This window comes from Equus asinus, chromosome 6 (genome assembly GCF_041296235.1).
Source record: "Equus asinus isolate D_3611 breed Donkey chromosome 6, EquAss-T2T_v2, whole genome shotgun sequence".
NCBI classification, from domain to species: domain Eukaryota; kingdom Metazoa; phylum Chordata; class Mammalia; order Perissodactyla; family Equidae; genus Equus; species Equus asinus.
Genome location: NC_091795.1, coordinates 38330160 through 38464768, shown reverse-complemented (window position 1 = coordinate 38464768; position 134609 = coordinate 38330160). Strand labels below are relative to the sequence as shown.

The 134609-nt window shown below is 38.8% G+C and overlaps 2 protein-coding genes and 1 non-coding gene across 21 annotated transcripts; 1 reads left to right on the top strand and 2 right to left on the bottom strand.

Annotated features, from left to right (window-relative positions):
• Window positions 1-14500: 14500 nt before the first annotated feature.
• LOC123286765 (small nucleolar RNA U3) lies at window positions 14501-14722 on the bottom strand. The gene has a single exon (XR_006529569.1). It is a non-coding gene; the product is annotated as a small nucleolar RNA U3 (small nucleolar RNA).
• A 7215-nt stretch (window positions 14723-21937) lies between these two features.
• On the top strand, window positions 21938-82776 carry MRPL19 (mitochondrial ribosomal protein L19). Of its 8 annotated transcripts, XM_070511898.1 has the most exons (14): window positions 21938-22113; window positions 22306-22423; window positions 24961-25079; window positions 25293-25427; window positions 27915-28096; window positions 28226-39833; window positions 49744-49889; window positions 52590-52685; window positions 59606-59679; window positions 60370-60484; window positions 66718-66799; window positions 71768-71874; window positions 72155-72251; window positions 82717-82776. In XM_070511898.1, exons 1-6 carry the CDS (start codon window positions 22011-22013, stop codon window positions 28445-28447), a joined length of 879 nt encoding a protein of 292 aa, XP_070367999.1. In that variant the 5' UTR covers window positions 21938-22010; the 3' UTR covers window positions 28448-39833; window positions 49744-49889; window positions 52590-52685; window positions 59606-59679; window positions 60370-60484; window positions 66718-66799; window positions 71768-71874; window positions 72155-72251; window positions 82717-82776. The 8 variants fall into 8 exon arrangements, with proteins under 8 accessions (XP_070367999.1, XP_070367998.1, XP_070368000.1 ...); XM_070511897.1 differs by lacking the exon at window positions 52590-52685; XM_070511899.1 differs by lacking the exons at window positions 49744-49889; window positions 52590-52685 and having other exon boundaries at window positions 71779-71874.
• GCFC2 (GC-rich sequence DNA-binding factor 2) lies at window positions 45121-91221 on the bottom strand. 12 transcript variants are annotated; one of them, XR_011503911.1, is made up of 17 exons: window positions 90807-91217; window positions 87470-87595; window positions 82649-82873; window positions 81623-81720; window positions 77563-77678; window positions 71484-71670; window positions 69833-69956; window positions 68504-68585; window positions 67875-67987; window positions 66890-67089; window positions 65021-65190; window positions 60731-60852; window positions 54443-54519; window positions 52747-52813; window positions 50822-50968; window positions 47997-48121; window positions 45121-47154 (listed from the first exon to the last, which is right to left on the bottom strand). XR_011503911.1 is itself a non-coding variant. In XM_070511891.1 (17 exons), exons 1-17 carry the CDS (start codon window positions 91078-91080, stop codon window positions 47037-47039), a joined length of 2352 nt encoding a protein of 783 aa, XP_070367992.1. In that variant the 5' UTR covers window positions 91081-91221; the 3' UTR covers window positions 45121-47036. The 12 variants fall into 12 exon arrangements, 4 of the variants coding, with proteins under 4 accessions (XP_070367992.1, XP_070367993.1, XP_070367994.1 ...); XR_011503913.1 differs by having other exon boundaries at window positions 65040-65177; XM_070511891.1 differs by having other exon boundaries at window positions 65040-65190; window positions 90807-91221.
• Window positions 91222-134609: the final 43388 nt, after the last annotated feature.

Genomic DNA, 134609 nt, shown 5'->3' with positions numbered 1-134609 from the left:
CTCAATCTTTAATTTTGTTTATGTGTCTTTTGTTTTTCATAAGTTATCATATTGATATAATCAGGTTTACCAATCTCTTTCCTGGTTTTTCTTTTTTGTTTTAAGAGAATTTCACGTTTCTTTTATTTTTTTTCTTTTTATTTTATAACTGGAACTTTGTACCTTTTGACCCCCTTCACCCATTTCTCCCACTCCTCACTTGGCTAGAGCGAGGCAGAGGGAGAAGGCAAAGGTGGTGCCCACCAGTCTCCTCCTGGGAGAATATTCCAGCAGGCTCTTAGATGTGTGTGTTAAATTAGATGTCTGCCCCTCAGGCTAATGCTTTAATATAAGCAAAGGGGCCTCTTTCCCTTACAGTCTGGGCACAACTGGCTGCTTCTGCCCTGGGTCCTGGGGCCGGTCAGTCCGAGCGCACCAGCCCTTTCAGAGCACTTTCTCAGATCCCTACCACCTTGTGGGTCTCCTAGATGCAAGCCCCATTGGTTTTCAAAGCTAGGTGATTTGGGAGCTTGTCTCTCTGGTGCAGGTCTTAAAAGTTGGGGTGCCCGATGTGGGGTTGGAACCCTTTGCTCTTCAAGGAGAAGATTGGGGTTCTGAGTTCCCTCCCTATTGCGGGTCAGTGCACTGGGGATGGGGTTTATGTCGAGATGTGTCCCAGCCTCTCCCGCCCTCTTCGATGTGGTTTTCTTCTCTTTTGCCCAATGTGTAGTCATCTCTTAGCCACCTTTAGGTCTTTTTTAGAGGAAATTGTTCCATATGTAGCTGTGGACTTGGTGTGTCCGTGGGAGGAAGTGAATTCAGGACCTTCCTACGTCACCATCTTGAACAGGAACCATCAAAAGGTACATACCTTTTATATTTTCTTCTGTGACTTTGCAACTTTTATATTAGTTTCTTTAACCATCAGGAACATACTTTATAATTAGTTAAGGATCTATCTCAAACTTTTTCCATATGTATGGACAAAATTTGTTGAATAACTTACCTTTCTGAACTGCTTCAAATAGCCACCTTTTTCATATACTAAATTCCAACATACACAAGGCTTTCAAGGTCAGAAGAGATATCTTGGCCAGAGATGCAAATTTGGGAGAAGTCGACATTTACATGACATTTGGAGCTTGCAAGTGAAATCAGTCTCCTGGGGGTAATGGGTGGAGTGAGAAGAGGAAAATAAAGCAGATTGAAGACACAATTGAAGAAGGACAGGGCAGGGGGCAGAGATACAATGTCTGCTGAATCTAAGCCCCTTGGAGTAGCTGCATTCCTACCCTTGGAGGGTATGGAAGCCCCATCAAGGGCACAGGGTCCTGCCTTCGGATTTGGCTCAGGTCACCCCTGATGGTTCCTGTGGCTCTCCTTTGCCCCTTGATATTCCTTGGTCTCTGACCAGCATTTAACTCCTTGCTAGCATCACTTGCGGGAGGAGAGAGTGGTCCTTACAACTAAGGGGCACTACTGACATCCGATGTATGCAGACTGTGGATGCTAAAGATCATAGGATGCTGGAAGCATTTTGCACAAATGCACAACTGTCCTTCCCAAAATGCCAATAGCATCTCTTTTGAGAAACTCTGGAAGAGATATCAGCAAGGAAGCTATTATAGATCTACTGGAGAAATGATGAAGAGCTGAGCCAGAGCAGTGACAAAAGATCCAGAGGAGGAGATGGGTATAAGGGATATTCATGAAGTAAAATCAACAAGACTTGGTCTTGGTTGGTTGATCCACGGTAAGCAAGAAGGAGGAGTCAATGAAGATTCCCAAGGTTGTCATATTGGCAGCTGAGTGGCTGAGTATTTCATCCACAATATAGAAATACAGGAGCAGGGCTGGGTAGGTTGGAAATGGTTAATTCAATTTGGACCAATTTGAGGTCCCTGTGGGAGATTCTGCGGGGAAGCCCAGCAAGCCAGGAGTCTCGGAACATGTAAGAAACGGATATGAAGAAAAATCCCACACAAGAGACTAAGAGGGAACAGTCAGATTTGGGAACCACTCTCGGCCTACATGTCCTCATGGATTAGTAGCATATGTGGGAAACATCCCAGTAAAACACACAGACCACTGGTCATTCTAGGCCGGCCATGCTTCTCCAGTGAAGCCTGCCTGTGGCCTTGAGGATCCACCAGACAGACAGCCTGGGGCTGACCCTGACTCACACAGCAGGTTCTCTGATGAGAGCTGAACTAAAACTTGGCAAGCGTAAATTCAGTAAGACTGGAACTTTCTCAGCTTCTGTCTCTCCTGCCGGAAACAGGAAGGGAAGGAAAGAGTAAAACTAACTAATCATCAAATTCTAGCCCATGTGCATGCGGGTTTAGGGGAAGGCATTGAAACCACAAACACCTCTCACTTATCTCTATCTAGGAGATAATTTGATGTAGATTACAATTTTGTCAATGTCATATAAAGCCCTCAGCAAACGCAGCTTCAAGCTCCCCCACCCTGCAGATTGCTGCTTCCAACTCCTGCAGTAAAAACCTGGGGCTGCCACTAATCCCATCACTGTTGCTTCATGGGCTGCACATTCTTGTGAGGGATGTGTCAGCACTGCTGAGTCCAAAGAGGATGGATTCGCAAAACATCACTCTCAGCGGAAAGGAGCTGACCCGTGGCCGGCTGTCAGACAGTGATTTACAGATTGGAAATGTGCCCACCTCTGAGTTCCTAAGAAACACTACTCAATATTGTTTGGGAAGCTAATGTCTTTGTTCATTTCTTTTGTCTCTGCTCACTTGTTCTTCTGATTGAGGATCTCCTTTCTGGAACACTCTCTAGCTTTCCTCTATGTTTCCATTGTTCCTTAGCCTCCCACATTAAGCAAAGGAGTTTAGAGTGAGTCCTAAGACCTGCCTTCTCTTTCCCATTGTAAGATTCTGTCTCCAACTTGAAATCAGGGTAGAGATCCAGGATTTAAGATAAGTCTTTGCTGGACTGTTTAAAGGGGCTTTACAAAGAGGGTGGCACTTATGCTGAATGGTTAAGATCAGACCCCTTCCGGCACTCACAGCTTACATTTATTTCAAAACATCTTTGCTCAGTTTTTCAAAATGCAGCTCTCTCACCACCTGCCTCAAATTCTCCTGGGGCACCTGAAAACTGGAAATCTCTGTGCTTCACCCCAGACCTCAGGTCTCTGAGGGTGGGGCTTAGAGATCTCCAGGTTAAACAAACGCCCAAACTGATTTTTAAGTACACAAGACTTGAGAACCGCCATCCAAGACGGAGAATTTTGGTAGTAAATACACGTCCAGTCTTATTTAACTCAGCCTCAAAATATCTGAGTAGTGAAATGAAGGCTATTTTTTTCCTTTCCTTTTCTTGTTTTTTTTTTTTTTAAGCAGCAAATACATTTCTTCAAATGGAATGGCAGGCAGACACTCAAGACACACAGTAGAGAGTAGTAGTCTGGTTCGGGGGGGAAGTGGGAAGGATTGGTGTTCTGCCCGCTGACTCTCCTTCAGCAAAATTCTCTCTTCCCTGCCCTGAAAAGCACAGATTTGGGGATTTGACAGACCAGGTTTGAATCAAACACTCCTTTAGCTGAGTGAAAGTACCCATGATCAAGTTGTTAAACTCAGTGGTCTTTCTGTAAACCAGGGGCAATAACACCTAACACACAGAGTTCTTGCGGGTGTGGCCTTGACCTGAGGGCACACCCTTGGTTGGCAGGGGCTGAGGCCCATCTGACCCGGGCCCTCAGCCTCTTCTCTCCTCAGTGGAGAGAAGGGTGAGGGGTAGGTTTAATTGATTACTGTTTAGCTAGATTTCTGTCACTTCACACATTTATTCACTAAAAATTCTGTCCCTGCTATCACCAGCCCTTCACATCTTTTTCAGTAAACTGATCTAATGAATATTTGTGCCGTAGGCTACAATCTAGTGTTTTGAAACTGGCTATTAAGTGGTATTTTGCTAATTTGGAACTAGGAGACTAAAATGTTCTTCGAAAAATACAAATTGGTAGAGTCCAAGAAGGTTTTTCTTTAAAAACAAACAAACAAATTTGTTTCGAAGTGTTTGCTAGGAGAGTATTTTGCAGAGTGTGGCGAAGGTGACATGACTATTTTGTGAGGATTATTTCTAAAGTGTGTTACTGGAGAGATATTTGTGGACCCTCAGCTCTTTGGGTACCAAGACGATGAGCTGTAATGCTGAGAGCACGCAGCTGGGCTGAGCTCTGTTGTCACCTGAGCAGCCATTCTCTTTTTCCCTTGGGGAAGTGAGAGAGAGAGAACACAACTTAAGTCATGGTATTCTCAGATCTCCTGTTTGTTTATTTACTTAGTTATTCAATCTGGACATTTTCTTCCCTTTAAAAAGATTATTAAGAGATCTGTTGATGTTTTCTTGTATACTTTCTGTTTAACTCATTTTCTGTCACATTTTCTAAATCACAAATGCGTTTTGCTAATATCAGGCAATACAGTAGTTTCTTCCCAAGGATTCTACATAGATCAAGCAATTGCTTTTCCTGCAGGTTTAATTTTGAGTGGTAACATAGCATCTTATTTAGCTATTCAAAAAACAAATAATATACCATCCTTGACTTCCATAATACTGAACATTTGGTTTGTTTCCATACGATATTCCAGTGTCCACACCAAAATCACTTGTCCAAGATTTCCTCAAGCTCGACTTCCTGAGGGCAGGAATTGTGAACTCTCATTGCCTAGCAGAGTTCTCAGCCTAGTAGCAACTCAGTATATATTTAATAAGTGGAATGAAGGATAAATAATGAGTATGTGATGGAGTAATGTAAAGAACCCTGAAACATGATACAGCCTGAGGAGTAGGGAGTGTTCTGAGCTCAGAACTGAATGTGGGTGTTCTGTTGTGGAGATGGGTCCGTGTTCTAAGCCTTTTTGTGACTTGCTCAGCATGCTGAGGAAGAAGCAAAGGCTTGGAAGTCTTCAACAGCCTCTGTGAAGAAACTCTCAGTACGTTGAGAGACAGAGGGCATTAGCGCTATCTCAGGGACACCTGAAGCATTGTCCTTGAGCAACTGGGAAATGGAAGCCCCTCAGTGGCCCCAATTAAGAGAGTAATCCTAATCCCAAATCATGAGGCCAAGAGTATGTATGAGTTTTAGCTGTCCCTAACAGAAGTATCGGTGTCACAGTTTCAAAAATATTATCCCCTGAACTTTAAGTGTGAGTCCAGTTACTACCTATAAACTTTGCTCAACTTTGGATCCATTTTGTGGAACTAAATTAACACTGAAGTTGCTGGGAAATGTAAGTAGGAGGTAGATTTTCCTTGTTTTTTGATTTGTTTTGCTTTTTCACATCTCCTATAGTCAGTACTGTTGAGAGAGACAATCCTCCATGGGTCTTTTGAGCTCCTACATGTCTTATTGTATGCCCAACATGCAAAGCGCTGACGCCTCTTTATCCAGACCACTTCTCAGAGTTGAGATTGTAATGAGCAACCTCGAGGGTTGAGGTCATGTCTCACCAGGACAAAGAACAGGCCTGTTTACTCTTTGCTATAAAAGCAGAGGATTCGCTAAGCTCAGTGTTCCTCAGCTGTGTGGTAAACCCACTGCATGTCTATGATCCATCTGTGCCCATGGTGTCACCTGTGTGGGATTTGGGGATAAAGGCAACCTTTACGAACATGCTGATGCTCATGCTGCTTCCTGTGTCATGAATAATAAAGTCCTTTTTCTCTGACCCAGGAGTCTCGTGTCTTCTACCCGTGTCCGTGAAACAGCAACAGGTGCACTTGCTTGTAAGCAGGGTAAAATCAAATCTCAGTTCCTCCAAGTATGTGTTACTTTTGTGATAGCAAACCAGTCAACATTGTTACGAAGTTAGAAATGATCCTTCTGCGGCAAATTATTACTTTCCTTCCATGATTCTTTAGGTAACACTGATTAAAATGCATTGATGTGTTTCTATAAACAAATGTCTGAAAAGATAGAAAATGAGACCTCTAATCCTTGGTCTTGATCCTTTTCTTCCTATTGGGAGAAGCGTAATCTTTTCAGGGTCCTAAAACCCACAAACCTAGACTTCCCTGAGGGTAGGAGGAGAGGAGTCAAACTACATCTTTAGAAACACAAAGGGGCTTGCCTAGGAGTGGGGGCCGGAAAAGGAAGTGCTAATATGAATTAGCTGCCTGTCAACAAGTTACTCTGTAACACCTATGCTCAATGTTTTTTCCTCAGCTACCACACCCTCCCTAAAAAGTATGTATGTGTCATATATACATACGTAAAAACCAGCAATGTGGCTTCTCACTTCACAGCACTCACTAAGGCTATCATTTAACTCTTTGGCACTATATCAAAGGCCAGTTGTCAGTTTTATGAGATGGATGGACCCAGCCAGCCTCCCTCCATCCTCTTATCTTGTTCTCAGGTAGAATGCAAATGGCTAAGACAGTCCTGATCCCTCATTTCATTCATCTCAGTTTGGTGGAGGAAGCAAAAGAAAAAGAAGGAAACCACTGGAAAAAATATCTATCATTTCTCTAACTGCTATGAAAACAGGAGACAGCAGTGATTGGGGACCTCACTGGAAGGGTGGTCAGAGAGTTTGCTTTGCTATTTCCTGAGATGGAGAAAGAGGAGGAGGAACAATCTAGGGAAGATTATAAAGATCCATTTTTTAGTAATAAGGATATCTCTAATACATTTTTAAAGTATTTGCTGCTGGTTTTAAACATATATTTATATTGCTCAATGCAGTAACTCTCAGCTTCCCAGAAAACATGTTGTCCAATATAATGAAGACTCCAGAACTGCCTGTGGTGTGGACCACAGCGTTCTGCGTCTGTCTTCCACCTGGAGTCTCATATTTGTGTGTTGAGGGCAAGGGGAGGATGTCACTCTCTAATCTAATCCTAATCTCTTCTGACTTCCTCAGTTATATACATTATATCTTCAGGGCTCAGTTCAATTCTCTTTTCTTCTGGGAAACTTTCCTGGCTGCCCTACTCCCATGTGCTATGGCAGCCAAGGGTGCACGCCTTCATCCTAGCAATTATTGTTCTCTATTGTAATGATTTCTTCAGCGTAAATTACTTCTCTATGTCTACCTCTATGGCTAGCCCATAGTAGGTGCACAATATTTATTTGTGACTATGTAAAACACTCAAGAAATGTACTGTGTGACCTTTGACTAGTCATTATTTTCCTGAAAGCCTCACTTTTCTCGTCATTCCAGGATAACACAGCCTATAACATTATGATTAAGCTTAACTGAGTGTTTCACGCAGTTTTGTGATAAGAATAGGATTATTAAGCAAAGAGCTGTGTGGCATATCATAACCTGGTATATATGCTCCAAAGTTTCTTCTCCAGCTTATCTTCTGGGATGTTTGCAGAGGGTACCATTCAACTGTAAAAAGATGAGCATTCTGAAGGGAATTTCAAGAAAAGCTAGAATGGACCTAGAACTTCCAGCCTTGCTGTGTGGTGCTGTATCCACCAGAGGGCAGCCTAACCATCAGTGCTGCGGAACTCGGCCTTTCAGAGCCCCAGGGATGCAGTATTTCCCAGATAGCTCAGAAACCTTTCCCTACCAGCCATTTGGATGAAAATATTTATAGTTTTTATCCATTATCTCCTGGCCATTATATTAGATTGTTATCACTGTTTCCTGTGAGTTAATCTCACCATTTCTGTCATTGTACGTGTTAGCACAAGAGAGACCAATGTGGCATTTGAGTCATTTTGTAGAGAAAATTGTCTAAAGGAGTAAGAACTGGCCATCATCTGTGCATTCATGTTTCAAAAATAAAGTGGATTTATTTTCCAGTGTAAAACCAAAATAAACTTATTGTAGAAGATTCAGATGGAAGAAGTGAAAAGGCAGGGAGACCTCCTCAGTCTCACCATCTAGGACATGCTCAGTTACTCAGGAGAGCTGCGTGCAGACAGCAGCAACAACGTGAGGATCAGCAAAATCGAAGGCTGATGTTTAGGGTGTATTACTAAGACTTGGCAAGTGAGGGAAGGTTGAAGCTCCTCTTATGTTCTGGGCCACATTATGCGGATTTGGGATTGTGAAACCCACTGCAGGCTCTCCAGTCAGCTCCCTCCTCACATACCTGCAGGGCTCTCTGTGAAGGATCAGTTTCAGTCTCCCTGAACCCAATGGAATTCTCCCCCAGAGGCTACAAAGACTGTTTCCTAAGGCTTCTCCCATCGTGCTTCCAAATGGGAATAGATGTTGATAATCCAGGGCTGATACGAGCACAGACACCACTACCTCCCATGTTTCTAGGCTGCTCAGGGGCCTTGCTTGTCAGCCCAAGGCTTTCGGTCATTAAGTCTTCTTCATTCAATTCTTTAAACCAACATGTGTTTAACTGAGCAGCATCTTCTTGCTGAGTGGCTGGATACACCGAGAGTGAAAAACTTACAGCCTCTTAGAAGGAAGAGAATTACAAAATTATCATCAAATGTGACAAAAGATGCAAAGGGAAAGCCCAGGATGCTATGCAAGATTAGAGGAGTAGAGGTAATTTCAATTTAGGGTGCTTATGAGTAATAAACAAGTAGCAAGCAATAGGATATATTGGAGAATATGAGGAAGCCATTTGGCGTAAAACTAATTCGGCCTGACCTTGTTTTTCCAAAAGGGACTGCCATGGCTGTTGAGCATGCATTGTGTATCTGCTTTAAGCATTTTCTATGTCCCAAAGACAAGAACAAATGCCCTTAAGATAAAATGTAATTTCCCCCACATTGGCATTTCTTAAGGATAAGCATCTCTCCCTGGGCAAAGAATTGATTACTGTGCTCACGCTATGACCACCCAGCTCCAGACAGCAGACCTGCTACCTGCTGTGTGAATGGCTGTGCTGGCTAGGCAATCTCTTGACTGTTGTAAAAGGGACATTCCAATCATATGTGATGGATGCTCTTTGTTCCAAGATGGTATATAACCACTCTGTACACCCCACTTCTTTGGTGCTCTTCCTTCTTTGGAGAAGGAAGGCCCCAGGCTAATCTTCAGATCTGGCTCATAATAAACTCCCCCCAGTTTTGATTTATAGATCGGTTATAGATTATTTGCGTCAACAGGAGGCTCATTATAGAAGATGATATTTACTCTGAGACCCAGAGGGTAGCAATAGAAACGAAGGAAGCGTATTACAGGGAGAAGAAACTATAAACCACAACACCCGCCTCAAGCCGGTGTGGTGGAGTGTGGGGAGCCGGGTGAAAAGAGGAGAGATGAGCTACAGGAGGTGCAGAGAACATGGGTCACAGAGGGCCTTGCAGATGGAGGATTTTCTCCAGGTGCAGAAGGAAACCAGCGGATTGGCAGAAGAGTGGCACAGATGACTTTTCCTTTTATGATCACCATTCATTCAGCAGCTTATTTTGTCCCCTCTGCTGCACTTACCAAAAGCTAGGACATTCCAGGCTTTGTGCTGGGCCTGGAAAGTGCAGAGATGAGTACAGTGATGAGCTTACCCTCAGGGAGTGCACAGTCTGGTGGGGAAGGTGAAAACCAGGAGCTAATCACAGTCAATCATAGTGAATGCCTTCATATAATAGGCACTAAGTCCTCGGAGAGCACGCAGTGCGGGATAATTTGGCTTGAGTGATGGGAAATGCTTCTGGAAGAAGGTCCAATGGAGTTGGATTTTGAAAAATCATGTATGGTGACGGAGCAGTTAGGGAGCAAGAAATCAACAGACAGAAATATAGCTTGCTGTTTCCGTATTCTTATCTATAGCTAAATTCTGGCCTCCCCAAGGGCTTGTATTATAAGCACTCAGCACAGTGCCTGGCACACAGTAGGAACACAGGAAAAGTCTACTAAATATACCAGTATGAACCTCTGTTATTTTGCTGGGCTACTGGTGGTCTGATAATTTTTTGTCCATATGCCGCCAGCCTTGTCATTGCATACTTAAGTTCTTGAATCTGCCTTTGTCATTTTTTTCTCTTCCATTATTATTATCGTGTTGTCAGTCCCCACTTATAAGGGCTATCAGACAAAGTGTTTTTCTTAACTAAAAAGTCACCCCATCTGGGAGCCCGTCTCGGCTGCCCCAGCCCTGAGACAAATGATGTTCTCATTCCCAACACCCTGGATACACAGCAATCTTCCTGCTGTTCTGAGATTTCCAAGATCTTGGAAAGAGCAAGTCCTAGAGTAAATAGTCCAGTAGGACATATTTTATACTTTTAAAAAATTGATAAGACAATTCTAGGTATTTCTATAGGCAGATAATCTATCTACATGAGTGTTTGAAAATAAGAACTCTCTTCTCCCAGGTGTTCAGGCGACCTTCTCCCTCACTTCCTTCAGTGTGTGTTCACATTATCCACTTGATTCTCTTACCCTTCAGAGCATCCTCTGTTGCTGACATCACATGATCCCTATTGTCTGTGTCCCCCACAGGAATGTAGGCTCACTGAGGGCAGGGGCCTTATTTTGCTCACTACTGTATTCTCAGTGCCTATAACAGCTCTTCAAACACAAGAAGTGCTCAATAAATATTTTGAAAGTCAAAAAATAATGAATATGAGTCATCAACTTTAGCTTGACAAATATAAATGGTAAGCAATAGAATATATTGGAGTATAGGAGGAAGCCATTTGGTGTAAACCCAGTTCGGCCTGACTTTGTTTTTTCCAAAAGGACCTGAAAAGGCTGTTGAGCATGCATTGTAGATCTGCTTTAAACATTTACTGTGGCAACGACAAAGGCCCTTAAGATAAAGGTGCAACTTCCCCCCACACTGGCATTTCCTTAAGGATAAGCATCTCTTCCTAGTCTAGGAACTGACTGCTGTGCTCACCTTGGACCACCCAGCTCACCTGTGACCACACAGCTCGAGACAACAGACTTGCTTCCTGCTGTGCCCGCCAAGACAGCAGACCCACTACCTGCTGTGTCCATCAATTGCTGTGCTGACAGGGCAATCTTGTGACTATTGTAAGAGGGACATTTCAATCATATGTGAGACACCCTCTTTGAGGGTATATAACCACCCTGTACAACCCCACTTCTTTGGAGTGCTCCATTCCTTTGTGGAAGGACTTTCCCGGGCTATATGGTCCTCACATTTCAGCTCAGAATAAACTCACCCCAATTTTGATTTATAGATTGGTTATGGATTATTTGCATCGACAAGCTTTACTTTGTGATTGAAAAATCAATATGTATTTTTTTAAAAAATGCAAAGATGGAGGAAGATTGCTGTAACGTGTTGGGACATTTATTGGGACATCCAATATCTTATTGGAAAACTTACAAATAAAAAAAGAAAAGGAAGACACTCAGTTGTAACCAGTCAGCTCACATTCTCTTCTTCTTATTTATTCCAAGGAAAGAGAAAAAAAATCATCCCTGACAAGTAGCAGCTGCCGAAAATGAAGCTTTGGTGCTCAGAGGAAAGTGAAGTCTCCAGCCATGCAAACCAGTGCCCCACAGCTTCAAGGACACTTCTTTTCTGCAGGGAAATTGGAAAGACTGAAATGGGCTCATCCATCAGTGTTACCCCTGCCCTTTGCTGTCTTTGCACTATTTTACAACTCTGTATGGACAAGTGATAGTAATACAAGTAATTCCTATCCATAGAAAAAAATAGGGCTTATTAGAATGCAATAAGCACCATGTGGCATCTATTCGTGAATTCATTTCAGCTCTCTTTATCTAAACATAAATACGGGAAACTTTACCTTTTTAAAAGAATCATTTATCACTAGTAACATACCAGAAAAATGCCACCAAAAGTATTGCCATAGGATACAACGCACATTTGCATTTTCCTGATGAAAACAATTTTTTTCATTTCTCTGACTTATGGGGCTGGGGGAACTCTACAAAACATCCCTTCAAATAGCAAAGATCACCAAAGTATTCTGAATGCTGTTGAGAACTAGTTTCTGGCCCTTAAAGGTTGAGTGTTCTCAGGAATATGGCACTGCCTGACAGCCAGTCAAAAGGTCCCTTTGAGTTGTTAATGCTGTTCTGCAGAAATTTCCCGAGATAGTCTGGATGCTGTAGATACCCATGTGGCAAGACTTAGGAGAAGAATGTGAGTTTGCCGGTAAGAAATTTGACGAGAACCACAGCAGCCAGAACATTTCTTTTCAAGAGGAAAAGGACAGTCTATTCTACAAATGGCGCTGGGCAAACTGGATATCTACATTCAAAAGAATGAAATGGACCCTTACTTTACACTATAGAAAAATTAACTCAAAATGGATCAAAGTCTTAAACCTAAGAGCTAAAACTATAAGACTCTTAGAAGAAAACTTAGGAGAAACACTTTATGACATTGGATTTGGCGTTGGTTTCTTGCATGTGACACCCAAAGCACAGGCAACAAAAGACAAAATAGATAAATTGGACTTCATCAAAATTAAAAACTTTGATGCATCAAAGAAAGCTATCAGGAGACTAAAAAGGCAACCTATATAATGGGGGGAAATATTTGCAAAACGTTATCTGGTAAGGGGTTAATATCCAGAATATAAAAAGAACTCCTACAACTCAACAGCAAAACAAACAATCCAATTTAAAAATGGACAAAGTACTTAAATAGTGTGGGGGAGGAGGACATTTCCTCTTCCCAAACGGGGGTTCGTCTGGCCGGAGAACGAATTAAATTCACATGAGACAGAAGAGCAAGAGAAAATTAAACAAAGCTTTATGAGGAACCATGGCCCGGGGCCTTTCTTCCCGAAGGAAGAAAGGGCACCGAAGAAGTGGGGTGCACATAGTGGTTATATATCCCCAAACAGGGTGTTTCACATGTGATTGAAATGTCCCTCCCACAATAGTCACAAGATTGCCCTGTCGGCACAGTGCTTGATGGACACAGCAGGTAGTGGTCTGCTATCTCGGTGGTGGGCGTAGCAGGAGCTGGGCGGTCACAGGTGAGCACAGCAATCAGTTCCTAGCCTAAGGAAAGATGCTTAATGCTTAAAGAAATGCCAACTTTGGGAGGGGGAGGGAAGTTAGTTACAGGAGGTTACCAGACTAGCACAATAAAATGCAGATTTAAGTTCTCGCCTTCCCCATTGATTAAGAGTTTCTAGAGAGAAGGTCATCTCCTTTCTTCTTCCTGGTACAGAGAGGGAGGCACCTTTTACAGATAGAGATTTACCTTACAAATGTAAACGTGTCCTAACAAAGGGCAAGTTCCATTCCTCAGAGCCTCCTTCCCTGTCCTAGTTTATAAAAAGCAATCAGCCTCAAATAATCCTGATGCCAAAGAGACATATCTTGGGGTGGCCAATTCCAGGTCCCCACAATAGACATTTCTCCAAAGAGATATACAAATGGCCAATAAGCACATAGAAAGATCTTCATCATCACTAACCATTAGGGAAATGCAAATCAAAGCCTCAACAAACTACCATGTCACTTCCGTTGGGATGGCTATTTTCAAAAAAAAAGGAAATGACAAGTGTTGATGAGGGTGGGGAGAAGTTGGATGGGAATGTAAAATGGTGTGGCAGCTGTGGAAAAGCTCAGAAGTTCCTCAAAAAATTAAACACAGAATTACCATATGATCCAGCAATTCTACTCCAGGGTCTATTCCCCAGAGAATGGAAAGCAGGGACTCAAACAGATACTTTTATACTGGGGTTCATAGCAACATTATTCACAATAGTCAGAGGGTGGAAACAACCCAAATATCCATCAAGAAATGAAGGGATAAATAAAATGTGGCATATACATACAACAGAATATTACTCAGTCTTAAAAAAAGGAATACAATTCTGATAATACTTCAACATGGATGAAACTTGAAAACATTAGGCTAAGTGCAAGAAGCCAGATACAAAAGGCCACTTACTGTATGATTCCACTTATATTAGGTACCTAGAATAGGCAAATTCATAGAGAAAAGAAGTAGAAAATAGGTTACCAGGGGCTGGGGAGAGGGGACAATGGGAGTTATTGTTTAATAGATACTGTGTTTCTGTTGGGATGATGGAAAGCATTCTGGAGATGGATGGTAGTAATCAGTGCACAACACTGTGCAATTGAATTGCCACTGAATTGCACACTTAAAAATGATGAATGTGGTAAATTTTATATTATGTATATTTTACCAGAATAAAAAAACAAACAAACGTAGAAAAGAAAGGGGAAGGACAAAAGTGAAAAAAAATTAAAACAGAAGAGTCCAGGAAAAACTCAGATAGTTAAGGGGGTAAATAAATATCAAAGACAGCATTTCAAATCAATAGGAAAAGATGTTCAGCTAATTGCAGCCCATGTATAAAAACTAACCCCTGTTTACCAAAGGGCACCACAGTTAAGAGAATTCATCATATCTAGTTAAATAGACATGAAGCATGGGGCGAATAGATCCATTGTCACTGGTGATAAATTATATGCTTAAAAGACTGATTTATCTACTGCAAAGATGCCTTTAAGACATTATTTCAAAAACAGGAGGTAAATAAATCACAAAAGCTAAAGTACAAATTTTAAATCTGTTAAAATTTAAAAAACACAAAACCTGAGACATTGTTTTTCTTTAACAACCAGCTCTAAAGACGAGAACCACTCAGCCTGTGCTCTCTACCTCTCACTTTGCCGAAGGAAAAGGAGAACAGTCATCAAGGGAAGCGGCAGTTGTCATCAGGGAGCACCACGAGCCAGCCTCACGCTCAAAAGAGAACATTTTTTCCTGAAAAGCATCATCGTGGTTTCTAGTACCCTACACATTCAGAAATACTTTTCTAGTAATACACTATAGAAATGATCCCTAAAATTGTAGGTTCCTCAGATTAGTGTAAAAACAACATGCACATTTTGTTAAAGATGAGCTGTTGTTCAACATCCAAACTTTTGGGCAAAATTTTGAAACTTACCTTCAAGAATCACTTTCAAACTATTGGCTTTTTAATCGACAGGAAATTTTCACATATTGAGGTATATGTAGTGGCTGTTCTGGTTTGAAACTCATTTGGTTTGAACTAAAGAAGCATGACTTATGGCCTATCACACATACATTGCACATCTGCTTTAACCATTAGAGAATGCATTAAACATTACGTCAAAGTAAAGGAATGCACTCCTTGAAGATGCGAATGCGTACGTCCCCTCTGACAAGCAGTTTTGCTAATATTCCAGAGGATGAGTTCCCTCTCCCAGACATCAGGGTCATGTTGACCTGCTGATTGGAAATTGAATTCCTCTTTGAAACTGTGGCGAATTTGTATCCTGGGCACATTTAATGTATATTTTTTGTTCTAAAAAGGTATAAAACTGTACTGAAAACCATGCTTCCGTGCAATGCTTTCTTCTTTTGCGCAGACTGCCTTCCAATGTTTAGTCCTCAGCCTGGCTCAAGTAAAGGTCACCTTCTCTCTCTTATCTATAGAATGGTTACTGATTATTTGCATTGACATAGTAAAAAGTTTCTGATTTTGGTAGGAAGTATTTAATTAAGGAAGGTTTGCTGCAAACATCCCTAACTAGCATAGTGCCATTCAATAGCCAAACACAAGCCAGTGTCTTTCAACTTATAATGCTAATATGTCTCGTTTCTAGAAAGACAAATGTAAAAGCATGTTCCGGTCTGACGCCTTAGCACCAGCCATGGAAGGAGGGCCTTAGGAGTGTCTGATCCAGGCAGGATTAGGAGTCAGAAGTCACACTCATAGTCCCCAGAGAGCCCCACACTGACAGGCTCAGGGCAGCCCCAAGCTCTGGTAAAACCAAAGAAGGAAACCAAGAAAGGATCCTCCTCTCCTCCCAGGCCCAGCCTCACGGCATCCCCTCTGGAGCTGGGGGATACAGACCTGGAAGGAGCTGGACACACGGGTGCTGCCCTCCTGGGGCATCAAACGCCTTGCTGTGTGCTGGAGCCAAGCCCTTCACCTTCCTGTCCCTCCAGTTGGAGAGGATACAGCTTTTATGTGACCTGAAGCTTTTAAAATGAGGGGCCTGTCTTTAAGAAAAAGAAAACGAGATTTTATAAATATAAAATTCAGTACAAAAGTCATCGTTTATTTGGAGGGACAAAAATAAATCACACGTTTCAAATTTTTAAAAGCTGACAAATGCCATAGGCAACATAAGACTGACCAACTTAGTGCTGCCTCAAGAATCTCACGTGTGATGCACAAGGACACAAGGCCCCTCCATGCTGTGGGCGCACAGGTCTCGGGTCAGTTTACAACCAGAACTAAAGGGAGTCCGGAGGCAGAGAACTACTGAGTTAGCTGCTCAAGCATCGGACGGGATCCTATTGCCCAAAACCCTGATTCGACTGGCTTCCAAATGTCTGTATTCAATTTTTATTGATTGACTTTACTCACAGTTGAAAATTCAGAAGGTATGGACGCTGTATACTGAAGCTCTGAGGGTTGGGGGAGGGGGTGGGCCGTTCACAACTAGTAATGAGGTGAGGAGACCAAGGACAGCCCAGAAAGCAAAGTGCAGAGGTGTGGCACCCTTGTTTTGGTTGTTTCCTCTCTTCACCACTCGCAGAGCAGCAAAGTTTCTCTGCCTCTTATCTGCTTGCCTGGGAAACAAGACAACAGACCTGCTGAGCAGCCTTCATCAGCTCCAGAGGCTCCCTCTCCTCAGAACATGGTTTCTTCTGTCGAGCCCGCCTCCCTCCCCATGTTCGACTAGCTTTAGTTTTCATTCTGTTATTTCAGAAGCTTCCTAACTGGTCTTCCGGCACCTGCCATGGCCCTGCCATGGTGCATTCTCCACACTGAAGCCAGAGCGATCCTGATAATGACAGATCACAGCCCCTCTGCTCAGACCCTCTAGAGCTGTCCTTTTCACTCAGTGGGAAAGTTGTCACAAACGTTTATAAGGTCCTGTAGAATCTGGTTTCCCCTTCTCTCTCTGACCTCACGTCCTGGACTCAATCTTCTCGGGCACCCTGGCCTCTGCTGTTCCTCTAAGCATCGTGCAGAGCAGGGGCCGTCGCAACTCAAGGACTTTGTGTTGCGGTTCTCTAAGCCTGGAAAACTCTTCCCCTGGATAACCCAATATCCACATGGCTCATTCCCTCAACTCCTTCAGGTCTTTGTCCAGAGGTCACCTTGGTGAAGTCTAAACTACCTCACTTAAAATTAAACACACTGCTGGGGCTGCCACCCTGCCCATTCTTTCCTGCTTTGTTCCCCTTCACAGCACTTACCAGCGTCTAGCACCTAATACAGTTTTTTTTTTTTAACTTATTTTTGATTTATTGTCTTTGTTCCCATTAAATTGTAAGTTCTGTGAGGTAGGAAGCCCTCCCTGTTTGGTTTATTGAAATGTGACAAGTGCCTACAATAGTTGCATAGTAGGGCTTAATAAATATTTGTTGAATGGATGGATGGTCAACTGGTGACTCCCCACAAAGACCACTATTAAAAACCTGTTGACCAAGCAAAACTGATTATTACTTACTGCAGCAAGGAAAACACCACGTGGTAGGGTCAAGGGGGAAGTTAGGGAAAGATATTTACAGAGTTTTGGAGTCTGAGCTCACATGATTTACAGTAGGTCTTTCAAGACAGGGCACTGGTTGGAACTGAGCAAAATTCCTGACATAATAGTTTCGGATTGGTGGGCATAACAAAGTGAGGCTCTTGAGGCATGTTTTTACCATCAAATTGTTATCCTGATAAGTGAGTTATCAGTAGGTTTGGGGTGGGGCTGGAGACCGCACACACACACAACCTATGTTAGCTATCTATTGCTGTGTAATAAATTACTCCAAAATTTAGCAGCTTAAAACAACAAATATTTATTATTTCACAGTTCTGTGGGTCAGGAACCCAGGGGTGGCTGAAAATTTGTATTTCTTTTTTTTCAAATTTATTTATTTATTGTGAGGAAGATTAGCCCTGAGCTAACGCCTGCCACCAATCCTCCTCTTTTTGCTGAGGAAGACTGGCCCTGACCTAACATCCAAGCCCATCTTCCTCTGCTTTATATGTGGGACGTCTGCCACAGTGTGGCTTGACAAAGTAGTGCATAGGTCTGCACCTAGGATCTGAACTGGTGAACCCCAGGCCGTCAAAGCAGAATGTGCAAACTTAACCACTGCGCCACTGGCCCGGCCCCAAGAGATTGCATTTGTAACACGTTCCCAGGTGGCACTGATGTTGCTGATCCAGGGGCCACACTTGGAGAATTTTTTCTCTTTTTGGTTAGTAACATCTCTCTTTTGGAGTATTCCAATAGTTTCTTGCCTCCTATCCATTTTCTAAACACAAGCAGAGTGATCTTTCTAATTTTACTTAGAAATAGTTATTGAGTGTCAAGCACTGTACTAGGCATGGAGGATGCAATAATGAGCAAAATAGGCAAGAATCCTGATGTCACAATAACCTGAGGCAGGGCATTTGCTTGGAACACCTTCTTCCTCCCTTGGCTGAACATCAGGTAATGTTGTTCATGCTCTCCTTTCCATGAGTGTAAGAAGTACCATAATTAAAGTTCTATTCCTGTAATCAGCTCTCAAAATGGTTGAGTCAACCCTGTGCTCTTTGATTTTGTTCTATGAAGTTGTTTGGTGGAATAATTAAAACTCCAGCTTGTTCTTCACTCTAAGATAAGGTCAGAGTGGCCTGATGGATGTTGGATAAGCAGGAATATGGGCGAAAATGAGATAAGATTCTTCAGGCTCATGCTTTCAGTTTTGTAAAACTCTACAAAACCATTACTTCATCTTTAGAGGGTGAGGCAGAAGGATGGCGTGGAAATTTCACTAAGTTCTCTCCTCCTCCTGTGAAGGTCTGTCTTTTATTTCTGTGCCACTACCTATAGCACCAGTCCCATCAAGAGTGAGGGACTGTCTCTCCTCCCCTACTCTCTTAAAAGTGTGAAGTCTGCTTTTAGGGTAGGCAGAAAAAGCCTAGAATTTTGCTAATCTGAAACTTTGGTTGTATAATTCTTTAAGATAGGATAAATCTTTGTTCTCATTAAGAAAGCTAGAGTTAAAACACAAGACTCTGTCTCTCCTCACAGTGCCTTGACTCCTGCCCTCGAAATGTGGCCTCCTTTCTCAGGCTGACATAACAGCTCATATAACTTCAGGATGGCAAAGTAGAGTACATGGGACAGGCTTCAGAGGTTGGTTGCCTTTTTGAGAATTTGATCTTTAATCCCAGGGTTAATGAAAAACTTTGGAAGGCTTTAAACTGGAGAAAGACATGGACTAGGTATGCATTTCTGAACCATCTTTTTTGGTTACTATGTGGAGAAAGACTGGAGGGAGCTGGAGGGAAGAAGCCCCATGAGAAGGCAGTTGCCGTGGCTCATCCCGAGGGGAAAGGATGGTGACCTGGATTAGGGACATGGACGGAAAGATGAGAAAGTTCTTGAGATATTTATGGTGCTAAGTGACAAGTGTAGTTTTAGGAACTTTGCCTAGGGAGCGAGAGGGAGGAATCAAGGATGGCACTGAGATTTTTGGCTTTAAGCAACAGATTGGATGCTAAAGCCATTCCTTGAGATAGCCAGTACTGGGCAGGAGGTTTGGAGGTGAACGTGATGATTCAGTATGGACATGTTGAGTTTGAGGTGCTTTGAGACATAATTCAACTGGAATGACCAATAAGTAATTAAATAATCACATCACTCTGACTGTGAAATCCTTCCAGTGGCTCACCATTGTGAAGGGTACTGTTAACTTACGAAAAGAGAAACCACTTTAACAGGCAAACCGTTTACTTGGGATCAAAAAAATGGCAATTTGGGGAGCACAGTTTGAGGTAGAAATCCAAATAGTGTTCTGATTACAGGAGAGGGGCTCAGGGTTTTTATGGAAAAAAAGGAGGAAGATAAGGTAGGTTGTATTGAAGAAAAGTTCATTTGTGCTAGATGAGGTAATGGTAGGTTTACACTTCATAGATTGCATAGATTGGCTTGAGATTCAGTCATCAGGCAAAAGGCTAGACTTGCACTTCATGATTGGTTAGCAATTTGGTCTTCAGCAAAGTCCAGTTTCATCAATCCTTACAAACAGGATAATCTTGTCCTTATTGACTTCTTGGAATATTAGTGATTCGGTCCAGTTTAGAAGATAAAGAAAACAAGAGATGCAAGGCAATCCCTCTGAAATGGCTGCTCCAGCTCTATTTTAATATGGCTCCACTCATGTCATCTTTCACAGTACAAATTCCAGATTTCTTAACAAGATTTACTATTTATCTTTTTTGGTTTTATCTCTGCCACCTATCCCCACCTACAGTTGCTCAGCCCAAACTTAATTTTAGTTCCTCAAAAGGAGAATACTCTTTTTATTTTATTTTTTAAAGATTGGCACCTGAGCTAACAACTGTTGCCAATCTCTTTTTTTCTCCCTGAATCCCCCCAGTACATAATTGTATATTTTAGTTGTGGGTCCTTCTAGTTGTGGTATGTGGGATGCTGCCTCAATGTGGCCCGACAAGCGGTGCCATGTCCGTGCCCAGGATCCGAACTGGTGAAACCCTGGGCCGCCAAAGCAGAGCACATGAACTTAACCACTCAGCCACAGGGCTGGCCCCAGCTCTTTTTATTTTTGGTTGAGGAAGATTCGCTCTGAGCTAAGATCTGTTGCCAATCTTTCTCTATTTTGTATATGAGCCACCACCACAGCATGGCCACTAACAGACAAGTGGTGTAGGTCTACTCCCAGGAACCAAACCTGGGCTGCTGAAGAGGAGCACACCAAACTTAACCACTAGGCCTCTGGGGATGACCCCAGGATAATACTCTTGATATCAAACCTCTTAATCACAAGTTCATGTGCCCAATGCACAGCAAGCCAAACACTGAGACATCTGTGCTTGGAGATGGAGAAAGGCCCCACTCAAGTTGGCCAAGATGAGAAGGTGAGAGGATGTTTCCCTCAAACCTACCTTCACCAGAGCAAAAAGCTGCAGGGTTTTGTAGAGCTAAGGGGCTTGGCAGGAGATGCTTCAGAGAAACAAAGGGGTCACTCCTGATAAGGCCCTGAGCAATCTGCAATGGCTGCTGTGGGCCCAGCCATCTGATGATCCCAACCTCCCCAAAGGCATTATCTTTCTTCTGCAAAACATACAAATCCTCAAGACCTGAATCATCCCTCAAGTTAAACTGGAAAACAGCAAATTGACAAAGTTCATAACAAGGTCAAAAGGCAATCATGTTCTCACTGAATATCTACAGGTACCTGACTTCAATTTCACTCTCTTTAATCTCAGGGACTGTGTGCCACCTGTTCTGTCAGGAACTATTTTCTTTTCCTTCTTTTGCATTCAACAAAGAGTGAGGGCCAGGCAGATTCTAGGTGCTGGGATAAAATGGTGAGCAAAAGACGACCTTGTCCATGACCCGGTGGAGTTTACAGTATACTGGCCAAGTTAGACACCGATCCAATAATTACACAGGTAATTAAAAATGGAATTAAATTAAAATTGCAAATGATATCAGAGCTCCAAATGGAAGTTACTAGTAAGGATGAGAGCCTATAGTGGGGTTTCGACTGGGTGAAGTCCTGCCTGAAAACATGAGTGGAGTGTAAGGCTAATTTTAAGGCATAGGTAGGTGAGCCATCTCTTTACAAGACAAAGGAAAGAACATGTAAAAAATTTAAAATGGTATCAGTGCAGGTGGGGTCTGGTTATTGGGTGATCCCATGACTTTTAGATAAGAATCAGAGATAAGGCCATCCCCCCTTCCTCCTGGTGCAGAGGGGGAGGCATGGAGATTTCCTTCACAAACGCAAATGTCTCTCCAAGGGCAAGCAAACTCTGCTCCTCGGAGCCTGCTTCTCATCGGCCGTTTTAAAATTAACCAGCCTAAAATCCTCATCACTGCCTGAGAAAATGAAGACAGAGTTGATCCAAACAGGGAGGAAAGCATTCTAGGCTGAGAGAACGCATGCGTGGAAGGGCATAACTTGGCACATTATGGGAACAAGAGAAATATGCATTTTCCCTAAGATATACAGGCTAGAGGACGGGAAAGGGGGGTGAGGGGGTGGAACTTGGCTAGTTTGTCCTGTAGCAGCCGCCATTCGACTGCAGGTGGCCACGACCTTGTCGCACTGGCTTCTGGGAGTTGTAGTCTCTACCTAAGCGAGCCGGCATGGCGGCGTCCATTGCAGGGGGCTGCGGAGCCGCAGCGGGCCTGGCGCGGAGCTTCCGAGCCGCCACGGCGCTGCTCCCTGCGCCGGCCTCTTTCGCCTGCCGTAAGTAGAGCGGGGCTTGCGAGCCTGGACGCAGAATGGGCTCAGGGCCGGGCTGGGAGGAGGCGAGCCTGGAAGTGCGGGGCGACCTCAGCGAAGGCCTCTCGTGGGACGGGAGTTGGGGGAGACGGCCGGGCTCCGCGGGAGCGCAGGGCAGGCCCGAGCAGCCTTGACCTCTGTCGACCGCCCCTGCAGGGGCCCGCTGGGGGTCGGCCAGGCAGCAGAGCACGGGACCTGCGGAGCCTGGCGCATTCCAGCCGCCCCCGAAACCAGTTATCGTGGACACGCGCCGGCCGCCGCACCAGAGGAGCAGGTGAGCCCGGACCTGGGCGCGATTGCGGCTTTTGGGGTCTGCGCGTTCGCTCTGGGGGTCCCGGCACTAAGGCGGGGGCTGGAGCTGCCCCTGTGTGAGCTTGTGTGCAGGACTCGTGAGCCGCGGACCTGAAAGCGCGCTCCACTCTGGCTTGCCTGCCTCGTTCCTCCCGACCCGGGGTTGCCCTTTGTCTGCCGTCTTATAAAATCGGAACTTCAAGTAGGGCTTCCCCAGATTTGAAGTTTTTTTCTCCGAGGTTTGCTCTGTATCAACAGTCGTTCTCTGAAGTACATCGGATTTTACCTGTTTACCTTCAGGAGCCGATCTTTCCTCGCCTGGGTGGAAAGGCATTGGCCAGAACGCCCCGTGTTTTAGTTTCTTGGCAAGTGCGGCACAGTGGTAAAAATTTCCGCAAATTTGCGTATGAAATTTGCTCTTCAAAACTATGCTTAAAACCCTGATTCACTTAAATGAATGGTGGTAACTTTGGAGGGACATGTAAATTTAGTGGCGTAGGGATTTGCGGAAAGTATTTCGGTAGAATTGTAGAACAACCTTATTAAAACAGTTTTAGGAGGAAAAACTTGATGTAATTTTATGCTTTCTGTGAGAACTCTAGGTTGGTGGTTGGATTATCTGTGTGTGCCTGTGTGTGTTTAACATTTCAAATATTCTGTAATTCTAAGTTGAAATAAGCTTGAATTTGTGGAACAGAGATTCAGAAAAGATTTTTGTGTACAACTTTTAAGGTGGAAAAGGAGTATCTTAGTGGCAACAGTTAATACAATTCAGTTCAATAGGAATGTGATTGTATAACTACTTTGGAAAACAATTTGACAAAATTTAGTAAGTTTGAGGTTGTGTATACTTTTCCACCCAGAAGGTATACAACTTAAAGAAAATGATATGTGCAAGGTGACATATACAAGAATGAACACAAACAGTATTGTTTATAACAAAAATTTAGAAGCAGCCTAGATATCCGTCAGTAGCTAAATAGGTAAATACATTCATATAACGGACTATTATACAGCAGTGAAAAATGAATGAACTTGAGCTAACATGGATGATCTTCACAAATATGATGTGTGAAAAGAAAACCTGCAAAAGAATAGATACAGAATTATAACATTTTTGTGTTGCCCAGACATACATGCATACGTACAGTATAAAAAAGTGTGCAGGGAAAATTTTTCACTTTCACAGAGCAATCAAAGCTAGATTTCCTGATAGCAGTACAAGCTGACATTACGTGCCTCCTTACATGGCAGAATAAGATTACATCATCACCTCTATGATATTTCTACCAAGAATGTTTAATCTTGGTCTAGGCATGTGGAAACAGTAAACAAATCCAGAATCCAGGGATAGTCTATAAGACAGTAGGCTTTGACTCTTCAAAAAATAGAAAGATGGGGAATAGCACTAGTTTAAGAGACAGACAAGCAGGTACAGTGTGTGAAGCGTAATTGTAGCTTGGCTTGGGCGAGAAACAGCTATAAAAGACCTTTTCCAGGACAGTTAGGTACATTTAAGTATGAACTATATATTAGATTATATTATTGAATTAATGCTGAAATTCCTAGGTGTCATAAAGGTATTATGATAAACATAGGAGAAAGTACTTATTCGTAGCAGATGCCTTCTATAGTGTTAAGGGGTGAAATGCCTTGCTGTTTGACATTTTCAAATGGTTCAGGAAAAACCTAGATATAAAGCTAATATGGCAAAATGTTGGCAATTGGTGAGACTAAGTGAAATATGTATAGGTGTTCATTGATTTAACATTTTAACTTTTTGGTAGGTTTGAAAAATTTTAAAGTAGGAAATGAAAAGGAAGAAATTCATAGGAATAATAATCACCAAATTTAGTTAATTACCTGTAGTAATTGACTGTGGGGGTAGGGAGGGGCACACAGGCACTGCAACAATTTATTTCTTGACATGGATGGTAGGGACATGAATTTTCGTTATAATGTCATTTATACTTTTCTATACGTTAAATGTAATGAGTTTAAAAAAGAAGAGAATAGTGAGATTATTTTTAAAGTCAGTTTGCAACCGATGATTTATATGTTTATATCTTTTCTAACATAATTTACTTAACATGTGCAACTCAGCGTGAGACCTGTGGTTATGGTCTCAGGCTTTGGAGTCTGACAGACATGCCCACGTTTAAATCTTGACTTGATACATTTATAGCTAATATAATAATAGGTCAGTTATTTACCCTCTCCAAGCTTCATTTTCTTCCTGTGTGGAAAGGAGATGATGATACCAAATCCACCTGGTGGTTTGTAAGGATTAAGTCACGCTGGAGATGTTTAATAAAGCTTTTAACACAATGCTAGGTGAGTACTCAGGAGTTGTTAGCTATTTTCGTGAACAGTGACAACAATTTTAGAAATAAGATCGATTTTTCTTATTTAGAGAAGGAAGATTAAAAGACATCAACATTATAATTTTTCAGGTTTTTTTCCCCTAAAGCAATAGTTTCTCTTTTAAGTTTGCTTTTAATTCTTTCTTTCCCTCTGCAGGTTCCTGAGTCCTGAATTCATTCCTCCAAGGGGAAGAACAAATCCTCTGAAATTTCAAATAGAAAGAAAAGATATGTTAGAAAGGAGAAAAATACTCCACATTCCAGAGTTCTATGTCGGTCAGTAAGAGCTGGATGCTTTTATTTTTAGGAATTGGAGGGTTACTTGTCTTGACATAGACAAGATTGTTTTTCACATATCTGGGTTTTGTCCAAAAGAGATATTTATTTATAATGTTATTAAAATATTTAGAAAGTGATGAAGTTACCTGGCAGTGCTGTTTATTTTTTCCCGCATCACATGGAGAAGTTCACTTCTCTTTTGCTTTGTAGGAAGCATACTGCGTGTTACCACGGCCGACCCGTATGCCAGCGGGAAAACCAGCCAGTTCCTGGGGATCTGCATCCAGAGATCAGGAACAGGGCTTGGAGCTACTTTTATCCTTAGGAATACTATCGAAGGACAAGGTAGGTTGCATTATTTTGATTTTCTGGGTGATGTTATCTCAGGATTCTATTTTGTTTTCTGGGTCCTGGGATGAGATATCTGGAGCTTGAAAGTGACAGGGGCCTCTGAGGGGTGACATGAAGCCTGTGGCCTAAGAATGGCATGAGAACTGAGGTTGCTGATTAAATACAGTTGGCGCTCTGCTTTCTCTTGGAAACTTCTTTTATTACAGGGACGACACTGTAAGAAGTAGCCTTTCCAAACTCTGGCAGCATCACAGGAGGAGACAAGTGGGGTTATAATAAAGCAGGGTGGGGACGTTCATTTTAGAGTAGATAACCCAGGAGAACATCGAGATAAATATCGTGACGTCCTTAGAAGTTACTTTTTCCTAAAATGAATGCTCCCATTTTGTTTCATATTATGACAGTCATCACAATTATTACTATTGTATAAGAATCAGGAATTTAAAAACAGGCAAACTTTTTTTTGCTATGCCTAATAAGGCAGAGGCACAAGTGGTAGAATTCTGGAAAGCTTATGAATCAAAATGGCAGGAACAGTAGAGTTTTCATACGTAAAAGTTGTATGCTTCATGATCCCCCATTGTGAGTTACGATGTTCAGAGAAATTGAACGCGTGTGAGCAGTTGCTGTCTCCTCGTCCTGTGATGACCTGTGGGCCGTGCAGGTCGGCGCTCAGCTGCACTTGACTGATCACAGAGACTTGTGCCTCCAATCAGGTCATGTACTTGGAGGAGCCTTGTAATAGAAAGACATGAGCATAGGTGTGAGTCAGGTGGACCTGGGTTTGATTTTCTTCCTTAAAATTGATATAATAGTAGTCTTTACTTCTTAGGTTGTGGTCAGTTGATTGTGATATTGTGTATGAGGTACTGGACACAAAATGCTCAAAAAATGTTAGCCTCCTCTTGCCCTCCTCTAAAGTATATTTTGACTATTGTAACCTGCTTCGACCTTCCCCATCCATACTCCCTTCTTTGGTGGTTCTTTCTAGTCCACTGGCTTTAGGTACCATCCATATGATGATAACGTTCCAAATTTATATCCTGAACTTGACCCTTTCCAAGTTCTAGAATTGTATATACAACTACCTATTCAACATCTCCACTTGGATGTCTTAGAAGCATAAGAAAAGTTCAAAACAGAACTTTTTATTCCCCCTCACAATGTGTTCCTCTCAGTTTTTGTATTTCCAAAAACGATACCACTGGCCACCCATTTACTTAAACCAAAAATTTAGGAGTTATTTTTAATTAGTCTCTTCACATATCCACTCAATCAACAAGTTTTCTTGGCTTAATGTCCCAAAAATTTATCCCAATTTTGTCTGTCCATCTCCATTGTTCCCACTCTCATCCATGCCACCACCGACTCCTGCCTGCCACTGTGTGGTGGCAGTTTACTTTCTCTAGTTTATTTTCCTGGCCCACCAAGTTACTATGCTCCAGCCAAGTGGGCCTTTTTCTGGTTCTTCCAACATGGCAAGTTTGTTAAGACCCCAGGGCCTTTGCATTTGCTTTTCTTTCTGCTTGGAGCATTCTTGGCCCTTTATAGTATCAGTTTAAATATCATCTTTTCAGAGAGACTTTCCTGGATATAGTATTTAAAGTTGCCCCCTTCCGAGTCACAATGTCATCACTCTGTATTGTCTTCACTATATGAAATTACCTTGTTGGTTTGTTTATTTATTGTTTGTCATCCACTAGAATGTAGGCTTTATGACAGGAGAAGTATCTTACCTATTTTGGTTTTGCGATAGGCAGAGTTCCTAAATCAGTGCCTGGAACAGAATAGGTGTACAGTAAATATTGGATTAAATCCTGGTGTTAAACGCTAGATGCTAACAGTGATCCTATATATCTGTATTTCTCTTGGGATTATTCCAGGAAACCTCAGAATACACTCCTGCCCTTAAGTGTTTGAGGATACAGATGATATGTATTAAACTATTCCTTGTAGCATTTTGGAAACACTCAGGACTTTACCTAGCTTGTTTTATATGCAGGACCCCAGCACATTAGAAAACCTAGGCCATCCCTAAGAGGAGCTTCTAAACCAGAGTTAGAACTTTAAAAATTTACTTGTTCTTTTTGCATCATTGACCCTGTTGCTCTTAATGTAGAAGATGAGTTTTTATGTAAGTAATTGGGAAATGATCAAGAACGTGACAGCGTGAAGAATTTACTCACTTTCTCCGAGTTAATGCTATCAGAATTGAAGAGATATTTGACTCAATATATTTATAGAGACGTTTTTCTTCAGCCTTTATCATTCTAATTCAGATTTTCTCACTTGTTAATCTGCATGAATTTTAGTTTATTCCTTTAAATAATTTTCATCTTAAAAATTACAAATTTATGTCACATTTCCTACGTGCAAAACCCTGTGCTAGTTACATTATGAAATACCTTTTACTGTCGTATGAGGCGTATTCAGGCATCTGGATTTAGATTGTAAGCATATGTTTTCTTCTTTTTTTAAAAGGTGTTGAGATTTGCTTTGAACTTTATAATCCTCGAATCCAGGCGATCCAAGTGGTCAAATTAGAGAAACGGCTGGATGATAGTTTGCTGTACTTACGAGATGCCCTTCCTGAATACAGCACTTTTGATATGAATATGAAGCCGGTAGCACACGAACCTAACGAAGAAGTTCATGTTAATCAGGTATAAGTTGTACGTTTGGAACTGAAAATTAAGTATAAAATAAGGAAGAATCATCTTAATGAAAACTTGTAGAGGGATTTTGCTTATGACTGTCAGCCTGATTTATTCCTTTTCTTGTATCTTCCTTAGCTGAAAGTGAAAATGAAGCCTAAGCCCTGGTCCAAACGCTGGGAACGCCCAAAATTTAATATTAAAGGAATCAGATTTGATCTTTGTTTAACTGAAGAGCAAATGAAAGCAGCTCAGAAGTGGAGTCAGCCGTGGCTTGAGTTTGATATGATGAGGGAATATGATACTTCAAAAATTGAAGCTGCAATATGGAATGAAATTGAAGCATCGAAAAAGTCCTGATTCTGAGGATGAATTTGGTCATTGCAGAGAATATACTGACTCTCAGAGGACTTTTTTAGAGGCCAGTTTAATTTCATATGTAAGGACGTAGTCATTAAATCAATTAAGCATTCATTATTTTATGAGTACTGTTTTTAAAAAAATAAAATTATCACACTAGTTTATTATTTAAAAAATGTATAATGCCCAGTGGTCTCATGTTCATTCTTTTAGTAGAGGCAAAGCTACAGTAGTGGGGTCAAACTGTTACCGGAATGCTCTTCACTGAGCCTGGAATCTGAACAAGGAAGTGGGTAGGGTGATTTTTTAAATTTGTGAAATAAATCATTAATAGGGAAAAGTGTATGATTTCAAGAGTAATAAAATGAAGATTCATGTACCCACCATCAGGTTAAGAAGTAAAACATTTAGTAGTATCTAAGAAGGTTAAGAAATAGAACATTTACTGGGATCTCAGAAGACTCCTGTGTCTGCACTTGCCCCTCCCCACCCCCAGATGTGGACACTGTCCTGACTTTGTGTTCATCATTCCCTTGCATTTCTTTTAGTTTATTACGTACATATACATTCTTAAACAATATATTTCGTTTTGAAAAACCTGTTGGCAGGTATAAAAGGACAACATTGTCATTATTACATGAATGCTGCAGGGAAAACGTCAAAGTCTTCGGGTCATAGTCTGGCTTCAGTTTCCCTGAGAGTTTACAAAAATCACCTTTGAGGAGGTTCATGACTAAGGTCATGAGTGAGTCCTGCTAAATAGAAGGCTCACTGCAGGGCATCTGGCAGGGCTGTAGTGTGGACTGAGTAATTGACATCTGGCAAAAATGTTAGTGGAGTGTAGACTGCTATATTTGCTGATTGACAGCTCATGATGAATCAAACTTCAGCTCATAGGAGTAGGTTAAAACAGTACCCATAGGATGATGTGAGCGTCCTTGGTCATCCGTGTAGCTGAGAATAGAATGGAAAGCTGACATGTATTCACACGAGGTAAAAACCACCCTATGGATGATTTGGGCCAGGCTCACCTGGGCGTGCTGTTCCTCAGCTTAAAAAGAGTACAGTTCTAGCATGGGTCTTGATGAGGGCACCCCTCAACCTGTCTGTCTCCTCTATCACGCTGCTCAGACCTACCCTCTGGTGCCTAGCTATTTGGGAATTTGCATTCAGTCCTCTCCTGTGTTGATCTTTCTGGATTCTCGTTTTTCATTTTATTGGCTGCTAACTCATTTTGGTGGAGCACATCCTTTGGTAGCCTCTAGAGGAAGTCTGTATGGAGGTAAATTTTTGAGACTTTGCTTGTCTTTTATATTTGATTGAACTTGTATAGGATTCTAGGTGGGAGATAGTTTTCCTTCAGAATTTTGTTGATACTGCTCCATTGTCTTATTTCCGGTTGTGTTGAGAAATCCAAAACCATTTTGATATCTGCTCCTTGTGTGTGACTTGAAAGCTTGTAGACTACCTTGGTACTCAGGGTAATGAGATTGTATAGGATGTGCCTCCTGTGGGTCTGTTTTTATCCATTATGTTGGGCATTTGATGAACCTTTTTAATATGGTAACTCATATCTTTCAGTTTTGGGAAATTTAGTGTTCATTGATTTCCTCGCCTCTGCTTTTCTTTCTGGAACTGTTATTTTGATGTTGGATCTCCAGGCGTGGATCTCTGTTTCCTACCCTCCACTCCCCCATCTCTTTGGTTTTTAATTCTTTAATTCAACATTTGAACTCTTTTTTGCTGTCATAATTTTAAATCTCAGAGGCCTCTTTTTGATTCCTGAAAGTTCCTTTTCTTTTAAGTACTCTTCGTATTTTTTGTTCTTGTCTTTGGATTTGTTCTGTTACCATCGAGGATGTTTGTGATACTGTTTGTGTTTTTTCTTTTGAAATTGTTTTTCTGCAGCATCTGTTTCTTCCAAATTTCTTTTTTCTGTGTGTATTTATTTCTTGTTCTGTGTTTTAGGCTTTTCTGGGACATTGAGCAATTCTTGCCTGTCTACTTGTGGTTGAATAGTGGACTAAAATGCTAGTTAGAAGCCTTGGACTTGTGGGAAGAGGCTGTCTTTAGGGTTATCCGGGTGGATGTCTTTTGGGAGTCCCCTCCTCCATGTGAATGTCTTAGTTTGGTCAGATTCTCCAGAGTAGAGGTTTCCAATCTTCCTGGAGGGTAAGGGTCTGTCTGCCAATGTTCTGGGAGCCATATAGGGGAAGAAGGATGGGATTTCTGGCGTTCTGCTTGTATATGGCCATCTCGTCACCCCCTCACCCCCAAAACACATGCTTTTAGATTAGTACCCAGTGTGTGCAGTCCAGAAAACCCTGTTTTGACTTCTCTCAAGCATAAACCTCTGGACTTCTGCTGGTGTGGAGGAGGGCCTGACGAGTCCTGGTGGGGGATGGGGGAAGGGATATTAAGCATATAACCTCCAAATAGTTTTTATCAGGGTCTCCTTATTTTAGCCACTGTCCTTCACCCCCAGTTGTGAGGTACTGGATCTGTTGACTGGACAGTTCTGAGGGATGAATTGGGTTGCTTCTCACCTTTCTCCACTGCTGGCTTGATTTGCCTGTCTTTTTCTTTTCCTCCCCAAAGCTCCAGTGCATGGTTGTTTATCCTAGTTGTCAGTCAGTCTAGTTCTATGTGAGCTGCAGCCCTAGCATGGCAACTGACAGATGGGTGGTGTGGTTCTGCTGCCAGGAAATGAACCCAGGCCGCTGAAGTGAGCGCTGAACTTTAACCACTAGGCCATCAGGGCTGGCTCTCATTTGCTTTTCTTGAGTCTGCTACCCATCCATGTGCTTCTTTAGCTTTTAAAACTTTGTTCTGGTTGTTTCTTGTCCTGTTCTCTCCTGTGGTTTTATGTCTCATCTATATGCTTTTCAACATTTCGTGCTACTTTTTCCTTCCATGTGTTTGTCTTTTTCCCTGTGGCATATTTTAATGGTCAATTGAATAATTCACCTGACAACCTATTTAGCTACTTTTCCGGTAATAGATTTCTTCTCCTAAAGAAATATTCAGATATTAACTCTTGGGGTTCTCAACATTCAGTGCTTCCTTGATCTTTTTCACTAATGATACACAGCCATGTAACTACTTTCAAAATGTAATGGATATACCATCATTCACTTATTTAGGTTACTTGCTGAGGTAGTCTCTCAAAATAAAATTTTAACGAGCCTGTATCCTATGTTTTTCTTGTCTTTTACTTCTCAGAATATAACCATTAAAGCCTGTTTATTTTTTTTAGCTTGATAAACACACTTCAACCTTCTTGGTAGAAAGGCAGATCAATGATACCTTTCAAGTTCTAAAGCTGTGCAAATATATGATCAGCTCATAAGTACATGTGCTCATAACAACACAGTGATCATGTTTGTCGACTGTTAAGATTATCTTTAAAATTCTTGTGAATTTCCCCCCAGAAACAAAGCAAATCTTAATACATTAAATGTGTGTAGTATAACAATTTTTATTGTGGGAAGATATAGATAACATAAAATTTGCCATTTTAACCATTTTTTTTTAAGATTTTATTTTTCCTTTTCCTCCCCAAAGTCCCCCCGGCTTTGTATATTTTTAGTTGCGGGTCCTTCTAGTTGTGGCATGTGGGACGCTGCCTCAGCATGGCTGGATGAGCGGTGCCGTGTCTGCACCCAGGATCTGAACTTGTGAAACGCTGGGCCACCAAAGCAGAGCACGTGAACCCAACCACTCGGCCACGGGGCCGGCCCCATCATTTTTAAATGTACAATTTCAGTGGCGTTAATTACATTCACAATGTTGTGCAGCCATTAACACTTTCTCCAAAACTTTTTCATCACCCCAAACGAAAACTCTGTAACCACTAAGTAATAATTGTTCCTCTCTTCCTCTCAGTTCCTGGTAAGCTCTAATCTACTCTTTCTGTATGAATTTGCCTATTTTAGATATTTCTTATAAGTGGAATCATACAATATTTGTACTTTTGTGTCTGGCTTATTTCACTTACTGTATTTTCAAGATTCATCCATGTAGCATGTATTTCCTTTTTATGGCTAAATATTTTACTGTATACGTATACCACATTTTATTTATCCATTCATCTGGTGATGAACACTTGGGTTATTTCCACCTTTTGGTTATTGTGAATGATGCTGCAATGAACATTGACATATAAGTATCGATTGAGTAGCTGTTTTTATATACTTTTAAAATATACTCCAGGTATATACCCTGGAGTGGAACTGCTGGATCATATATTTTAAAATTTTTCTTGTGATTTCCTTGATCCATTGGTTATTAAAGAGTGTGTTTGTTAATTCCCACATATTTGTGAATTCCACTTTTAGTTTGTTACTGATTTCTAGCTTCATTTTGTGGTCAGGGAAGATAGTATGATTTCAACCTTTGAAATTTATTGAAAATTGTTTTGTGGCCTAACATATGGTCTATCCTGGAGAATGTTCCATGTACGTTTGAGAGAAATGTGTACTGTGTTGTTGGGTAGAGTGTTTTATGTATGTCTGTTAGGTCTCACTGGTTTACAGTGTTGTACAGGTCTCCTGTTTTCCTTGTTGATCTTCTGTCTAAATGTTTTATCCATTTTTGACAGTGGAGTATTGAAGTTTCCAACTATCCTTGTAAAACTATCTAGTTCTCCCTTTAACTCTGTCAGTGTTTGCTTCATATATTTTGGGGCTCTGTTATTTGGTGCATAAATTATATTTATTATATCTTCTTGATGAATTGACTTATTAATCTATAATAGCCTTCTTTGTTTCTTGTAACAATTTTTGGTTTAACAGTCTGTTTTGTCTGATATTAGTGTAGCCATCCCTGCTTTCTTTTGGTTACTATTTACATGAATATTTTTTTCCATCCTTTCACTTTCAACATATTTGTGCCTTTGGAGTTAGAGTGAGTCTCTTGTTGGTGGCATATAGCTGGATCCTGTGTTTTTGTTTGTTTTTTATCCATCTTGCCAATCTCTGTCTTTTGTTTAGAGAGTTTAATCCATTTACTTTTAAAGTAATTGGTATAGGGAAGGACTTTTGCCATTTTGTTATTTGTTTTATGTCTTATACCATTTTTTCTCTCATTTTCTCCGTTACTGCATTCTTCTGTGTTAAGTTGATTTTTTGTAGTGAAACGTTCTCATTCCCTTCTTGTTTCCTTTTCTGTGTATTTGTTAAATGTTTTCTTTGTGGTTACTGTGAAGATTAAATTTAACATCTTAAATTTATAACAGTTTAGTTTGAATTGATACCAATTTGACTTCAATAGCATTACAAAAACTTTACTCCTATGAGGGTCTGTTCTCCCTTTATGTTATTGATGTCACAAATTACATCTTTTGTATATTGTGTGCCTAGTAACACAGATTTATAATTATTTTGTATACATATGTATTTTAAATCATGTAGGAGATACAAAGTGGAGTTACAAAACAGTATTACAGTAATACGAGCTTTTTTATTTCTCCATGTGTTTACCTTTACTGGAGATCGTTATTTTTTAATACAGATTCAAGTTACCTATGTCTAGTGTCATTTCTGCCTGAAGTACTCCCTTTAGCGTTTCTTATAGGACAGGACTAATTGCAATGAACTCCCTCAGCTTTTATTTATCTGGCAATGTCTTTATTTCTCCCTCATTTTTGAAGGACAGTTTTGCAATATAGAATTCTTGGTTGACAATATTTTTCTTTTAGCATGTTAAATATGTCATCTCACAGCCTTCTGGTCTCCATGGTTTCTGATGAGAATTGGCTGTTAATTTTATTGAGGATCCTTTGATCATGAGGAATTGCTTCTCTCTTGCTGCTTTCAGGATTCTGTCTGCCTTTGTCTTTCAACACTTTGATTATAATACATCTTGGTGTGGGCTTCCTTGAATTTATGCTGCTTGAAGTTCATTGAGATTCTTAGATTTGCAGATTCATGCATTTCATCAAATTTTGAATATATTTGGCTGTTACTTCTTCAAATATTCATTCTGCTCCTTTATCTCTCTCTCCTTCTGGGATTCATAATGCATATGTTGGTCTGTTTGGTGGTGTCCCATCACTTTCTGAGGCTGCGTTCACTTTTCTTTATTCTTTTTTCTTTCTGCTCCTCATACTTGATTATTGTAATTGTCCTGTTTTCAAGTTTGCTGATTCTTTTTTCTGTCTGCTCAAATTGGCTGTTGAATTTCTCTAGTGGATTTTTAATTTCAAGTATTGTACCCTTCAGCCTCAGAATTTGTTTGGTTCCTTTTTTACGATTTCTATGTGTTGATTGATATTCTTGTTTTGTTCATCTGTTCCTTTTCTAATTTCCTTTAGTTCTTTGTCGCGTTTTTCTTTAGCTCTTTGAGTATATTTGAGACAGTTGTTTCAACGCCTTTGTCTATTAATTCTGATGTCTGTGCTTCTTCAGAGATGGTTTCTATTTATTTTGTTCCTTTGAATGGCCATACATTCCTGTGTCTTTGAATGTCTTGTGCTTTTTTTTGGTTAAAAACTGGATATTTAAATATTATAATGTGATTTTGGAAGTCAGATTTCTCCTTCTTCCTCAAGGTTTGCTTTATTTTGATTATTGGACCATAGTAGTCCATTTGTTTACTGACATTTCCAAACTGTTTTTACAAAGAATGTATTCCTAGGTGTGTGGTCACTGAAGTCTGTTCCTTAACTTGTGTGTTCACAGATTTCCTTGAAAGCCGGAAGGTAAAACAAACACACCCCTCCGAGTCTTTACAGATTGTTTCTTTCTTAGGGTACTCCCTCAATACTTACCCGGGCTTGCACTAAACCTAGCAATTAGCCTGAGTTGAAAACTTAGGGGCTTCTCAGGTCTTTTCTGAACATGCTTCTTACTCTGGACATACGTGTGGCTTTCTAAATTTCTCTATATATGCTGTCAAATATCCTAATTTCCCAAGGTAACTACCCCCACCCAGCTTTTTCTCCCAGGTCTTAGGTGGTCCTACTGTGAATCTCAACCATAATCTTTTGATGCAGGCATTTGTGTGTTAGTTTGCCTTACGCTGTTTTCAAGCAATGCCTGCTGCTTTTCTGGCCTGAGTTTTAGGTCAGACAAAAGAGATGAGTGTTTTGCTTCAGTCCTTTGGGTAGCCCACAGATAGTCTAGAATAGACATAAACAATGATTTGTGAATAAGGTCTTCTCTGCTTCCTCTAGAAACAGGGTCCAAGATCCAACACTGAGAATGTGGCTGCCATTTTAAAGACTGCTGCTACATCAAGAAGGAGTTGGGAAAGGGCAAGGAAACATGCTACAAAGCTTTCCTCACATTTTTTCCCCCCTCCACCCAGTTTTATTGAGATATAATTAACATACAGCACTGTGTATGTTTAAGGTGTACAGCACAATGATTTGAGTTTCATATATTGTGAAATGGTTACCACAATACGTTTAGTTAATATCAATCATCTCATATATATACAAAAAAGAAAAAAGTGGTTTTTTCTTCTTGGTGATGAGAACTCTTAGAATCTACTCTCTTAACACCTTTAAAGTGGACCATACAGCCATGTTAACTATAGTCATCCTGTACGTTATATCCCCAGTACTTATTTGTCTTGTAACCGGAAGGTTGTATCTTTGACCACCTTCACTGAATTTCCCCAGCTCCTACCCACTGCCTCTGATAACCACAAATATGATCTCTTTTTCTACGAGTTTTCGTTTGTTCATTTGTTTTGGTTCCACATACAAGTGACATCATATAGTATTTGTCTTTTTCTGATTTATTTCACTTAGCATAATGCCCTCAAGATCCATCCATGTTGCAGGATTTCCTTCTTTTTTTATGTCTGAATAATATGTATATTATTTACATATATACATATATATATTTATATATCTCAACTTCTTTATCCATTCATTTTCGATGGACAGTTAGGTAGTTTCTGTGTCTTAGCTATTGTAAATAATGCTGCTATGAACATGGGGGTGCTGATAATTCTTTGACATAGTGTTTTCATCTCTAACCAGAAGAATTTTCATTCTACCTACCAAGAAGTAGAATTGCTGAATCACATGGTATTCTATTTTTAATTTTTTGTGGAACTTCCATACTGTTTTCCATAGTGGCTGTACCAATTTACAATCCCACCAATGGTGCACAAGGGTTCTCTTTCCTCCATGTCCTTGCCAGCATTTATCTCGTCATTTGGATGATAGCTATTCTGACAGCTGTGAGGTGATATCTCATTGTGGTTTTGATTTGCATTTCCCTAATGCTTAGTGACGTTGAGCACTTTTTCAGGTACCCGTTGGCCATTAGTCTATTTTCTTTGAAAAAATATCTATTTGGGTCCTTTGCTCATTTTTTAATTGGATTACTTGTTGTGTTGCTATTGAGTATATGAGTTCTCTCTATATTTTGGATACTAACCCCTTATCAAATATAGCATTTGCAAATATTTTTTCTCATTCTGCAAGTAAGTTGTCTTTTCATTTTGTTGATTGTTTTTGTTTTGCTGTGCAGAAGCTTATTAGTTTGATGTGGTCCCACTTGTTTATTTTTTATTTTGTTGCTTGTGCTTTAGGTGTTATAGCCAAAATACCACTGCCAAGACTGATGTCAAGGAGTGGTTTTTCTATGTTTTCTTCTAGGAGTTTTACCATTTCCAATCTTACATTTAAGTCGTTAATCCATTTTGAGTTAATTTTTGTAAGTGGTGAAAGGGGTTTAGTTTTATTCTTTTACATGTGACTATTAATTTTTTCCAGAGACTGTCTTTTCTCCATTAAGTATTCTTGGTTGCCCTGTCAAATGGTAGTTGACCATATGTGTGTGGGTTTATTTTTGAGTTCTCAATTCTGTTCCATTGGTCTATGTCTGTTTTTATGTCAGTATCATACTGTATTGACTACTATAGTTTTATACATTGCTTAAAATCAGGAAGTGTGATGCCTCCTGCTTTGTTCTCCTTTCTCAGTATTTCTTCAGCAATTTGGTATATTTGGGTTCCATATAAACTTTAGGATCGTTTTTTCTCCTGTAAAAAATGCCATTGGAATCTTGATAGAGATTGCATTGAATCTACAGATGGCTTTGGGCATTTTTAACTATTAATTCTTCGAATCCATGAATACACAATATCTTTATATTTATGGTCGTCTTCGACTTCTTTCACCGGCACCTCGTTTTCAGTGTACAGATCTTTCACCTCCTTGGTTAAATTTATTCTTAAGTATTTGTATTGTTTTTGATGCTATTGTAGATGGGCTTGTTTTCTTTCTTTATTTTTCAGATAATTCATTGTTAATATGTAGGAACTCGACTGATTTTTGTACATAAATTTTGTATCCTCCAATTTTGCTGAATTTGTTGATTAGATCTGAGAGTTTTTTGGTGGAGTCTTGAGGGTTTTCTATATATAAAATCATGTCATCTGCCAATACAGCTAATTTGATGACTTCTTTTCCATTTCTGATGCCTTTTATTTCTTTTTCTTGCCTAATTGCTCTGGCAAGGATTTCCAATACTACGTTGAATAGAAGCAGTGAGAGTAGGCACCCTTATCTTGTTCCTGATCTTAGAGGAAAAGCTTTCAACCTTTTACCATTGAATATGATGTTAGCTGTGGGGTTGTCATTATGACCTTTATTATGTTGAGATATGTTTCTTCTATATGTAATTTGTTTTTATCATGAACAGATGTTAATTTTGTCAAATGCTTGTTTGCATCTATTGAGATGATCGTATGATCTTTTTCTTTAATTCTGTTAATGTGGTATATCACATTTATTGATTTGTGTGTGTGTTGAACCATCCTTGAGTCCCAGAAATAAATCCCACTTGATTATGGTGAATGATCTTTTTATTGTGCTGCAGAATTTGGTTTGCTAGTGTTCTATTGAATATTTTTGCATCTCTATTCATCAGGGATACTGGCCTGTAATTTTCTTTTCTTGTAGTGTCCTTTTCTGACTTTGATATCACGGTAATGCTGGCCACATAAAATAAGTTTGGGAGTGTTTTCTCCTCTTTGATTTTTTGGAAGAGTTTGGGAAGTATTGGCATTACTTTTTCTTTAAATGTTTGGTAAAATTTACTAGTGAAGATATCTGGTCCTGGGATTTTATTCTTTGGGAGATTTTTGATTGCTGATTTAATCTCCTTACTAGTAATTGGTCTGTTCAGATTTTCTATTTCTTCCTGATTCAGTCTTGGTAGGTTGTATGTTTCTAAGAATTTTCCCATTTGATCTAGGTTGTCCAGTTTATTGGCATATATTTGTTCATAGTAGTTTTTTATGATCCTTTGTATTTATATGGTATTTAGTTTTTTGTTTTTTGTTTTTGATGAGGATGATTAGCTCTGTGCTAACATCTGTTGCCAGTCTTCCTCTTTTTGCTTGAGGAAGATTGTCCCTGAGCTAACATCTGTGCCAGTCTTCCTCTGTTTTGCATGTGGGATGCTGCCACAGCATGGCTTGATGAGCAGTGTGTAGGTCTGTACCCAGGATCCAAACCTGGGAACCCCAGGCCGCTGAAGTGGAGCATGTGAACTTAACCACAATGCCACTGGGCTGGCCCCAGTATATGGTATCAGTTTTAATGTCTCCTCTTCATTTGCAATTGTGTTGATTTGGGTCCACTGAATTTCCTGGCCAGATGGGGCCACCAGTTTTGCTCTGCAGGTAGGGCAAGCTGTGGGCTGTACTCCCTGTTCAAGAGCCAAAGTAGGCATGCTGCTGGATAGGGTAGGTAGCTTCCCACGTGCTCTGGATAGGTTCTCTGGTTGGAAGGGCTGAAGCGTGTATTCAACTATGGGTGAGGCTAAGAATTAATTAGTTTCCCTGCTGGGTGGCTTGACAAAACCAGATCCAAGGCCCTTTGCAGTTTTGACTCAAGCTGAGCTGTGCCCCAAGTTCCCTGGCCACACAGGGCGCCTGGCTTTCCCTGAGGACAATCAGCTGTGCTTGCCAGAGTCTCTGCTGGCGTGTTGCTGGGCTATGCAGTTTTCCAGTTGTTCTGGCCGGGCCTTCTGGTCAGATGGGGCCGGGAACTATACTCAGAAGTGGGCAGGCCTATGAATTAGCTCTCCTGCCCAGGTGGATTAGGTGATCCAGTGCCAAGCAGCCTCCCATGTGTTCCTAGTTAGGCTTTCTGCTTAGGAGGGACCAGAAGCTACTTACACTCAGCAGTGAGTGGGTTTATGAATTAGCTCCTCTGCCTGGGCAGAGCAGGGTGACCAGCTCCAAGCCTGGAAAAGCTCTTTGTGGTCTTGACTCAAGCAGACCCACACCCAAAGTGCTCTGGCTGAATGGTGTCACTGGCTTTGCTCTACAGACAGTTGGCATTGCCTGCTGTACTCTCTGCCTGAGCGTTGCTGGGCTACGCAGCTTCCAGGTGTTCTGATTAGGCTCTCCGTGTGAGGTAAGACTGGAGGTGGACTTCCAAAAATCAGCCAACAATGCTGGGGGAGCTAGATGTCCAGCCTGGGGTCTCTTCCCACGGGAGGAATGATAGGCACAGGCAGGAGATCTCTTGGCGTGGTGCTGGCCTGGCTGCGGGGACAGGCAACGTGGCCAGCATGTAGCCGCTCCTCTTACCCTTCTAATGCAGTCCGTCCTGGTGTCTGTGGTGCAGGGGGGTGCTTTAGCCTCACCCCTGTGTTCTAGGATTTTCTCAGTGGTATCTTGTCCACGAATACTTATTAGTTGTTCTCGTGATGGGGAGCGAAGTCTGTAAAGACCTATGTCACCATTTTGGTGACTTCTTTCCATTTTAAAGTTGCCTTTTTCTTGATTCAGTTTTTGCTTCATTGTTATAAACTTTTGACTTTTCTAGAGTTCTAAAAAAGTTGGTTGTGACTGTTCCTGCTTGGTTTTCAATTTTTCTGTGGAAGAACAAGATCGTGGATCTGCCTACTCCATCATTCTACTCGTGTGTGTGTTGTGTTTAGATCCTCCTTTAGCACTGAGGTTGGACAATTATTAGCTTAAAATAAAGAACTCCGAGTCTTTTGTATAACTCAGAATTCAAAAAGTTATTTTTCCTATTAGAAATAGAAAAATGATATATATATATAAATATTCAGTTTCTGGGATAGGCCAGTCTGTGCCCAATAGAAGGGCTCCTATATTCCAGACACTTGCAAGGCATCTCATGTCCCTTAACGTTCACAAAATCCTTGTGAGACAGGTGCTTTTACTGTTTTACAAATGAGATCGCTCCGGGGAGGTAGGCAGCTTATCTAAAGTGGCACAGGAGATAGGTGGGGAGGCTAATGTTAAAACTCAGAAGTGTCTGAGTCAGAACTCTTTTAAAATCAGTTTAAAAAAAAGTCTCCAGACTGTATCAGAATATGATAGGAAGGTGGGGGATGGTGTTAGGGTTTTAAAAAGCTCCTGATGTGATTCTGATGTACAGCTAGTTGTGAGAACAATTGCACTTAACATCCTGCCTCCCATAGGAACAGCAGAACAGAGATGAAATTCAAGGCAGGTCATTTTGCTCTAAATTAGTCAGTTAACCAAAATGCCCAGCTACTGTTTTCAGTGAAGGCAGTAGAATGTGACCACCTTGTCTTAGTTTGCTGGAGACTTCCCCAATTTCAGCACTGAACATCCTGCATCTTGGGAAACCCCTTAGTCCTGGCAAACTAGGATGGCTAGTCACCCTAACAGCCAGATATTTATTATACATTTAGTTATCTGTAATAGCCTTTTATGATTTAAAAGTCCTGGATGTGTTCCTGAAAATTAGAGCACAATAGTGAAGTGTTTATCCTATGTCTTCCTTTATGACTAGCCTTAAGAAGTCCAAATGCATCTAGGAACATTCTGCATTTTTCAATGAACGAGCTATCAGTGGTTCTAACTTTCTCACTTCACAGAGCCCTTAGTTTTGCAGAAATTTTTAAAGGACACCGCCTAGGCCAAAAGAAACACTTAGTGCCATGTATTAACCATTTAGGTCCAAACATTTTAAAATAATACGAATTAAAAAAAATTTTTGTTGCATGCATCCTTAAATCATAATCACAAATTAGGATGTGTCTATCAGTTGGCCACTAAGCAATTTACTAAACCTTGGAATCAGACTGGACACCACCACTCTTCCTGTTCCACATGGCATCTCAGGGGAATTGCTTTATATCACAGCAACCTCTGAAAACCCAGCTTCACAAATACCTGTCTTCTAGAGTAACGTAACACGATCGAATGCTGAAGCTGAAAAACCTTGAGCTGTAAGTTCCAGTGGTTTCTGATGGGTGTCAAGTACTGCTGTCCCCCTTGACAATGTAAAATGTCCCACAATGCCTCTGTGAGTTCACAGGGGTGACCTAGGGCATCTCGGCACAGTTTGGGAACTGTGGATCTATAGGCATTTAATTCTGTCATGCAACTATTTACATGAAAATATTCAAATGAATAGTCAACCTGAATGCTCTTTTGACATTTAATAAAAAGCCTATGAAATCTGTATTAACAAACATTAATTCACATTTCTCTGGACTAACTCTATGAGCCTTGAATGTTTAAGAGAATACTGTCAACATAATTTAGTGTTAATGATTGTCTTACAGAATCTTGCTGGGACACTTCTGGTTAGCAGCTTATACTGAATCCCTAACATGAAATAAACCAGTGCAGTCATTCTAAGGCTCTGTTCATGATGGAAATTTGCTAGGTTTAGGTTTGTTTGGGCAGAAAAGGGGTTAAGAACCACTGGTCTAATGGACTGGGAATTTAAAAACAAAAATATCTCTGGCTATCCCTATCAGTTGTCCTCAGTTAACAGCCACTGATGACCTCTGAAACAGTATCATGAAGGGCCATTTAGTGTGGTCTTCAGTGGTGCTCAGACTATTGGTAACACTGTCAGAGATAGTTCACTATTCTAGACACTTGTCTGACCTATAAGGTATTTTAAAAATTTGATGCATAATGTACAATAAAATACACAGATCTTAGGTTTTCTGTTCGAGTTTTTAATACCTGAATACACCCACGTACCCACCATGCAAATCAAGCTATAGAGCGTTTCCATCAGTACTGAAAGCTTCCTTGTGTCTCCTTTCATTCTCCCATCATTTTAGATTAGTTATGTCTGTTCTTATATTTAATATACATCGAATCATAAAGTATGTATTATTTTCTAACTAATAATGTTTTTGAGATTTACTTATTGCATTCATTAATTCATTTCTAATTCAGTTTATCCATTCTGTTTCAGTTTTGGGCTATTATTAATAAAGCTGCTATCAACATTCCTGTACAAGCTTTTTTGTAAACATAGTATTTTCTTGGGGAAATGCCTAGGAGTGGAATTACTGAGTTGTATGGTATGTGAATGTTTAATGAGAAACTGATGAATGGTTTCCCAAAGAGGTGGTTCCATTTTACACTTGGTCAGTATTTATGAGTGTTCCACTGGCTTCACATTCTAGCCAGCATTTGTTGATGTTAGTCTTTTTTGGTCATCCTAGTGGATGTGAAATGGTATTTGGCTTTAATTTGTTCTTCCCAAAGGACCTAAGATGAATACTGTTGCATAAATTTTAAATTTTGTTAAGTCTTTTTTCTTTCCTGGTTACTGCTTTCTTTGTCCTACTCAAGAAATGTTTACCTACTCCAAGGTCAAAGATATTCTGTTTTTTTCTACAAGCTTTTGTTTCTGAGTTTTAACATTTAGATCTATGACCTATCTCTATTTTTTTTGGTGTATTTGTATAGAAAATAAGGATCAAGGCTCATTTTCTTTCACACAGATAGTCAGTTGTTCCACCAATATTGTTATAAAAACTTTCCTTTTCCCACTGAATTAACCTGGCACCTCAGTCAAAAATTGTATATGTGTAGGTCTGTTTCTGGACTCTTCATTCTGTTCCATTGATATATTAATCTATTCTTATCCTAATACCACAGTCTTGATTACTGTAGCTTTATAGTTAGTCTTGAAATCACATAGATTGAGTTTTCCAATTTGTTCTTCCTTTTCAAGATTGATTTGGCTATTTTAAGGCCTTTGCACTTCCACATTAATTTTAATATATTTTAATCAGTCTATTTTTTTAAAAGCCTGAGGGAACTGTGATAGGGATTGCATAAATATAAACCAATTTAGGGAGAACAGACACCTTAACCCAAAATTGAGTTTTCTAATTCATGAACATGCTATGTCTCTCCTTTTATGTAGGTTTTCATTCTCAGCAAAGTTTTGTAGTGTTCAGTGCAGAAGTCTTGCAGATCTTCCTAGGTATTTGATGTTTTTTGCTGCTACCGACATGTTTTTAAAATTTAGGTTTCCAATTAATCAGATCGCTAGCATGCCCCCGGGGTTTTGATTTTTGTAAGATCTTGCTAAATTCATTTATTAGTTCTGGTTGACTTCCTTTTTTGTTTTGTAGAGTACGAAAGGTTTTCTATGTAAACAATCAGGTCATTTGTGAACAATGATGTCTTAATCTTGCGTTTCAATCTTTATGCCTTTTTCTTGACTTTATGGCTAGGACCTACGGAACAGTGTTGAACAGAAATGGTGAAAGCAGACATCCTTGCTTTACTATTTCACCATTAAGTATAAGTGTAGGTGTTTTTTTGCAGATGATCACTATCAGATTGAGAAATTTACATTCCTGCTTTTTGTCTTGTGAGAGGGGGTGTTGAATTTTGTCCAATGCCTTTTCTGTAGTCATTGAGAGGATCATAGAGTTTGCCTCTTTTATTCTGTTTGTGAGGTGAATTATACTGATTGACTTTCTAATGTTAAACCAACCTTGCCTTCCCGGAATAAACCCTATTTGGTCATGATGTATTACTATTATCCTTTTTATACATTGCTGGGTTCAATTTGCTAATATTTTGAGGACTTTTATTTCTATGTTTATGAGGCATATTGGTCAGTTATTTTCTTTTCCTGTGGTATTTTTTCAGGTTTTGTATCACTTATGGTATTTATTAGGAGTCATCTACATAAATGTTATTTTGTCACAGGTCTAAGAAATGCAAAAATCAATTGTTTTGAGGTGTTTTTTCATGGCCATTTGGGTTCCTAACAGCCATCATTAAAAATGTTTAAACAAGTCATCTGATTCTGTAATAATTTCACATTGTTTATGTGAACAAAAAGCTGAAAAAAATCCAGGGAAAGAATTGAGATGTGAGATGAGTTGTTAAAGTTTTTTCCTTGCTAGTTGCGTTCCTCCCCTTCATTCCAACCATTTGACAGTGACAGGACAAAAAAAGAATTGTGCACTGATGATTAGGGTTAAGCTTCACAAATGTTTTTTGAATACGCTCAATTACAGTACAGTCATGTGTTGCATAAATAAGGTCTTGGTCAGTGACAAACTGCATATATGACAGTGGTCTCCTAAGATTAGTACCATTTAGGCTCGGTGTGTAGTAGCCTACACCATCTAGGTTTGTGTATGGACAATCTATGATATTCACACAACTACAAAATTGCATACTGATGCATTTCTCAGAATGTGTCCCCCTCATTAAGCAACACATGACTGTGTATGTTGGATAAAACTCTTGACATTCAATTGAGCAAGCATAATGAAATTGAGTTGAAAACTAGTGGAGTTTAAATCAACTTGTCATTTTGGAAGTAGTTCTAATATTTTCCATTCTACGAAAAGCAAGAGAAATCTCTCTGCCCAAGTTAAAAATGGAAGACATCCAACACATCTTTAATTAAAAATGCAAAATTCAGAAGGAAATCTCCAAATGTGTACTTTAATGGTAAAAAAATATAATTTCATATGCAATAAAGTATTGGCCATTTATTTAAAAAACAAAGCTGTGTGTGTGTATATATACAATTTTGTAAATAGAGAAAGGTCTGAAAGGATAACATTAAAATGAAAACAGTTACCTCTGGGAACAATAATTGGGTAGGAATGCTAAATGCTTTTTAGCAAAGGCTTGAGTTTTCTAGATAAGATCCTATTCCTGTATAATTTGTGTACCTAAAAAAACCTCTTTATACCAGTGAATCATCAGTCTTCAATGAAGCAGAAATAACAAAGCAATTTGTTAAAATATATGAAGCTTCAAAACTAGAGGGGATAATGTCAGAGGCCACTTGCTCAAATCCTACAATATAACCGGCTTTTTCCTGATTGATTATCTTTTGGGCAACAATTTGCAAAATATATATTTGGGGTTGCCCTCAAATTATTTAACAGATTTAAGAAAAATTACTAGTAAACACTCACTTTGAAAATTTTTCTCAATTTCTTTCTGATTCAATTACCTTGCCTTAGACTTTCTTTCTTTTTTTGCTGTGTAAGATGTGCCAATTTTCCTCTATTTTTCAGTATGTGGGCTGCCAGCACAGCATGGCCACTAACAGAGTGGTGTAGGTCCCTGGCTGGGAACTGAAGCCAGGCCACCAAAGTGGAACACACTGAACTTAACCACTAGGCCACTGGGGAGACTTTCTTAATCATACAATCATTTTATCAGAAAATGAATCACATGTTCTGAATATTTAAAATATCTGTTTCCTGTCTAAGCTTACCACCAATGACAAAAATCAACAAAAAAGAGTACTACCTAAGAAGTAATGACTCAGTACACCAAAACATCATACACAAAATTAAAAGAAAAATGGCAAATGAGGGAAACTGTAACGTAGGACAGGCAAACAACAATATCTTTAAAATATAAAGCTCTTACAAATTCACAAGAAAAAGATGAATGGATATTTCAAAAAGAATTACAAATGGCCAAAAAACAAGTATTCATTTCCCTTTATTATTTTTTTTTTGAGGAAGATTAGCCCTGAGCTAACGTTTGCCACCAATCCTCCTCTTTTTGCTGAGGAAGACTGGCCCTGAGCTAACATCCGTGCCCATCTTCCTCTACTTTGTATATGGGATGCCCACCACAGCATGGCCTGCCAAGCAGTCCCATGTCCACACCCGGGATCTGAACCAGCGAACCCCGGGCCACCGAAGCGGAACGTGCGCACTTAACCGTTGCACCACAGGGCCAGCCCCAAGTATTCATTTTCTAATAGCCAAAAAAAGTAAGATTTTTTTTACCTATTAAATTTGCAATGAGTTTAAAAAAAAAAATACCTACTGCTGATGGGGATTCATGGGTACAATACACTGGTAGAGATTTCTGAAGGACAATCTCACAATCATTAGTTACCAAAAGCCTTAAAATGCCTCAATCAGTTCATACTTAACAAATAAATCATCCCAATTAAGATTTCCATTTTAACTTATTTGTAAATAGAGATAGTGAAAATGAAGAGAACTAAGAGATGGTTTCATGGATCAGGACAGAAGACTCACCCAAGCCAGAAGAGCTACAGGCAAGGGTTCTCCGACTCCTCTGAAGTCAGAAAAGAAGTCCAAAGAATCAAAGGGAACATGTGAAACTCTTAGCACTCCCGTGAGCTTCATTCCTGCAAACACTGCAGTCAGCGGGGCAGCCTTTCATGAGAGCAGAAAGGGGAGGAAATGGAGGGCCGGAGTCCTGCCTTCTCTTGGCAAATCCTCCTCTCCATCACTGGGAATTAAGAAGAGGCACCAGCTTTTTGTTTTCCAAGCAAAGGGGCCTAGTGTGACTATATTAAAATTTCATTTTAGTACTTTCCTGTAAAGTTCACTCAAACTTCTTTAATGACTGATTTCAGATGGTCGAGGTGATACTCTTCTATGAAGGATTCTGCTTGATTCAGAGCTTTTATTTTCACCAGAATAAGAATTATTTCTTTGATTTCATCCCTGAAAAAGAAAACAAAAAGCATCTTCCTCCTTAAAAATGTAATGTATGAGAATACAGTGAATCATCAGATGTTAATCTGAAAAGAAAAACTTTATCTTAAGTGAATATCATTTTAAAATAGCATAAAATATTCAGACACTACCTTTTCCACATAAATTATAACGTTTAAATACAGACTATTTATTAGTGGATATATTCTAGCAAATTTTAATGTGAATGACTATAAAAAGCAGAAAAGCACAGAGCAAATCTACCATCAGAAATTTCAGTTGCGGTGTGCTGCTACCAGCTTTGTGGGCTATTACGGTGGGAGCCTCACTGGGAGTATTTACCCCAAATGCTACAAATCTGGGCTTTTAAAATTTTTTTTAAAGAGAAGTGGGTTTACCAGTACACCACTGGTACTTAAGCCCCTACGTATCTAGTGCTGTGAATGAGACATTCAAACAGAGATCCAGCTACTGCTGGGTAAACACCAGGTCACAGACTCTACCTAACAAGTAGACCTCAAAATGGCCAGGAAAATTACAAACACATCAAAAACATGCTTACTAAGAGACTTCTGATTTACAGTTTTAATTCTAAATTCCCCTGTAATACAGTTTTCTGGAAGTGCTTATTTTAGAAGAGATTTACATTTAAAAATATGGACTAATATGCATGAGGTGTGAGTATAAAATAGTGAATGATTCCAAAGGTCGCACATGGAAATATCTACTAACTCTACAGTAATACAGGGTTTCAACAGATTTTTAAAAGAACAAGTATTTCTAAAAATTGCTGAGCATATAATAGAATCCTTGAACTATGCTTATGGAGATACAAATAAAACATGCATTACCTGAATTCACTTCTAGACAATTTATGTGCAGATTGCAATAAACACTGGATGAAGTTTTCTAGCTGGGGAATAGATGTTCTCATAGCAGAATTTTCGAACCACTTTTCTGGTAAACATGCTGCTACCTGTTTGTTAAACAGAACACATGGTTGGTTTTTAATAATGACAGCTATCATGTAAGGAGTTTTGCGAACACAATCTCATTTAATCCTCACAGTGATCATGCAGGTTGCATATTAGTCTCCCATTTTATAGTTTACAGTTAAATAAAATTTGGGAATTGTCCCTTTCTTTGTCAAGGTTTATATATTTTTTAAAAAGTCAAGGGTTACATACTTTAAAAAAAATCATATTTTAATGGCAAAAACCTAAAATAGACTACTCTCTATGAATACTCTCCAGTGGTACTTGTAAGACTTTCTATACTCTGTATTCCTGAGCCAGTAAATCTATAAATGACGTGATTTACAACTAAACACCAGAAATGCTTAGATACAAAACACTTTTAGTCAACACAACTATAAAATATGTACATTTAGCATTATTTCACACTAAGAAACTGGGTGACCTATTGTATGATCGACATAAACAAACTGAAGTTAAGGAATCAAGTAGGTGATTCAATGATATACAGAATAAAAAAATTAATTATGGTTTTGATCTTCTTCTAACTTAAATACACTGCTTTAAATATCCACGGCAGCAAAAACAGCCAATGCATGTGCATTCAACTTTTCTTTTGGAAAAAGAAAGCATTATGCTAAAGGTAATTTTGTAAAAACAGGAAAATGTTAACATAATAACAAAAGCAAAGAGAAACTTCCTTACAGTATAAAAAGGAGAGAAGAGGATGAAGGAAACATTTGAGATCATACTATTCAAAGAAATTGTTGGACTAACAGGTTATGATACAGTTGGTAAGATCAAGATCAGTACTTACAGAAAGCAGAAAAGTTGGGGGAAAAATGGACCTCACATATGTTCTAAAAATGTTAGATGAAAGTTCTGGAATGCACTAAGCCTGATCAGTCAGCACTGAAAACATACTTGAGGAAAAAGATTTATCCTATTCCTTAATCACCCTTTTCTATCACCCAGAAAAAATGCAGACACATTGACTGCCTACAGCAGAAAGTCCTACAAGTTTTGCTATGAAAATTGTATCTCTTTTTTTAAAGTCTTAAAGCCAGCCCTTAACTGGCTTGGAATTTAACATCATTTGTACTTGCTTTCTTCTTGTTTTGTGTCACAAGTCTCAATAAAATTCTCACAGAACCATCTAGCTCCTCCATAAATGATCCCAGGACTTAAAGCAGCCTTATCTTGGCTGGTTTTCCAGTCATCAGCTGTGGAGAGAACGTCAGGTGTCCTCCACTTCTGCACAGTAAACCCTTACGGTCAAAGGGGACTAAACTGAACCTGAAACACGTAACAGGGATCATGACTGAAGACTTTGGTAGATAATGGAGTTTAAAACTACATAATACAAAAACCATAGTCAGAAAAATCATGGTTGGCTAGAACTGCTAACATTTTATATACTGTTTTTTTTTTTTAATTTATATTATAAAGTAAATATTTTCTCATATTCTTAAAAATTGTTCAACAACATAACTTTTATCTTTTGGATAAGTGGTCATGTTTTGGGACATTTATGTTGTTTCCAACTATCTTCTATTATAAATAACACTACAATAATATCCTTCATACTTATAATCTGTATGTGCATCTCTGATTTTTAACTTAGGGTAAATTCCTACAAGTAAAATTAAGTGAAAGGGTCTGAACGTTTAAGGTTTTGTATCCGTCATGCCAGAAGAGTGCCCAGCGTTGTGTGCCTCCTTCCACTAGGGCAGAGACTGTTTCGCAGGAGCCCCACCCCACACGTTCTAGGTGAGTGGTGACGCTGGAAGGGTGTGGGACTGTTTCTCTGTAATTATGACAATAATGGGAATTATAACGAAAATAATAACAGCAAAAAAATTTGCCAACACAACAGGCAAAATAATGTCCTTACTGCATCATTTGGATTTCTCTGATGATTAGCACTGTTAATCTTTTCCACATGTTTGGAGGTTATTTTTCCATATTCTTTTCTAGTGAATTACCTGTTGCATGTCTTTTGGCCATTTTTAATCAGAATATTTGAATTATTTATTGATTTGTAAAGAGCTTTTTTAAATGTGGATATTAGTCTTTGTTATAACTTTCTCAGGTTTTCAACTCCCTTTCTAATATTTTTAGAAACTCCCTTTCTCCCTTTTTATTATAGAAAATTTCAAACATACACAACATGAGAAAGAATAACTAGAGTGAGCCCAATGGACCCATCTTCCAGTTTTAATAACGATCAAATGATCATGATACCTTTTGTTTAATTTCTTTCATCCACTGAAGTTTTATATTTTTGTCAAATCTGTTACTTTTTCATCATTTCTTCTCCAGCTTTTAAGTTCAGAAAAGACTCCCTTACCATCAGATTCAGTCATCTATCTTAATATTTTATAGTTTCATTTTTCACTTCTTTACTTCACCTGAAATTTATACTGGTATTTAATGAGAAGTGAGGATCTAAACATTCTTTTTGTAAAGAGTTAACTAGCTGGCCCAGGATCATTATTAATTTTCCCTCTCCTTACTGGTGATATTTCAAATCAGCATACTAATTTTTTTAAATATTGAGGAGTTGCTTCTGGGTTTCTAGTCTATTAAACTGATTTGTTTGTTATTACATATCACAATTTTAATATTTTGCTACAAAATAGATTTTAATAACAGAATTTTAAAGAATGATGGCAATTAGAATCAGTCCCTACACAACTTACTTGGTTGCACTTTTTAACAACATCTGGCCCAGGTGTGGCATTAAGAAGAGCTATAATAAGGTAACGATTTAGCAGCTTCCCTAGTCCCAGCTCTTGCAAGGTGTCATCTGGGAGGAGTCCATTCCAAAGAAGAATATTACGGAAGAGCTAAAATAAAATAAAATATCAAGTGACTATGTACCTTCTCTCCAAAGGACAACAGTAATAGTCTCTAACAAACAAAAAATGTTGGTCAAACTCTTTTAAACTCTCACTACAATCACCACTGTTGGAAGTGTCAATTTTAGAATCAATAGAAAACATTTCTGAATAAATACTTGATTCTTTCCTACCTTCATATATTTGCTCATCCTATTTTCACATTTTTAGGATGGCCACCCCAAATCCATCTCAAATAACCTCACTAGAGTCTTTCCAGATCAGTAATCTTCCCCCTCAATCTATACCCTCCTAGAGCCTGGGGCCACTAAGTACAAGGCCCCAGGATTCATAAAGCACTGCCATCAAAGCCAGTACCACTGTTACCAGTGTGTGACCTTGAGAAACAAATCAAACCTGAGAACCTCATTTCTCTAATATAGAAGATTAATAATAACCTGTGAGTTTGAAGATAACTTGGGTAAAAATATTCACTAGAAATTCTAATAAAATTAACACTGGTTGCCTTTCCCTCCTGTAAATCCAGATCTTCTGTCAATTTTATGGTGCTTCCACTTTCTTTCCAGTCCTATCTTACTCTCAGTGCTAAACTACATGCAGTTGTACTAAGATGCAATGCTCTTTCACACTCTCTCATTGTGGATGTTGTTCCCTCTTCCTGGAAAGCCTTTTCCCTGATTCAACCACATGACAAATATTGATTCGTCCTATTGGAACTATTCTTGCTGAGGTCACCTATGATGTTCTAATTGTCAAATCTAATAAACGCTGTCAATCTTTCTCCTAATTCCTTTTGATGGCATTTAACACTTTGTCTTCATTCTTGAAAAGCCTTTGCTTACTTTCCTTGACGTCACTCTCTTGTGACCATTCTAATTTTCACAATTCATTCTAAGGCTTCTGTGAAGACTCCACTTTCTCTGCCCTCTTCTTCTGTTCTCAGCCTTCTCTCATGCTTCACCTAATCTCAGAGGTGGTCATTTGTGACCACGCTCCAAACACTGCCTACATGTGCTCACTCCCAAATCTCCAGCTCAGATCTGTGCCCGGCAATTCAGACTCATGTATCCAACTGCCTCCTAGACCTCTATTCCTATATTTGTCCCAGAGGTACCTTCAATTCAGCATCTCCAAAACAGATGCTATCTTCCTCCCAAACCTTTTCTTGTTCCTGTATTCCCTCCAATGCCCTCAGAGAATGTCATCATAAGCTAGCAGGCTACCAAAGTCAGAAAGTTGGTGAGCACCCTACATTCTTCACATGTAAATGAATTAGTCAACAAGTCCTTTCAATAGTTCACACTAAACATCTTTTGAACCCATCGTCTCCTTACCATCCTATTGCCACTGATCTAGCAATGACTTCATCTTTCATCTCTTAGAGGAGGGCTTAGCTGACTATGGCTTGCGGGTTAAGTCCAGCTTGCTGCCTATTTTTGTAGAGCTGGTGAACTAAGAACGGTTTGTATATTTTTAAATGATTGAAAAAAAATATTTTGTGACATGCAAAAATATGACATTCAAATTCAGTGTTCATTAGTAAAATTTGATTGAAACATAGCCATGCTTATCTGCTGACATATTGTCTATGACTGTTTCTGCACCACAGTGGCAGAGCTGAATAATTCAACAGAGACTATACGGCCTACAAAGCCTAAAATATTTACTATCTGGTCCGTTACAGAAGTTTGCTGATCTCCACTCTGTAAGTTAACTGGATTTGAAAGAAAACAATTTTATTGTTATTTTTGTATTTTTCTGCTTACCTTTACACCTGACCAGAACCGTCTTTCTTGGAACTTTGAATGTGGCGATGTTTTGTTTTCTACAGCGCTAATGTGAAACAAAAGAAAGAGAAAGGAGAAAATGCAAATGACAATGTTTCAGAACCAGAGTTTAAAAAACTTTTTTTTTTTTAAAGATTGGCACCTGAGCTAACAACTGTTGCTAATCTTCTTCTTCTTTTTTTTTTTTTCCTGCTTTTTTTCTCCGCAAAGCCCCCCAGTACATAGTTGTATATTTTAGTTGTGGGTCCTTCTAGTTGTGGCATGTGGGATGCCACCTCAACATGGTCTAATGAGTGGTGCCATGTCTGCGCCCAGGATCCGAACCCTAGGCCGCTGAAACGGAGCGCACGGACTTAACCACTTGGCCACAGGGCCAGCCCCAAAAAACTTTTTTTTTTTTAAACCAACTGAACTAAGCCTTAATGGAGTATAAATAGAGGTGCTCTGATGACATCTATCAAAATTATAAATGCATGCACACTTTGACCCAGCAACCCCATTTCTGAGAATGCCTTCTGGAGACATGCTTGAACATGTAGAGAATGATGTCTATAACATTATTCACAACGCTGTTGGGACACTTACATGTCCATCAGTTACAGTACATCTATATGATGGCACACTATGCAGCTTAAAGAATGAGGAAACTACTATGTGGTGACAGGAGAAGATCTCAAAGATGTACTGAGTCAAAAAAGTAAGGTACGAGACAATGGTTACAACAGTTTACAGTATACTTCCTATATACTTTGAAAGGAGAAAGTAAGATTACAGCATATATAAATATTTAATTCTAATTGTGTGAAGAAATTCTGGAAAGGTAAAAAAAAATTACTAACAGTAATTATTATTACACAGACAATATTGTATGTGAATAGAAGAAGGGCAAAAAGTGGGTGGATGGAGGTCAGGAGTGGGAGGGAATAAGACTTTTCAGTTTAAATATAAATTCTTAAAAATATACACTCATACTTTTGAACCCTGTGAATATATTACTTATATAAAACATTACAAAAGAAACATTAACAGGGCAGAAATTTTACATGTAGACATCTCTTTGTGATTCAAATTAAGCAGCAAGCTTAGAAGTTCTTTCTGTCTCTTCACAAAGCTCCCCCATCCTGTGAGTACTCACTGGATAGCTTCAGCTCATGATCCATTACTATAACTGATGCCTTCTTAGCAAATGTAGGAACATGCATCAAATACTACTTGTTTCATAATTTAAAATAAATACAGAATTCACAGATGCAGTTTCTGGCCCCTCAGGGATGTTCCGGGCCTCATGCTGTGCTTTCTCTGTACCCTGCATTGTTCTGAGCACTGTCTTCATCTTTACAAAGTCCTGTGATGTAGGCCTTAATTTAATGCCCCATTTTACATACAAGGACATTGACGCACAGAAAGGCCCAAGGCCAAATATGTAGTAATGGTGAATCTGGGCTCTAGAATCTGTGCTTTCAATCACTCTATGCCACTCGTCATGTCCTTAGGAATAGCATCAAACATGGCATGCAGAAGGTGACTGAGAAATATTTGTTGAAATCTCAATTTGCATCCTAATAGGTACATGTATATTTTGAAAACACTTAATATAGTTTCTTTTGCATTACATTCTTAAATCCGCATTACATGATTAGCTATTTCATACAATCTAGAAATTAACAGCTCCCACCTCTTTGGGTATAGAGGAATAAAAACGTCATCTTCTATTGCGTTCTTCATTCTTGAAGCAATGGATTTAAGTAAATCCTATTATTTAAAAATTTAAAAGCATCAGTGATAGTCACAGGTAGAAATATATTTACCAAAAGAGGTAATTTTAACAGTATAGTGCAAATTTGTACACAGAGAATCAGGAGTTAAAATAGTTATCAATTAGGTACAAGAGAACTTTATTCATCCATGTTGTTGCATACGGCTGCAGTTGGTGCATTTTCATAGCTGTACAGAATTCTGTTGCATGAATGTTACTGATGAGATGTTTAGATGGTTTCCAGTTTGGGGGCTGTTACAAATAATGTTGCTATGCAAGTTCTTGGACATGTCTTTTAGTTAGCTTGGGCATAGATTTCTAATGGGTAAACACATAGGAATGGAATTGCTGGAATATAGTTCCTGTCTGTATGTTCAACTTTGTACAGAATTCCAAGTTGTTTTCTGAAGTAGTGGTAACCCATTTATATTCCCACCAGCAGTGCATGAGATATCCTGTTTCCCCACAGCCTTACTAAAATGTATTTTTTTTTAAAAGATTTTATTTTTTCCTTTTTCTCCCCAAAGCCCCCCGGTACATAGTTGTATATTTTCAGTTGTGGGTCCTTCTAGTTGTGGCATGTGGGATGCCACCTCAACATGGCTTGATGAGCCGTGCCATGTCTGTGCCCAGGATCCGAACGGGCGAAACCCTGGGCTGCTGAAGCAGAGCGCGCTAACTTAACCACTCAGCCACGGGGCCGGCCCCATATTTTTTGTCTTTTAATGTTTGCAATTCTAGTGGGTATGTTATCATATTTTATTATGTTTTAATTTTTATTTTCCTGTTAAGTAATGTGATACACATCCTCATATTCTTATCTGCCATTTGGACGTGTCCTTTTGCAAAGCATCTAATTAAGCTGCTTGTCCATGTACGTTTTTTTTTCTTTTTAAATTAGGTCCTATCTCTTATTGATTTCTAGAAGGCTTTTATCAGCTCTAGCTATGGGTCCTCTGTTGGTTTGTCAATGCCCTTTGAAGCAGTAAATTTACTTTGGCAAATGCATTTTATTGTTTGTATATCAAAAATTGGAAACAATCAAAATATTCGATCAGAGGGACTTTTAAGGACATCATCTTATATCCACCCATTGCGTGAAATATTACTTAGCTTGAAGGTTATGAAGACTGTACCAATTTAAATATTTAATGAGATAATATTAAGTGGAAGAAGTAAGATACAAATGTACATGTCCATTAGGATTATAACTTTGAAATAATAAGCTGGTTAAAAATATTGTACAATTGTATCAGTCCTTGTACTAGGATGAAAAGGGGAGTTAGATTTTTTTTCATGTATTACCAAAATTTCTATAAGATATTGTTCTCATTCTTAAAAAGAAATCTATTACACACTAGAATGAAAGTTATTTTTTAAGTCAGTGACAATGTGTGTAGCACAAATTAAGCTGCCATGCATCCTGTACTGACCAAATTACTCATAAAGTGGAATTCAACCAAATATATTTTTTCATAGAAAGTATATCTAACTGAAGTCGTTTCTCCTTCCACTTAAATATCTGTAACATACTCTTCAAGTGGCCACATATCAATATATAATTAACATTAAAAACAATCAAAAACTCGATTTTTTACTCCACTTCTTAAAGATTTTGAATTCTTTAAAAATAAAGATCATTTTTCTAGGCAGTATGTCCACAAAGTAGTGTCTGAGCTTATGTAAATTACTGAGTTAGTGTTTGTGCTAGAAAAGATAGTTAATGCTTTGATTTTTTCTCCTTTCATTTAAATGATTTTGAATGCCAGCTTTGACAAATACTTCCATGTTGTTTAATTTTTTTTTTTTTTTTGCTGAGGAAGATTTGCCCTGAGCTAACATGTTGCCAGCATTCCTCTATTTTATGTATGGGTTGCCACCACAGCATAGCCACCAATGAGTGCTGTAGGTCCACGCCCAGGAAATGAACCTGGGCTGCCAAAGCAGAGCATGTCGAACTTAACCTCTAGGCCACAGGGCCGGCCCCTAAATTTTTGTTTCTTAAAAATAGTTCTCTAAAAAGTGCTATAAAGGATGTTGCTGAGTCAAATGACAGGGTGAAATATGGATGGTAGATTAAGTATTGTTAAATTTACTGAAACTGACAACTGTACTATGGTTATTTAACATACTATCCTTATTCTTAGCAAATATGCAACTTTACTCTCAAAATGTTCAGGAGAAAAAATCATGTGTATATATATAAAAATCATGTGTATATAAATAATAAAGCAAATGGGGCAAAATATTAATGATAGGTGAATTTGTGTAAAAGGCCTATGAGTATGCTATTTTTAATCATGAGACTTTTCTGTAAGTTTGACATTATTTCCAAATAAACTGTTTAAAACAAGAAAACCTAAATTCACATGTTTTTAAACTGAGCTCATTAACTTTTCCAGATATTAAAATACATCTGGTGGAAAAAAGTTCTCCCAACAATCAAGTTTTATCACATACACATGCCTCTGTATAAATATTTTAAAACAGTTTTGCAAAGGCACTGCTCTAGTTGGCAGTTTTTATGCTGCGCTGTCCATCCATGGAGACAATCCCAGATGGCTCGGGGATGCTGAGGCCCTCAGGGAAGAATGAGGGCAGGTGCTCAGTGCAGCGAGAGCAGCATGCTTTTGTGTGTATTTGTCTATAAAGGCATGTAACATTTCATTTAAATAAGGTTCTTTTGATTAAAAAAAAGGTCTGGAAACCACCAATCTATCTAAACACTCAAGTGATCCCATTTTCCTACTTCCACTACATGGTCAACCAACCTACGCCTGAAAACATTTAGTGACAGGGAATCTCTACCTCCTGAGGCCGCCCATCACTGTGGGCAGCTTTTGACTATTAGATTTCAGCTAACAGCGAGGAACAAACTTCTCTCTCCTACACCTTCCACTCCTTGGTCCTAGGTTACTTCTTAGCATCATACAGAACAGATCTAATCTCCCTTCCGTATGACAATTCTTCAGATTTTAAGATTGATCTCTCTCTTTTCTACATCTTCTCTTTCCCATACCATCTTCAACACTCTCCATTTAATATACTTACACACAGAATTAAATGCAACATACCCAGGGAAGTCTTATCTGTGGGTAGAGCACATATAACATTTTTACTCAGAATAGCACACACCTAGTAGGATGAACTCCAATTAGTCTGTGCTCAAGTAACACTGGTGACTTACACTGGGTTTACTGTCGATTTTTATCCCTCTTTGTTTTACCTATGCTACTTCAGAGCTGTGTCTCTCCCATCTTTTATTTATGCAGTTGAATTTCTGAATGCAAGGGTAGGACATATGTATATTCCTTTTACATTTTGTATTTTGAGAGTCAGTCCATTTTCTCAGTACCTCAAAATCCTTTTGGATTCTAATTCTACTATCCATAGGTCTATGACAGAATTCCTAGCTTTTTGCTATTGACAAATTTTATTAGCATGTATTCTACATCTTTATCCAGCAGGGCATAGCTGAGAAGATATCTAACACTAAAAGACTCCCCATGGCTAGCCACATCCCTGTTGGTCAGTATTCTTCAGGTACACTCCACCAGCTTCTTGATATTTAACTGTACCACTGCTAAGCTTATCATTTGATCCATAGGAACAATCATAATATACTTAAACACATTATCTACTGTTCCTGTATGCTATCTTACTTATCAGTGAAAGTAACTGAGATAATATGGGACAATTTGCTTTGATAAACAATCATTTGTATTTAGGAACCCTACCAATGACAGATTACAGTAATCACTTCTTTCTTTTTTTAAATGTTCATAATCCACCTCTGTAATAATCTGTTTTAGAACCAGAATCAAAACTATTCTTAGCAAGCGTTAGCTTACAGAATCATTAGCTTCTCACTTGGAAACCAGGACCCATGCTGTCTGACTCCTTCTTCTGGAACCTTTCTCATTCTCTTCAATTGCTTACGCATCACTGAAATAAGCACAGTGACGTCACTGGGAAACTGTCTGAGTAACCTGGAACATTACGTAGTTGGTGATTCCCAACTAGGAGTGATTCTGCCCATCCGAGGAGCCTTCTACAACGTCTGGAGATAGTTTTGGTTGTCAAGACTGGGGAGTGCTGCTGCCATCTAGTGGGCAGAGGCCAGGGAAGCTGCTAAGCATCCTACAATGCACAGGCCAGCACCCACAACACAGAATTATCTGTTCCAAACGCCAGGAGTGCCAAAGTTGATAACTCGCGGTGTAGTCCCGGCTTCTACTAATAAAGCAAAGAACCCATTTTCAACATTTACAGTGGGAGGGCTTCCACAATAAAAATTACCAGCCTAACAACTTCATGAGTGAATCTCTAATACTGCTGAAAGACTTCAGTGCTTACAGAGTACCAGGCCTGTCACTCAGCACTCAATGATCTTTTATAAATGTCTCGGCCCTCTGGGCCCCAGTTGCTTCATCTGTAAAATGCAATTAAGTCAACACATTTTACAAGGCTGTGAGGATCAAAGGAGATAATGTGAAAGTGTTTAATAAATGGTAAAGCACTACTTACATTTAGGTTATTATTACATAATCCTATATAGAGAGCAAATACAGGATTATATATGTGAAGCATCCCTGTAGCTCTTAGCTACTAATCTTGGTTCTATGCTCTGTAACAACACAGAATAAATCTACTCCTTCAAGTATAAACACTATCTCTACGCACATCTTCTTTCACATCTAGAGTGAAATATCTCTAATTCCTGCCGTGGTTTTCCTAACTTATCTGTGTCACTATCCTGTTAAAAGCAGGTGAACAATGCCTTTTCTCCATCAGTTCCTACATGTTCAAATCCTATACTTTCCTTAAGGTCCCAGGTCAAATGCCACCTCGGACATATTCTTTCACTGCAGAAAGTAACTTCTCCTCCTGTCTCTCTCGAAATTTCCCTGCACTTGATCCAGGCTGCTCATGAGAAGGCACCGTGGTCAATGCGATCAACTCGGGCTTTAAAGTGAGATTAACCAAGGATTAATCCTAGTTAACTCAAGATATTACTGTGAACAAGTTTTTGAGAGTCAGCTTCTTCATCTGTGAAATGAAGCTATCACCCATTTTTTATAGGGCTGCTGGGACTAAGTGGGATGACACAGGGACAAGATCTACAGAGTGCCTAACACACAGTAGGAATTAAACAAGTAAGTGTTCCTTGTCTTGCCCACTTCTCCTATTTTACATAATAATTTCATTTACAAATTAAAGGCAGAATTAAAGGCTGAAGGCAGAATCATGCCGGTAACCCTCTTCTCCCTCTTACTTCTCGCAGCTTCCCTCCCTCATGACAGCGATTCCGAGTGCTAACATTCTGAACATTGGTGTTCAGAGCATGAGAATGACGGGCCTCCTTGCTTCACAAGCACCTCAGTGATTCTACCCTGGGTGCTCGCTAGTCTGTCAATCTCTTTTAATTTCCTTAAACCTCCACACACCATTGGTTTACTTATTTAGCTGCATAAGTATAGAACATTCTCATCAGCAACAGATGATAAAAAACAGAGTACCACAATAAAAGTACAACTCAGCCTACTTTCAGAGTCTCCTAAGAATCCTCTTTACATCTTATGTTGAGTAAAACTCAATTCTACATCCCGCTAAGGTGAGAATCTATCCTACTGAAGCTTGAATCCTTAAACAGAGTACTGCTCTTAACTTTGGCAGACTATAAATAACTAGTTAATATAAAGAATGTTAGTCTAACTTTAAAATCACTGTTAACGCGAGGCCACAATACCACTAGATTTTTGCCAAAAGAACAAAGGTAATGCAGTTTTTTTCTTTTAGAAGGGATGAATTTGCACTAATGCATTTACACCCGTTCATCTCTTCAGGGCCGATTCTCAAACCGGAAAGATGGCTGGGCCTTGAGAACACAAATCAGACCACTGAACAGAGACATGAGCTACTACGAATGAACGTAATAATCGGGGTCGTCTTATATTTTGTGTATCCTTTAATTAATAATGATTACCATTCCTGTTAGAATATTCAGAATTACTAAGGTGTATTCTCTCATCTTATTATTACAAGGAGGAAAAATGGTCAGTTGTTGTTTCAGTAAATCAGAATATATTTTCCCCAAATAGTTTTCTGATAATTACTTCTTATGAATCTTTTGTAAACAAAGATTTATAATAAACTTAGACTGATTTATAAATAAGTCAAGAAATTCGTAATTCTAGAAATCATTACCTGTTTGCCTTTACTAACTTCATTTTCACAAGTGGAATGTTCTTCAAGTATCATTCTGCAGTGCGTTATTAAACTTGTTGTCTGTGAGGTCGACAAGGGATCCCAAATGAATTCGACGAAGGCTGAAACAAAAATTTCAGTGCGACACAATTTATTTACTAGATTGCTGTGCTCGTCATTTATAAACAACTGAGGTCTTCAGCACAGACCACTTCTCTCCTTAGGTGGTTCAAAATCCATGCCAATCACTACCATTACGTATTTGCAAACATCCTCAATTTCCTTGTCCTTTTTGGGCTTGTTGAACCTGTCTGGTTAAACCACAACCCTAGTTAAATCCGCCTGTCACCAGGTCTGTGCCTGAAACCATGCAGCTAAAACGTGGCTGGAAAAAAATACACTTTAAATTCCTCGCCACGTAGCTCCAGGGAGCCTTCACTACTGCCCAGCAATCATGGTCTGTTTCCCTGGCCCCTCCCTCTCACTCTCCCCCACATGATTACTTCCTGGTTTCCCCTTCCTCCTCGCTCCCTCAGTTACTGGACTTTACTCTTCTAGATGACTACTTCTCACCTGTTCTTTTCTCCTCCCTTGCGCTCACTCTCAGTTGATTCCTTCCTAATTTGATGAGGAAATAGAATAATCAGAGAAGCAGCTCCACAAGCTTCTGCACACCGACCTGCCTCCACGCCCACATACTCTAACCTGTCTCCCTCTCCTATGGATGAAGCACCCACGCTCCGTGCTAGGGCCAACTCTTCAATTGTGCAAAAGATCCCAGCCCCTCTGGCTTACTTGACGATCCTCTCGTGGAACTCTGCCTTCTCACTTCGGTATCATCACCTCTACTGGATCTTTCCCATCAGCCTACAGATAATTATTTCTCTTGTATTAAAAATAATCCCTCTCTTGACCCTACCTTCTCCCCCAGTAGTGCCCTATTTCTTTCCTTCATTTTACAATAATATTCTTCAAAAAACTGTCTTATCTCCAATTTCTCCTCCCATTTACTTTTGAGTTCACTTCAATTAGGTCTTATCTCCAACCATTTTACCTAAACTACTCTATCAAGTCACAGATGACCTTCACGTTGCACAATCTAATGCTTGATTCTAGTCCCCATCTGATTTATCAGCAACGACTACAACAGCTGATCATTCCCCCTAGAAATGCTTTCTTTCCTTGGCCTCTAGAACACCACTCCTGGTTCTGACCTACCTCTGGGGTCTCCTCTGCTGGCTGCTTGTCATGTCTTTGACTTCTAAATGCTCGAGTACCCCGGGACTCCAGTCACTTGCCTTCTCTTTCCTCTCTCTATACTTACACCCTTAGTATTTAGTCAGTTTTGTGGCTTTAAATGCCATCTATAGGATGATAAATTCCAAATTTATATCTCCTACCTGGACCTCTCTTTTTAGACTCATATAGTCAGCAGCCTGGCTGACATCTCCACTTGGATAACAGGCATCTCAAACCCAACGTGTGTCAAACAGAGCTGCTGATAAACGTGCCCACCCTAAACTTGCCCCCTCAGTCTTTTCAACTTCAGGAAATGGCAACTCTGTCCTTCCAGTTGCTCAGGCCAAAAACCACAGAGTCGTTCTTGATTCCTCTTTCTCCACAACCAATCCATTAGCAAATTCTGTTAGTGCTACCTGTGAAATACACACAGAATCCAGCCACTGCTCAGCACCTCCACTTCTAACACCCTAGCTCAAGCCACTATCATCTGTTGCTTGGATTATTGCAAAGCTTCCTAACTGGTCTGCCTACAGTTCATTCTCAACACGGACTTACAGAGTGATTCTGTTAAAATGTTAAGCAGATCATGTCACCTTTCTGCTCAAAACTCTCCAATTGTTTCTTTCTCTTTCACTTAAAGTGAAAGATCAAGTCCTTACAGATGATTACAAGGCCCCATATGATGCAGCCCCTGTCATCTTGCTAACCTTTTTTTACTTTCCCTCTTGCTCATTCCACTATAGCTACATTGACCTATGTGCTTTTTTTCGAGCAAATCAGGCTGGCTTCTGCCTCAGGTCCTTTGCACTTGCTGTTTCTGCTGCCTTGCATGCTGTTCCCCCAGATATTCATATGGCCCACTTCTTTACTTCCTTTGGAATCTGCTCAATTGTGACCTTCTCAGGAAGGCCTTCCCTTGCCAATCTATTTTAAATTGCACTCTTCTTTGATAATTTGTATCCCTTTTCTTTACTTTATTTTTTCCCTTTACCCTCATAACTAATATGCTCTAGATTTCATTTATCTTGTTTATCATCTATCTTCTTGACAGAATGTAAGCTCCATGAGGGCAGAGATTATAAAGATTATAAACTCATTCACTGCTCTATACACTGAAGCAACAACAGTGCCTGACACAGAGTAGACCCTTGCAGAATATAAGTTAAATAATGGAAAAAATTGAGTAGGTTTAAAAAAAAACCTCAAGCCAAAAACAAAACAGCGATTTCTCAAGCATTTAGACGGTTAGGCTTCTAATAACCTCAGAAATATTCAGTCAACCAATACTGACAGCCTACTATGTGCCTGGCATTAAATAGACACAGCAATAAGTAAGGTGAGGTGCCTGCCTTTGAACAACTGTGTCTAATGGCAAATACAAACGCTTATATAAGCAATTACAATTCAGTGTGTAGGTGCCACCATGAGTGAGCTCAGTGTTACACGAGCCTAGAGAGGTATGCCTAAACCAGTTTCTAGAAGTGATGTCTACACCGAGTCCCGAAAGATGAAGAGGAGTTAGTTAGCCAGATGGAGGAGGTGGGGCTGGGAGGTTTGTCAAACGGATGGAGCGCAGAAGCTGTAAATGCCAGGGAGGGTACAGCTGAAGGGCAGGAGAGACGGGAGGAGGGGAAGGCGTAGAGCTTGGCTAGAGAAGGGGCTGGAGCATTACTAAACACAGCCCTGATTCTGGAAGGCCGAGAAAGCCATGTGAAAGCTTAGACTTCATCCTGAAGGCAGTTAAGAATAATTAAAATTGTTTTACATAAGGTATGACACCTTCAGAGCCACATTTAGACAGATAACTATGGCTATAGTATAGAAAACGTATTAGAAAAAGGAAAAAAAATAACAGAGCTGTCAACTGCTTATATGAGGAGGTAAAAAAGAGGGAAGAATAAGTGATTTGAAGGTTCTCGTTTGAATACATGGTAGATGGAGGTGCCAATTTTCTCGACAAGGAAGGTAAGAGGAACAGGTCTGCAGCAAAGACGACAAGTACAGTTCTGAATGTGGAGTTTGAGTTGCCTGTTAGACATCCAAGTGGATGTCCTCAGAAGGCACTCTGATAGAGAGATCTGGGGCTCTAAGAAGAGACCTGGACTTCTCCCAGTTGGTCTGGATTTAAAATTATGTAGAGTAGCACTGCCCAAAAGAATGTTCTGTGATGATGGAAAAAACATCTTACATCTGCACTATCTAGTATGATAGCCATGAGCTACCTATGGCTACTAAGCATTTAAAATGTGGCTTGTGTGACTGAGGAACTGAATTTTAATTTTACTCAGACAAAATTTATATTTTAGTAGCCACATATAGTTAGTGGTTACCACACAGAACAACACACATATAGATGGCATGGATATAGATACAAGAGAAGTATTTTGAGTTTTCAGAAGCTTAAATGAGGCACGCATCTTCTATGATATCATTAACAGAGCCAGTTAAAAGCAGTAACTTTCTAATACGCCCCATGATTGCACTGCAAGTTACACTGAGAAAATCTTTCAAGTTTAGCCAAGTTGGCCGAGAAGCGATATAAAGCTGGTTGCTTCACCTTTTCAGAGTTCTGCAGAGTTTGCTGTCAGAACCCATTCTCAGTGACATGCTGAAACAGATCCCCATCTAGTACAATTCTGGGTAAAACAAGGGTCTTCAGACTGAAGCACAAGCCTCAATGCAAAGTGCTCTGCCTGCCAGTGGCAGACATGAGGGAAATGTAGAAATGTTTCATGAAGAAAGAAGAAATAAAAAGAAACATAAGGGGAGAAGTTAAGGGAAGGAAAGAAAGACATGTCGTAGAGATGGAAGTGTCCCATTAATAAATGACTTAGGTGTAATAAAAGCGACTCTCAAGGCCAAAGAGCGTCAGCAGTTTGGCTGCCAATCATTTGCATGGATGAGCATTTTTTTAACCAGCTTAAATTATGATAACTATTGATTTCTATTGCATGTTACATTTATTGTGTTCAAAACTTCTGAAAAGAAAATGTGACTGTAACAGAAATTAATGATCTTACACCGTGACAAAGAACAATTGAATTTTACCCAGACCACAGAGCAGCACCTGTGAGTCGAGGAATCACTGTTTTGTTGATGACAGCAGACAGTATTTTTTTATCAGAACTCTCTTCCTTCTTTGAATCTTCCATACTGCTACCCACAAATTCTTCTATAGACGTGAACCACGGCATCTGTTTTAAACCTATGGAATCAAACTTATAAATAAAATTATCAAAGTTATAAATAAATCCTTAAACATTAGTTTGCTTTAAAATAGTTAACTTGTTCAGTAATCACCAGAGCTTTTCTAAGGCTCAAAGGAGAATAATTCTGTAATTTAACCCCATGTATACAGCGCTGGACTATCAAGGCTAGGCAGGAAGATATGACTAAGACATGATGTCTAAGCAACATGACAAGAAACTGCACTTCACGCATTCATTCGTATGACAAATACTCTAAAATGCCTACTGTGTATTCAGAGGCAATCACATGGCAAGTACTGTTAGGGGCAAAATATGCATTTCTCTAAGAATAGCACTTAAAATAGACATGGAATTTGTTTATAAAAATTCATTTGCCTCATGCAAAATTCACTTCTGGCTCTCTCAATTCTCATGGGCAGAAATGTGTTATTTTGCATGTGGTCTAGTTTACCAGGCAAAGAGCCAATGGGCAATTATTATTAGTTGAATGAATGAATGAACAGATCTCTGCTGGTGTAACAGAGCACTCAATTCTGCTTGAGAGGTTAATAACTAGGCTGCTGTCCAACAAGTACCTACCACTTTCTTAGGGATAAGCTTGGTTCCGGTACCGTGAAGACTGGCCTGAACCCAACACAGAGCCAACAGGCATGCCTGACTAGGGCAGAGAAAGATAAAGGAACATGGTTCCATCCTTCCCTTTGTTAAATCTTTACCTTCAGCTCTCCTCTCTTCCTAGAACTTCATTTCTCATTTCTGTTAGCTTACTAGGAATATCCACATGGATGTCCCACTCTCATTTCATTATCTACAAAGTGAAACTTCCCTCAAAACCTTTTCTCTCTCTGGAAAATCTCCACTTCTATTAATGGAACTACCATTGTTCTAAGAACCCAGAATCCAAATCTTGCGGTCATCTCTGGATGTGATGTGTGAGAGTTATTCTCACCATTTTACTGATTCTTACTTCCTAACACCTCTTGTAATCAACACTTTCTTTCTCTTCCCTTTGGCACTATCACCCTGCAAGAGGAATTCATCACCTAGGACTCAGGCTACAGCAACAGCCTTCCAATATATATCTTCACCTCTTATCTCCCTTCCCTCCAAGTTAGCCTACTGCTGGGGCTTCCTAAAGCAGTACTTTCACCATGCCACACCTCCCATTATTTACCAAACCAAGTTCCTATCTCTTAATTTAGTATCTGAACATCTGTGCAGTCTCTAGCTCTTGAACTAGTATTTCTCTCTAAGCACCTTTACGAAATACCTTTCCCTTTCTTTCTCCTCCTGTTTAAATCCTATAAACTTTTCAAATCCTCAAATTCTTCCTCCTCAATGCAGCTTTCCTAACCAACGCTTCCCAATATGTCATCTCCAACTTCAGAACTCTTGGTACCTATGTCGAATTTCTCCAAACAGACTGTAAAATTCTTAAGGTCTAATACTACCTTTAATTTTTTGAGTGATCTTAAACTTACCATAGAAGAAGCTAAAAAAAATGTGTTTCCTTTACTGATGTTTAATGCTACTCAGCCTTAAAAATAAAGTGAGAACCAAGAAAAGAAAAATGTAGATGATTACTCCAAAGCATTATCTATCAACTCCAAGTCTCAAGGTGAGGTATTTTATAGCTAACCTGATAACAAGGGAATTTAACCAACTAATGTAATCAAGATTACTTTTTGCACATCTTAAGCTTAAATACCTTAAGAGGATTCCAATCAATCAACTGAACTCGTATTAGGGGATTTAAAAGCTTTGGTATGCATAAACTAATGAAGGCTTCATAGTAAGAATCAGGAAACTTTTCTCGCCATTGTTGAAATTTCAATAAAACATTCTGGATATTACAAAAATCATCATGCACATCTTCAAAAATCTTCTTATGATCCTGTAAAATGTCACCTGTGAACAAAACAAGTCTCTGTATATTATGCCGTTTAAGTTTGTGACCTTTACGTTTGCTTCCTATAAACACAATCATGTATGACTATGTAATCAATTGAAGTGAACTTTCCTCTGACATTAACATATAAATCATCTTTTATTAAAAACTCACTTTAGTAGTAATAGTAACATTGACACTAATAAAATCTACTACCTGCTGTATCCCAAAACATTGTAAATACACTGTCTCACTAGATCATCATAACCATCTTCCCTAAGAGGTAGGTGTTATTCGCTTACCTATTTACAGACAAAACAAGCAAACAAACATCATCATCATCAGATTAAGGGAGGTCAGGGAACCCGCCCACCATCACGCAGCATAAAGGCCCTCTTTGAACCCATCTATTTGACTGTAAAGCTCATACTCTTTCAACTGTACATATTTACCTTCTCATAATGCTAAAAACGGCTTCACTAAATTCAATTGTTTTAAATTAAAAATGAGAATACAGAAAGTAAGTAGCAGAGAAATCAAACCAAAAATATTCACGGTTCCTATATAACAGGAGATGAGAAAGCTGAGGGAAAAAACTATAAAGATGCAGGAATACTCACACTCCTTCTCCATTTTATCCCATTTTTTCAGAAGTAGGAAAAGTCTTAAAGGGGAAAGAAATATGTTCCTTTTTCCTGACTATAACTATTTTATATAGCTTATGTATTTAAGGACAGTCCTAGCACAGCATTTCGCACCACTTCAATACTTCAAACTAAGACACGTTAGAGACTCGGTAATTTACCGTGGCGTTTTTGGAAGTCAGTCATGTCTGCTGAAGACAGTTCATCATCACTAGATGCCCCTTCCTGATGGTCACAATTCCCAGAAAGCGCCCTTGCTTGCCTTCTTTGTGCCCTATACTTTGCAATAAACCAAAAATAAATTAAAAACAGATAGCTCCTGCTGAACATGCTTTGAAACAAAAAGAAGTCATCATTTACTTAAAATGCCCAGATATACACCATCATATTAGAACACAATTTTATGTTAAGATTTTTGACATTTTAGCTTCACTAGTCTAAATTGGGGGTTCTCCCTCTTTTTTCTTCTAAGATATTACCATTTAGGACATTCCCACAGGGTACCCAGATTTTGAAGACGTGGATAACAATATAATCAGGACTGGCTTCTAGTTATGAGCAATTTCCAGCCTGATGAATGTCATTTTACCCATTCCTTTTGAATGATCCAAATACACTAGTGTGTCCTTAAGCCCTGGGGTCAAGGACTGCTTAACGAAATTTTGGCTTTTCATCATTCTCACAAATTAATAAGTTAGGTTACAGTGAATTATACCGTACAATTAACAACATTTAAATAGTGAAAAATACTCATTCAATGACCCTTTGAGTCTTCACGTTATACAGCTACCTTCGAGATTCAATCTCTGCTAAAATCCATTGAGTTTTTTCATCTGCAGGCAAGCTTCCATTTGTTGATGCCTCAGCTTTGCCTGTTAATGAAGAAAATTGATTTCATACTGCAAATTCTCAAAAGAAATAAAGTCATACACTTGGAAAACAAGTTTTATCTTGGGTGCGCACACACATATGTAAATAAAAACATACATATACGATATGCTTAAATTACATATTTTATCATGCAATGAAATTGCAATGTTAAGTCCCTATCACAGTATTTATTTATTTTTAATTTTTTTTGAGGAAGATTATCCCTGAGCTAACATCTGCTGCCAATCTTCCTCTTTTTGCTGAGGAAGACTGGCCCTGAGCTAACATCCGTGCCCATCTTCCTCTATTTTATATGTGGGACGCCTACCACAGCATGGCTTGCCAAGCGGTGCCATGTCCCCACCTGGGATCCAAACCGGTGAAGCCCAGGCCATCGAAGTGGAATGTGTGCACTTAACCGCTGTGCCACCAGGCTGGCCCTCCAATCACAGTATTAACAGGCACTGAGTTTGCTATCCTAAGAAATTGTACCTTGGCTGATAGTTTTTTTTTTTTGTTGAGAATTTTGAGAACAAAATTCTACTATAAAATTTCTTTCCCTCACGTTCTTTCTCAGTTTTCACCAATTTTTTCTGTCCCTGTAGCCAAATGCTGAAATATTTGCATTGCCAATGTTATTTATATTACTTCCTATTTTAGTATGTACCGTAATTTATGACCAACTAAATGTCATGTGTTTGAAAGTCACTTTGCTCTTGGTTTTATTGGCTACTTGGTTATGATCTCATCTGCTTCACTATCACCTGACTGCACTTTAATCAAAGGAAGACATCTCTGAAAATACGGAACCAGTGTGAGAACCAAAAGCTGGCATCCAAATCTTCCATAACGAGATCGTACAGATGATTCTATACTGAAACACACCAGAATTTCTTTAACCTCCATAACCAGTCTGTGGAAGGGTCACAGAAGCTTTATAAAGTTAGATCCCTGATACAACCTACAGATTTCAACCCATCTCAAAATAATCATTAAATGGCCATACAAATATTTTGTCTCAAATACTAAATGATTATAAGTTACAATTTTTATTTTTCAGTCTTAGATTTAAGATATTTTAAAGTCCAAGGTCTAAATGTTTTGGGGTTTTTGGAATGGGGTGGGTGAAAGGTTAGTGAGAAAATACACAAAAAGCACGTTTTTGTACAGGATTAAAAATATTTCTATTCTCCAGCTGATAATTTAGCTTAATAAATAATAAATCATATTGAACATGAAAAACACTAACGTGATAGCTCTTGTAAATATGTTGATTCATGTTTTAATTCATCTTGCCTGCGTTTCATAAAGGTCATGGCTTGTTTTAAAAGGAGTGCATGCATGGATGATTCTATTTCTTGGATGCTGATAATCTGAAATACATATATAAGTAACATTTGGGGGGTCATCAATAATGAATTATAAAAAGTAGTACTTATATATAAGCATAGGTATATGCTCAATTCTCATATAAAGAAACATTTTCAACCCTATCACATCTCAATTAAAAAAACATTGTGAGAAACAGACCTAGCTGTCAATACTTTTAATATTAATAAAACCAGAAAATCAATTTACTGTACCAGAACAGCTACAAATATCATAAACAATGAAACCAAATGGGCTGGAGTCAGGAACATCGATAAGAATGAATAGAGAGGAAGAAAGATTCTTTTTTGAGATAGAAGAGCAGGAGGAAACGATGGGTGCAGCTATTTTTCACAGGCTGAGGGGGCAGACTGTAGGAGGGCACTTGAGGAAACCGGTAAAATTTGAAAAAGTGGAGAATGGAAGAGCCCCAACCAGACACCAAGAAAGTTACGAAGCAGGAATGAGTGAGGAGTTGAAAGTGGCATTCTCACATTTCCTGGGCAACAATTTCCCCCCAACTCCAATGACGTTTCATAGCTATTGCTGTGGGTACATCCATGTGTAGTCTGACAAGACTCGAACAGTGTAATTCAAACAGTGTAATTCTTCGAGGATAATGAAGAAAGAAAATTACACTGTAATAAATACTTTAGAAAGTAACTATTAAGTTACAAGTGATATTAAAAGGCAGTCTAAACAATACGGGAGAAAGCATTCAATTGTTTGGTAACATTTCAATGTAAATGAAAAGTAAGTGGAAAGTAGAGTATATTTTTAAAATAGTTTACTTTAAAATATCAAGACCCTAATGTAAAGACTTACTCTGTGTAAAATAAAAACACACTATAAAGGGAAAGAATGATTCATAAATCTGATTAACACGAAAACTTCAAAACATCTGGATGTCAAAAGAGCATTATAAACAAAATCAAAAGAGAAAACAAACTGGAAAATTTATCTACATCAGGTAGAATAAAGCATTAAAAATTTTCAGCAGTAAAGAACTGTTCAACACATAATAAAAAAAAAAAAGAAAAAAATCTCCACTATGAACCAAAAAGATAACAAGGCAAAGGAGACAAATAATTCACAAGAAAAACTATGTATGGTTAATAAAACAAAGAGTCTGACATCAAAATAAACATATAAAAACAAAAACCATTTTCTTAATGTAGTAAACTAAAAATAAAATGGATACAATCTTTCTGGAGGATAATTTAGCAATGTTTCATAAGCCTTAAAAATAGTTAGACCCTTTGACTTAATAATTCACTTTCTAGGAATTTTTCCTAAACAGATGGAATTTTAACACAAAAATTTATAAACAAAATTTTATAATGTTATTTATAATGGCAAAATAATTGCAAAAAAACCTAACTGTCCAACATTAAGAGAATGCTTAATATCACAGTATGTAAAAAATGTGTAGGAAAAACACTACAGTATTTAGTTGTGAGACTTATTTTTTTAACTGCACAAGAGGATTTCTCTATAAAAAGGAAATGATATAAATATTTACAGCCATGTACCTTTTCATTAAGACAGTCAATTAGATTTTCCACATAAGTTTTCATACTTTTATAGAATTTAAAATTTAGAGCCTGATTTGATGAATTCTCTAGGTTCTGGATGGCACTCTTTGAGCTCTTGACATCTTGTATATATTTTTCATATTCCCTCAGGTGTGAGCGGTGAGTATCCTGGAGTAATGTTAATCTAAATAAATAAAATAAAAGTTAAAAAAAAACTGCTTTATTTTTCAAACTTTCATGTCTACTATAGTAAGTAGCCGTCTAATGACAAATTTTCAAAGCTACCTTACAGAGACCACCAAGGAAACTGACAATCATATGAACCCGGGTTTATGAGACTTGCTGAGCAGAGGAGAGCACCACAGAGGAAGAGGTCTCAAACGGAAAGGTAGGAAGGGACACTCGGAGAGTTTCAGGTGCTTGAGCTAATCACAGTGTAGGTTTAGAGGCAGTTAGTAAGTGTGCATTGAGCACAACTTGTAAACTAAACAACCAAGGGTCTTATATTTGAAACACAGGAGTCCATGTGGAGTTTACTGTTAGAGCAGTTTGTGGTCTTGGAATATAGGTATCTGAAGGAGCTGGTATTAAAACCATTTGAGCATGCTATGATTTGGTGTAATTGATCTGTTTTGTGACTCACAATGGTTTGTTTTATTTGTCATTAGAATCTGATAGTCCTTGAGGCACATTTCCTCTGTTGCTGCTGTAGCCCCTATATCCAGCTCCACTGATGTTGAGACAGCCCACTTTCTTTCAGCTCTTGTGAGTATCATATGTATCAACTGATGTAACATGAAAAAAACTGTCAAATATAATTCAATGTCTGCTTATCTTTTAAAATTCAGTTATCCCTCATATACACATGGCCAACAGAAGAGTAACAAACATTTTCTATAAAAATATCTGAAATGTGTTTTCCAATAGTATTTGACACTGTGAGCACACCAGAATTAGAGAATTAGCTACAAATGCAATAATAAGTTCGGATGGACTTGAATCAAACATTTATTTTTATTCAACTCCTCCTGCTAATTTGCTCCATAATGGAAGCTCTTTAGCAAGCCCGGGCTTAGGCCAAATGACCAATGGCCAAGTTTCCCTGGAACATTTGTCTTCCAAATTCTTTCCTTGCTTTATGTAAAGAACAGAGACAGTTAAGAAATAAACCAAGATACTACTGTACAGCAAACAATATTAATAAAATGCTTTAAGTAGAATATAATCAGTTATAGCAGTAAACTCCTAAGTACAGATTATGAGAAAAAAGCAAGGTACAGAACAGGGTACACAGTGTGCTTCATTTTTGTATAAAAAAATGGAGCAATACATAAGATGTGTGTGCTTGTATAGAGATATATATAGATTACTTCTGGGAAGAAACATAGGAAACTGTAGCAATGGTACCCTCTGGGGAAAGTGACTTCCCTTTGTCTCTTTATATCCCTTTGTACTTTTTGTTTTTCACATCATGAGAATATAGTTTCTTTTTAAAATAAAGAGAACCCAGTTAATAAAAATAAAATACACTAAAGTTAAAAATAACATCTATCTAGATAAAGCAAAACGCTAATTTTTTTTTAAAGATTGGCACATGAGCTAACATCTGTTGCCAATCTTTTTATTTATTTATTTCTTCTTCTTCTCCCCAGAGCCCCCCAGTACGTAGTTGCATATTCTAGTTGCAGGTCCTGGTTGTGCTATGTGGGACGCCGTCTCAGCATGGCCTGATTAGTGGTGCCTGAGGCAAGGATATGAACTGTGAAACCCTGGGATGCCAAAGCGGAGCTGTGAACTTAACCACTTGGCCAGGAGGGCAGCCCATAAAATGCTAATTTTTATCAGTGGTTTGCCACCTTTTTTCTACTCTATTACCCATGTAAGACAACTCTCTCAAACACAATCTCCAAAAACAAAGTTCTGAGTTATATGCAATAGCTACAATTCTAGCTCTTTTCTTCCAACTAACGAAGGAATTTCAGAAGGACAGTAAATGATAGCGAAGGTTTTACAAAAATAATCTTGAATCGAGGCAGTCTTATTTAACATCACTCCTGAAAACAACGATATAGTACAGAGATTGACAAACTTTTTCTGTAAAGATAGTGAATAAGGCTTTGGAGGCTAGATAGTTGCTGTTGCAACTGCTCAACTCTGTGTTGTAGCATGAAAGCAGCCTTAGACAACACACAAGCATGGCTGTGTTCTAATAAAACCTTATTTATAAAACAGGCAGTGGGCTGGTAATCTGTCAACCCACTAGGAGACAGAAATAACCTAACATCTAAAAACTGATACATCTAAAGATTTTCATATATCTATTTCACTATAAAATACTACACAATGTCTTTTCTGTGTTAAACCATTTAAATTTAACAACTATGACCAACATATTTTAGCTGCAGTGTGATTAAGGAACGAAGCTACTTTAAAGCTGATTGATACAAAAGATCCAAAGGAAGAAAATTTTGAACCTATTCTCAGGTATTAGAAAAAAATTCTCAGGTATTTAAAAAAAAAAAAAGCAACGAAAGCGTTCTTTAAAAATACTTGCTTTAGCAGAAGTAAGCTCTCTCCTTTTCTCAAATGTTGTAAGAACTAATTAGACTTTTACTGTCACACTTCTTCTTTCATACATCTAAAGATGCACACTAGATCCTGAGTAGTAAAACAGGAAATATAAATACTTAAAGCAAAAGAATGTGTCATGGGGTTTGCCTTATTTGTAGCAAAAAATACCACTTATATGGAGATTAACACTATTTAAGAGATGAGTATTAATAGCAATGGAATAGCAGTAGAATAAAGGTCATCTGTGCTTCAGAAAGACAATCTGTATTAAGAGTCATAAAAATATGCATAACTTTTGCCAAAGTCAACTTTCCCTGGAAATTTATTTTAAGAAATAATCTAATAGATTAAATGACCCACAGGAACAAAATGTTCATTATCTCTAAGAGGGAAAATTTAGGAATCAAAATGTCCAACAAAAAAATACTTGAGTAAATTATGATACATCAACTATATGGATCACCTACTGGGTGCTGCATGACTTCTCAAACTTTGGAATCAGATTGGATGCTGCCATTCTCATCTCTTGTTCCACAGTGCTTTTCAATTATCACTTGCTTTTTATCATATCATCTACCAAAAACCCAGCTTCACTAATAAGACTTCATCAAAAGGAACGTAGCACAATCTGACATTGAAACTGTGAATTAATTAGAACTAGTAGTCCAACAAATGTAGAGTACTACCGTTTCTCCCTAAAAAAATAAAAATATCTCAAAGCACCCCTCTGAGTTCAGTTCCTCAGTTTGGGAACCACGAGGTGTATATAATTTTGAATTCTGATTTCTTTGCTTGACATGTTATATATACGTTTTTTTTTTTATCCATTCAGCCACAGTATGTCTTTTTTTAAAATTATTTTTTTTAAAGATTGAGCTAACAACTGTTGCCAAACTTCTTTTTTTTTCTGCTTTTTCTCCCCAAACCCCCTGGGTATGCAGTTGTATATATTTTTTTTAGGTGTGGGTCCTTCTAGTTGTGGCATGTGGGATGCCGCCTCAACGTGGCTGGATTAGTGGTGCCATGTCTTCGCCCAGGATCCGAACCGGTGAAACCCTGGGCCACTGAAGTGGAGCGCACAAATATAACCACTCGGCCATGGGGCCAGCCCCCACTGTATGTCTTTTGATTGTAGAGTTTCATAAATATAAAATGCTTTTATATTTAAAGTAATTACTGATATGGAAGGACTTACTATTGCCATTTTGTAAATTGTTTTCTGTCTTATAGCTATTTTGTCCCTCTTCCTTTCTTGCCTTAGTGTTTCATTGATTTTTTGTAGTGGCATGCTCTGAGTGTCTTCCCGTTTTCTTTTGGGCATCTTCTATAGGCATTTTCTTTGTGTTTACCATGGAGTAAACTTCAATCATATATAAAAACTCTATTCCTTTACACCGCCCCCCCCCCACTTCTTGCAACTCATGTCCCAAGTCACATTTTTAAAATTTTGTATCTATTAACATAGTTTTATAGTTATTTTTTGTGCTTTTATCTTTTAGATTCTATACCTGAATTAAAAGTGATTTTCACACTTAGAGTATTACAGGATTCTGTATTTGTCTATGTATTTACCTTTATCAGAGAGCTTTATATTTTCATATGCTTTGTGCTACTGTCTACCGTCCTTTCATTTCAACTTGAAAGACATCTTTCAGCAAATTTTGTAAAGCAGGTCTAACAGTGAACTCCCTCAGCTTATGCTCATCTGCGGTCTTTATCTACTTTCCATTTGAAGGACAGTTTCACTGGATATAGTATTCTTGGTTGGCAGTTTCTTTCTTTCAGCACTTTGAACAAATCATCCTGCTCCTTTCTGGCCTGTAATGTCCCTGTTGAGAAATTTGCTGATGATCTTATGGGGCTCCCTTGTACGAGATGAGGTGCTTTTGTCTTGCTGCTTTCACACCTCTCTTTGTCCTTTGAAAGTCTGATTATAATATGCCCTATTGTCAGCCTCTCTGGGTTCATCCCTGTTGGAGTCTTTTGAGCTTCTTGAATTTGGATGTCCATTTCTTCCTCAGCTTGGTAAGTTTTTGGCCACTACATTTTCAAATAAGTTCTCTGTCCCATTCTGTCTCTCTTTTTCTTGGACTCCCGTTGTGTATATGTTGTTCTTCTTGACAGTGTCCCATAAATCTCATAGGCTTTCCTCACTTCATACTTTTTTCTTTTTGTTCCTCTGACTTGATTTCAAATGACCAGTCTTTGAGGTCACTGCTTCTTTCTTCTGCTTGATCAAGTACGCTGTTGATCTCCTCTAGTGAATTTTTCAGTGCAGTTATTGTATTCTTCAGCTCTAGAATCTCTGGTTCTTTTTCATAGTATCTATCTCTTCATTGATCTTCTCCCTTTATGTAGTATTTCCCTGATTTCATCGTCTGTGTTCTTCTGTAGCACACTGAGCTTGTTTAAGAGAATTATTCTAAATTCTTTGATAGGTAATGCATAGGTCTCTATTTCTTTAGGGTTGGTTCTGGAGATTTACTTTGTTTCTTTGACTGACCATGTTTCCTGTTTCTTCATGTGTCTTGTTATTTTTTTTGTTGTGTTTTGTGCACCTGAAAATGCACTTAAGGTAAATAGCTTCATACAGGGGAAGAACTTCACCAATCAGCCCAGCTAGAAATTCTCCAGGGTGGGGAGCAGAGAGAAGGGTGTCTTCTCAATTTTTTTTACAGAGATGTATCTTCTCTGGGCTTCTCCATGAAATTTCCCAATTTCCTTCCCAAGAAAGGTTTGTGGGTTTCTTTCTCAGGAGTTTGTAGTCTCTTGCTCCCTCTGGTGTCTGTGTGCAGTACTGCAGGCTTTCCAGCTCTGCAACAAGCTGCTGACCTCTCTGCCATGCCCAGGCGTCCAAGATATGACAGTTCCCCATCAGTGCTGAGATAGACAAGACAGAAACCAGTCCCTCAGGCAGTTCCCGCAAAAGCCAGAATGTTAGATGTTCTTCTTTTTCCCTCCCAGTGGAGCAGCCGTGAGTTGGGCTTTTTCTTTCCATCACAAGCACTGCTGGTTGTGGAAGGGGCTGATGCAGTTGAAATAAAATGGCTTTTCTTACCCATTACAGTGTGGCTATTTTTGGCTTTGAGCTTGTCTGGGACCGTGAATTCCCAACAGGTTTGGCTTTTGAGACCATATTTTTTGTTACGTTGGTATCTCTGGGGGAACCAGATCTGGGGCTTCCTATTCTGGCATCTAGCTGCCACTACTCCCAACATATTATTTTTAAAACTTAAAGGCTATTTAACAATGCAGATAAATGCTTACGAAAATATTAAGTCACAAAAGCAATTACTGATCTTAACCATGTAAAACATATCTATTATAAAGACTAAAAAGACATACAAAAATGGAAATCAGTTGTGTTAGTGTGGTAACAAAGATGAGGCTATTTTTCCCTTAAAAACTGCTTAATATTTATATTTAATAATTAAAAAGAATATAGTGCCAATTTTTTTCACTATTAAAAGTCTAGGACAAATGCAAATTTTAAAATATTACTTACCTAGTATTTAATTGCTTCTTTATAATTTCTAAATTCACTGGTGGAAATGAAATGGAAGTATCAAATTTCTTCACTGGTTTAGAGTCACTGCTGTGGGAAAGATCTAGGTCTCGTCCCTAAAAATAATATGAAAATCTGTGTTGTTTTAAGCATTCACTTATCTTACAAACATTAACAGCACGAAAGCAGACTGGATACTCTTAAGGTCTTACCAGCTCAAAATTCCATGCCTTTGACATTTTTCATAGTTAAAATAAAATGTCTCTAAAATTTCCAGTTTTAAAATTTACAACTTTAAATTCACACGCAAGAGGCAAATTACAAAATCTTATTTTTTACAAAAGCTTGGTTTTCAGTGTTTTTCAAGCTAGTTTTACTTATAATCTAATGTACTCTCAGAAAACTAAATACCTGTTTTCCATGATGGAAGTACACACCTAACTCCAGTCTAGTCAAAGAAAAGTAAATGGAAGTCTGCTGGCAGGTTTCTAGGTAGAACTCCTGGTTCTGTTTAAGCTACTGTTACCGGGGATTTCTCCTACTTTCAGAGGAATGCATTCCTAACTAATACATCCTGTAACACAGTATAGTTCACATAACATCCTCTGGCTAATCGCAGCTCATCACACCACGCTTAGAATGTTGAAAAGGTTCTCAAGAACCTGTGTTAGACAAGGACATGTGGAGAAGTGGACCAGACAATTAGCCAACTCATCGGCTTAACTGTCATTTTTATATTTTCCATGAGGCATCATATTTCTCCTATCAATTCTTACCAAGACTCCCATCCAGCTCCAATCATACCTGCAAATCTCCAAACTAAGAAGACTACTTCAGAGCTTAAGTCTTTACTCTTGATATCTTTTGTCTCAAATCCCTTACATCAAAAAACATCTACCAAAGGCCCACTCAAATATGACCATTTCTGCAGAGGCTTTCCCAAACCTCCCCATTCACTTCCCCTCCTATAAAACAGACCACTTACTTGCTGCTTTGTTCTACCTCAGGACCCTGTACAGAGTTTTGTCACAGAACTTGTAAGATTTCACTCCAATTTTGTGTAACCGTCTCTCCCCTGCAAAGATTATACATTCTAGTGCCTATCACTGTTAAATAGCTGTAGAGGCTGAACGGTGAACTCAAAGAGATACGTCCATGTCCTAATCTCTCAAACTTGTAAATGCAATTCCACATCCTCATAAAAGACAGGGGGTTTGGGGATGCAGGAAAATGAGGTGATGTGAAGACGGGGCAGAGAGCAATGTAGCTCAAGCTGAGGAATGTCAACAGCCACCAGCAGCTGCAGTAGCCAAGGAATACACTATCCTCTAGAGCTGCTGGAAGAAGTGTAGCCCCACCAACACTTTACTTTCACTTGTGGCCTCTAGAAGTGTGAGAAAATAAATTTCTGTTGTTTGAAGCCACCAAGTTAGTGGTAATTTGTACAGCAGTCACAGAAAACTAATACAGTAGCATGTGGTACATCTTCAGTAAAGGAATCAGTAAATGCACCCACGTTAGTAATAAAAAATGCAAATCACAAAGGACTGAGATTCCATTTTCGCCAACTAAACTTGCACCTAAAGCTGGCAAGACTGTGGTGAAACATTACCATAATTTTGGTGGAAATACAGATTGATCTAAATTTTCTTTAGAAAGCAACAGAGAAAAATGTAGTAACTGCCGTAAAATGTTTATCTCCTTTATTAGTAATACCACTCTTGGCCATTATTCTAAGAGAATAGTTAAAAAACACACATCTGAACTAAAGAAAGCAAAGAAGGGAAGGAAAAAAAAGATATGCAAATATTTACCAATTCTTACTAGTAGAAAAAAATTCAGATTGCAAATAACCTCAAATGTCACCAAAAGGAAAAACGGCTAAGAGAATTATGATTCATTGACTCCAATAAATATTACAGTCTTTAAAATTAGTTACCATTATAACTATGTAGAAATGGGAAAATATCTACAACATGCCAAGCAAAGAAATCAGAACTCAAAATTATATGGATATTGTGGTTCCCAAACTGTGTGCCAAGGCATCCCAATGAACTCAGAGGGGTGCTGTGAGATATTTTTAATTTTTTAGGGAAACACAGTAATACTCTACACATTTGTTGGCCTACTAGTTCTAATTAGTTCATAGTTGCAACGTTAGATTATGCTGCATTCCTTTTGATGAAGTCTTATTAGCGAAGCCGGGTTTTTGCAGATGATATGATAAAAAGTAAGTAATGACTGAAAAGCACTGTGGAACAGGAGATGAGGATGGCAGCATCCAATCTGATTCCCAAGTCATCCAGCACCCAAGAGGTGCACATCACATTAGCAGATAATTGTGGTTATTTAAAAATGAAATGAAAAGATTTTTTTCTTCAATTTATTGTTTTTTTTTTCCATAAATGGCTACCAAATTACTAGGACATAAATCTTACTAAATTCTTTGGACCTAACTACTTAACAAATGGAATTGTTTGGTACTTCCTTTGGCCAAGGGGCACCATGATAAAATTACTGAGATGCTAAAGACTCCATGAAGAAGAAAGTTTGGGAACTTCTGATGTACACTATGACTGCAATTACACAAAGACTTCAAATAAAAATGAATTATGCAAACTTGAGCAATTAGACTAAGGACTGTGGCATGTTTTTTTCTCGAAGTATCTTTTTTTTTTAATGCTATTGCTACACTGATTTTACTAAAAAAGGAGGAAAAAAATCTAAGCCTGTTACAGTAAAAAATAGTCCCCCAAATCATTTCTCTGGTCAGAAATTTCTAAATTACAAACCCTTACTTCTACTTAGCTTTTTAGTTTTAAAACATGAAGATCTTACAATATTTTCTTACTTAAAAGTGTAAATAATCTTTCAGAACATTCTTATTATAAAGATTAAAAAAGAATGTCTTATATTTGTATACTATAATTTACAAGCACTTTGATTTAGATCATTACAATCTTTTTTTCCGGTGAGGAAGACTGTCCTTGAGCTAACATCTGTGCCAATCTTCCTCTATTTTCTATGTGGAACACCACCACAGCCTGGCTTGATGAGTGGTGTGTAGGTCTGCGCCTGGGATCTGAACCCATAAACTGAGCTGCCAAACTGGAGCACACAAACTTAACCACTATGCCACCAGGCCGGCCCCAGATTATTACAATTTTGAGCCTTACAGCCACCTACTCAGCTAGGTAACATTATCATTCTCATTGATGAGAAAACTGAGATTTAGAGCAACTAAATGGTTTTCTTGAAGCTGTGCAAATATTTATGGAACACTCACGACATTAGGCACTGTGGGATATAACACTGAACAAAATAGTTAATAATTCTTAACCTCACTGAGCATATATTTTCACGGTGAAGCCAGAACCCAAATCTAGGACTCTGACCCCAAGTACAATATTTTGTTTTGTTTTTTAGTTTTTTTAAAACCTATTTATTTTTTTAAACTTCACATTTAGGCACCTACCATATAATATATACTGTTACTGTATATTAAAGATAAAAAAGATAATGGTCTCCTCAAGTGGCTTATAATATGTAGAAGGTGTTTATAATCTAGTGGGAAAAGAATATAATATACACAGCTAAGTGAGTTGAATGGTGGCCTCCCAAAAGACGTCTCTATGTCCTAACCCATGGAACCTGTGAATATGACCTTACTTGGTAAGAGGGTCTTTGTAGTTGTAATTAAGCAAAGTGTCTCAAGATGAGATCATCCTGGATTACCCAAGTGGGCTCTACATCCAGTGACAAATGTCCTTATGAGAGGCACATAGAGGAGAGGCAAGGAGAACAAGGCCGTGTGAAGGAGGGAGACAGGAGTTCTGCAGTCACAAAGCAAGGAACACCTGGAGTGACCAGAACTTGGAAAAGGCAGGAAAGGATCTAGGGACTTCAAAGGGAGCACAGCCCTGCCAACACCTTGATTTCAGACTTCTAGCCTCCAAAACTGTTGGAGAAAAAAATGTCTGTTGTTTTAAGGCATCAAGTTTCTGGCAATTTGTTATAGCAGCCACAGGAAACTAATATACATGGTATAAAGAATGATTACCTCTGTGATTTTAACTGCTTTCCTCATTTGCTGCTGTTCCCAAATATCTTGACTTTCATCTTCCTGACCTTCTTCACTTGTTTCTTCATCTCCGGTTGCTAATAAAAAAAGTCCATGTATAAATATTCAGTATTTTTTCATTCTAATAGTAGGAACTAACATTTTTAGGGGGCTTATAATGTGCTGGCTTGGCAGCCCTTTACATGTGTCAACTTATTCTTCACAATAATTCTGGGAAGCAGGTACTATTATCACTCTCACCCTATAAACGAGGAAACTCAGCTATGAGGAGGGTAAAGAACTGGTCTGAGGAATGTGTTGAAGCTGGGCCTTGAATCTAGCAATCTGACTCCAGAACCTGCACTCATCACCAAGCTGTCACACTCAAAGCACCACAGCCTCACACAGGGAAAAAACTTGGAAAACATGAACCACGTGGTTTTCCTTATCAGAGATTCTCAATTCTACCCGAAATCTAAATATTTAAAAATAATTTCTGGGTTATAAGGAACCAAGGTCTCATTCTGAGAAAACAATAGTTGAAGTGAGAAAAACTTTGGTAAAACATATTTTTGTTTATAAACCAGAAATGTGAAAACAGTCCTTTGAGATTTAAGGATTATTGGTGGAGGAAATTTTTTTATTAGAGCAGGTAAGGTTTTAATACGTGACACGTACAAGTCCTATAGATTCTTCCACGTTAAAAAACAAAAACTTTATAAAGGTGACAACGAAAGCTTTCACTATCAAAAACAAGACGCTGTACCATTTTTTTTTAACCTGTCAAAAAAGATGAAGTGGTGGCCCAGTAACAGTAAACACCACACATACCCTTCGATAATAACATTTTGATACAGATATGTCTTTTAGAGGCCATATCATTGACCAAATTGGTATTAAATAAAAACCAACTTCAACATGCTTTAGAATATGAGACACTACAATATGTTTTTATGGGGATTTTAACATAGTATCACATTCTAACGAAAAATGCCTTAATACATCGTAAATGAATGAGATACGTACTTGTTTCTTCAGCCATTCTTTGTCTAAGCGTTTGAGGCTTTGGGGTAAAGGGTATTCTCTTTTCACAGTCATCAGGCTCACTCTCGGGATCTTCGTCACTGTTCTTCTTCACACGAGAGGTGGCTGAGGTATGTTTTACATCCAAAGAAATATAGTCATCTTGGGCCCTGGCCAATTCACGCTTCCTTCGGGCTGCCTGAATAAAAGCTGCATCAGGGATATCTACTGAAAGAAACAAAGAGGAGGACACTGAAGACCAAACTTGCAGAGAAAGAAATACTCCATTTGAATAAAGGAAAAAGGCAACGTTTTTCTAATTTTTTCACTATTTTGATATGAATGTAACTAAATGGCTGAAAATCTATATCAATAATGGAAGAAAATTCTTTTGATATTAAATACAAACTAGAAAAATGAACCAAATCTAGTATTAGAAAATACATGGAAACCACTCCAATTTATCCTTTAATTCTCTTATCAGGTGTTGTGGCTGACTTTTTGCTCAGGGCTAGCTAATCCTCATTTCCAGAAGCTCTGAGACTGTCAGGGGAGGGATGTGGAGAGGGCTGAGCATGGAGTCGCGCAGTCAGTGAGAACCATACAGGTTAGAATGATGGGTGACAGACCAGTCTAACTGACAAAGTAAGAGGACATTATACCGTGACCCGCCCCTCCCCTTTGGGCATCCAGGAATATAGGAGGTGAGACACAGACTAATAACACCAGCACACAGCGAAGCCAGCCTCCAGCGTCCTGTGGTGATTTCCATGTGAATAAATGTGAGAAGTTAAAAAGTGCAAAGGAAATAATCAGGTTCATTTACCAGGTGAAAAACACTTAAATGACATCTTTTCATAGAACCTTGTTTTATTTTTTATTTTACACAGTACAAAGCTCATTAATATGGACTCTTTCAATTCAAAAACAAGTTATTCATGCATGATCTAAGCTGAAATTTATCTTTACACTCCGGAAACAAATGATTTCTTAAGCAAAATACTAAGGTAAACAAAATGGCAAGGGAAATTCTCACCATTTTCAAGCACTTCGAAATATCAATTAGCCACTGAGACTCAAGTAAAATTTTCTAAACTCTCCCACAAACTGATCCAAATTCTTTGAGAAATGAATAGAAAAGATATAATATGCCTGGACATGAGGAAATGTTCCAACTTTTGAAACAGAAAAAAAGGTTTCAGAAAGTATAGACCAATATTCTTGACACCAGTCCTAAGGAAAACCGGAAGTGCTTGAATTCATTATGAAGCAGTAAATGGTGATTACCAGAAACCAAGATATGCTCATTAAGAGTAAGGAACATCAAAGCAAGTGATTGGCTTTTTACAGACTAGTATTTATTTATAGATCAGTATCAGGAAAATGATGCAATCAAGTGTCTCTTCACTCTCCCAAAGCATTTAACAGTTGCACGTTTTGGTTGTGGATAATGTTAAAATACGTGGGGAAAATCACATAGTGCACTGGATTCTTAACTGGTTGAGTAACTACTCTGAAAAAAAATGTCGATTATGCAGCAACGCAGGGATCTGCCAGAGGGCTCTGTGTTTTGTCTTGTCTGGTTTAATGCTTTCACTGTGATGTGAACACGGACAAGAAGACGGGTCCTTAAAGCTAGGAGGTATGGCTAAAATAACCTAAGCAGAATTCAGATTCGAAACCATCACTACAGGTTATATTAGCATTTCTCGACCCTGGATACACATTAGCATCACCTGGGAAGCTTGATCATGCACTGGTACTCAGGCTCCCATCTCAGAGATTCAGATTCAGTTGATATGAGGTGGAGCTGAGCAACAGTATGTTTTTATAGCTCTCTAGGGGATTTTAATGTACAACTAGGGTTAAGATGATACACTGGGGTTCAAATACTTAGGCGTATGAATACAGAAACAAAAATACTTGAATTGGAAGTGATTCACCTGCAAATGACTTTTTTTGTTAATGCCATCGAGCCGAGTCGATTCCAACTCCTAGCGAACCTGGGTACAGCAGAGCAGAACCCTGCCTGCTCTTTGCACCACCCTCTCACCTTCTGGTGCTGTATCAGACAATGCTATTCATAGGGTTTTCAGGCCAATTTTTTCAGAAGTGGGTGGTCAGATACTTATTCCTAGTCTGTCTCAGTCTGGAAGCTCCAGTGAAACCTGTCCATGGGTGACCCTGCTGGTATTAAATACTGCTGGCATAGCTTTCAGCATCACAGCAACACACAGCTGCCACAGTAAGACAACCCACAGACGAGAGGTGTGGTTCCCTGACTGGGAAACGAACCCAGGCCGTGGAAGTGAGAGCACTGAATCTTAACCACCAGACCACCAGGGCTGGCATGCAAATGTCTTGGGGATGTTAATCACAGTCAGTGGACTCGCCAGTGAGATACCAGTGCTATATAAAGCTAATCCTCTCTCAAGCTACAATAAAGAAGTAAAGGTTCAAGGAAGAGAAGAGTACCCTATCCTGTCTGTCTATATCTAACATCTAGCTCAAGGGTTCCCAGATAACAGATGCTGGGCTGACATGGGATTAATTAACAAAGTTAGCATACTGCTTTATAATAATAAAAACATCATGTCTTTACAGATTTATAGCTCATAAATAATTTTCACATACATCACGCTATCTAAGGAGTAGAGGTAAATGGTAACATGCTGTACCTGCAACAGTGAACATCTCAAGGAAGCTATTCCTTTACTGGATCATTCTAATAGTTCTACCATCTGAACAAAAAATAAATGCACTCCTTCCTCCACATACCAGTCCTTAAACTTAGCACATTCCTTCTTCATCTCTTCTGCTCCAGAAAAAAGAAAAAAAAAAAAAAGGACTCCTCACAGGACAAGTTTTCAACTTTCAATCAGTGTTTCTCAAAGGAGCTCTGAGGAGGGGGACTCCTTCATGTGCTGAACTGTCCTGCACTCTGCGAGACATTTATCATCTCTTGCCTCCGAGGCACTACATGCCAGCAACACCTCAGGCAATATGGTAATTAAAAACTATCCCACACATTTCCAAAAACTGCCTTCTTTCCTTAGGTCCATGGAGCTGCCAACTCTCAACAGCTACCGCCTTCTACCATCTAATCCACCATCTTCTATAGCAGCACTGTTCAACACAGTAACCACCAGCCACATGTGACCATGTCAACTTAACCAAACTAAAAATCCAGTTCCTTAGCTGCACTAGCCACATTTCAAGAGCTCTACAGCTACATGTGGCTACTGGTTAGAGTACTGGACAGTGAAGATATAAAACTTTTACATCCTTACAGAAAGATCTATTGGATAGTGCTGTATCTAGAGTCTAGATGAGGCTTCACTTGTCTACTAGGCTTCAATTCCTTTTTTTTTTCTTTCTGTTTTTTCTTCCCAAATCCTCCCAGTACATAGTTGTATATTTTAGCTGTGGGTCCTTCTAGCTGTGACACGTGGGATGCCGCCTTAGCACGGCCTGATGAGCGGTGTCACGTCTGTGCTCAGGATCTGAACCAGCAAAACCCTGGGCCGCCACAGCGGAGCACATGGCGCATGAACTTAACCACTCGGCCACGGGGCCAGCCCCTACTAGGCTTCAATTCTTAATATTGGCTCTATCACCAAGTACTTCTGTACCTGTAAACTTACTGTATAAGAAAAAATTATAAGAGCCACTGGTTCTTGTTATGTAATAAGTTAATAGGGGTGGCCCCGTGGCCGAGTGGTTAAGTTCGCACGCTCCGCTGCAGGCGGCCCAGTGTTTCGTTGGTTCGAATCCTGGGCGTGGACATGGCACTGCTCATCAAACCACGCTGAGGCAGCGTCCCACATGCCACAACTAGAAGGACCCACAACGAAGAATAGACAACTATACCGGGGGACTTTGGGGAGAAAAAGGAAAAAATAAAATCTTTAAAAAAAAAAAAAAGTTAATAAAGCACAGGTATTTTAAAATATATTTTAACAATTATATTTCCAGTTAAATTGTTTCCTTTATAAAGCTATGTATTTTACTTTATTTTCTCAGGAGTGTGAGGCTTCACAAGACTGAAAACAGTGCACAGCACAAAACAAGTTACGAAGCTTGAGATACTGTAAAAGGCCAGATAAATATTTTCAGCTTTGCAGGCCATAAAGCCTCTGTCACAACTTCTCAACTCTGCCACTGCAGTGCAAAAGCAGCCACAGACTATACATAATTGAATGAACGTGGCTCTGTTTTAATAAAACTTTATTTACAAAAGCAGGTGGTGAGTCAGATTTGGCTCAGAGGTGGTAATTTGCCAACTTCTGAACTGGACTGATCTAAAACATAAAGATAGTCATGTCATCTATTTGCGTAAAATTTTCAGTAGTTCCCTCAAGCCCTGAATTATCTGACTTGATCTCCTTTTCTTTCTTTTTGTTCCTCTTTCTTAAACTCCAACCAAAAGTTTCAGTCCAACAACTATTTTTAGTTCTGTGCACATGCCAGTTATCTTCCCTAGAGTTTTATATATGCTGCATCCTGTACCTGAAACATACTGACAAATTCTTACCATCCTTCAGACTGGCATGAATCATCCCGTGTAGCACAGTGGTAAAGAACACAGGCTCTGAAGCAGACTGCTTGGGTCTGAATCCTAGCTCTGCCTTTCACATGCTGTCTGACCTTGGGCATGTTATGTAATGGAAATGAGCATTCAATTTTGGCACTTTAACAATCATTAGTAATGACTTACTGGCCCCGTACTTCACTAGAGTTTGTTATCAATAATAAAAATCATTGGCATAGAAAATATTGATATCAGAAATAAAGTTCTAAACCAAAATCACAGAATTTACCAACCTACTGACGAAAACTCTTCTTCCACAGAGCTAGAGCTGTCAGAAGAGGAACTCGCATCATCCTTACTTTCTGAGGAATGATGAGCTCCATCTTCTTCATCTGTTGAAAGATCAACCCTTCTGGATTCTAGGAAAACATTTTTTAAATATAAGAAGAGAGAGTCAAGATATTGGAATCAATAATAGAAATTCTGAACAACACATGGTATATGCATAATATGGTGTCTTAATTGTGCTCCACGGCTTAAAGTAGATATACAGCTCTTTCTGAAACTGCCATTCTTTCTGAAACCAGTGGATGGTCTAATAAATGTATTTACCCTATTTGTACTATCTACTAAAATATTCTCTTAAAGGATGCAATGAGAAGAGGGAGGGGAACAGCAGAGGAAAAAATGACATAAAGTTATGGCATATTTAAAACAGAAAAAATAGTAGTAGTGAATAAGTAGAAAAAATATTTAATATATACTCAACTATGTGCTGGGTACACTGAAATCTGTTTTACAAGGTTTATTTCACTTAATATTCACAATTCTACAAGGTAAATGCTATTATTGACAAGGACACTTATGATCGGAGAGGCTAAATAACATGACCAGCATCACAAAGTCAGTCAGTGGAGAAGCAGGGCTTTCAACCTAATTTCACCCAACTCTGGAGTTTAGATTCTCTATAGTATGTCACATTTCAATGGCTGGTGGCAAGAAGTACTATAATGAGCACTGTGGTCTCAGATAAAATCATGGATCTATTTCCACTGTGTGATTTGGGGAAGGACACTTAGTCTGTCAATCAACCTATTAAATAAAGGTAACAATAACAGATAACACCAATAGGCGTGTTGTGAGAACTGACTGAGCCAAATGTAAAGGAACTCATGGTATTATTGACAAGAAAGGACTTGTTAGTTCACATTTTGTAATTTTTATGAATAACCTTAAAACTTAAGATAACATAAATAGTACTCTTTATCTTAAAAACTTCTCTTAATTAGAAGACCTACCTACAGTTTAAAAAAATCTGGAGTAAGATCAAAATGTAAGCTACAGCTTACATCTTTCTTAGCTTCTTCGATTTATGACAACTCCTCCCTCTTCCCACAGTGGATTAACACCAGAGCAGTGATTCTCAGAGCATGGACCATCAACCTCTGGAGATCCCCGAGACCCTCTCACAGGGTCGGTGAAGCCAAAACTACTTTCATCACAATAGTAACATGTTACTTCCCTTTTCACTCTGTTGATATTTACACAATGAAGCAAAAGCAGTGGCAGGTAAAACTGCTGGCCTCTTAGGACGAATCAACAGAGACACTAACCTGTAGTAGGAGCTACTGTATTCTTCGCCATCATGCATTGACGGGGAAAAAAGCCAGTTTCACTATGGTTCTCATTTAACGAAGCAGTAAAAAATTACTAATTTTATTAAGTCTTGACCCTTGAGTACACATCTTTTTAATATTCTGTGCAACAAAATGGAAGCATGCATAAAGCACTTCTGGGTCATACTGAGCTACAATGGTCGCCTCAAGGAAGAGCACTTGTGTGCTGAGTTGGGAGTAGAATTAGCCACTGTCTTCAACAAGGAACACCATTTTACTTGAAAGAACGACTGACAAACTGTAGTTATTCAGACAGATATCTGACCAATATTTTCTGAAAAATGAGCAAAACTGTGGCTGTCACTTCAAGAATTAAAGATTTCAAGCGAAAACTGGAATTTTGGAAAACTTAAATCCTCCACTCTGAACTTGATAGCTTTCCAATACTTCAAGACTGATCGTATCAGTAGTAACACTAACAGATTGTTTTTTGATATGGTATAATAAAATGTACCAACATTTGCAAGATCTACAAACTCAGTGAACCAATACTTTCCAAATAGTCAATGCATGATGTTACCAACCATGCATGGGTAAAAGATCCACTCAAGTGCAAAACAGACCAAAGGATTTTAATGTAATGGAGTACAAAAAATTGAATGACATAGTTTCAGCTTCTGCTGCAAATTAACCTTTAAGAAACTATTACTTGTTGAGCTTTGTTTTAATATTAAATCAGAACATCCTCCATCTAAAAAGGCTATAGAGTACTCCTCTCTATCACATATCTGTGGTTTTCTTCACATACTTCAAACAAAACATATCACAACAGATTTAATGGAGAAGTAGCTTCCAGAATTCAGCTGTCTTCCATTAAGCCCGACATTAAAGAGATTTGCAAATTGAAAACAATGCCACTGAATATTTTTGGAAAAGAGTTATTTCTCACAAAAATGTTACTTATCCTTACAGGTAATGGGTTAATTAAAAAAAAAGAATAAAAATTTACCTAAATTTCTAATACGGTAAATACTACTAGACACAATCCACAGAAACTAAAGCTCTTTGGGATCCTTAATCGTAAGAGTATAAAGGAGGTTCCTAAGACCAAAGTTTGAGAACCACTCTTTTAAAAGGCAAAGAGAAAAGGCAACTCCTGGCCTCAATTCTCCCTGTTAAAATTTAACCAGATGACTTACACGGAGCAGACAAATATAAAAGTCATCAAAACGTTAGACAAATAGGTCATAACAACGATGAAGAAATCACCAAAATCACTTGTACTAAAAATAGTGGGGAGAAAATTTTTTACTTCAAGACCAACCAAAAACTGTATTCTTACTAAGCTCCAACTCAAACTAGAACACATTTTATGCAAACATCTTTATGCTGCTTGAACCTTATATTTAGGAAATCTGCAAACGTACTTCAAAATTACTACATTGTATTTAACGCCATTATTGGTACAGTCTACAGACTCATCCATTTATTATGTTACTTAGCGACAGTTATTTTTATTTCAATTTTTGCAAATAACTGATGAAAAAGAAAATGTCCCAAAGCCTGTCACCTAGGTTCTTCTAATGTACTATTCTGGTTAAGTGTTTTATAGAAAAATAATTGGGGGCTTTAACAAAAGGTACATATAACTTTCGCCGACCTAAGCGTATTAGGCATTTTTAAATTTTTTTGTGACAATTTAGGTTCTTCATAAACATCAAGTACTCCGCTAAAGCTATGATTGGTGAGGGTTCATCTGATGGTGCAAACAGTCAACCATACAAGATTCTTTCTACTCCCCAAGGAGCCCAATATGGAGATGCGGGCAGCGGGCGAGTGCGGGCAGCAGGCGAGTGCTCGCAGGCAAGCGGGCAGGCGGGCTATCTTGCTATCTTTGCGATTCAGCATCGCTCCAGGTCAGCAGCAGGTTATCGAAGCCTCTGGAGAACCCTGCGCACCTCCTCCTCCCGCCCCCCGCGTCACCTCTGGCACCCGCCCGGCTGCCCCGCGTCACCTGGGCCGCCCGAACCGCCGTCCGCGCGAGGAGCCGCTCCTGCTGGTCGCCGGGAACTCGCCCAGACCCGGCCCCGGCCCCGAGAGCTCCGGAGCCGAAGGGGCCGCTCCGCCACCTCCGCGCGGCCTCCTCCAGAGGGCGGCCCTTCCTCTGCAGGGCCCGGGACCGCCTGCTCCCCGGGCGCCTCGGCTTCAGCAGACGGCTCCTCGGCGCCGTCGCTGTCACTAGAGTCGGCTCGGCGCTGCCGGAAAGTCCTTTTCGGCCTGTGAGCCATGGCCGAGGCCTGAGCTCCACGGGCGCATTCGCTTCCTGCGCACGCCGACCCGGGACCTCGGCGTCCACTCCAGCGCGCGCTCCCGCCTCCTGCCTTGCCGCCGCGTGCGCGCGCCCGTTCGCGCGCCGTCGACTCTTGCTTCCCTCTGCGCATGCGTGATTTGTCTCCTTGGCTCCGGTTGGCCGAGTCCAGTTCCCAGGGATGTGGGTCTGTGGTTGGAAAGCGTTGGTTTTGTGAGGCCAAGGTGTGCAGACAGTCGCCGGAGAGTCCCGGAGACTTCTGGAGCCGCGTGCCACGGAGAGCAGCACTCGTAGGCTCTCGTTGTGCAGACCTATCTAGGAATCAGGCGCTGTGCCCACGTCCAGGGCTGGAACTGGGTGCGTTGTCTTCGACTCTCTGGAGAGAGTAAACTTCTATCTCCGACCAAGAATTAAACAAAACAAGGGGGGACGGGGCGTGGAGATTGCCTCTGAAAGCTAAACAGTAAAATCTACGCATAAATGATAGGCACACAAATAAGCAAAAGAAGAAAAAGAGATTGCTCCCAGGTGGCAGTTTATTGAAGATAATCTAAGTCTGATGTTGGTGTTCCAGAAGACTGTCCTTTCCCTTCAAAAGTCACCAACTCGCAACCAAAATGTGAAGACACTAGCAAGACTTCAATGTTTTCAGCTGGGTTCAGAGCCATCAGCTGATGTGAACTAGTTGCTTACTTCCTCATTCTAAACTACATTGCCTCTCCAGCCAGGGCCTCTCTCTTACTCATCTTAATATCTCAGTACCTAGTATAGTGTCTAATGCGTACTATACACTGAATTAATGTGAATTCAATGAACTAAAGGTGTAGAAGAGGTGATTCTAAAACACCTGTGTTCGATCACAAAAACAAAACCTGAAAACATATCGTTCCATTTAACTTGTTGGATGCAACCACGTTATCAGACCGGTGGTATAATAATGAGAGTTAGAAAAACTGTGCTACTTAAAATGTAAACCAAATATTTGTTCTAAGGGAGAGAAGGAGACAAGTGATTTTCTCTGCATATTGCCTAGATGGGAGGGGACAAAGTAGAGAGGATTTCTTTAATAAAGGAGGAGGAATCCTGGGTTTCCTCCTCTGACCCCATGGAAAGCAAAGTAAAGGCTGTAGGGTAGAGAAGGAATACAGGATGCCTAGTAAAATTTGAATTTTAGATAAACAAGGAATGGTTTTGTAGTATAAGTATGTCCCACACAATATTTAGGACATACTTGCATAGGACATATTGGAACCCTAGTCTAGGATAAAGAGGGATGTGAATAATTTCAAAGGGTAGAGTAAGGTTTTGCAACCTGGAGGTGGTAGTGGTTCTGGAAATGGTGGCCAATGAGAAGTTTCCAGTCACAGAGGGTAAGGAGACAAGGGACTTTTAAGATGTGGTGCTGGGTCCCCCCAAGCCTTTAGTAAAACTTTACTGCACACAGTCTTGCCTTAACATTGCTGTTGGAAGTGAAGGACATGGCAGCTGAGGTCAGGGTGGTGGCAGCACCTTTGTGATGAGGAAGGGCTGGTGGCTTTTCAGTTTCTGAGCTGAGAGTGTCAAAGGAGACATAGTGGATGACGGGAGAAGCAGGCTGCTGAGCACCCTGGTTTAGGAGTGGCTGTGAGGTAACCCCTTTCCCAAAGGTACCCAAGAAGGTGCAACCTTAAAGGGAAAGATGTCCCACAGGGTTACACCTGGAGACAGGAGAGCAAGAATTATATTTTCCTAAACAGTCTTTCCAGGTGCCCATAATCATCACTGCCCTACATTATTTGTTCTTTCTCATGAATACTAGTATTGTTTCCCCCAGGAGGGCAAAGATAATGAGGATCTCTTATTTGCCTCACACCATACTTACAATACTAGCTTATTAAATTAATTGATTATTAGGAGACTTGGTGTTATCTTTTATGTAATTTAAAATTGCAGAAGTTGATAATTAAAATTAGCATATGAAAAATGTCCGACTTCTGGAAATCAAAGTCATCTTTACTCAAACAGATTCTTTTTTTCCCCTGAAGTGTTTTCTTCAGCCGGCTGTTTCCATTGATTGGTGGGTTCTGTGCTCCCTCTAGTGAGAAATGTGCTATTTACAGGATGATTGTGCCAAATAGTCTTTGGAAATTGCCTCCTTTCTTATTATAGAGCTATGTTTTTCATTCTCTCTTGTTATAAGTAATGGATATATTTTTATTTTTAAGTCAACTTATGTTATACTTTCTCAGAGGACAAAGTTTTGGGAAGTCATGTTTATAAGCAAAGCATCACTCTCTCCTTTAGGAATTAAAAAATATATATTGTGGATGTTTGAGCAGGGGAAAAAATCCCTTCTTACCCTTCTTAGGGCTGGACTAATAATAAAATTGACACAAGACCAGATTAACAGATAAAACCCAGTTTAATACGTACAGAGATCATAGAGAAATGATGCTCGGAGGGTAAACAAAGTAGGCAGTATATATATATATGTATATATATATCTTTTACACAAAGTAACAGTAAATTTGTGAGGAATGACAGGACAAAGAGCTTATGTTTGAGGTATGTAATTAGCGAGGAATTTAAGCAGCGTTTACACTTGAGGTGGTAAATTAGCAAGGTTGTCTACGCAGGCTTCTGGGGCCCAGAGTGCCCTGGCTCTGGTGATAAAGATCCAGGAGAACAGCTTTCACATGGGAATTTATTTCCTGCTTTCATGGGGAACAGGGTCAGAATGCCCTTTTTGCTTCTCAAGTAACTTTAATTCAAAATAATCAATATGCTGTTGTGGGATATTTTGGGGTGAACTGCCCTGGGCCCCAACATAGAAATGCATCCATAAAAGTATGGACCTAATTATGCTTTCATTTTTTTTAGTATGTATTTTTTGAGCACTTACTATGATAGGAGTTTTGTCCTGGAACCAGAGGGTCACAACACAGATGGGGTCCTGATCCCAATGGTCAGATGCTAGTAGCCAAATTAGTCCTACAGATTGGCTTGTTAGAAATTCCACTTTTATTTTTTTCTGGGTTGCGGTAAGAACACTTAACATGAGATCTGCCCTGATAATAAATTTTTAAATGTACAGTACAGTATTACTAATTATAAGCACACCATTGTACAGGAAATTTCTAGAACTTTTTCATTTTGTTTAACTGGAACTTTATACCTGTTGAACATCAACTCCCCATTCCTTCTCCTGCCGGCCCCTGGCAACCACCTTTCTGCTTTCTGCTTCTATGAGTTTGGCTATTTTAGATACCTCATATAAGTGGAATCATGCAGTAACTGTCCTTCTGTAACTCAACATATTGTCCTCAAAATTCATCCATGTTGTCACATACGGCAGGATTTCCTTCTCTTTTTAATACTGAATAGCCTTTCATTGTATGTATATATCGCATTTTCTTTATCCACTCATTGAACGATGGACATTTAGGTAGTTTCCACATATTGGCTATTGTGAGTAGTGCTGCAATGAACATGGGAGTGCAAATATTTCTTTGGGATCCTGATTTCAATTCTTTTGGCTAAATACCCAGAAATAGGATTGCTGGATCATATAGTAGTTTTATTTTTATTTTTTTGAGGAACTTCCATATTGTTTTCCACAGCAACTGCACCATTTTACATTCCCATCAACAGTGTGCAAGGGTTCCAACTTCTCCACATCCTTGCCAACACTTGTTATTTATTGTTTTTAAAAATTGTTTTTTTCATACTGGCCATCCTAACAGGTATGAATTGATCTCTCATTGTAGTTTTGATCTGCATTTGCCTGACGATTGGTGATGTTGAGCATCTTTCACATACCTGTTAGCTTCTTTGGAGAAAGTCTATTCCGATCTTTAGCCCATTTTAAAATTGGGATATTTGGGGTGTTTTTGTTGTTGTTCTTGTTGTGCTATTGAGTTGTAGTTGTACGTTCTATACTTTGAATATTAGCCCCTTATCAGATATATAGTTTGTGAAGATTTTTCTCCCTATCCATAGGTTGATTTTTCACTTTGTCGAGTGGTCCCTTTGCTTTGCAGAGGCTTTTAGTTCGATGTAGTCCCACTTGTCTATTTTTGATTTTGTTGCCTGTGCTTTTGGTGTTATATCCAAGACATCATTGCCAAGATTTTCATGAAGGTTTTCATTGCCAATTATTGTCATGAAGATTTTCCCCAACATTGTCTTTTAGGAGTTTGACAGTTTAAGGCCTTACATTTAAACGTTTAATACATTTTGAGTTGATTTTTGGGTATGTGTAGGATAAAGTTCCAATTTCATTCTTTTGCATGTAAATATCCAGTTTTCCTACCACCATCTGTTGAAGAGGCTGTCCTTTTCCCATTGTGTATTGTTGGCACTTTTGTTGAAGATCAGTTGACCGTGTATGTGTGGGTTTATTTCTGGCCTCTGTATTCTCTATCTTGGTTCTATATGTCTATCTTTATGGTAGTGCTATCCTGTTTTTAATTACTGTAGCTTTGTAATATGTTTTAAAATCAGGAAATGTGATGCCTCCAGCTTTGTTCTTTCCTAAGATTGTTTTGGCTATTCAGGGTGCTTTGTGGTTCCATATGAATTTTAGGATTGTATTTCCTATTCCTGTAAAAAATGCCATTGCGACTTTAATACAGATTGCATTGAATCCACAGACCATTTTAAGTAGTATGAACATCCTAACAACATTAAGTCTTCCAATTGATGAAAACAGAATGTCTTTCCATTTATTTGTGTCTTCTTTAATTTCATCAATGTTTTGTGGTTTTCAGTGTATGTTTTTCACTTCCTTGGTTAAGTTTCTTCCTCAATATTTTTTTCTTTTTGATGCTATTGTAAATGGGATTATTCTCTTAATTTCTTTTTTGGATTGTTCATTGTTAGTGTATAGAAATGCAATTGATTTTTGTGTATTGATTTTGTATTCTGCAATTTTGTTGAATTCTTTATTGGTTCTAACAGTTTGTGTGTGTGTGTGTGTGTGTGTGTGTTTGTGTGTGTGTAGTCTCTAGGATTTCCTACATATACATCCCTAGGATGTATATGATTATATCATATGCAGATAATGACAATTTTCTTCTTTGTTTCCAATTTAGATGTCTTTTATTTCTTTATCTTGCCTGATTGCTCTAGCTAGAACTTTCAGTATGATGTTGAATAAGAGTGGTGAGAGTGGGCATCCTTGTCTTGTTCTTGATCTTAGAGGAAAAGCTTTCAACTTTTCATCATTGACTATAATGTTAGCTGTGGGTTTGCCATGTATGGCCTTCATTATGTTGAGGTATGATCCTTCTATACCCAATTTATTAAGGATTTTTATTATGAATGGATGTTGTATTTTGTCAAATGCTTTTTCGGCGTCTATTGAAAGAATTATATGATTTTTATCTTTCGTTCTATTAAATGGTGTATCACATTTATTGATTTGTGTATATTGAGTCATCCTTGCATCCCCAGGATAAATCCCACTTGATCATGGTGTATGATCTTTGTAATGAGTTGTTGAAATTGGTTTGCTAATATTTTATTGAGAACTTTTCATCTATATTGATCAGGGATCTTGGTCTATAGTTTTTTTTTAACCTTGTAGTGTCCTTGTCTGGCTTTGATATCAGGGTAATGTTGGCCTCTTAAAATGAGTTTGGGTGTGTTCCCTCCTCTTCAATTGTTTTGGAAGAGTTTAATTCTTCTTTAAATGTTTGGTAGAATTCACCAGTGAAACCAACTGAATCTGGGCTTTTCTGTGTTGGATGGTTTTTGATTACTAAGTCAATCTCCTTATATGTTATTGATCTGTTCAGACTTTCTATTTCTTCATGATTCAATCATGGTAAATTGTATGTTTCTAGGAATTTATCCATTTCTTCTGGGTTACTCAATTTGTTGGCATATAATTGTTCATAGCAGTCTTTATGATGCTATGTATTTTTGTGGTAGGTTGTAATGTCTCCTCTTTCACTTCTGATTTTATTTGAATTATCTCTTTTTTTCTTAGTTTAGCTAAAGGTTTGTTAATTTTGTTTATCTTTTCAAAAAACCAGCTCTTAGTTTTTTAATCTTTTCTATTTTTTCTTGTTTCTATTTCATTTATTTCTACTCTGATCTTTGTTATTTCCTTCCTTCTGCTAACTTTGGGCTTCGTTTGTTCTTCTTTTTCTGGCAATTTAGTAAAAGGAAAAGAAATTACAAAAGGACAGTGTCAAGGGTGATCATGATTGATTTTCTTGATTTTGAATCCTTTGTCCCTTAGTTCTAGGAAAAATTCTAAAGCTCTGCTTCTATTCCAAAAAATCAGCTTTCTAACAAGTCCCAGCTGCTTTTCAGTGCTTCCCCTGGATTTTTCATTGAGGTTTTTTCTCCCTATTATGAAATGTAAAATACGTACAAAAATGCACATAACAAAAATGTACTTGCAAAACAAAAATTTATTGCAAAACAAACCCTTCTGTAAGTACCACCAGAATCAAGAAATAGAATGTTATTCCACCCCAGCAATCTCTTTTCTGCCCCCGTTTCAGTCATTCCACTCTCCTTGCTCCCCAAAGTAACCATTATTATGACTTTTGTGGTAATTACCTTCTTGCTTTTCAAAAAAATGGGTTTACCATGTTAGCATGCATATTTAAATACTATGGTGCAGTTTTGCTTGTGTTTTTGATCTTTATGTAAATGGAATCATATGATGTTTATTGTTTTGTGCCTGGAGTTTTTTTCACTTAGTATGTGTAAGTATTATAATTCCACATTGTTCTGTGTAACTTCAGTCCATTTTTATCACTGTGTAGTATTCCATTGTATGAATATACCACAGTTTATTTATCTATTCTAATGTAGTAGATATTTGATTGTTTTTAGTTTTTTGTCATATTACAAATAATGTACAAATAATGTTATTGTGAGCATTCTTGTGTCTGTCTCTTGGAAAAATGTACACACAATTCTGTTGGATATAAACTTAGGAGTAAAATTTTTGGGTCATAGAGTGTGCACATCTTTAACTTCAGTGAAAAATGCCAACTTTCTAAAGTAGTAGTCACATAAATTTATACTTCCATCAGCTGTGTGTACATGTTTCCATTGCTTCTTATCCTTGTCAATATTTGGTATTATCAGTTGTCTTAGTTTTAGCCATGTAAGTGTGTGTCCTTTTGGTTTAAATTTGAATTTCTGTGATTACTTATGATGATGTCTTATTCATACACACACACACACACACACACACACTATCCAGAGTTTCTCTTTTGTGAATTGCCTGTTCAAGTCTCTTGCCCATTTTTCTATAGTCTGTTTTTTACTTAGTAGAGTGTAGCTACTCTTTGTGTATTGTGTACATGAGCCCTTTGACAGATAAATGTGTTCTTCCACTTTGTCATTTGCCTTTACATTCTATTCTTTTTTTTTTTGGTGAAGAGAAATTCTTAAATTTTTAATATTAATGTAATATAATTTATCTAGCCTTTCCTTTTTCTTTTGTGTTTTTTTGTGTTCTGTTTGAGAAATCTTTCATTACCCCAAGGTCAAGAAGATATTCTCTGATAACATATTATAGACGTAGCTCTATAATGTACCTGGAATGGATGTTTTTGGTATGGAGTGAGATGGCAGTCAAATTTTATTTTTTTATATGGATATTCAGTTGATCCAATTTAATTAAAAAATACATTACAGAAAACTTCCAAACATATATACTAAGTACGCAGAACAGTTTAAAGAACTCTCATCTCTCAGCTTTGATAATTTACAACTCGTTTCTTCTCTACTATCCACTTCTCTCCTCATACATTATTTTGAAATAAATCACATACATAGAGTTTCATCCATAAATATTTCAAGCATCTCTACAACATAACAACTATACTATTTAAAAAACCCCCATAAACACAATATAATTACTCCACTTAAAAAATAGTTAACAATAGTCCTTAATATCATAAGATATCTAATTAGTGTTCAAATTTCCAATTTACTCATAAACATATTTTTTTACAGTTTGAATCATGATCTAAATGAGGCTCAAAAAATTGTATATTTTTTCCACAGTCTGGTTGGTTTTTGCTGATTACATTTACCTAGTGTCATTTTTAACATACCTCTCTGTCCTCTGTATTTCTTCTAAATAGAGGCTCTCTCAGATTCAGGTTAAACTTTTATGGCAAGGATACCTCAAAAACAGGGTTATTTTCTTCTATCAAGAGGCATATAATGTCTAGTTGTCTCTTTGTGTGTGTGTATGTGATATTAGTTGCCATTAAAACATAATATCTAGATCTAATAATTCATTAGGGCTTGAAAATGATTATGCTCTAATTCTATCATTCATTTTTTCATTTATTATCTGGAATACTTTTTTAAGCAGAAACTTTTCATCTAATATTGGGTATTGAGTAGTATCATTCCTATAGGAAAAGGGAGTAGAAATGCTTATTGTTTTCTCTTTATTTACAAATTTTCCAAGTACTAAGTTGCTCCATAACATCCTCCAGTAGTGACCAATTAGTACTTTTTGAAAATTTATATGTACTCATGGGTTAAACATATTGGATGTGTTTTGGACCATTCCAGTTATTACTCTGATAACCAAATTATCCCAACATTAGCAGAGTGGAGCAAATAATGCATACAAATTCAAGCTACTTAAGCAAAAAAAAAAAAAAAGAGAGAGAAATTATTATAAGAATATAGGGCGTTTGTGAGTAGGAATATAGACAGGTCTTAGATAGACCTGCGAGTGGAAACTGGACTCTCTTTCCATATCTATTCTCTGCATGTCTGCTTCATTCATCTCTCTTGGTCAGCTCACTCTCTCAACTTCTTAGTTTTCATAGTGGGCAGAAGTCCTTCTGAGCTTCACTCTACTTCATTCTAGCTTTATCTTTTAGTCAGAATCTCCACTATCCTCATCCTACAACCTTCAGGTAAAATGAAGAGAACACAGTGAATTCTGAAACTGTAACTATCAAGCCTTGAAGAAACCTTTCATTTCCATGGCCTAAAATTATTCCATTAGCCATGATAGCAGTAAGATCAATTCCCTCTTGGAACCATAAGTCATCACCCTGTGAGTTAAAATCAAATTGCCTCATGCATTTGAGCATTATTTCCAATCCTAGATTCTAGCCTATTACAAGCTGATATGATTGTACACTACAGGAGATTCATATGATACCTCCAGCTTTATCAGCAACAACTGAATTTCTAAAACACTTAGGTGGACTCTACAGGATCTGAAACCCGGATATTTAGTCCTTTAAAGGAGGCATTAGAGAAAAAACTGCCCTTGGGCATCAATGGAATAGACCTTACCTGGTAATGTTAACAGCCGATGTCCTATAAAACTCCAAGGCGTTGATCTCAAGTTAAAAGACACACAACCCTTCCTTCTGACTGCTGGTTGTCCATTTCGTTCAGAGACCTTAAATTTAGGATTCTTAGGAATTGTCCAGAAGCCTCTGACTACAGAAAGCTTTCAGCCAAGATGATGGAACACATTGCAGATTACAGAAAAATCAGCTTCCACCCAAGAAAGATTAATTTTCTAATTCTTTTTTTTTTTTTTTTTTCCTTTTTCTCCCCAAAGCCCCCCAGTACATAGTTGTATATTCTTTGTTGTGGGTCCTTCTAGTTGTGGCATGTGGGACGCTGCCTCAGCGTGGTTTAATGAGCAGTGTCATGTCCGCGCCCAGGATTCGAACCAACGAAACACTGGGCCGCCTGCAGCGGAGCGCGCGAACTTAACCACTCGGCCACGGGGCCAGCCCCTAATTTTCTAATTCTTCATCATTCGTTTTATTTTCCTTTACTCTACCGGTAATCTTACCTACTATTGTATTTTGATATCCTCTATTCAGTAACTAAAAGACTTCTCAGTATGATCTCCCTTATCTTCACTTTATTACTTTTTACTCTGTATGGTCTTTGGCCACTTAAGAAAAAAACCAAAACTTTCTGATGTGCTTTTCTCAGATCATAGGTACGGCTGTGAATTTAACTGCTGACAAATTTAATAACTGTTCCTTCAAACATTCCTAAAGGTAGATTATCTTTTACAGGACTTTCCATAACTTAAATTTTCCTTACATCATTAGTCTCAATCTTTATTTAGTCTTGTAAAAATTAAACCTTGACCTCATGTTAGCAAAATGCTTTTGCTAAAATCATTACAACTGTATCAGCAAAACCTAGCCTTTTGGGAATGAGAACTAATATTAAGGCTGTTCTTCCTACAGCAATCAGCTTATTCTCTTCAGAGACATATCAACCTGCTTTGCAGAAATCATTTAACCCCACTCAAGGAATCTGCCCAACTCAAGGGACAAAAATTTGGCCTGCTCCTGTTGCACTATACTTATGCTTTTAACATAGTGTACCTCCTGGAGTACTACTTATGTGAAATATACCTGCCTACCACACACTAACTTAACCTGTGTATTCAGGATAAATTGTTAGAGATTTTTGGAAAATTAAAAGTACCAGGACACAACTGAAATTTCATGATATTATAAACTATTATGACCTCAATAAAAGAGGGGCCGGCTGGTGGTGCAGTGGTTAAGTGCGCACGTTCCCCTTCAGCGGCCCAGGGTTCGGGTTCGCCGGTTCCGATCCTGGGTGTGGATATGGCACTGCTTGGCAAGCCATGCTGTGGTAGGCGTCCCATATATAAAGTAGAGGAAGATGGGCATGGATGTTAGCTCAGGGCCAGTCTTCCTCAGCAAAAAGAGGAGGATTGGCAGCAAATGTTAGCTCAGGGCTAATCTTCCTCAAAAAAATAAATAAATAAATAAATAAAAACAGAATTCTGTAATGAACTATCATGAAAACAAATTAAGAAAACAATCCCATTTACAACTGCATCAAAAAGAATAAAAACTAAACTAAAATAAAAGTACCAGGAAAACATGTTTCCCTGAAAAAAAAATCCTCAGAAACCTACAAAAAAAGGCAAGCACAGGCTATTTGGAAAAATTCCCCATAAGCAAAACTAACTCCCTGTTTGTGCATACTATATGGGCGATAACTCCCAGAGTAAACAAGCAAACAAACAAAAAACACTATGAGAAAAGAATGTCAAAAAGTTGTCTTTGAATCTAGCAAAACTTACAAATTACACAGCTTTGTCTCAGGAAGCCCAGGAAACCAGTTGAACTTTAAATTCATTAGCTAGAGTTATCAAGGATGGTCACATAGCCTTTGCATTATTCTGAACTTGTGAAGGAAATATTTATGCTATAGCAGTCACTGCTTGTTGTGCTTACATACTAGACAGCATGTAGAATAGTCCATGAGTAAGCTAAAAGGAAGAGCTACCTGGCTTTCTAAAACAGACCCAGGCATTTTAATTGCCTGGGTTTTATATTCTAGGCCCCTGGCTTTGAGACCTGTGAATGAATAATCATTTGTTTCAGGTAATTGCTTTTTTCGCGGTTGGCCAACTGTATCTCATACAGAGTCCTAAAGGGTACTGCATAGCCATTGTCATGTCAGATGACTCAACAACTCATCCCATGACAGAAGAAGGAGGGATTAACTCTGGTCCAACTGTAGGCTCTGTTCTCTGGACACGCTTCTGATGATCTTGATCAGCAAACTGCAGTAATGGTGAAAACCTAGATATCACCTGCTTTTGGCCAAGAAGGAGACTGAGAAGAAGAAGAGCAGTCCCTGACACCCATAAATTGGCCTGATACTGTCCTCAAGCCGTGATGTTGCTAGGTGCTGACCCAGCGCTCAGAGCTAGGCCCTGGTGTTTGGTTGAACATAAAAAATTGTACAGAATATCAACATCAGAAAAAATCATTCAGTAGCCATGATGGATCAAGATAAAACCAAGACTACTCTGTAATCATGTCTGTGAACGTTGCCCAAGTCACAAATGACCAACATCCCCTTATCCTGGCTGGTATGAGTGACTACTGCTTCTTTACTCCAGCTTTAGCTTCACCCTGGTCTTCCCTCCTAGCTTAGGTTTATTAAGATATCCAGTCATAGAATTGCTTCTGCTTCCTGACAGCATCCAGTCCAGAGCAAAGCCCTGCTTCCGTAACTCCACCCTTCCCTCCAATTATCTCAGACAAGCCCAAATCCTATGTTTTCTTTCTACCACCCTCCTACTGAGGCATCACACAGTTCCCCATGGTAGGCATTCTCCCTCATTGCAAGGAGAAACAAACCCAACTTGCTCAGCTGCAGGTGTGTTCCTAGTAGTCTTGGCTAGAAGGCATTGACTGATTGAATGATAGAGAATTGCCATTTTTGTAAGTCAAAAGTGTTTGCATATTGGCCACTTCATATAGTTCAAATTAATAGATCAAAGATGGTGGTTTTGAGAGTCTGTCTCGGAGAGTCAATGGCAATTACAAGAACAGAAGACTTTCCCATTACCAGATGGTAGATTAGTTGTGGGAAGTTAATAGGAAAATGTCACATTAACAGTAGACTAGTTTTTAAATTAATTTTCTCTGGAGAGAGAGATATGAGGTAACGACATATTGGATGGGTTTGAGAGGGTTTATATGCCAAGACAGAGATGAAAGCAGAAAAAGAGAGTTGAAAATACTGCAGAGAGAGAAAAATTACTGGAGTTCCAGACACATAGAAAGGGTTGGGACTTAGTCACTGAGGACGAATAAGCCCAGGAAATGATACTTTTAAACATAGTCACAGTACCCTTACATGTGCCAAAGACCATTCTAAAAGCCTTGCACATTGAACCTTGAAGAACATTGTGCTAAACGAAAGGTGCCAATCACAAAAGAATGTATAGTGTATGATTCCATTTATATGAAATGTACAGAATAGGTAAATCTATAGAGACAGAAAGTTGATTAGTGGATTTCAGGGGCTTTAGGGAGAGGGGAGTGGGGGATGATCACTAGTGGGTATAGGGTTTCTTTTTAGGGTGATAAAAATGTTCTAAATTTAGATTGTGGGTTATAGGGGTATAAATCTGTAATATACTAAAAATCCTTGAATTATCACTTTAAATGTGAATTTTATGGTGTGTAGATTATATCTCAATAAGATTTTTAAAAAGCCTTATGAGTGTGTATTCCATTTATTAAATGATGATATTTAGTACTTACAAACACCGCATAGGGTCAGTATTATTATCTCTATTTTATACACGTGGAAATTGAGGTACAGTGAAGAAAGAAGGAAAGGATCAGGAAGACTTCTTTAATTGAAATAAGAGGAAGAGATATAAGATAATGTAGATATAGGTATTTTTGGTGACTGACCATTAAGAAATTGGGAGAATTCCTGCAATATGACTTCTATTTAATTTTTTCCCCTTGAAGTAGGAGATGAGGTTACACGCAGAGAGTCAGTGTGGGTAAGGGTGGAGGAGAATAATTAACTTTGGGACAGTGGGTAAATTTTAGAACAGCTAAGCTGGTCAAGCACAGGCAGATAGATCTCTGCAAAGCACCGAGGAGACTGTGAGGCTGTATCCCACAGATTTCAACGATTCCAACAATCTGGGCTGTGACGTTTTCTCCAGCAATGCTTGGATGCCATGAGGTAGGAGAAAAAGGTCTTGATTTGACAGAGTCATGGTTGGGGAATTTTAGACGGGGTAGGGCTGGATTGTTAAGGATGCAAGAACAGAGTGGTGTGATGGAACAGGGATTCCAGACCGGACGGAGGAAGTGAGGCCCAGAGATGGCTCCCAGACAGGGCAAATAAGACAGGCGAAAGAATGAAAGTCTACGACTGATGAAGAGTAAGGATAGATGGAATAAGAGCGGGAGAGAGCTTAAAGAATAGGAGACTAGGGGTGGCCCGGTGGCGTAGCAGTTAAGTTCCCACGTTCCGCTTTGGCGGTGGGGTTTTGCCAGTTTGGACCCCGGGTGCAGACCTACGCACCACTTATTAAGCCATGCTGTAGCAAGTGTCCCACATATAAAACGTAAAGGAAGATGGGCACAGATGTTAGCTCAGGGCCAGTCTTCCTCAAAAAAAAAAAAAAAAAAAACAAACACAACAAGAATAGGAGACTAAATACTAGAAGCAGTGGTGTTTTGGCAAACTTTTGACAGCCAGTCTCTAGGAAAAAAGCCCTGATTTATACGTTTGCTTCTTTCTGTGGTAGTGGTCTAGATACTATCTATCACACTTAGGCAGCCAGCAGGACACTATGCAGCTGCTGGAGACCAACGCAAGACTCCAGTTTCATGGAAGTTCGGACCCTCCTCTTGCTTCCTCTCAACTTCACCTCCTCCTCTTGCAGGTCCTGTGTGTTCAGGAGACTGAGCAAAGATCTGACTCAGTGCCCAGTGCACCCAAACACTGTTGCTCCTGCCCCTCCCAGAGAAAACTCACGAGTGAGTTTGTGAAACCACGCTGCTCTTTCCTTGTGAGTGGCTATGCCTTAGGGCTTCGGGGAAATTAGTGGGTGCCCAGGGGAAAATTGATAATTGGACACCCATTCCAACTACCGTTTTCTTTAAAAAAATTCATTTTTATTTAGTGGGGTCAGGAAAATTGGATTTTCTATTAACTAGATGTTATGTTTACTTCTTTCTTTATATTAAAAATAAGTTTCTAGTTTTGTTGAACCCTAGACAACTCCATGGGCTTAAATTTTATTTGGTAAAGTTAATCATTTGCTCTTTGCACATGATGTTTTGTCATGCAGTATTTGACTTCGGGATTTCAGACATCTTGGTCTGTAGAGGATTGTCAGCTGACTGCTCTGGTTGGGGGAGTGTAACTAGCCTTTTGCATATTTCTGAAAAATACTCATCAGCAACAGGAGTTTATTTCCTTAAAAATTTTTTTTCCACATGAGGGCAGTGTCTCCTTTGGCTTCGGCAGTTCTGTGAGGACACATTTCCTATTTTGTCCATTAATGTTGTAGCACCCGTTCTAGGTCTGTTTAACAGAACTGCACCTGGAGATGTCAGGCGATAGTTTTACGTGGGAGCCCAGCATGGTGCATTTCCTTGCCTCGTAGAAAAGGAGAAGTGGTAGCATCTCTCCTCCAGCTCTTGTCTGTTGCTTGAAAACGACCTAGACCTCCAACCTGAGCCGTGCAATCTGTTTGGTGTCCTGGTCTGACATAGATGTTCAACGATGCCATCCACAGACCCCAGCAGGGCTTGGGCGACTGCAATCTCTATGGGTAGCTTCAAGGCTCACTGGGTGAGGTGCTATGCGTGAGAGTTTCTGAGGTCTTGAGGATTTCTGAACAGATATATTTACTGCAAGTAATGGGGCACATCTGGTACCATGTCCACAACTTCCTGTTGCTGTCCTGGGACTCCTGCCCAACCCATTCTCCTAACTGCTACCAGGCCAGGGGGCAAGCATACACTCTAGTGGACAGACCAGTTCCTCCAAGGGTGCTGGGTCTGTGGGTGGACATTCATTCCACTGCAAGACTTAACACTCCCAAACTTTGTACTACATTAAACAAATCATTCACTTTGGTTTTTATTTCATCTTGAGTCAATTTTGAAAATTTATATTTCTCTAGGAAATTGTCCATTTTATTCAAGTTTGTAATTTGGGGATGATAAAGTTTTTTTATACTACTCTCATTCTATGTGTATTTTTTTGTTCCTAATACTTTTTACTTTTTTTAAAATCATTTTTTCTAGAGATTTGTGGATCTTATTCATTTTTTCAAAGAAATTGGCTTTGTTTTATCAATATTCTTTATTGTTTCTTTTTTTAAAACGGATTAATTTTGACTTTTCACTTTCTTTAGGTTTTATTTTCTTTCACTGCTTTTGAGATGTACAGTTAGCTCATTTAATTTCTAACTTTTTGATTTTTTCATATATGCATTTAAAGGTGTAAATATAATCCTAAGCATTGGTTTAGCTGTACTCGCTAGTTTTAACACACAGAACTTTCATCGTTATTCACTCTTTGTTTAGCGATTCCTATTGTTATTTGCTTTTAACCTATGAGGTATTAAAGAAACAATTTTTCCTAAGTTTTCAAACGTATGGAAATCTTTTTAAAAAAGTCCTTTTTACTATTGATATATAATTCAATTTTACCGTGGTCATAAAATGCAGTCTGTGTGATCTGGATTTTTAAATTTTATTTCATTTGTTGAGACTTTCTTTGTGACCCAGAGCCTGGCCAACTTTTGTAAATATCCCACGCGTACTTGAATTCTTGCCGGGTGCAGGGCTCTGTGAATATCTACCAGACTAATTTGTAAATTTTATTGCTCAGACAATCTGTATCCTTCTTTTTCCTTTGCTTAATATACAAACTTTTGACTGTGGTAATAAGGTTGCGTATGTTTTTAAAGACATTTGTTCTTGTACTCCTGTCAACTTTTGCTTTATCTATTGTAAAGCTATGCTGCTAGGTACACACAAGTTCAAAAGCATTGTCCTTTTGTAATTATGTAATGTCTTTGTTTATCCCTCTTAAATAATGGAACTGTATTCTACCTGGTATGAGTACTGTCACACCAGCTTTCTTCTGGTTAGTGTCTGCTAGTGTGTGTGACAGCTTCCCTGCCTTTTATTCCTTATTTTCTTTTAAGTTTTTATTTTAACACAATTATAGAGTGAAATATTCCATGAGGTTTGTCTTAAAAAACTAGTAACACCCTATTTCCCTTCCCTTAGATGAAACAACTTCAAATTCTTTTCAATGAGTCTTTAGTATTTATCTCCTTCACTGTGGTATGCTAATAACGCTACCTCTCCATTTCTTGGTAGAATTATCTATTAGCGTCTCACTGTGGAGTAATAACAGCAAACATATAGATATATAGAACACTTGCCTTGTGCCGGGCATTTCTCCACGTGCTTTCCATATATTACTTGTATAATCCTCAAACAGCCCCATGGGGACCTGGGGAACTGCTTCTTAAACACTTCCAGCCAATATTTCTATTTACAGTATAATTTTCATTATTTCTCTCCATTCCAGAGATCCCTGGTGCCACAAAATTCCAAGCCTGCAGCGTAAATCAGTTTGCTTTCTTGCTATTTTTGACTACAAGCTAAGTCCGTTACCAAGAAACTACTTGTTTTACAGCTTCTAAAATTTTATGGCTAACATCTCTTTTACCGTTGTCTTTGTTTTTGTAGATGTAGGCCTTAAAAGCATTTACTGCCATTTTTAGTGGAATTTCAGAATCGATTATAAGTAAATTCATGTGTTTCATCATTTTTTATCTGTAAGTCATTTTTTTCTGAGAGTTTTCCAATCATTAATTTACAACCTCTCTGTATTATTTTTATTTAGGTATACTTAGATATAAAGTTGGAATTAAAAAAAATGCTTCCGTTGGTTAACAGAGATATTTAATCTGTTTATATGTATTGTGAATTATTTCTATCATTTTATTTTATGTTTTCTCTTTATTATCCTTTTCCCTTGCTCAATTTCCCCTGATATACTAGAATGCGAAGCTTTCAATATTGTTTCCCTGATTTTTTACCATGGAGATTTGGAAACTATAGGTAATATTTTTTAGGCTTTTAGTAGCTATGCTAAAATATTTAACATGCAATTCTTCAATATCCTATTCAACTCCCAAAAAAGGGAAAGGCCATTTCAATAGTCTCTTTATCATTCAACTCCCTCTTCTTTTTGTTGTCTAGAGGTTTAGTACCACATTTTAAACATAAAAAAATTAGTTTGTTTTTCAATTTTTGCAGTTGACAATTAATTACATTTATCAATACATTTTATCAATTTCTGAACTACCATTATTTTTTGTATTCCATGCAATCTCTGGTTTTACCCTTCTTCTAAGAAAGTATTCTTTAGTAGTTCCTTCAATGAGGGTTTGTGGGTAATAAACTTCCATAGTCCTTGTTTATTTGAAAATATCTTTAATTCTCTTCATTTTGAATTATAGTATAGATATATTTTTCTTCCTTCTTTCCTTTTATTTTCTCATTCTTTTAACAAATATTACAGTGGTGTGGTGGGGCCAACTTGTACTGGTTCATGAGAACCAATTGTCTCTATTGTTTCCCAGTCCCGTGTTCAGCAACACTTAGCTCGAAATTGGATGGTGGGAGTACAAACACCATGGAAATTGGCAAATACTGCAAATCAGGTTTTTGTTTTTGATAGCTAGACCTTAAAAGTTTACCAGCACAGTACTGTTTAGTTAACATCTACAGTGTGCCAGGCCTCTTTTAGGTGTGTGACACACCAGGAAACATAACAGATAACAATTCTTGCCTTGAGGAACTTACACTCTAGTAGATGGAGATGGTGATAATTAATTAAATAAATAAATAGATTATCAAATAGTATTTCTCATGGTCATAACTGCTGTGGTGAAAACATCAAGTGGAGGAAGGGATAAGGAAGGGAGCAGATTGCAAGTGAAGACACACTGGGAAGGTAATATCTGAGCAAAACTCTGAGGAGATGAGGGAGCAAGGTCTACAGATATCTGGTGGAAGAGTGGTCTCACTGGAGGAAACAGGTGCGAAGACTTGAGATGCAAGGGTGTCCAGTATCTGATGTGTTTGAGGAGCATCAAGGCGTCTATTGTCCTTGGAGTGAGATGAAGGCTAGGGAGGCAGTGGGGAAGAATACTTTGAAATAAAGTCAGAGAACAAAAGTCAGATTAGATAAGGTAATGTTATTCAGTGTAAGGACTTTGGTTTTTATTCTGAATGATATGGGAAGCCGTTGGGGGGTTTTGGGTTACTTTTAAGTAACATGATCTAATATAGATTTAAAATAATCACTCTAGCAGCTGTCTTGAAGATAGAGTCTAAGCCTTAGTGGCTTGTTTAATGAATAGAATGTGGTAGAAGTGATGTTCTAGGACTTTGAAGGCTAAGTGATAAGAAGCCTGAAGTTTCTGCCTGGGTCTCTTGAATATTTACTCTAGGTGTCAGCCACCATGTAAGAAGATCTACTAATTTGGGACTGCCATGCTGTGAGGAAGTGAGAACCCTTTATGGAGGTAGAGATGCCTAACTGGCCTCTAACTGTACCAGTCATCCTAGTCTAGGCATCAAACTTGCAAATAAATAAGCCTTATATGCCTCCTCCCTCAGACTTCCCAGCTGAGCCTGTCAACTCCCAGAAAAATGAGAGATAATAATCAATTGTAATTTTAAGCCACTAGGTTTTAGGGAAGTTTGTTATGCACCAATAGGTAACTGAAACAGAATTCAATGACATATAGATGACATTTATAGCTATAAGGCTAGATGAGCTCATGAGGGAGTAAGAAGAGATAAAGGAAGAGATCCAAGAATTGAACCATAGGATGTTCCAACATTTAGATATTTAGATGTTGGAGAGATTGTGAAGAACAAGCAGACAAACAAACGAAAAAAGACTGATGGTTATTATCCCCCAGTGCTTTTAAGATTTTACACCATTGTCTTCTGAAATCTTTTTCTGGAAAAGAGGAATCTGCTGTCAATCTTAATATTTCTTCTAAATAATGTCTGTCTCTTTAGTAGCTTTTAAGTTTTTCTATTCTTTTCACTGATGTTCTATAATTACACTCTGTAGATTAGTATGGATTTATTTTTATTTATCTTACTCAATAGTTGGAGTCCATGTTTACTCTGAGCATATGTGCTTTCAATTCTGGAAAATCTCAGGCGTTAATTTGTCAAAAATTGCTCCTCTACTTTTCTCTCTAGTTTGTGGGATTCTTATTAGACATATGTTGACATTTCTCTATTTTTCGTCTATGTCTTGTACTGCTCTATGCATATGTGTGTGTGTGTATGTATGCATATGCACATATGTGTATGTGTGTGTATAATTTTTTTCTGTCTTCACTGTTGTGCTTTTGGTGAATCATCAGACTGTTTTCTGATTAACTAATTCTCTCTTCAACTCTGTCCTTTCCAGAATTTATCTTATTCATTGAGTGTAAAACACTTTTTTTTTTAAAGATTTTATTTTTTCCTTTTTCTCTCCCAAGACCCCCGGTACATAGTTGTACATTCTTCATTGTGGGTCCTTCTAGTTGTGGCATGTGGGACGCTGCTTCAGCGTGGTTTGATGAGCAGTGCCATGTCCGCGCCCAGGATTCGAACCAATGAAACACTAGGCTGCCTGCAGCAGAGCATGCGAACTTAACCACTCAGCCACGGGGCCAGCCCCGAGTGTAAAACACTTTTAATTATCATATTTTTATTTTTTAAGATTTCTGTCTCTTTTCTATATCCACCTGTCCTTTTACAAATTTCTGTTTGATTTTATTTTATAATTTCATTTTATTTTTTATGGTTGTATTTCCTTCATACATGTCATTGAAAGACCTAACATGTTACCTAAAAGTCATGCAAAACTGTTCTATAAAATTAATATCATTTGGGAGATTGATGTCAGCATCATGGCAGAGTGAACTCTCCTGGTGAACTCTCCCCTCCATGATACAATGAAAAAGACATTCATATTCCAACAGAGAACATCCACACAACACAAAAGACATCTGAGAGACCCACACAGCCATACATCGGTGGGTGGAGAGGCTGGAGCTCCCCTTGGAGAAAGTGGAATGTGGTAAGAGAAAGTGTTGCTCCCTCCTCAAAAGACTGTGATCCAGGGATTGCATGTGGCCTCCAAGAGGAAAGGAAAGGGGTAGGGGTGCACCTCGTGGGACCATCAAAGATCCCTGAGGTCCCTCACAGCCTAGGAAAAAGCCCCCTACCAAGGTGAAAGCTATCACAGGGGTGACTTCATCAAGCCAACACCCCAGGACAGCAGATAGTGAGGACAGAGCAGGAAACCTCCAAGATAACCCAGAACAAATCACCCCTCTCCTTGCCCAGTTCGTGACTCCAGAGCCTGGGATCCTGGTGGAACACAAAGGGCTCAGAATATGCAGCTCTTGACCCTCACCTAGTCGTGATAGGTGGTAACAGTGACGAAATAATACCACAGTGTGGAAGAACAGAGCCATGCCCTCTAGCAGTATCAAGAATTATATTAATCTTTAGACTAGAAGGAAAATGACAAGTGCCCAGAAATCAATCCTGATGACACAGAAATATGGAATCTAAATGTCAGAGAATTCAAAATAGCTATTATAAAAAAACTTGAGTTAAAAGAGAATATAGAGAAACAGTTCAACAAGTTCAGGAGCTACTTCACAAAAGAGATTGAAACCATAAAGAAGAACCAGTCAGAAATAATGGAGATGAAAGACACAATGGATGGGATAAAACAAAGCATGAATTCCCTGCGTTTGAACAGTTATCATTGAGGAGCAAATTGGTGTAATAGAGGATAGACATATTGAAATGCTCCAGATAGAGGAGGAGAGAGAAGTAAGCCTAAAAAGAAATGAAGAAAGTCTCCTGGAAATATCTGACTCAAACAGGAAATGCAAGATAAGAATTATAAGTATTCTGCAGGGAGAAGAAAAGGAGAATGGAGCAGAAAGCTTGTTCAAAGAAATAATAGCAGAGAACTTTCCAAACCTGGGGAAGGAGATGGAAATCCACGTGAAAGAAGCTATCAGATTTCCTAAATATATCAGTGTAAAAAGACCTACTGCAAGGCAAATAGTAGTGAAACTGGCAAAAATCAATGAAAAAGAAAAAAATAGTAAGGGCAGCAAGGCAGAAGAAAATAACTGACAAAGGAACCCCTATCAGGCTTTTAGTGGATTTCTTGGCGGAAACCTTAGGCAAGGAGAGACTAGAATGATATATTTAGATCTTTGAAGGACAAAAAATTTCAGCCAAGGCTACTCTATTCAGTGAAAATATTCTTCAGATATGATGGAGAAATAAAAACTTTCCCCGATAAACAAAAGCTAAGGGAGATTGTAGCTATAAGAGCCCCCCTACAAGAAATCCTCAAGGAGGCCCTCATACCTGAAAAGAAAAAGGGGGTTTCAAAGCCTGGAGTAAGGAGATAAATAAGTAGACAAAATCAGAAAATTGTAGCTATACATCAGAACAGGTTAGCAAATACTCAAGTATAACATGAAAGATAAAGAGAAGGAAAACACCAAAAACAAAGATAATCTTGTCATTTTAACCACAAACTCCCAACACAAGATGGAATAAGTCGTGACAAAAAACAATATAGGAGGGGAAGAGGGAGGGAAGTGAATTGGTTTAGTCTAAGAAAATAAGAAGCTATCAGTAAATGGACTCTCTTATCTATGAGATTTTGCATACAAACCTCATGGTAACCACTAAACAAAAAAGCAGAACAGAGACAAAAATAATAAGTAAGGATAAAACTAAGAAACCCAAGATACAAAACTGCATAACTCAATTGGTAGACCAAAATACATGGGATGAGAGACAAAGGAAATGCAAGAGAACCAGAAAACAAGTGATAAAATGGCAGCATTAAGCCTTCATATATCAATAATCACCCTAAATGTAAATGGATTGAATTCTTCAATAAAAAGACACAGAGTGGTGAGATGGATTAGAGGACAGGACTCAATAATATGCTGCCTCCAGGAAACACATCTCAGCTCCAATGACAAACAGGCTCGGAGTGAAGGGATGGAAGACGATTCTCTAAGCTAAGGGCAAATAAAAGAAAGCAGGTGTTGCAATACTTGTAGCTGACAAAGTAGACTTCAAGATAAGACAGGTAAAGAGGGGCAGTATATAATGATCAAAGGGACACTCCACTAAGAAGACAACACTTATAAATATCTGTGCACCCAACACAGGATCACCAAAATACATAAAGCAAGTATTAACAAACCTAAAAGGAGATGTTAATAATAACACAATAATAGTAGGGGACTTAAACACTCTACTCACATCAATGGATAGATCATCCAGACAGAAAGTCAACAAGGAAACAGTGGAATTAAATGAAAAGCTAGACCAGTGGCACTTAATAGATATATATATATAGAACACTCCATTCAGAAACAGCAGAAAACACATTCTTCTTGAGTGCGCATGGAATGTTCTCAAGGACAGACCATATGTTGGGAATCAAGGCAAGCCTCAACAAATTTAAGAAGACTGAAATAATAACAAGCATCTTTTCTGATCACAATGCTATGAAGCTAGAAATTAATTACAAGAAAAAAGCTGAGAAAGGGACAAAGATGTGGAGGCTAAACAACACACTATTGAACAACCAAGAGATCATTGAAGAAATTAAAGGAGAAATCAAAAAATATCTGGAGACAAATGAAAATAAAAACATATCATACCAACTCATGTGGGATGCAGCAAATGTGGTATAAGAGAGAAATTCATTGCAATACAGGCTCACCTTAACAAACAAGAAAAATCCCAAATAAACAATTTCACACTAGACCCAACTGAATTGGAAAAAGAAGACCAAATAAAGCCCAAAGTCAGCAGAGGGAGAGAAATAATGAAAGTTAGAGCAGAAGTAAATGCAATTGAAACAAAAAAGGCCGTAGAAAGGATCAGTGAAACAAAGAGCTAGTTCTTTGAGAAGATAAACAAAATTGACAACCCCCTAGCCAGATTTACAAAGGAAAAAAAGAGAAAGCTCAGATAAATAAAATTAGAAATGGAAGAGGAGAAATTACAATGGATACCACAGAAATACGAAAGATTATAAGAGAATAGTATGGAAAGCTATATGCCAACAAAATGGACAACCTAGAAGAAATAGATAAATTCTTAGACTCTTATAACCTCCCAAAGCTAATCAAGAAGAAATAGAGAATCTGAATAGACCAATCCCAAGTAAAGAGACTGAACAGTAATCAAAAGCGTCCCCCAAAATAAAAGCCTAGGATCCCAGATTCCCTGGAGAATTCTACCAAACTTTCAGAGAGGATTTAATACCTATCCTTCTCAAGCTATTCCAAAAAATTAGGGAAGATGGAACACTTCCTAACACATTCTATGAGGTCAACATTACTCTGATACCAAAGCCTGACAAGCACAACACAAAAAAAGGAAAACTACAGGCCAATATTGCTGATGAACTTAGATCCAAAAATCCTCAACAAAACTTTGGCAACCCAAATACAGCAATACATCAAAAAGATCATACACCATGATCAAATGGGATTTATACCAGGGACCCAGAGATGATTCAACATCTGCAAATCAATCCATGTGATACACCACATTAACAAAATGAGGAATAAAAACCACCTGATCATCTCAATAGATGCACAGAAAGTATTTGACAACATCCAACAATCATTTGTGATAAAAACTCTTAACAAAATGGGGATAGAAGGAAATTACCTCGGCATAATAAAAGCCATATAGACAAACCCACAGTCAACATCATACTCAATGTGGAAAAAGTGAAAGCCATCCCTCTCAGAACAGGAACAAGACAAGGGTGCCCATTATCACCACTCTCATTCAACATAGTCCTGGAGGTTTTGGCCAGAGCAATTAGGCAAGAGAAAGGAATAAAAGGAATCCAAATAGGAAATGAAGACGTGAAATGCTCGCTGTTTGTAGATGACATGGTCTTATATATATAGAAAACCCTAAAGAATCCATTGGAAAACTAGTAGAAATAATCAACAACTACAGTAAAGTTGCAGGGTACAAAATCAACTTACAAAAATCAATTGCATTTCTGTACTCTAATAATGAACTTACAGAAAGAGAACTCAAGAAAACAATTCCATTTACAACCACAACAAAAAGAATAAAATTTCTAGGAATAAATTTAACCAAGGAGGTGAAGGACTTATACAATGAAAACTATAAGACTTGATTGAAATAGATGATGACATAAAGAAAGGGAAAGACATTCCATGCACATGGATTTGAAGAATAAACATAGTTAAAATGTCCATACTACCCAAAGCAATCTGCAGATTCGATGCAATCCCAGCCAGAATCCCAATGACATTCTTCACTGAAATAGAACAAAGAATCCTAAAATTCATATGGGACAATCAAAGACCCCGGAATGGCTAAAGCAATCCTGAGGAAAAAGAACAAAGCTGGAGACATCACAATCCCTGACTTCAAAATGTACTACAAAGCCATAGTAATCAAAACAGCACAGTACTGGTACAAAAACAGGCACACACATCAATGGAACAGAACTGAAAGCCCAGAAATAAAACTGCACCTCTATGGACAGCTAATATTTGACAAAGGAGCTAAGAACATACAATGGAGAAAGGAAAGTCTCTTCAATAAATGGCATTGGGAAATCTGGACAGCCACGTGTAAAAAATAAAGTAGGCCACTATTTTACACTATACACAAAGATAAACTCAAAATGGATCACAGACTTGAAGATAAGTCCTGAAACCACAAAACTTCTGGAAGAAAATACAGGTAGTACACTCTTTGACATCGAACTTAAAAGGATCTTTTTGAATGCCATGTCTTCTCAGACAAGGGAAACAAAAGAAAAAATATACAAACTGGACTTCATCAGACTAAAGAGCTTCTGCAAGGCAAAAGAAACTAGGATCAAAACAAAAAGACAACCCACCAACTGGGAGAAAATATTTGCAAATCATATATCTGACAAGGGGTTAATGTCCATAATATATAAGGAACTCACACGGCTAAATAACAAAAAAACAAACAGCCCAATGAAAAAATGGGCAGAGGATATGAACAGACATTTTTCCAAAGAAGGTATACAGATGGCCATAAGCACATAAAAAGATGTTCCAATATCACTGATCATCAGGGAAATGCAAATCAAAACTACACTAAAATACCACCCTATACCTGTTAAAATGGCTATAATAACTAAGACTAAAAATAGCAAATGTTGGCGAGGGTGTGGAGAAAAGGGAACCCTCATACACTGCTGGTGGGAATGCAAACTGATGCAGCCACTGTGGAAAACAGTATGGAGATTCCTCAAAAAACTAAAAATAGAACTACCATATGACCCAGCTATCCCACTACCGGGTATCTACTCAAACAACTTGAAATCAACAATCCAAAGTGACCTATATACCCCTATGTTTACCGTAGCACTATTCACAATAGCCGAGATGTGGAAAGAATCCAAGTGCCCATCGGCCAATGATTGGATAAAGAAGATGTGGTGTATGTATATATATATGTGTATACACACACACACACACACACACACACACACACACACACACAATGGAATACTACTCAGCCATAAAAAAGACAAAATCATCCCATTTGCAACAACATGGATGGACCTGGAGGGTATTATGTTAAGCGAAATAAGCCAGACTGAGAAAGACAAACACCATATGACTTCACTCATATGTGGAAGGTAAACAAACACATGGACATGGTTACTAGGGGAAGGGGGTGGGCACAGGGGGTGAAGGGGAGCACTTAGATGGTGATGGGCAAGAAATAATGTACAACTGACATTTCCCAATGATGTAAACTATTATTAGTGCAATAAAAAATTAATATCACTTGGAATGAATTCAAGATCACATTAAGTTTGTTAAATGTCTTTCTTACCATTAGCTGTCATCATGTTATTTGGAATTTTCTTTCATCTATGTCTTTTGGCCTCCCCTGGCTATAATCTGTAGTCCTATGCAGAGTTGGTCACAGCTTTCTTCAGCCTGCTTTCATGAATTGCAGATCCTTCAGCAAACCTTGTCTTAGGCAGTGGGTCTTGCTCTGATCCCTGCCCAGCCAGCTGAATCATTTTTATTCCCTATTACTTCATAGTGACTGAACTTATAATCGTTCTTGTTTGCTTCTTGATCTAGAGCCCAGCTCCCATTTTGCATGTCTCTTCCACGTCTGCTCTATGAAGGTATTCATCTCTTGTTTTTGAATAGTTTTTACTCCTTTTTTTTCATATTTTTTCTATCACTGCTATGTATCTGGAGCAGAAGGGATGTTTCAGAGTGTGGATTTACTGCTCTATCTTCCCCGAGCTCTTGCTTTATATCCTTTTGTTGGAGGTTTAATGGACTTTGTTGCCTGAATCCTGCTAATTGCCCCTATCCCCACTTGAGTTGTTGTAGATAGAGTCCCAAGCTGAGTCAAGGAGTATGAACTGTTCTATAGCATAGCCTTGTTGAGTAAAATGGATTCGAGAACGTGGTGGGGCCTCTTCTCCTCCTTCCAATCCTAGACCTTGGGATCTGCTAACACTAACTTCCTACTGCCCACTTCCAACACCCCCCACCCCCCTTACAGCTCATGAAGCTTAACACAGCAGTCACTCCTCACTGGGGTGGTGGTGGTGGCGGGGAATCCCTGCCCTGGTGATTTTTCTCCCAGAGTTAAGTGAGCCAAGATGTCAAGGGATGGGATGCACTTCACAGATACCTCTATCAGAGGGTGTCAGCTCTCTCTAATTCTCCAACCATATCAGTCACTCTTCCTTCCATTGGAAGATCAATTTCAGGGTCTACACAGGGCCTGGAAGTGTTTGCACCTGGCCTGTCTCTGCCCTGTAAAGTCACAAGGAGCTGAGAATACAGTATTACCTTAATACTTGTGATTCAATAGTTCTATTTCTGAAAATCAATCCTAAGGAAATAATCAGAGATGTGGTCAAGATTTACACATAAATATGTTTGCTTTTTTACCTATAATAGTGAAAAATTGAAGGGAAAAAACTCCTAAGGTCCTATAGTTGGTCTATATGACAGAACATTATATAGGTTTTATTTTCAGATTAGTTGGTGACATGGTATATGGTCATAATATAATATTAAATTAAAAAAGCAGAATTAAATGTTATAGTGTATACTATAATTTTAATTTTTTAAAACAGAATAAGAAACAGAAAAAAATTCTTAGAAAAAAAGAAATGGAAGAAAATACATCAATGTATTAGTAGGTTTCCCTTCTGTATTTTCAAAGGTTTCTTATATAACTATATATTACTTTTACAATTAGGAAAAAAAATACATTGTTAAATTAAAAGACATCTGTCCCCTAACAGGTAAATTTTGACATATAAAGGGACATAGTCAAAAACTGAGCATTAAGCTAATATCTAAACACTTGCTGTCATAGAGAAATTTCATTGTCTGTAACTGTATATACCTTCCTGTTCTGGATAGTCAATGTAGAGATAAGGAAAAGAATATAAGTTGTTCTTAGTTTTCTGAGGAAACTCCATACTGCTTTCCATAGTGGCTGCACCAGTTTGCACTCCCACCAGCAGTGTACAAGGGTTCGCATCTCTCCACATCCTCTCCAACATTTGTTGTTTCCTGTCTTGTTAATTATAGCCATTTTGACCAGAGTGAGGTGATACCTCATTATAGTTTTGATTTGCATTTCCCTGATAGCTAATGAGGTTGAGCATCTTTTCATATGCCTGTTGGACATCCATATATCTTCTTTGGAGAAATCTCTGTTCAGATCTTTTGCCCATTTTTAAATTGGATTGTTGGTTTTTTTGTTATTGAGCTGTATGAGTTCTTTGTATATTTTGGATATTAACCCCTTATCTGATATACGGTTTGCAAATATCTTCTCCCAATTGTTAGGTTGATCTACCATATGATCCAGCTATCCCACTGCTGGGTATTTATCCAAAAAGTTCTTTAATGCAAAGGCATAAAGATACCTGCACTCCTATGTTCATTGCAGCATTATACACAATAGCCAAGACTTGGAAGCAACCTAGGTGCCCATCAAGGGATGAATGGATAAAGAAGATGTGGTATTTATACACTATGGAATACTATGCAGTCATAAGAAATGATGAAATTTGGCCATTTGTGACAACATGGATGGACCTTGAGGGTATTATGCTGAGTGAAATAAGTCAGAGGGAGAAAGTCAAATAGCGTATGATCTCACTCATAAGTAGAAGATAAAAACAGCGACAATCAAACACATAGCAACGGAGAATGGATTGGTGGTTACCATGGCGGGGGGAGGGCAAAAGGGGTGATTAGGCTCACATGTGAGGTGATGGACTGTAATTAGTTTTTGGGTGGTGAACATGATGTAATCTACATAGAATTCGGAATATATTATGATGTACATCCAAAAGCTATATAATGTTATAATACAATGTTACTGCAAGTGAAAAAAAAAAGAAGAATATAAGTTGTTGCATATAATTTTTAAACTTTGCTTGCAGGCATTTAAAAAAATCTCTAAAAGAAAATAAGATCACATACCATCTTTTTATAGCAGGGTGACAACTGTCTCATTAGGTAAAGTGCATGTTGGCATAAAAATGAATGTAATTTATATTTGAATTTTTGGCTAATCAAATGACATATGTTTTATTGTCTTGCAGTTATATTAATGAGCAATATTTAATTAAAAGCTAATTGAATATTCCAGACGGCAATTATCTTGCAATAGGGATGCCAAATCCGACACGAGGAGGCAGGTGAGCAGAAAGTAGAACTTGTGTAATTATTCCTCTGGGAGATGGAAAAGAAGGGACCACACCAAGCATTGCCACGGAGAAAGATTTCTGAAGATCTGCCCTAAACCATGTTATTTCCTTTGTTGCACCTTGTTTACGTTTTCTTCATCAAGCAAACCATGTTCAAACTAAAGCAAAGGTAGCCAGTGTTTATTAGTTCACAAACGTAATTCGTAGACATCTTTTGAACCCGGGTCAGGGGGAGAAGAGAGGGCCTCACTCGCTTTCATTAATTCAGACACTGATTATGGAAACAATAGCCTGGGTGGGTGTCCTTTTAGCGCATGGGGTAGAAGACAAAAAACCGAAAACTAACACACACAAAAACACCTCTTAAAATCAGAGGAAAATTGGGCAGAATCCACCAGTTGAATTTAAATGGGATCTTTGTATTTTTGGAGACATCTCAAAATTACACATATGTAATGTGTATGTACATTATGTATACAGATGTATGGTTCCCTGATTTGTTCTTGTTGTTCAGTCTACAGGCCTCCTAGTGCCCCTGTGGACAGCAGAGCAGAACCCGGCCTGGTCTTTCTGCGCCATCCTCTCGCCTTCTGGTGCTGCATCAGATGGTGCTCCACTGCTATTCACAGTGTTTTCCACAGCCAATTTTTTTCAGAAGAGGGTGGCCAGGTCCTTCTTCCTAGTCTGTCTTAGTCTGGAAGCTCTGCTGAAACCTTTCCACCATGGGTGACCCTGCGGGGATCAGAAATACTACCAGTGGCATAGTTTTCAGCATCACAGAAACACGCAGCCACCACAGTATGACAACCGACAGATGGGCGATGTGGTTCCCTAACTGGGAATTGAACCCAGGCTGAGGCAGTATGAGCACCGAATCTTAACCACTAGCACACCAGGGCTGGCATTCCCTGATTTACTGAGGCATAATTTACATATGACAAATTCACCCATTTTTAAGTGTACGATTTAATGAGTTTTGGCAGTTGTATATATCTGTGAAACCACCAGCATAATCAAGATTTAGAACATTTCCAACACTCCGGAAAGTTCCCTTGTGCCCCTTTGTAGTCATTCCCCTCCACAGGCCCCCGGCCTGATGCAATCATTAATCTGCTTTAAGTAGCTATACTTTTATTTCTAGAATTTTGTGTAAATAGAATCATACAGCATGTAATCTTTTGTGTTTGGCTCTTTTCTCTTTTCATAATGTTTTTGAGCTTCATCTGTAGTGTTGCATATTTTATACAAGTTACAGTAAAATCGTTACTAATGAGACTACTTAGTTTTCCTCTATTCATCTGCCCACCGAGAAGAATTCAGTCGGCCGTCTCAGGAGAGTTAATTATCTGTCACACTTGTGTTTTTGGTATTTTTGTGGCAGAGAATTGGAAGAATGGAAAGTGGGAGTCAGAATTACATATAGAGTCAGGAGGAAAAGAGAAGGACACAGGCAGAGAAGCTACGGCAGTCTACATCAGCAGTTCTCAAAGAGTGATCTCTGGGCCATCAGCATCACCTGGGAACTTGCTAGAAATGCAGATTCTTGGGTCCCGTCCCACACCTCCTGAATCAGAAACTCGGGTTGGAGCCCAGCCGTCTGTGTTTTAACAAGCCCTCCTGGTGTTTTGATGCACATTAGATATGCTATATAATAAGGTACTGAGGAAAGAAAAGAGGAAGAAGACAGACAAATCAGGTGAGTTGGGCATGAAGAGGAGTTTGAGAGAGTGGTCCAGGAGCAGCTGTAGCATATGAAGGAAGTGAAGATTTAATTTAGCATTTCTGCAAATTAGTTACTAAGATCTCTTTCTAGTTTCAAGACACACAAGTAAAAGTTTTTGTCATTCTAAAATTGTTGCTGTTGCTGGTGTGTGTGTGTGTGTGTGTGTGGGTTTAATAGCTCTTTTCTGAGCTTGAGTGCATATGACTGAATTCATGCAGTCTATACACATATATCTGTTCATCCTCCATTCCATAATTGTCCAAATGGGGAAATGGCGCTGTTGAGTAATGAAGTGTGTACAGCAATTAGAATTTGGGCTAGAACTTGTCTTTTAAACTTTGACCCAGTACTTTTTCACAGTATTTATGCAGTTTTTCTAGGCTCAAAAGACACTGTGAGGAAGAGAAGAAAAGCTTTGCAAGGCTCTGACATTAAGGAGAAAGGTGGTGAAAATTTTGAGTGAGGGGCTTGAGCATGTTGCGTATGAACTGTGGTTTCATGGCACTGGGCAGATGCTTAGAATGAAGGGTGAGCAAGACACATTGCGTGAACATTCAATTGCTCACTAAGACAGTGGCTGGAGTGTTCAGTAGATAGGGAGGACAATATGAGCAACAGCAGGCTGATATTGCGCTGATTTTATTTTAATCCTCAATTAAAAAGCTGCCGTTGTACACTCTTGGGACCCCTGTCAAAGATCAGTTGACTGTGTATTTGTAGGTTTATTTCAAGATCATCTTGAATCCTAATGGGGGAAGGGATAGTCTCTTCAACAAATGGTGTTGGGAAAACTGGATATTTACATGGAAAAGAATAAAATCGGGCTTTTATACCATAGACCAAAATCAACTCAAAATATATTAAACACTTAAACCTAAGACCCCAAAGTATAAAATTCCTAAAGGAAAACATAGAGGAAAAGCTTCATGATATTGGTTTCAGCAATGATTTCCTAGATATGACACCAAAAGCACAAGCAACAAAAGCAAAAATAGACACGTGGGACTACATTGAACTAAAAAGCTTCTTCAGAGCAAAGGAAACAATGAAGAGTGAAATGGCAGCCTATGGAATGGGAGAAAATATTTGCAAACTTTATATCTGATAAGGGATTAAAATCCAAAATACATAAGGAGCTCCTGAAACTCAACAGCAAAACCCAAAAAACATGATGAAAAAATGGGCAAAGGACTTAAATAGTCATTTCTCCAAAGAAGACATACGAATGGTCACCAGGTATATGAAAAGATACTCACAATCACTAATCGTCAGGGAAATGCAGATCAAAACCACCGTGATGGCTTATCTCACACCTGTCAGAATGGCTATTAGCAAAAGACCAGACAGTAAGTGTTGGTGAGGATGTGGAGAAATTGGAACTTTTGCACATTGTTCTTGGGAATGTAAAATGGTGCAGCCATTATGGAAAACAGTATAGAGGTTTCTCAAAAAATTAAAAATAGAACTACCATATGATCCAGTAGTCCCACTTCTGGATATTTATCCAAAAGAATTAAAATCAGGATCTCGAGGAGAAATGTGCGCTCCTATGTTTATTGCAGCATTATTCACAACAGCCAAGATGTGAAAGCAACCTAAATGTCCATCAACCAATGAGTGGAGAAAGAAAATGTAGATTATTCAGCCTTAAGAAAAAAGGAAATCCTGCCACCATATGTGGTAACATGGATGAACCTTGGAGATGTTATGCTAAGTGAAACAAGCCAGTCGCAGAAGGACCAATACTGCATGATTCCATTTGTATGAGATATCTAAAATAGTCAAACTCATAGAAACAGAGAGTAGAATGGTGGTTGCAGGGGGTGGGGAGAGGGGGAAATGGGGAGTTGTTGATCAATGGGTATAGAGTTTCAGTTTTGTAAGATGAAAAAGTTCTAGAGCTCTCTTGTACAACATTGTGTTAACAATACAGTATTGTGCACTAAAAACTTGTTAAGAGGGTAGATCTCATGTTAAGTGTTCTTACCACAATAAAAAAAATTAAAAACTCCAACCAACAAAGGAAGGAAAACAAAACCAGAAAAGAACGAAAGCTCAGCTAATATGTGTTATAGACCTTTCAAAGATCTCTGCAGAAGCCCATGACAACCGTATGAGCCAGTTTATTCATGTCCTTGCAGACAAGGGAAAGAATTGCTAAGAACAAAATCTCAACGGTGTTTTGAAAAGAGAATTTACAGAAAGGTTATTATCAGCCTAGGATTGGAATTAGATTTAGCACTTGGGAGATTTGGGGCTGGAATTTAACGATTCAGGAGCCGGCAGGTTGCAGTCACTTTTAATTGTTACAGGGCCACAGAATGGGGTTTTCAAGCAGTTTGTTCACTAAAACCTTTAGGGTTTTAGTTTTTTTCTCCCAGAGCAGTTTGTGGCAAGGGGCGCTAGGTCCTGCTTTTTCAGTCTCGATAAATTTCTATTTTTAGTTTTCTAAGTTCAATTCTTATCTCTTATAAAAAACCATAACAACAGACTATTTTAAATTTTTGTATCTTTTAAAAAAATCTATTTGAATATTATATATAGAATAATAAGTATATATGAAATCCATTTCATACTATGCTTTGACAAATTTTAATCTGGGATTATCAATGACCTTCCTTCCTCTCCATTCACCTCTTTTTGATATGAAAGTTACTGAATTCTAGAATTTCTCGAACAACTTCTTGGCCACTTTACTCATGGGGTTTCTGATTTCAGAGGTTTCGATTATATTGTCTCCCTTTGCATTGTTAAGTTGAAAACAAATATAAAAGAATTTTAATCTTTTTTGTCTCCTCTCATAAGGCACTTGCCAATCCCTCTATTATTCACTTGACCTGTGCCTGGACATTTAAGAGATCTATGAACAGTGAAATATTAATCAATATATTTCCCTGGCTGTTTACTGCAAACTCTACCAGTTATCTCTGTGACTTGAGAAGTGACTGCAAAGAAAAACATTGCCTCTATTTTATAGTACAGATGGCCCATACAAGGAAATTAGTAGCTAAAACAGTGTTCAGTGTCTAATCTGGGGATAAAGCCAAGAATTAGGTAGAAAAGTTTGCAAAACACATTAGATTGCAATCTGAAAGCCCACATGGCCAGCCGGGCAGAGAAATATTAATTGTGTATTGAAATGTGATTTCTGACATTTCTTTTAGTTTTAGAGCTGAGCAATGAAAACTTGATCCTCTTTGAGCTACAGAGGAGCTTATAGTAAATTCCAAAATATGAAAAGAGATGTGGTCTTTTTATTACCACTATATCATTATCTTGCATTAATAGCTGTAATTAGTCTGAGCCAGACTATCATCTTCTATTGAATTATATGGAACTAATTAGACATGAGATATGTTACCGGAACAAGATTGGGAGACTGAAAATTTACACAAACTAGGCCTTCTGAAATGATGAACATAAGTCATAATAATATTTCTGGAATAAACCAAAAACAAGATCCGAGACAATGAAATCAATCAGGTAGATAGAGATCCTACTATTCCTACATAAAGACTAGGGAAAAGATGCTACAGACAGTGAGAGGGGAAGAGAGAGGGGTACAAAGACACGGGACCATAAGACCTGGAGATTGTGGCCTTCCAAGGAGCAATTGCGCATTGCCAACATCAGGACCCAGTGGGTGCCCCATTGTCCCTCTCGTTGCTATCTCGTTGGCATATGTATAAGGGTAGTCTTCACATTGTTATTTATAATAGTGAAAAACTGGGAACAGTTTTAAGGCCCTAAATTAATGAATTAAAAAAATACATTTGTTATCTACACACAGCAAATTGCTAAGCAGAAGTTTTAGAAAGTATTTATCCAAGAAAATATTTATCATGCTTTACGTAATTGAAAAATGAGCTTTAAAAATCTTACATAAAGTATTATTCCACTCATCCACCTAAATAGGAAAAAAGATTTGCTGGCAACAGACATAATTTAATATTTATTGCTGGTTATTTTTTGGTGGTGGTGACAATATAAGATTTTGCTCTTTATTTCATTTGTTCATTGTTACATTTTTCAAGATTTTTTTCTTCGTCTGTATTCTTCTCGTGATTAGAAAAAAATATAGTAAATGCTATTTAGAAAAGAAGAATTAAATGTAAAAACCAAAACCACAAAAGAACTAGAAGGACACATGGGTGAATATTTATCTCATTTCTATTTAGCAGAAAAGCTTTCAATGAGTAAAAGCAAAGGAGGAATCTGCAATTGTCAAAATTTGAGAATTTGCCGTTATAAAAAATTTTATACAGCAGAAACAATTATTAACTAAATTTAAATTAAAGGGAAAAAACTGGAAAAATATTTGCAAGTGTATCGGTAGGAAAGGACTGCGTTATTCTGAAGTAACAAACAGCCCCCAAACATCAGGAACTTAACACAACAGTTTACTTTTTGTTCAGCTAATATGGCCAGTTTGGAGCAATAGGAGGGTCCTATTAGTTGAAGCTACTCAGAGATCCAGGCTGATGGAAGTTCCTATGTGATTAGTAAAATTAAAAAATATATATTAATATCTAGCATTGGGAAAGAGCGTGGTTCTGCTATTTGAACACCTCATTGGGAGTACAGTATAAATTGCAAATTTTCTAGGGGGAAAACTCTACCAGCATATAACAATTTAACACATAATAATGCCAATTTATTAAATATAAATGGTGTATACAAATGCCATAGTAGTAAACAATCACTAAAAATAATATTTTGGAAGATTATTTAGAAATATGGGAATATAGTCCCAATGTCTTATCCAGAGTAATAAGTTGTTTACATGCATCATATACAGAGTGTATGATTCTCAGTAATCAATTTGCATAGAAATATAATCTGTATAGAAAATCATAAGAGTGAAACACAACAAAGTATTTTTAATAATAATTATTTCTGGATTGGTGATGCCTAGTAATTTCTATTTTCATCTTGGTTTTTCTATATTTTCAAAGATGTCTCTAATGAGTAGCACTGGGGAAGGAAAGAGTTAGCACAGCCCTGCAGTCATTCTCTGCATGGAGGGAGGACTGGGGAAAGCCTAGTCAAGTCCCTTTGTGAATGTGCTAATGACAGACCTTCTGGAAAACAGATTAGTGGTATTTAATAGGGGGAGATCGCTTATCTATGACACACTTTTAGCAAGAGGTGCCTGGTCTGTCTAGAATTGCTTATCATAAACCAACCTGGAATCTATGGGTTTCTGGACCATGAATAACTGGAAGATGTCACATAAGCCATGTATTTATCAGTGTATAAAATAGAGATGTTTCCTGACTAAATTAGCTCCTTTTTGTATCAATGCTACCTGTACCCACCACATAAAGACCTTGTCTGTTTAATCTGGGCCACAGCATGTCCTAATGTAGCAAGAAGGAACCTGGGCCACGTTGTTGGCACTTTGGACTTTTCCGTGCTGTCTGTGCCTTGTGATTACTTGAATTCTCTAAGTCATCATTAAGAGTCACAACTGACAGGAAACAACAAATGTTGGAGAGGGTGTGGAGAGAAGGGAACCCTTGTACACTACTGGTGGGAGTGCAAACTGGTGCAACGACTATGGAAAGCAGTATGGAGTATCCTCAGAAAATTAAGGATAGATCTACTATATGATCCAGCTAACCCACTGCTGGGTATCTATCCAAAGAACTTAAAAACACAAAGGTATAAAGATACCTGCACCCCTATGTGCATTGCAGCATTATACACAATAGCTAAGACTTGGAAGCAACCTAGGTGCCTATCAAGGGAGGAATGGAAAAAGATGTGGTATTTATACACGACGCACTGCTACTCAGCCATAAGAAATGATGAAATCCGGCCATTTGTGACAACATGGATGGACCTTGAGGGTATTATGCTGAGTGAAATAAGTCAGAGGGAGAAAGTCAAATAGCGTATGATCTCACTCATAAGTAGAAGATAAATACGACGACAAACAAACACATAGCATTGGAGATTGGATTGGGGGAGAGGGGGGAGGGCAAAAGGGGTGATTAGGCTCACATGTGAGGGGATGGACTATAATTAGTTTTCAGGTGGTGAACATGATGTAATCTACATAGAATTTGAAATATATTATGATGTACATCTGAAAATAAACAAATAAATAAAAAAAAAGAGTCACAACTGAATAAGATCTCTGGTTCTTGTGAATCTGATTTGATGATATGATCCTCTGTGTTAGCTCATATTATATTCACTACCAGAAAAAAAATGCTTAAAAGAACACGAAACAGGTAACAAACTCACAGGAACATGAAGTGTGTGACAGGTTTGAGAAAATATAATCCCTGTGATGATTTACTTACTTGGCTTCCGAATCTATAAATGGTTTGGAGGGGCAAGACTGAATGCAATACTCATACTAATTCTATGATATACGTTACTACGATTACTAGCAACACCATTGAAATCTGTAAGACTGTCAATCCATTCAAAAATGTACTATTATATCTCAAATACATGGCTTCAGTCAGTTGGCTGGCTGCATGGAACGCTGGTCTCAGTGAGAATAGTTCTTTCCTGCCTTCAGCTGGAATGGCTTACTCTACATCCCAGATGAATAAGTTAACTGAGCCAGGAGTTGGGAGATAAAAATGGTATACTGAGCTCTGAGGTTAAGGTGCCTGGGACAGAAACCTGGGTACAAAATTTACCAGCTATTTGACTTTGAAAATTCAATGGACTTTTTCAAGCCTGAGCTTGTTCATTTGCAGATTAGAGATAATTGTGTCCCTTTCCTCCTACAGAGGTTGTAAGAAGTAAAAGTATATGGAGGCTGGTGCTATGCCAAGGCCAGAGGAGGTGTAGCTATTAATTATTTTAATGAATTCAATATTTCCTAAAAGCTTAGCTAATTACTTTCTTGCCCTCACTGAGATAGGGTTATAATCTGTATAGAAACCTTCATAAAACCTTCTAAGTCCCTCCACGTTCCTCCATCCCTTTTGGCACATGGTCTTTCTCAAGACCAGTTGAAAGCCTGTGGGTAAAGCACAAATGAAAAACAAGATAAAACAAACAAACTCCCTTGTGGAGTTTTGAAGAGTAAAGCCAATAGAAGGACAGTCATTTGTGTCAACTGAATTTGGATTCCAAGGATGTGACCCCAGAGAACTTTGGACCCACAATGAGATAGCAGTTATGGATTTTGAATATTTATTTATTTTCACCTAATCATCATGTCATCATCTTTTCTTGTGTTCAGAAAGCTCTGCAATGTCAAGAAACTTACTGAACTCCCAAGGATCTATTCAAATAGCATAATGAGGCAAGTACCCACCGTTGCCAAGGAAAATTACTCTATTTCCTTCTTAGCTCCATGACTTTATTTAATACGTGCTTGTCAAAGCTGATGGGATTCCACGGCTGATTCCTGTCTGCTAGTCTAAGACTGACATTTTCCATTTCTACAAATCCTTTCGTAGTAATAGAAATAAGAACTCTTTGTGATTTCCACCTAAATAACTTCCTCCCCACCCTGTGGAGACGCTCATCTTTAGCTAGTTGACAGAATAAGACAAACCTAGTTCTCGTGGGTGCCCAGGACACAGAACTGTGAAGCTGGACTGCTGACTGGGTCCAGCTTTGCTTGACACATGCAGAATAACCCTTTTTCCCACCAGAGCCCTGTGCTTGACTGCAGCCTGGAGCCCTTCTTGCATTCTGTGTGGATGTCACGGAACTTTGAGCGTTCAACAGTAATGACTCTGAAGTCACATTTCTTTTCAATGGATTCATCTCCTGAAATTCATCTTTCTAATTTCTGCTGTTCCAAATCCCAGTAGAGTTATGATGAGTTTAAGTGTTCATCAATTAATGTCAAAACTCAGTGTAACACCTTCAGAACTGCCTTTGACAACCACTAGAATACACAATGAATTTGCTAATGATCAGTTCCTGAGCAGGAAGAGTCTTAGGAATTTGTGACGATGGGACATTTAGGCTCAGTTCATAAAATATGCATGGGTTTTAAAAATGGAGATTGAAAAAAATCTGAGCACAGAGTAAAACGAGGGCACAAAGAACAGTCACATGATACAAGGACCCTGGAACTTTTTTTTTTCAAATTTAGAACTTTTCTCTTCTTTTAGTTAGCTATGGTTTATCCTGCTACTTCTTAGAGACAAAAATTCAGGGGCCTCTCTGAAATCTCAACTCTCCCTGAAGTCATATTTTCTTAGTATTTATTTTATTGTCATGATAGAAAACATGGGCATTTCTATTACTATTGAGTGCTTTGAATCAATTCTATATGGATGATTTTCAATGGAATGGGCTTATTTTCTTCTGGGGACAAAACAGTAATGCACGTGTATTCCCATGCAAATTCTCATGTGCTCCATTCTTGCTCTGTTACACCCACATCGTGAACTGGTAGGGCCTTAAAACTACCAGTTTGGGACCAACCCACTCAAGGGAGGTTTCTAGTGCTCCTATAGTGAGTGTTTGGGGCTCAATTCCAAGCAGGACTGCATGACTCTTTGTCTCCTCTACACAGGGAAGTGCATCATCTTTTATTTTGGTATAAAATTTTTTTTTAAGGTATACTTTATTTTTTTGGTGAGGAAGATTGGCCCTGGCTAACATCTGTTGCCAATCCTCCCCCCTTTTTTTTCTCCCCAAAGCCCCAGCACATAGCTGCATATCCTCATTGTACATCATTCCAGTTCTTCCATGTGAGATGCCGCCACAGCATGGCCTGATGAGTGGTGTGTAGGTCTGCACCTGGGATCCTAACTGGTGAACCCCAGGCCACCAAAGCAGAATGCGTGAACCTAACCACTCAGCCACCGGGCAGCCCCTGTATGAAAAATATTTACTTTTTATTTTGATAGCTAGATACATGCATTACTGTTGTGTTATGGAGCATGCATATGTACAAACTTAGTAGATACTGCCAACAGTATTTTACATTGTTTTTCCAACAAATTCTCCACACGGCAGTATATGTACATCCTCACCAACATTATCTTCAGAACCCTTGTCAATTGTTTCACTACGTCTAGCTGGTTCATTGGGACCCCTAAGTGAGTGTGCAATCCCTAGCGTGCTGCAGGAAGCCCATTGGCATCTGACCTCTGCCTGTCTTTACAGTCTCCTCCCATCATGATCTCTAACCTAGATGCTAAGCATGACTTGATGAGCTGTGTGTAGGTACGCACTGGGATCCGAACCCGTGGCCAATGAAGAGGAGAGCACATAAACTTAACCGCTACTCCACCAAGCTGGCCCCTGCACTTCTAATCTTTTTCACACAGTGCTCTTCCTTTCTGGAATGCACTCTATCTCCATGTCATCCTGAAAGACTCCTTCTCAGTGTTAGGCAAAGTCAAGTTCTTTCTCCTCTGTGCTTAACACTTAGCACTTCAGACTCTCTTACAGCCTTTATCATATTTGTTGAAGTTGTTTCCACACCTGGCTCTTGCATCACTTTATCCTCAGCTTCTAGGAACAAAACTAGTGCATAGTGAGAGCTCAGTGCTTGTTTGTGAAGTGAGTGAATGAGCTGATGAATGACTGCGTGACTGAGAACCGCTGTTATACAATCCTTGCCTCCCCCCTCCCCCCATTTTATTCCCAGCCTCGCCGGGGCAAACTGGTTCTTATGGAGCTAATTCAAATCGACAGTGGGCTATGGCAGGAAGAGAGCTTAGAGTTTCACAGAGTATTTCATGTCTCCAAATCCCAGCAGAGTCTATTTACTCTGCCAGATAGAGCCCGTCATATGTGCTAGAGGAGGTAGGTAGGTGGAATGCAATTTGATTTTGGATTAACTTGAAGATCCTTCTACTCTATCTCCCCTCCCCAATAACAAATGCTAAAATGTCTCCACCTACAGGCAAGCTTAACATACAGAGATATTCACTAATTTCCCAAAGTGTGTTGCATGGAATGTGTCCCTTAAGATGCTTCCTGAGAAAGGGACTCCACGGGCTAACTAACTCTGTGGGCTATTCCTGATGGTACCAGCTCAAGTCAGTTCAGGTTTTCCAGGAAGCAGAGGACAAATTGGGAGGAGACACACAAGGGGTTTACTGGAGAAACACCTGAAGGATAAAGGGGAAGAAGAAGGCACAGGCAGAAAAGGAGGGGGAGGAGAAGGAGGATTAGGAAGGAGGCATCTCAGATTGCAGTGCCGTGCTAAGACAGTTTCAGCCAGCATGGGAACTCTAGAGGTGAAGTCACCTGTTAGACAAGTCCCATGTTCCACAGGAATGGGCTTGCACTGGTACCCACCCTGTGCACTGCCAGAGAGAAAAATGTGGCCTTAGTACAAATGCAGTGGTGGATCCAGAGGGCTGGCAGCTGGGACTGTCAGCCAACTTTGCTCCCTGCAGTAGGAGCTCTGAGAGCACATTTTCAGGGCTGTCACACAGGCTGTATTCTAAAGGTAATTTGTATGTATCATTTCTGGTAACCTTTACGACATGCCTATGAAAGTGGCAAGTTCTATTGTTATCTCCATTTTACAAGGCATAGGGAGGCCTAAGTAACTTGCCTAAGACCGTAGTGACAGATCTGGGATTGGAACCTAGTCAGCCTGGCCCCAGAAACTGTGAGCTTAACTACTGCAATATATTGTCTTACAATATCCCCTTTCAGAGAATCATAATGCGTCTTGCCCAAACCTCCCTCCATCCTATTGCCATATCCACTTTTTATTTCACACTGGGCATAATCGTAATCAAGGCTCTGAGAAATCCTGCAGTAAGTCTTTAAACATATATTTAAATTTGTCTAGTCCTGTGCTTTCCAAATTTATTTGCCTATGGAACCCATAGTTCATAGTACCAGTGTTCTCTAGAACACGTTTGGGAAAATACACTCAGTTTTAAATGATTGGCAACAAATTTGTCCCAAAGAGCAAGGATCTATGGGAGTTGAGGGAGACATTGTGAAGGCTGAGCACCTAGGTGGGCAGAGATATGTTCTCATAAAGGCAAAGGGAGCAGAAGATTGAGATTCAGAATGGCAGAGTTCAGGCCTCAGTTTCATTACTTTCTGATGAGGTGGCTTGGTATGTTAACTACTCAGTTAGCCTCAGTGGTTTAGCTGTCAATCATGGATCATAGTGCTGAATTCCCAGAGTTGATTATTCAAATTAAGTATGAACTTATACAAAGGTGCTTATCCCTGTACTTGGCACGTCACAGCTGCCATTAAATATTAATTTCCTTCCTTGGTTTTCCCTCATAGAAGGACTAACTGCACTTAATTTACTCTGTCGCTGAGGTCTGGTCTTCTCAGTGACAACTGTGCCTTCTTGACAATGTACAATCGCTCTTTGCTTTAGGACATTCACTGGGAAAATTAATTGGAAACAATGTTTTCTGCTGAGAAGGGAATTAGGGGAAAATGTTGTTGTGGATTTGAGGGAATATCTATAAAATCTAAAAGCATCTGTCTTTCAACATATTCTTGGAGGACAAGAGAGCTTGAAAGATTAGTTGTATCCCCCCAGCCCCTTGCTTTCCTCTTATTGTAAAGATAAAAGTTGGACACCTAGGAATGAAAGGCGGGAAAAGGTGGAGGCACTTTTGGCTGTGAGGGCAGATGGGCAGAGCCAGGCTGCTGTCTTCCCCTTATTCCCTGGGAAGGAAGTCTTGGGAAGAAGCAGACCCTAGGCTGATTGCTTCTGCTGCTCCTTCCCCTCCTTCCCTGCTCTGGGACTCACCTGGCAGTGCTGACCAATGGGCTCCCACTTCTGTGCTATGGGTGGGGATGGGCAGTTAACAGGCTCTAAGTGTCAGGACTTTCTACACAGGAGAGGATAGCACCAGAGACATGATCACTTACCACTCTCCCACTTTTTCTGTAATCCCAGTGGTATAAAATAGTCTCATGCCCTTTTATTTTCCCCATGGATACTTTGCTCCCTTCTCCCTCTTGGGCTCACAATGGGCTCTCTGTTAAGGGGAAGGCTCCTCCTTCTCTGGCCCTTCCCTTCCTCATTCAACCTTCTACATTTTGCATCTCCTTTTTGTCCCTGGGTTGGCTCCGTTCTTCCTTCTGACCCCTCCTCTATGTCCCTTCTCCACTGTCTGCACCAGTTATTCCTATGACAGTCCCACCTTCTTCCTCCTTCTAGGATTTGGCTCTCTCCCAGGTTTCCTCCTACTACACGTGTGCTGCTGTTTGAGCATCTTCGGTCTTTAAGAGCTGGCAGGGGGCAGAGATACTCTCTGTCAGCAGGCCAGGGCTGATTGACTCTGAACACATGTCAGTCTCTAACTGTCTCTGGTCTTTATGTCTTTTCTGGTACAAAGAGACAGATACAGTGAAGACCAAGCGGTGGGCTGCTAGGGGAATTGAATGACCAATCCCTTCCCTCCAACCCAAAGAGATGAGATTTTATTTTTGAGCCCTGCAGACTGGTCTCCATTGATTAAAAATCATTTGTTTTTTCAGAAGTAGAGGTTTATCTTAGTCCTTCTTTTTTATTTTTGAAATCCTACTGATCCTTCTGATGAGGATCAAGCCTGCCCCAGGGAGAGAAGCCCAAGGTGACCTGCCCTACATACTAATCTATATCATCCTCCAGGAAGCATAGGATGTCTTGACTTAATCTGATCTGATTTCTTATCTAAAGTTATAGGACCACCCAA

Bases quoted from the DNA above. Each gene is read 5' to 3' on its own strand.
- GCFC2 (XM_070511891.1), bottom strand. From the start codon at position 91,080: ATGGCTCACAGGCCGAAAAGGACTTTCCGGCAGCGCCGAGCCGACTCT. The intron at 87,596-90,806 runs GTGACGCGGGGC...ATGTTTTCCTAG, and splicing joins CGGCGGTTCGGGCGGCCCAG to AATCCAGAAGGGTTGATCTT. The intron at 81,721-82,648 runs GTACGTATCTCA...TTTTTTTATTAG, and splicing joins AAGAATGGCTGAAGAAACAA to CAACCGGAGATGAAGAAACA.
- MRPL19 (XM_070511902.1), top strand. From the start codon at position 22,011: ATGGCGGCGTCCATTGCAGGGGGCTGCGGAGCCGCAGCGGGCCTGGCG. The intron at 22,424-24,960 runs GTGAGCCCGGAC...TTCCCTCTGCAG, and splicing joins CCGCCGCACCAGAGGAGCAG to GTTCCTGAGTCCTGAATTCA. The intron at 25,428-27,914 runs GTAGGTTGCATT...TTTTTTTAAAAG, and splicing joins GAATACTATCGAAGGACAAG to GTGTTGAGATTTGCTTTGAA.